Here is a 113321-nt window from a genome sequence, read left to right as displayed (position 1 = left end):
CTAAAGACGCACGGCTAAACCTGAATGTTTCTATTGCTACTGTTAGTTAGAAGAATTTATTATTTTATCGTAATTTATTTATAAAAATCAGATAATGAATTCTCGTAGATTCATATGTGAGAAATAAGATAACCTCAAATTTATCTGTCAACAAATTGAAGTTATGCAACCCTTTTCTCTAGGGAACAAAATAAGTTGCCTATATATTTTTTAAAACTTTTATTACATTTCAATTTTAAAGTTGTATAAGAAAGAACAGAAAAATACATAAGTATAATAGAAAATACGAAAAGAAAAAAAAAATAGGACTTATTAAAATAATAATAATAACGGACTTTTTACGCCATATAAATAAACGTATTTATGTCGTCATCATCCCTTCGCATATATTTATGTTCGATTAGCCATTCGAGTTGTTCTTTAATCATTTTTTTCGATGGCAAGAACATATTTTTCAGTATATCAACAAGTTCCGCTTGAAGCGCGGCGTTGGTAATCCTCTTACGCATTTTTAAAATTTTAATAATCGCCTCTTGAGTCCTGAGTATTCTTAATTGAACTATCGAATGATTATCTTCAAGTTGCGACCGTTCCGTGCTTAATTGTAATCGTCCGATTAGGTTCACTTTTCCGCGTTTTTGCGGCTTCCCGTTTTTAACCAATGAAAATTCTTGGTTGATCCAAAACAAGGTGTGTTCGGCAAAATCTTTAGCTTGCGAAACGATCGGGGAATAACACAATAATTGTCTTTTTAATTTGGGGAAGGCCACTAAAGACCACAAGGTTCTTCGTAATTCCGGGTCTGGAAGTTCTGTAGCTAAACGTAAATTTTCATAACTAACTCTTTCATTTGGACGTTGATTCCAAGCGAATAAAACCGCCATTTGAAACGTTGTTACATCCAAATCGAATTTACCAACTTCATTTGCGAATGTTATCGTGCCGTTACTCATATGGTGGTACCATTGAAGTTTTCGTCCTGAATGTTTTTTTTTTGTAAAATTCTTCAACTTCGGGTATATAATCTTCGAGTTCGACAGGAAGACTAACTGTGACTCTTTCGGAACCTCTCGCCCAAGCGCCAGCATTTAATATTTTTATATTAATAGCATCGTGTCGCGCTGTTGATGTTTTAAATTGCGTATTCAAATCTTCGCTGACTTTAATATCTTGAAACATCCTCGCTAATTTATTAACATAATCAGCGGGCATTCCAACTTCGCGCAACCACTCGACCATATCTTCTTCTTTTTCACTATCGGCGCTTGCGTCTAAAATTAATCTCCTCGTTAAATGAGCCTTATGATACCGCATAAACACGTTCTTATTTGATACATATTCTAAAACTAAAAGTAATAACAATTAAAACTAGAATTAACACTAGACCGAGAATTTGAAATAATCGGATTTAGCCGCATGTCACTCAAGATGGCTAAAGCTGAATAATTCTAGTTCAAGGTCTTGTGTTAGTTCTAGTGATAGTGTTAGTGTAAAACTAGAACTAACACTTTGCATTCTAGTTCTAGATCTATACCTTTCCAAGCTCAAATTGGCACTAATCAGAATCAAAATGACATTAGTCAAAATCATATTGGCAATGTCAATTTCAAATTGGCATTGGTCAAAATCAAATTGACAATAATCAAAATTAAAATGGCATTAGTCAATATCAAATTGGCAATAAACAATATCATATTGGCATTAATCATCAAATTTAGCACTAATCAAAAGCAAATTGGCATTAAACAAAATCAAAATGACATTAGTCCATATCATATTGGCACCAAACAATATCAAGATGGCATGAAAAATAAATGTTTAAATCGGTGTCAAACAATTGTTAACTTATCGGTTATTGTCAAGTTTATGGTAATTTATTGCGAGATTTCAACTATTATATTCACACGAGATGCCTTATTTAAAGAAAAATGCTGCTGCAAATCTGAGGACACAGATTTGCGCTTTGTATAATGCCAATGGTAACTGGCGTAATCTTGCAAACGTACTACCTACAGGTGCCAAAGAGAACCGCGTATCGATGGGTTAACAACCAAGAACAACCGGAAAAGCAGCGAGGAGGTAAACGTAGAGCTAAAATAACTGATGAGCACCGTCAATTCATGGAACGTTCAGGATACACAATAGGATGCATTGGAAACATGGGGCTAATTCATTCCGAACTACGTCGGGGCTCTTTCAAGAAGCCGGAAGCAAATGAATTTGTGAGGCAATGCCTAAGAAGAGCGCAAGGCCTTTACCAAACTGGAGTTGCATTAGTTATTGATAATGTTCCATGCCACTCTGCTATTGAAGAGGTTTTTGCAGAAAACGAATTTGAACACCACACACTTTTACGAATAAGTCCGTACAGCCCTATGTTTAATACTATTGAACAAGCGTGGTCTGCATTAAAAGCAGGAGTAAAAGCAGATATGGCTGTACAGCTAAATAACATCTTGGCTGGTGCTGACCGGGATCATCTGACTCAAACAGAATATCGAATGCAGAAATTAGAGAACACCGTTCATAATAATATGGACAAGATTACTGTTGCCAATTGCGAAATGTTTATTGCCCACATCCAACGATTTATCCCTTCTGCATTGAATATGCAAGATATAAATTTTTAAGAGTGTTATTTAAAACATAACGTTACCTACTTTCTTAAGTAATATAATTGTTATTACTGTGTTTGTAAGTCAATAAAATGTTTTTACCCATTTCATTTTATTTAATGCTGATATATAATTTTATTTCCATGTCAATTTAAAATTCATAAGTGCCAATATGATATGGACTAATGTCATTTTGATTTTGTTTAATGCCAATTTGCTTTTGATTAGTGTTTAATTTGTTGATTAATGCCAATATGATATTGTTTATTGCCAATTTGATATTGACTAATGCCATTTTAATTTTGATTATTGTCAATTTGATTTTGGCTAATGCCAATTTGAAATTGACATTGCCAATATGATTTAGACTAATGTCATTTTGATTCTGATTAGTGCCAATTTGTGCTTGAAAAGATATAGTGTTAGTTCTAGTTTTAATTCGATAAAAATAAGCAACATAATGATAGTTCTAGTGTAAAACTAGAACTAACACTAGACCGAGAACTAGCAACGTCTCTCAAGACGACTAAACCCGAATGATTCTAGCCCTAGGTCTTGTGATAATGTTAATGCAAAACTAAAGACGCATGGCTAAACTAGAATGTTTCTATTTCTAGTATTAATTAGAAGAATTTATTATTTTATCGTAATTTATTTATAAAAATTAGATAATGAATATGCTTTCGTAGATTCATATGTGAGAAATAAAATAACCTTAAATTAATCTGTCAACAAATTAAAGTTATGCAACCATTTTTTCTAGGAAACAAAATAAGTTGCCTATATATTTTTTAAAACTTTTATTACATTTCAATTTTAAAGTTGTATAAGAAAGAACAGAAAAATACATAAGTATAATAGAAAATACGAAAAGAAAAAAAATAGGACTTATTAAAATAATAATAATAACGGACTTTTTACGCCATATAAATAAACGTATTTATGTCGTCATCATCTCTTCGCATATATTTATGTTCGATTAGCCATTCGAGTTGTTCTTTAATCATTTTTTTCGATGGCAAGAACATATTTTTCAGTATATCAACAAGTTCCGCTTGAAGCGCGGCGTTGGTGATCCTCTTACGCATTTTTAAAATTTTAATAATCGCCTCTTGAGTCCTGAGTATTCTTAATTGAACTATCGAATGATTATCTTCAAGTTGCGACCGTTCCGTGCTTAATTGTAATCGTCCGATTAGGTTCACTTTTCCGCGTTTTTGCGGCTTCCCGTTTTTAACCAATGAAAATTCTTGGTTGATCCAAAACAAGGTGTGTTCGGCAAAATCTTTAGCTTGCGAAACGATCGGGGAATAACACAATAATTGTCTTTTTAATTTGGGGAAGGCCACTAAAGACCATAAGGTTCTTCGTAATTCCGGGTCTGGAAGTTCTGTAGCTAAACGTAAATTTTCATAACTAACTCTTTCATTTGGACGTTGATTCCAAGCGAATAAAACCGCCATTTGAAACGTTGTTACATCCAAATCGAATTTACCAACTTCATTTGCGAATGTTATCGTGCCGTTACTCATATGGTGGTACCATTGAAGTTTTCGTCCTGAATGTTTTTTTTTGTAAAATTCTTCAACTTCGGGTATATAATCTTCGAGTTCGACAGGAAGACTAACTGTGACTCTTTCGGAACCTCTCGCCCAAGCGCCAGCATTTAATATTTTTATATTAATAGCATCGTGTCGCGCTGTTGATGTTTTAAATTGCGTATTCAAATCTTCGCTGACTTTAATATCTTGAAACATCCTCGCTAATTTATTAACATAATCAGCGGGCATTCCAACTTCGCGCAACCACTCGACCATATCTTCTTCTTTTTCACTATCGGCGCTTGCATCTAAAATTAATCTCCTCGTTAAATGAGCCTTATGATACCGCATAAACACGTTCTTATTTGATACATATTCTAAAACTAAAAGTAATAACAATTAAAACTAGAATTAACACTAGATCGAGAATTAGAAATAATCGGATTTAGCCGCATGTCACTCAAGATGGCTAAAGCCGAATAATTCTAGTTCAAGGTCTTGTGTTAGTTCTAGTGATAGTGTAAAACTAGAACTAACACTAGATCGAGAACTAGCAACGTCTTCCAAGACGACTAAACCCGAATGATTCTAGTCCTAGGTCTTGTGTTAGTTCTAGTGATAATGTTAGTGCAAAACTAAAGACGCATGGCTAAACTCGAATGTTTCTATTTCTAATATTAATTAGAAGAATTTATTATTTTATCTTAATTTATTTATAAAAATTAGATAATGAACATGCTTTCCTAGCAGCCCCGGATCTACAATATTTTTAAGCTAGGCAAAAACTGAAATTGAATATTTATTTTTACCTTTATCATCTATATAATTTCAGCTATCAGATGTCCATTAATTGATTGACATTTGGACATAGCTTACATAGGCCTTCCGGAAATAATGCATCCATCGCTGTTCTTTCTGTGTTAATCCTATTTATTCACAGATGTATAGACATGAACGTGTGGGATATATATTTTATACACAGCACAGGATAGGATTTAAAATAAAAATCAAATATATTATAGCATTTGTGAATTGAAGTTACAATTTTACTCTTCGAGCTTATTGTTCAGCAAATAAATCTATGGCCTTGTCATAATTTAACTCGTGTGCAATTCGATTTTCTATATCTAAGATTGCAAGACTCGATAAGCGTTCTTGGCACATAGAAGATCGAAAATAATTTTTAATTAGTTTTAGTTTGTTAAAACTTCGCTCACAGCTTGCGGATGTAGTAGGAAGCGTACAGTAAGTTCGCAGGGCAATACAAATATTAGGAAAAGCATCTTGCAAATCATGCGCATAGATCTGTTGCAAAAGATAGAAACCGTTATCCTTTTTTATATCACCAAATAAAAGCGGAGCTTGCTCTTTAAAAACGTAGAGTTCCTGGCAGAATTCAACGACGCTTAAATCTCGCTCGTATTTTCGAGCCAGATCTGCTCAATACTTTTGCAGTTCTTCAATTGACATTTTCAAAATATTAGTACCATTAAGAAAAGCAAAATTCAAATTCAGCATGGTAGCACAATCAAATCTCTTTTTAATTTCTGATATTATTCGATCAAATACCATCATTATTTCTTTAGAATGTAGTTAAACAGGTTGGAGTGTTTGTAATTCGTCTTCACACATCTCATCGAAATGTTTTTTACGTTTACGTTTGCGGATATTCCATTAGATTTTGTCTCATTTTTTGCAAAGTTTTGAGCAGACCATCCATTAGTGCTACGGAACGGACAAGGATAATATCTTCTTTCTGAATTTCTATATTCACTCGATTGATTTCGCGGAGAATATTCGCCCAAATAGTTAAATTGACAATAAATTTAAAATCCTTTATAGCAGTTAAGAGATGACATGCCTCGTACTTAGCTTTTGGAGCATGAGAAGTTTGCTTAACTTCTTCTAAGGCTTCCGCTATTTCTGGAAAATTATTTAATAGGGCATTCACACCAACATGTTTCGCCGGCCATCTCGTCTGACTACTTCCTTTTAAATTTGTTTTAACCCATTTTTTCATAATGTCCCACCTGGTAGCGGAGCCAACAGAAAAGCAATCTACTTTTTGAATCAGACCAAATAGGTTAATAGCTTCCTGGCATGATGAGGCAGAATGAACACCTACAAGATTTAAGGAGTGAGCCAAGCACGGTACGAACTTGGCCAACTCATTCCTTTCTGCAATCCTGGCTTGTACTCCTTTATGGATGCCGGCCATATTGGTCCAATATCTAAATCATCAACTGCCAATTTTTCTAAAATCTGTTGACAAATGTCCTCTCCTGTCTTTCCAGCAATTTCTATGAAATTAATGAAACTTTCTTTTATTTCACACACATCTCCAGTTCTTTTTACATATCGAATTACCTGGCTCATTTGTTCTGTATGGGATCTGGAGTGCAGTCGAACATTATAGTGTAGTATTTGGCTTCTTTGATGTCATTTAAAATGCTATTTCTAACTGTTTTTGCCATTATGTTAATCATTTCATTCTATATTGTCTTTCATAAATATGATACTTATCCCTTTTTAAGTGTTCTAATTGAAACTTAAGAGTTGAATTATGTTTGGCGAGCAGGGAAATTAAGTTCAAGAAGTTACCTTGACTAGGCTGAGGACATTGTGTGATGAGAAGAAAGGCAGTTTGTGGATAGATACAATACACCATCCATAACAATACGCAGGATCTGTCTCCATTTTTCTTTCTCTGAGTGAATTACTCTCTCAATGTCTTGATCAATACCCTGGCATGATTTCATTTGTTGTACCCGTGTTATCCACTTGATCATACACTCTTTGGGCATTTGAGTTGCCTCGTGTTCGGTTAATCTCTCTGAAACTTTTTTCCAATTAATAAACTCTGTAGGACATAATGCAGATGTGGCGGTAGAAGACGGTTACTGGTAAATCTTGCAGCACGCACAAAAACTTGCATTTTTTGTCTTAGAAAATATAAGCAAAGATCTTTTAACCCTTTCGCAATTAGCCAACGTCCTGTATCGCATAGAACATACTTGTACTATTATTTATTTCGTGGTCAAAGTTAAGTAAATGATGAGTTGCCTATTGGTCTGTAAAGTATGAATTTGGCCGCCCTCTGAACTTGCCGCCAGGGGCATAGACCCCGGCTTGCCCCTCCCTAGATCCGGGGCTGTTTCCTAGATTCATATGTGAGAAATAAAATAACCTCAAATTAATCTGTCAACAAATTAAAGTTATGCAACCATTTTTTCTAGGGAACAAAATAGGTTGCCTATATATTTTTTAAAACTTTTATTACATTTCAATTTTAAAGTTGTATAAGAAAGAACGGAAAAATACATAAGTATAATAGAAAATACGAAAAGAAAAAAAAAAAAAATAGGACTTATTAAAATAATAATAACGGACTTTTTACGCCATATAAATAAACGTATTTATGTCGTCATCATCCCTTCGCATATATTTATGTTCGATTAGCCATTCGAGTTGTTCTTTAATCATTTTTTTCGATGGCAAGAACATATTTTTCAGTATATCAACAAGTTCCGCTTGAAGCGCGGCGTTGGTGATCCTCTTACGCATTTTTAAAATTTTAATAATCGCCTCTTGAGTCCTGAGTATTCTTAATTGAACTATCGAATGATTATCTTCAAGTTGCGACCGTTCCGTGCTTAATTGTAATCGTCCGATTAGGTTCACTTTTCCGCGTTTTTGCGGCTTCCCGTTTTTAACCAATGAAAATTCTTGGTTGATCCAAAACAAGGTGTGTTCGGCAAAATCTTTAGCTTGCGAAACGATCGGGGAATAACACAATAATTGTCTTTTTAATTTGGGGAAGGCCACTAAAGACCACAAGGTTCTTCGTAATTCCGGGTCTGGAAGTTCTGTAGCTAAACGTAAATTTTCATAACTAACTCTTTCATTTGGACGTTGATTCCAAGCGAATAAAACCGCCATTTGAAACGTTGTTACATCCAAATCGAATTTACCAACTTCATTTGCGAATGTTATCGTGCCGTTACTCATATGGTGGTACCATTGAAGTTTTCGTCCTGAATGTTTTTTTTTGTAAAATTCTTCAACTTCGGGTATATAATCTTCGAGTTCGACAGGAAGACTAACTGTGACTCTTTCGGAACCTCTCGCCCAAGCGCCGGCATTTAATATTTTTATATTAATAGCATCGTGTCGCGCTGTTGAAGTTTTAAATTGCGTATTCAAATCTTCGCTGACTTTAATATCTTGAAACATCCTCGCTAATTTATTAACATAATCAGCGGGCATTCCAACTTCGCGCAACCACTCGACCATATCCTCTTCTTTTTCACTATCGGCGCTTGCGTCTAAAATTAATCTCCTCGTTAAATGAGCCTTATGATACCGCATAAACACGTCCTTATTCGATACATATTTTAAAACTAAAAGTACATCTTTTAATCTTGATTCAATTTCATCGGTTGTCAGTCGTTTTGATAAAGGAGTACGTCTTAAAAGCATGTCGCAATAATTTGCTAATAACTCGGGACATTTACTTTCAGGGGAACATTTCGATGTTACATTTCGATTTGTGTTTAATTCTAATTTAAAGACGGTTGTATCATTAACGACCGCTTTAAATGCTTTGTCGCGTGCCGTTAAAAATCTTGGATCATCATCGAAAGCTTCATGTACCAACGTACTAAACTTTCGAAATAAATCTAATAACCTCTCGACGTATTTTTCAGAATCTTGGGTTATTATATCAGCCGCTGCAACCATATCTGCTAAACCAGCTTGAGTTATATGTGATTCTAATTCACCGAGCATCGGTTGAACACCTTCGGGAACTCTTTCTAATAATCGAAACATTAATTGTAACCGAGTTGTTTCACCTGCTTTTATTAAAGGCGTGCACTCTGCTAAAAGTAACGGCAAAGCGTTTCCAACTAAAACATTAACGCAACATTGTATAACCCCAATGCTTCCAATTTCGAGATATTTTTGAGCACGGATTTCTTCCTCTTTTAATTTACTATCAGCGTAGCGCATGTAGGCTTGTACCCCATTGTCTGCTAAATATTCCGGTGCTTTTAATTTGTAAAACATTTCTGTGCTTTGAATGTACGCGCCTTCGAAATTTTCACGATAAATTTGCATTTTATCATCCACATTTGAACATAAATTTACGTAAGATTCTCGTACTCCTATAACTAATTGAGAATCGAATGCTTCCCCGTTTCTTTCAGCATGAACTAGCTTCATAGCGCTTTCTTGTAACGTTCGTTTGATATCCATAAAAATACTTTCGTTCCAGGAGTCTAACATTAATTTCCTAACGATGCTTTCTTCACATTTCTTGGTGTTATTTTGAACGTTTGTCGTTCCCGTTGTTTGTTTTCCTTGCAAACTGGTTTCTAATTGTCTAAACGGAGTCGGTAAATAATTACACTGTGTAAAAAATTTACGCCATTCAGCGATATAAGCCTTTAAAAGAGCTTGTTCTTCTTTATGTGATAAAACCCGTATTTGGGCTTGTTTTATAAATTGAACGATATCCTCTTGGAGATGATCCCGCAATTTTATCGGTCCTTTTTCGTCCCACAAACACACCAAGTGAACATCGTAAAAAAGCTGTTGCCATTCTGGTTGTGAAACCGGATCTTGACGTAATAGTTTTAAAACTATCGGCCGCATATAAGGCCATTTATCTTCAAATTTTATTTGACCCTTTTCCTAACAATAACTAATAATTAAAACAAAATAAACAGGTAAATGTATCATTTACCTTTAACATGATGGTTATGTACTTAAAATTTGTTTTATCGCCTTCCGGGTCATAATATTCGTTCACAACGTTTACGGTTTTATAATTAGCATTGCTGGTGATGTATTTGCGTGTGGTAATCGTATCTAAACGAGTAAAAAATGCAAAATTTGCAACGAAACAAGCGGACTTTGGGGATTTTGAGGTTACCAGGGCTTTTGACATTAATCTAAATTGACACTCAGATTTACCAACAAAAATCGTCGAATTCCCTAATTTGCAACAAAAACGCAAACTTTGTTAATATAACTACGATAATTAAAAAAATTATTATACGTAATTATCAATCATTTTATTAACAAAATAAGTAATTAACTTAAAATATTTTTCGATAACTATAAATATTGAAATCCCCCAAAAATTAATCTAACCTAACTTGTCAAATTTGTTTACAATTTCTAAAAAGTTGTTTTGAATTGAAAAACGCAAACTTTGTTAATATAACTACGATAATTAAAAAAATTGTTATACGTAATTAACAATCATTTTATTAACAAAATAAGTAATTAACTTAAAATATTTTTCGATAACTAAAAATATTGAAATCCCCCAAAAATTAATCTAACCTAACCTGTCAAATTTGTTTACAATTTCTAAAAAGTTGTTTTGAATTGAAAAACGCAAACTTTGTTAATATAACTACGATAATTAAAAAAATTGTTATACGTAATTATCAATCATTTTATTAACAAAATAAGTAATTAACTTAAAATATTTTTCGATAACTATAAATATTGAAATCCCCCAAAAATTAATCTAACCTAACTTGTCAAATTTGTTTACAATTTCTAAAAAGTTGTTTTGAATTGTTCCGTGATTATTTATATAAAAAATGCAAAGAGAACGACGTGCAAATGCGGGTAACCGCATGTCGAAACTCCTCAATGAAGAGGAAGAATGTCAAGATGATTTTTATAAGGTTAATTATGGTGGATTTGCTGACACCGAAAGCGACAACGAATATGAGTAAGAAAATGTTTAAAACGTTTTTTTAACGTATTTTTATTAAAATTCATCGTTAGAGCTGAAGAGGAAGGTGAAGATATCGTCGATTCAGATTTTAGTATTGATGAAAATGATGAACCTGTCTCTGATAACGAAGATAATGAATCGCAACCTAAAAAGCGGAGATTGGTGACAAAAGCGTATAAAGTAATAATCTTTAATTGTTACGATAGGTGTTTAAGTAACGTTTTTATAGGAACCCGTAAAACAAGAGGTTAAACAAAAACCGAAAATTCAAAAACCAAAACCTGTAATTCAAAAAATAAAGCTTGAAGATGAATATAACCTTGAAAGGGTTGAAAGAAAATCAATTAGAAAATCAACAGCAGCGAAATCGGCTGCGACAGCACAAAGAATAAAAGTAAGAAATTTAGAGCAAAAAAGGAAAGTAAAACGACCGAGGGAAGAAACTTGGATGCCGACTCAAGAAGAGCTCCTCGAAGAAGCTAAAATAACGGAAAAAGAAAATTTGCAATCTCTCGAAAGATATCAACGACTTGAAAGTGAAAAGAAATCAAGAAGACCGGTTAAAAAAGTTTTTAATGGCCCCACTATTATCTATCAATCGTTAAAGTTTCCAATTATCGAAGAAATTTCTGACGAAACTAAACAAGAAGATGAGGATAAAAAGGAAATTAAACGATTTTACGAACGTACCTTTATTAGTGTCGCTAATGATCCTAACGATGTTAGTTTTGCGAAAATTTTTAATTTAAAACCAAAACCGAATTATCCCAAAAAAATTAAATGCACAATCACAAAGTAAGTGGGAGCAAAGTTATTAAAAAGGTAATTTATTAAAATTAATTTACTTGTAGTTTACCTGCAAAATATATAGATCCAATCACTTGCCTACCATATCATAATAGTCATTGTTTTCGAATTATAAGAGAGGCTTATTATCAACAATTAGAGGTTCAAGGTGATCGGAGTAATGTGCAGGTTGCCGAATGGATGAAATGGTATATTAAAAATAAGGATAAAGTACAAAGATGTATTCGAATGATAAAAGAAGGAGCTTAAAATAAGTTTTTTTGTATTAGTTGTATTGAATATGGAAATAAATTTTTTTATGAAGATGTAAAAGATAACCTCACTTAACGACATAACCTTAATTTTATTTACATTTTTTATGCTTCAAATTATAACTTTTGTTATAAAAGGGTAATTATTTTTTTTTACTTGTTTTGCAGGGATGCAACATATAAAGAAATGAAAAGAGTATGGTGTTAGGAAAGGACGCATTTTCCGGGGTAAGTTAATATTTAGTCTGTTATCTATTTTTTGTAATTCGCGACGGTAATGAAAGCTGTAAACGGTACTCAAACGGGTGCTGTAATGACACTCCTTACTGCTGTAATGAGGTTTTAGTAACATTTTATGGAACCAGTTCAAGTTGGTGACATTGGGTCATTAATTTTTCTAGTTGTGACAATTTTTGTCTATGGATGTTTAAACACGTTCTTAGCATCGAATACAAACAAGGTCCACAATAATGAGGACATTGAACACTGGCAATTTCTCTTATTTTGGGAGGTGTACATGAAACGTTTTTTTCAGGTGAATACATTTTGTGTTTTGACAGTTTCTAATTGTCAATTCAAATTTCTATTTTCAAGTGTTACGGTGTTACCAACTGCTACATACCTATTTCCCTACATTGTCAAAATTTATTTTATTTTTGTTAAAAAAAAGGATAAAAACGCGAATTACAAAGAATAGCATAAAAAACACGTTTCATAAGACTTAAAGCACTCATTCATTAAAAAACTCGTGGTTTCGCCACTCGTTTTTCAACTTGAATTCGTGCACTTCAAACGTGTCTTACGAAACTTGTTTTTTAATATACATTTTTTTTAATTCGCGATCATAATGAAAGCTATTACAGTACTCAAAGGGGTACTGTAATGAGACTCCTTACAGCAAACGATGCTGTAATGAGATTTTAGTAACATTTTATGGATCCAGTTCAAGTTGGTGACATTGGGTCATTAATTTTTCTAGTTGTCAATGTAACAATTTGAATTGGTTCCATACTTTGAGTATATATAATATGGATTGAGCTAACTGAATATATCTACTAACAAAAATGTGGCTCAAGGTGAATAGACGCAGATGGAAAGCGATAATGTGAAAGTGTAACAAAGATAGACATAAAACGGTACTAAACAGACGGGCGCATGCGCACAAAAGTGTCAAACCTGACGTTTATCGTTTTGTTGTGTCACAGCCAGTCACACCGTTATGTTTAAAAATGTATTGTTTCGTGTGCAAAGTTCGCGATAATACAGTTTCACATCACCTGTAAGTATTATAAATAATAAGGAAATTTTATTTTATTTTATTTTTTTTTCTTTTTTCATTTATTAATTTTGTTTTAAATTTACCGCCAAAATTAACGCACGCCCATTATATGTCAGTACGCTTCTATGTCTATCTCGGTTCGATCACCTTGCGCAAGCTATCTCTCTCGTTGGCTCAATCCATATTATACAGGTGCCCATTATGTATGGAATATAGTATATATCTTGATAGGTATCAACTTTATAAAAAAACATTTTATACAAAAGTTGTTTAATATTTTATTTGCCATAATAAGACAGCATTCAATTGTTTTTATTTCAGAAAACAAATGAGCAACGAATAACACTTGAAGTTTTTTAAATGGCAATGTACCCTTTCGTTAGGCTCATTTGATAGAGATTTCTTTTCTCTTTACGATGACGTAAAATTTTAGTACCCTTGTATCAGAAAATTTTTGAAAACATGTAAAAATTGCTTATTAAGAAAATTTAACTAATAACAGTAATCTACAGTGTGTCCCCGGATAGGTGAAACAACTCTTATAAAATGTAAATTTTTTTCGATATTAATTGTCATCTTTTGGGGTTCCGCCCTGCTTAGTTAAAGACTAATTTTAAACATATTTTCAAGTTTTAAAAGTTTAAGTGAGTGTTGACACTGAAGCGAATACTTCTTGTGTGTCAGGTAAAGTACCTTTTCTGTGTACAGTATGGTAAAATGTTACTAAGAAATTTTATTCAGAATAAAAAGTTATGGCCATATGCAAATTTTCGGAATCATCGGCCTACTTTATAAGATTAGATGCTCTATTAAGATTTTTTGTTTTGAGAATCAGATTGTTTGGGAGAAATAAACAAACCGTTCTTAAAATGTTTACAAAAAATTAATTGTGTGTTCGCTCACAAAAGAAAACAGTTAATCATAATTAACAGTTAATCAGTTTCATCATAATTTTTCTTTAGAGTGAATACTTCCCGCTGTAAGAAATCTTTTGATTAAACGCCAACAAGTACTTCTTTTAATTCCAGTATTTGAAAATTTTCCACTAAATAAAGCAATAGCCATATTTATCAGTTTTTCCCCGATTTCATAACATTGAATCACGTAAACTTTTTCCTCTAATGTTAACATTGTATTTAAAAAACACTTTAAGTTTACCAATTTACAGTTTGGCAGATTAACATTGACAGGAAAGCAATTTTGTTTTTCCATGGCAGTCTTTGCTAGAAATAAAATTGTTTGAAATGGATTTTTATCAAAGTAGGCCGACCATTCTGAAAATTTGCATATGGCCATAGTTTTTCATTCTGAACAAAACTTCTTAGTAGCACTTTGACGTACTGTAAACAGAAAAGGTACTTTACCTGCCACAAAAAAAGTTTTTCTTTCACTGTTAAGACACACTCGTTTTTTTAAAATTGAAAATATGTTCAAAATTAGTCTTTCATCAAGCAGGGCTAAACCCCAAAAAATTACAATTAATATCGAAAAGAATTTACCTTTTATAAGAGTCGTTTCACCTATCCGGGGTCACACTGTAGATATCCGAGATCGTCAAATACCTCGAAGTACCTCGAATTATTGGAGATGTACACTAATTTTTCGTTTATTTGTTTTATTTTGCACGTAAATTTAATTTACGGTAATAATTTGAGATCTCGGGTATCTAGATTAATGTTATTGATTTATTTTTATTAATAAACAATTTTAACATTTTTTTCAAAAATTTTCTAACGTAAGGGTACAAAAATTTTACGCCATCGTAAAGAGAAAAGTAATTTTTATCAAATGAGAATAACGAAAGAAAACATTGCCATTTAAAAAAATGTAAGTATTATTCGTTACTCATTTGTTTTCTGAATTAAAAACAATTGAATGCAGTCTTATTATGCCAAATAAAATATTAAACAACTTTTGTATAAAATGTTTTTTTATAAAGTTGATACTTACCAAGATATATGCTATATTCCATACATAATGGGCACCCTGTATATAATCAAAGGTTCCATATAATGTTACGAAAATCTCATTACAGCATCGGATGTACTCTCTGGAGGTAGTGTCTTAATAGATCTCTGAGCAATTGCTCTTATTTCGGGGGGTGTACATATGTAAAACAGTTTTTGTTTTACGAAACTAGTTTTTTAATATACTATTTTGTAATTCGCGACGGTAATGAAAGCTATAACAGTACTCAAACGGGTGCTGTAATGAGACTCCTTACAGCATCGGATGCTGTAATGAGATTTTAGTAACATTTTATGGAACCAGTTCAAGTTGGTGACATTGGGTCATTAATTTTTCTACTTGTCAATGTGACAATGTTTGTCTATGGATGTTTAAACACGTTCTTAGCATCGAATACAAGGTCCACAATGATGAGGACATTGGACTCTGAGCAATTTCTCTTATTTTGGGAGGTGTACATGAAATATTTTTGTCAGGTGAATACATTTTGTGTTTTGACAGTTTCTAATTGTCAATTCAAATTTCTATTTTCAAGTGTTACGGTGTTACCAACTGCTACATACCTATTTCCCTACATTGTCAAAATTTATTTTATTTTTGAGAAAAAAAAGAGGATAAAACGCGAATTACAAAAAATATCATAAAAAACACGTTTCATAAGACTTAAAGTACTCATTCATTAAAAAACTCGTGGCTTCGCCACTCGTTTTTCAATTTGAATTCGTGCACTTCAAACGAAACTTGTTTTTTAATATACTATTATGTCATTTAGTGTGTTATTAGCAAGTGCCCGGGTAGCTCAGTCGGTAGAGCATTGGACTTTTAATCCAAGGGTCCAGGGTTCAAGTCCCTGCTCGGGCGGATTTTTTTTTTTAATTTTTAGAGAAACATTTTAAAAGAAATTTATTTATTTCTAATATAATAATAATAACAAAATATAAATAAGTTTCTAAAATGTTTTTGGAAGACTTTTGACTAAAATAAGGAATTTGCAATTTTTTTGGTCCACTTTTTTAACTAGAATTAATTAAAATAATTAAAGTGCTTGATCTGGAAGTGTGATAGTAATATTCTTCAACTCGCAATTTTCAGTTTGGCAACAATTCCTTTCCGTAATTCTCGGCGTTAACCTCTGCGTCCTATTTCCATAACTTTCCAACAACATTTTAGGATTTAGAAGTACCTGTAATAACTCAACTTCGGTTTGGCACGATAACGTTCTTTTATCTGGTCCTTCATCATTAGAATTTTCTTTAAAAGTCGTCGTTGAATGCTCATCCCTCCAACTATTACTAATAGAACTTTTCTCGGATAAAGCAGAAGCAACCCTCGAACCAATATGACATCGAATCGTTTTACTAGTTGTAAAAAACGAGCGATTATTTCGTTCCGGTCGCAAAATGATTATATAAAGTTTTGGGACGAATAAAAAAGCCCAAGTAACCATCGCGCTTAAAGTTACACACATTGAAAAAGTAATAACTTTTGAATTACTCCCAAAGTAAATCGGAACGAACGCAACCCAAATAACACACGTTGTGTACATTGCGAAACCAATAAATTTCGCTTCATTAAAGTTTTCCGGAACATTTCTTGTTTTTAAAGCATACAAAGTACAAAAGAAAATTAATAAAAAATCATAAATTAACGGCACCAATACCCCTTTCGGACTCGTATTACATTCCAAAACCGTTTTAGTCTTCTCGTAACTAAATTGACTATCGGGTAATTCATAAAACAACATCCAAGTTGATACAACAATCTCAATTCCGATCAAAATACAAGTGATAACAACTTGAGATGTCGTCGACATAAACATCCGTTTACGAGAAGAGGGAAATTTCTTTTTCGATCCCGCTAAGATCCGTGCGATTCGATTAGTTTTCGTTAATAAGGCGGCATAAATCATAGCGAAACTTAATCCAGGCAACGTTCTTTCTAAAGCACAAGAAATCATCGAGGGTTTCGCCAAAATCGAATAAACCGAAGCGTACGCTAAACCCATCCCGATTAAAATTATATAAGAAAGTTCTCGCGTTGAAGATTTAACAACCGGGGTATCGTTGTGTTTTAAAAAAACCACAAAAGAAGAAATTGTTGTTATTAAACCGATTATTGAAAAAGTCATTGCGATAATTGCTTCGGCATCGCTCCATTTTGTGTAAACAATCGGAAGTTTTATACAATCTAAAATTAAAAAAAAATATATTTATTTTTTTGAGGTTATAACAATGTCATTTTTGACATTTGTCAAAATTTTTTGGTTAATTTTTAATAATTAATTATACTCTATTTTTTAATTCGGAAGTGTGTTATTGGTCAGTTTTAAGCAAATTACACTAGGAAAATTAGAGATGTTTCCGGCCGCCTAGAAACATTCGGATTTAGCCACACGTCGCTCAGTATGGATATCTATCTGTATATCTAAACTAGAAAGTTTCGGGTTTAGCCGTGCGTCTGAGGACTTGAAACTGACCTATCCCAACATTTTATATAATAAAGTCAGGAATTCCAAACTCGAGCAAACATGGGATGTCTATAGAAAAGCCCTAACGGAATATAACTTGGCTATCCGCAAAGCCAAAAGAAAAACCTGGCGCAGCTTCTGTGAAGGCATAGACAATACGCCTACAGTTGGTCGTCTGCATAAGATCTTGGCAAAAGATCACAACACTGATCTAGGCCACCTATGCAAACAAGATGGTAAATATACAGAGGATGCTAAGGAATCGTTGGAGCTCCTACTGAGTACACACTTTCCTTCCTCAAAAGTCTGCCCCCATGCAGATGCCGACCCTGAAGTAATGGACATAACCCGTCCATCAGGTAGGGTTCGCAGCACAGCTGGGAATATTTTCACACCCAACAGAGTAAGGTGGGCTATCTCGAATTTCAAGCCCCTAAAATCACCTGGAGGAGATGGAATTCTGCCTATCTTTCTGCAAAAAGGCTTAGAAGACCTTCTCCCAATAATAATATCCCTATATATAGCTAGCTACAGCTTTAGCTATATACCCACTCTATGGAGGAAAGTAAAAGTGGTGTTCATACCTAAAGGTGGTAGGCGTTCAAACGCGGACCCCAAGGCGTACAGACCAATTAGCCTAACTTCATTTCTCCTCAAAGGGATGGAAAAGGTAATCGATCAATACCTAAGGAATGGAGTGCTTGTCACAAATCCACTCCACCCTAGCCAACATGCTTACCAGAAAGCAAAATCAACAATTACCACTCTCCATGCTTTGACTAGAACCTTAGAGGAGGCAATTGCAACCAAAGAGATAGCCTATTATGGTGCCTGGTAGTTGATGACTTGATGAACACCCTAACTAAAAACGGATTTAAGATACAAGGGTATGCTGATGACCTGGTAATCACAATCCGAGGTAAATATGATTCAATCATAACTCAGCTAATGCAGAAAGCCCTACTATTCACCAGTTCTTGGTGCACAAGCAATGGGCTCAGCATCAATCCCAATAAAATCGAAATAGTCACTCGGAGAAGGAAGCTACAAATAAAAGCACCCACCATTGAAAGCAGAACTATTAACCTCAAAACAGAAACTAAATACCTAGGGGTAATACTTGACAGTAAACTAAACTGGAACTCACACTTAGATAAGGTGAGGAAAAAGGCCATCATGGCAAACCAGATCTGCCGCAGGTTCCTAGGAAGGAACTGGGGTCTCAAACCACGAATGGCTCATTGGGCCTACGTAGCAATAATCAGACCCATGGTCGCCTACGCCTCATTGGTTTGGTGGCCAAAAACAAAACATAAGACAGCTCAACAACAGCTGGCACAAATCCAGCGGTTAGCATGTCTTAACATAACGGGTGCAATGAGATCCTGTCCGACGGCTGCTTTGGAAGCCCTACTCGGTCTCACACCGCTCCACATATATATACAAAAGGAGGCAGCCTTAAGTGCCTTATCACTGAAAACAGTTTCTTCACTCAAGTTGATGCAGGGTAACCTCAGAGGACACCTCGAGATCCTCAAAGACCCATGTCTAAATCACCTGATTGAAATTAAAACGGACCTTATACCGACGGAATACAATTTCAACCAACCGTATAAGGTCATATTTAGTAGCAGGGATGATTGGGCCTCAACTAAAAAGAGGAGCCCTAGCCTGGTACACCGATGCTTCAAAGACAGTAAGATCTGGAGTAGGCATGGGCATCAGTGGACCAAATAGCCACATAAATTGCCCCTCAACTCGGACTTAACAATTTTCCAAGCAGAAGTTCTTGCTATAAACTTCTGCACCGCTTTGAACCTACAGAAGGGACAAAAAGGTGCATCCATAAACATTTTCACAGACAGTCGGGGCCGCCTTAAAGGCAATTCAGGCCTACACGTGTGGCTCCGCACTGATCAGAGAGTGCACCAACAACCTGAGAGAACTGGCTAGGGGCAATGATGTTACCCTATAGTGGGTTCCAGGTCACAGCAACATTGAGGGCAATGAGAAGGCCGACAAGCTGGCCAAAGAGGCAGCAAACACGCCCTTCATTGGACCCCAACCTGGATGTGGACTACAAAAAAGCCACCTAAAACAAATAATCAACAACTGGGAGGCTTCAAAGATAGCCTTACGCTGGAAAGAAGTTCCAGGTCACAGACAAGCGAAGAGTATGATAACTCCGTCGCAAAACAAAACCAAAGAGGTTTTATGCCTCAGCAAAGGGGATCTAAGAACGCTCTCAGTGCCCCTAAAATACCACCTCTTCCACATTGGACAAGCTGAGGATCAAACTTGTCGACTATGCAACGACGAGTCAGAAACTGCTGAACATATACTGTGCAATTGCGTCGCCAGAGACCGTCTAAGGCACAACGTCTTCGGTAAAACTCCCCTGTTACCTACCGACATAAAGGTTCAAGACCTCAGGACAATACTAAGGTTCATTAAGGACCTACATTTGCCCTAAACCTTTGGAGGGCTAAAGTTACAATAGATCTTATAGGTCGCGGTAACGAGAGGGGCCGCCCTCCTCAGCCCGGCAGCAATAATAATAATAATAATCCCAACATTCTTTCACGCTTTAATTAGGGTTTCCTCACTCTTTAATTGGAGCTTCAAAAGAAAAGGACCTGTCTTAACAGTCCTTCACTCTATAATTAGAGTTTCAAAACAAAACTGACCTATCCTAACATTTTTTCACGCTTTAATTAGGGTTTCTTTACGCTTTAATTGTAGTTACATAAGAAAACTACCTGTCTTAACATTCCTTCACGCTATAATTAGGGTTTCAAAACAAAACTGACCTATCCTAACATTCTTTCACGCTTTAATTGGAGTTTCAAAAGAACACTACCTGTCTTAACATTCCTTCACGCTATAATTAGGGTTTCAAAACAAAACTGACCTATCCTAACATTCTTTCACTCTTTAATTAGGGTCTTTTCACGCTTTAATTGGAGTTTCAAAAGAACACTACCTGTCTTAACATTCCTTCACGCTATAATTAGGGTTTCAAAACAAAACTACCGTAACATTCTTCTTTCCCCTGGATGTTTAACATTTCAAAAGAAAACTGACTTTCGCAACATTCCTTCCGGGGATGATTGTCATTTGTAAACAAAACTAACCCTATCCAACATTCTATCTGAAACTGGTCATCATATTGCCACAGATATAGCAGTGCTACGGCATCAAGCGACCTTGACTTTATCAAATAAAACTGCAGATCTGAACTGTTGATCAGATGTAGTGGTAGATCTTTTGACGGATTATGCTTTCTGAAGAGATGTATACAAAAATTACACTGTAACGTGTCTTTTCATTTTACTTCTCCGAATTAAAAAATAGAGTATTAATTTGATTAAACATTAATTAATTAACCTGTTTGATTAGTATTTGGCGCAGATCCGTTTAAACATTTTTCACAACGGGTGTTATCATACGGATGAACAACTTCATCGTTTCCACATCGGCTGCATGCCCAACAACACTTCTTTTCTTTTCCCGATTGTTGCACATTCTAAAAAAAATCCCAATTATTATTAAAAACTTTAACTAAAAATCAATTTAACTTTATAATGTCCAACTTTGCACGGCATCGAACAAACTGAACTAACTTCAGTTCTATTTCCAAATTGGATCTCTTTGTGCCACATTAACGTCCCATTATGCCAGTTTCCAATTTCTACGTAGTCATAAGTGTCGTTCATTTTTCTTTGGTAGTTTAATATAACGTATTTTCCTGGCGGATCTCCGTTCTCGTCGAATTGAACCGTGTCGTTTTCGTATTCGAATGAAACGTTCATTAAATAACTCTTAAAAAAATTAGATTGATTTATTTGAAACTGTTTGTTTTGAAGTATTCACTTTAAATAATGATCCGTTGAACGATTGAAGTTTGGGGCAAACGCCTAAAGCGCCCTGGCAAAGATCTTTTTGCATGTTATGAAGTCCGTGAGCTAAACTATAAATTGCTTTAACAACAAAGCTTAATTTCGCATCTTGACGATGGTTTTTTGGGAAACGTTCTTTACCTAAAATCAATAATAAATGCAGATATGACAGAAATTTAGTTTTTTAAACTTACCGGTACATTTTTCTTTGAGTTTATCATTTCCAATTTGTTTATTTAACGAACAATGGAAAAAATCCTCCCACATTTCTTTAAACCATGGATTTCTTAGATTTTTGTGAGGATTTAATTTTAAATAATAATTTTTAAAATCTTTTACAATTGGAGAATGAATTCGAATTGAAATACTACCCCAAGCGATTTCTTCATTTCCTTCTGTTACATCACTTCTATCGGCCCAACCATCACTTTTAAAACAAATAGAATAGTCAATATTAATTATTTTATTGCTGTTATGTTTACCTTCCTATAAACAAGAAACGGTTTGTCATATTCAATCGTTTCGTTGCTTCTAAAAGTCCTCGAACGGTAAAACCTTCGCAAAAACACACCACGACCACCGCCTGTTTATCTTGATCTAATGTTTTGATGGCTTTTTCGAAGATTTCTTCTTTGTCGTTACTAAGAACGGAAAATTCTCGGGCGATGCAAACTTCCGTTTGTTCGGCGAGTTCCCGGAACGCTTGAATTCCGGATTGGCCGTAATTTTCTGTGTAAAATGAGAAATCGCAAATCAAATCAAATTGGAACGTGACGAATAAAAAGGAAATTGTGGAGAATAAGGAAATTGTGAATTATGATGAGATTTTAAATCTAGTTTGATTATAATTTTAATAATTAAAGAAATAAATAGATAATTAATTTTATCATTATAAAATTAATATCTGTCAATTTGACGTCTCAAAATGTATCAAATGTCAAATCACAATTTTGACGTTTCGAACATAACCTAAATCAATGTAATTCCTTTTAAAGAACTTTTTTTACATAATGTTATCATTAACACGGCAATTTTTATATCATACCTTAAAATACGGTCTTTTATCTTCAATTTGTGATATAAATCGTTAACTAGAAAAAATAAGATCAATGAGATTTTTTAAATTTTGGCGTTTTCGAACGTATCCTAATTCAACTTAATGACTTTTTCTATCGAAAAAATAATTTAGGTTGGTATTTATGATTTATAATTGACAGTGACAGGTCAAATTTAACAGTTTAAATAGATAAAATTAAAGGATTAAGAATTCTAGGAGGAACGTTTTCATAACCTGAAGAATAACTTTATAATAATGGATGAATTACTAATTATTTCAATTATTAATTTGTTTAATTTTTTGCTTTCGTTAGTTGTGTGTCAGTTTGGTTGCATAACTTTATTGGTATGATATGCCTTTATTACTGAAATGATGATAAAAAATAGCGTGTAATATCAATACGATAACACCTAAGCACTAATAAACCCGTTTATGGAACAATAAGATTTATTACTGCTATATAGTCATAGAAATCGTTTCAGTTATATACTTTTATGATAACGTAAAAATATAACTTTGTTAATAATAATAATTGAAGATGTTGAAGTGTTTTAAAAAATTAATGACATAGAAACAAAGACGTCGTTAACCAAACATAAAACAAAAAATTCAGGTTATTCGCGTTTTCCCGGATTCTCATTGTTGTGTTTGCTTGAACTCTCTCGTTTTACATCCCTCAACAATCAATACTATTTTTTTCTTGCGAATTACTTACCATTAGTGTTAACGGCTGAAACATAAGTCCATCCATAATTTCTTACGATATCCAAAATGACTTGAGCTTGATAAAAATCGCTTGGGACGACCCTCAAAAAATAATTAAATCGACTTTTATCGGATAAATCTTTTGATGTCGCTGAATACCCAACTTGTGGTATATGAAATAATTGTAATAAATTCTGTACTTGTAGCGCAACAGAACTCGATCCGGGTCCGATAACGCCAATTAGCGGCCCCCTTTGTTCGGTAAATTTCGATTTCATTTCCGTCTGATTAATATAGCAAACATTAGTACTTGTTCCGGGATGCGGTTTTACAGCGTCCCTTATCAATTCGATTGATTGTTGAAGAGCTACGGGGGCGTACCAACACTCATCGCGAATTTCAATACCCAACGTAATATTTGGAAGTAAATTTGGATCGGAATTGATCTTATCGATCGTTTGAAACGCAGTTTCAACACGTTGTATTCCGTAGTTCTCGCGAATTGAACCGCATTTTATAATGTGACCCGAAATTTTATTTATTAACGACGGCTGATGATGAATTGGAAGTAACGCTCCGATGATGAAATCGCCGTTTAAAAAGGCTGAGATTTGTTGGTCGTCGTTTCCTTCGTTGATGATGATTAAAAGGAAGATTATGAAGATGACGACGTAGAAATGGATTTCCATTTCTTGTCAGTTATTGAAATGGGTAAAAACATTTTCTTTTTTTCTCGGTTTAAACCTAAATCAACAAAAAGAAAAAATTTAAAAAGCTAAAACCGGTTAAAAGCGACATAAATTTAAGCGTTCTTTGCCAAAATTACCACGAAAACAGAAATTTATCATGCTCCTTTTTGTTACTTTCACTCTGTTATTCTGACATGGTGAACTTCGCCAACAATAAATAGATTAAAACCAAGAAAATTTATGGTTATTTTTCTTTGGTTTTGTTAGTTTTCTGAATTTTTCTAGTTCTAATTGTAAGTCTAGTGTTACTTCTAGTTTTAGTTTAATGAAAAATATAACAACAACACTAAAGCTGACCAAAGATGAAAAAACCGTTGTAAAAATTTGTTGCTAACTTCTCGATAGTTTATAAGTGACAGCAGTAAGCTAACCTAAACTGTCAGAATTAAATTCTTTTTATGACGATGATAATAAAAATTTCAATGAAAGTTTGTGATGATGAAGAATTTTTCAGCGATTATGGCGAGGTTGAGAATGTAAGTGATAGTGAATTACCTAGAATCAATTCTTTGTGGCTGTACGCTAAAACGCGATTTTGACATTTCAAACATAACCTAATCCAACTTAATTTCTTTTAAAGAATTTTTTTTTACAAATTTTTAACATTAACACGACAATTTTTATATTATACCTTAGAATATCGTCTTTTATCTTCAATTTTTGATATAAATTGTTTCTCAACTCCACTAAATAAAATCGATGACTTTTTAAATTTTGACGTTTTCGAACGTATCCTAAAATTCAACTTAATTCGTTTTAAAGACCTTTTTCTCTACCAATTTTTATTATTAACTCAGCAATTTTTATATAATACTGAAAATAGCATCTTTTATCTTCAATTTGTGACATAAATAGTTTCTTAACTCCAATAAATAAAGTCAATGAGATTTTTTTTAATTTTGACATTTTCGAACGTATCCTAATTCAACTTAATTCCTTTTAAAGATTTTTTTCTACACATTTTTATCATTAACACAGCATTTTTTATATATTGAAAATAGCATCTTTTATCTTCAATTTGTGATATAAATCGTATCTTATCTTCAATAAATAAAGTCAATAATGAGATTTTTTAAATTTTAACGTTTTCGAACGTATCCTAATTCAACTTTATTCGTTATAAAGACTTTTCTACAAATTTTTATTATTATCTCAGTAATTTTTATATGATATTGAAAATAACATCTTTTATCTTTAATTTGTGATATAAATCGTTTCTTAATTTCAATAAAGTCAATGAGATTTTTTTTTAATTTTGACATTTTCGAACGTATCCTAATTCAACTTAATTCCTTTTAAAGATTTTTTTCTACACATTTTTATCATTAACACAGCATTTTTTATATATTGAAAATAGCATCTTTTATCTTCAATTTGTGATATAAATCGTATCTTATCTCCAATAAATAAAGTCAATAATGAGATTTTTTAAATTTTGACGTTTTCGAACGTATCCTAATTCAACTTAATTCGTTTTAAAGACTTTTCTACAAATTTTTATTATTATCTCAATAATTTTTATATGATATTGAAAATAGCATCTTTTATCTTCAATATGTGACATAAATAGTTTCTTAACTCCAATAAATAAAGTCAATGAGATTTTTTTAATTTTGACATTTTCGAACGTATCCTAATTCAACTTAATTCCTTTTAAAGACTTTTTTTCTACACATTTTTATCATTAACACAGCATTTTTTATATATTGAAAATAGCATCTTTTATCTTCAATTTGTGATATAAATCGTATCTTATCTCCAATAAATAAAGTCAATAATGAGATTTTTTAAATTTTGACGTTTTCGAACGTATCCTAATTCAACTTAATTCCTTTTAAAGACTTTTCTACAAATTTTTATTATTATCTCAGTAATTTTTATATGATATTGAAAATAACATCTTTTATCTTTAATTTGTGATATAAATCGTTTCTTAATTCCAATAAAGTCAATGAGATTTTTTTGAATTTCGACGTGTTCGAACGTATCCTAATTCAACTTAAAAATATTTAGTAAAAACTTTATCTAAACACGTAATATTTACCATTCCAAAAACTTGGCGAGAAAATTCGTGAAATTTACGAGATCAGTTTTCGTCGGCGCACAATAATTTTCATTTCTCAATTCTATACAACACTTCTTGGAACGACTCCAAGAAGTTTTTCATTGCTCTTAACACCTTTTTGATAAAATGATTTTTCTTCATTAATTAAAAGTAAATGTATCATTTAATACGCGCTTTGATGTTGTTCAAGCTGAAATATCGATAAAATACTGATAGAGGTACTAAAAAAAGAAACACTTTTAGATATTATCGTAATCAGAAAAGTCTAAAAAACACATTAAGAAGCTTTCATGATAACTACCTTTTTTTGCAAACTTTACCAAGTCACTTTTCGTCTCATCAACTGGATAATTAATTAAATAAGGGGAAAATTAAAGTTGCTACAAGAAATTAGCATCTGTCGCTTCTCACTAATCACCTCTAAATAATGAATAAAAAAGAAAAGAAAGGAAAAACTTTTTTTAAATTAACCTTTTAACCCCTTTTCTTTGTCTTTGAAATCGTCGTTTTGTTTCCGGTCAATCGATCGTGAATTTATCAATTTCAGTTTTAATTACACCTCAAAGCTTTGCAAAAATAACTGTACTTGTAAGAATATCAAGAATTTTTTCACTTAATAAATAATATAAATTATTTTTTTTTTATTATTGGAAATACAAAGAAAAAAATGTTAGGAATGTAGAAAAATAATTTCTATTAAAAACACTTGATGCGTCATTTATTTTTCAAGATATTATTGTTAAAAGAGTTTATTCAATATTAGTAGTATTAATTAAATGGTTAAATAAATGTAACCTAAAAATATTTTTTAAACGTCAAAATAAATTGACGTTTAAACGTCATGCTACTTTATGCAACTTTATTTAAAACTTTTCACAACTTATTTTTATACTAATTATAATAAAAAAGAATCTTTTTATGTTTAAAACTATTAATAACAATTAATCTTACCTCATATCCCATTACTTTAAAGTTTTTTTATGAAAAACTTTGCAATTTAGATTGTCACGTCGTAAATGAAAGACAAGTTTAAACTGAACGCGCCACAACTTGAAAGCACCTTAAAGGGTTAAAGCTTCGTGTGTTGCGCAAGCGCCCACCTAAATTATGAAAATCCAACGAGGAGGCCCTCCGAGGTATTTACCCGATGTAAATAGGGTCAGTTTAACAAGTACAAAAATCTTTACAATTTCAAAAACTTTTTTTCGTCTTCTTATTGTTTTCTTTTTAATTCAAAAGAAACTGTTAATTTTAAATCAAATGATTTCACAAAAATAAACTCAAATCAAAGTTAATAAATAAACTTAATTGAAGCCTTGAAACACGAATTGAAGTTAGCCACATTTGATTTATAAATAAATTTATAAATAATTTAAAAGAACTTTTAATAATAATAAACTTATAAATTAATTAATTGAAAATAATGAATCAAACTAAATGATTGATTTAAAGTATATTAAAGTTTTATTTCTTAAGAAACCCGATAGATGGTGCTCTGATAGGTAATTAAATATGTTAAATAAATTAGTATTATATTTTTTATTGTTCATTTTTATTTATTTATTATTATTTTATAACAATTTTTTATAAAATGTTTAATATTTTAAAAATAAGTGGTGCCATCTCAGAGCGCAGAACCCACTTTACTAAAACAATTGCTAATCAACGTTAAAGAAATCGCCATTTTCCAAGCGTCTCTTAGTTCATATTCCAGCGGATTTTTCCGGGAAATTCAACAATATAAACGGTGAAATTACATTTAGGAGTGTTTGAAGGTACTCGGGGTAAGTTTATACAAAAATATTAATAGTTAGAGCGATTTTTTAGATTAGGTAGAGGCTCCAAGTAACATAACCTCTTTTTTTTGTGGAATTGTATGTAAACAAACGTGTTTTAAATAAAATTTTTAACACTAGACCCAAGGTCTATAGAACATAAGGTAATACCGATTCTCCTCCTCTGAGAGGCAAGGTGGGTCAGTGACGTAGCTGGTTCTATGAACAGCACAACACGATGCGAGGTTTATATATTTTATATAGACTGTACCACAGTATAGGCACGTATAGGCTATCTTTTATTTTGACTGTATCGAACCAGTGACGTCAATCTGCGGGGTAATAATCGATACTACAGAGGCATAGGGAATGAGGTAACCTTATGTTCTATAAACCTTGCACTAGACCTACAAGCTTAGGTTGTTTGACGTTTTGGATGCCATGTTGGAACCTTCTTCAAAAACAAGTTCGAAGTAACGAAATCTAATCTTAATGTCCGGTTCTTGCTAGCACTTTAATTTTGTCGAACTCCATGATGTGTCCTCCTTTATGGTAAAGCTCCGCGATTGCAGATTATTGGATTTTATTCAGTCGGTGATTCCTCTCGTGTTGCTTGATGCGGCGTTCGATGTAACGTCCACTTTGGCCAACTTCTGCAAAAGATAAGATGCAAACTGATCTTAGTATGGCTCTGATTATCTCAATATCAGCCTTAGGTGATTTATCAGAATCTCGAGCTGGGAAACAATACATACAGGGTGTCCCGCAACGATTGTACAATACTGCATCAGCGTATTCTCTGATCGAAAACAGACAAGAAAAGTCTAATAAACATAGGTCCGAAAATGGACTAATTTCGAGATATTCAAAGTTTTAGTTTCATAAGCTGACCTATTGTAAACATCATTAATTCTAACGATTTAGATGCAGTAATTATATGATTACCATGGTTACGATGGTTAAGATAAAGTTTAATAAATAATAAGATAATAGGTTTGTTCGAGCAGAGAATTAGGTATTAGTTTGTGACAAATTAGTGCATTCATGAATGCGCATGCGCACGTAACAATTAATTGCGAACTAGTACGATATTTGTCACAGCTCGAACAGTAAAAATATGAAAACATTGTATTAAACATTGTATATGGCCATTGTATTACTTCGTCTGATAGGTTGCTTATAAAATACACTGTTCGCTGGATTACAGTTTGTAGGGAACTTATACTAATATTAAATCTATCAGCTACATCTCGGAAAGAACCCGTCTGATGACCAGCAAACCACAGAAATATTAATATATGTTGTTTTTCTGTTAATTTTCCATTTCCTCCGGCTTGATAATTATAATACTGGCTGGCTTTAAATCGATTTGCTAGATCTTCAGCAACTACTCTACTCAAACGAAAATGTTCCATAAATTCTGAGTCGCTAACTGTTGTACTGTTATTTCGAAGTACTCTTCATTTTTTGGCCTTATTCGCACTGGTGTATCAAGTAATTCACCTTCTAAGTCATCATCACTTGACTCAAAATTTACTAAAGGCATCTTCACTTGACGACGAAATATCGGACATGATTAGTTATACTCTGATTTATACTAGGTACTTAAGAACGTGTTAACAACAATTACAGATTAATAAAGCGGATATTGTGTTTACAAATATAAATCGATTGTGTTGCCCTCTCGACATGCTACGTTTATTACCAACAAACTAGCAAAGTATCCATTGCGCATGACAGTACACAATCCGTCAACAATTTTTCGAAAGTCAGCAAATTGTAAAAACTATACCCAACCAGTACCCAACTAATCCTAAATTCTGATCGAACACACGACTGGTAGTCGAAAAAGTCAGAATTAACAAATAACAAACCTAATATTAAGTTAATTAATACAGTTCATTAATAATTTAACAAAACAAGTAACAAAGATTGTCGAAGAAAATCGTTCAACCAGCATAAAAACAACGAATATTTAACAAATTAGAAAAGATTCATGTCATAATAAATGTTCAATATGCGCACCATTTACTTCTAAACACAAACGGATACGTTTTCTAAATGAACTTCTAATGCGTTCAAAGATACCAGGAATTTGTTTTACTGTGTCAAATGCGTTACTAATTTTATTCTTCAAATCCTGCACATTTTGAACGTCTTCAGAATAAACAATTTGTTTTAAATGTCCCCAAAACCAACAATCTAACGGATTTAAATCTGGTGAACGAGGTGGCCCTCCTCGGCCAATCCACTTATTGCCAAATCTGTTATTTAAGTATGCTCGAGTAGCGCGTGCATAATCGTGCATAAAGTAGCAATCTTCTAGAATTTGTTGAGGTAATTCATCAAATGCCTCTGTAAGGTCATTTTATAAAAAATGTATGTAGGCATCGGCTGTCAATCTCTTTGAAAGAAAAAATGGACCTAATAACTGATTACCTATAACTCCAGCCCATACATTAACACTGAATCGCCACTGACGATGAGTTTCTAGTATTGCATGGGGATTTTCATCGCTCCAAACGTGCGCATTATGAATATTAAAAATTCAGCTTTGAGTAAATGTTGCTTCATCCGTAAATACAATGTTTATGGGAAAGTCAACGTTTACTACCTCTTCCTGTATGGCCCACCTACAAAAAATCTCTCTTTTTTCGCCATCATTTTCTGTTAGAGCTTGAACGGTGTTGTAATGATAAGGATAAAGCAACTGCTCCCTTAAAATGCGGTGAATGGTTGTTTTATTAATGTTTTCTTGTGCAGAAATTCTTCTAATGCTGGTTGATGCATTTCCATCGACTCTTCTCAAAACTGCTTCTTCTAATTCCACCGGCCTTGTGTAACGTCTCTCCGTGGAATGGCTGTGGGTTACGCTTCCCGTTTCTTTTAATCTGAGAAATAGTCTGCTAAAGGTGTGATTATTAGGCAATCGTCTGTTCGGGAACCTTTGCGCGTAATGACGAGCTGCTAACGACGCATTTCCATCAGCTAGTCCGTAACAATACACCATATCCGCCATCTCTTCCTTGGAGTAATTAATAGGAGCCATACTTAATAGTTTTATTAAATTAAATAGTAAAATAATAATTTCGTGAAGTATTATTATTTTTTTTTGATTAGACAACTTATCGTAATCATAGTAACGACTTAATTATTATAAAAACAAATTTAAATTCATGATGTTAATTAACAACATCAACTTATGAAACTGAATCTTTGAATATCTCGAAAATAGTCCATTTTCGGACCTATGTTTATTAAGCTTTTTTTGTTTATTTTTGATCATAGTATACATTGATGCAGTTTTGTACAATCGTTGCGGGACACCCTGTATATGAATAAAGAATTGCAGAATTCGCAAAAAATAATCCATTTATAAAGTTGTGCAAATTTCATATAAAAAATAAAGTTGTGTTGAAAATAGATGTTCCAAATTATCGTACGATAATGAGTTTCAGTGTATTATTGTATTGTATATGAATTGAAATAATTATCGTACGTTTGGCAACACTGATTCAACTTAAACCACAGAATAACCAGAAATGACAGTGAGCCCGTCTAGACAAAATCAGGCCTTGTGAATCGCCATTTTATTGGAGTTTATTTTGAGCTAATATCACATCGGTTTATTATTTACTAATAAAAGTTTGACATATTGACTCCAACCTAAAGTCTATTTATGATATATACATAAGTTTATATAAGTACGTGTATCTCAAATAATTAAATAATGTTTCTTATCATTAACTGTTTGGGTAAATTACTAAGAACGTGTAATTCTGTCCTTAGAATTATCAATAACGATGGATTAAAAAAATTTATATTGCAATTCTACTTTTATATATAAATTGTGTATATATTATATTATTAAATAAAATAATAGTATAAACACAAAAAAAATGCTGTGTATAAATAATTCTTTTACGATACAAATTTGAGCGTGTGAACCTGTATTATAAACTCCAATAAAATGGCTGAAACAGTGGAGCCATACATGGCGCCAAAGCATCGAGGTCCCAAACTCGCCAATCTAAAACATCAAACGTTCCGACAAAGCTGTCACTTCTGGTTATTCTGTGCTTAAACCATTGAGGTCTTATATATAATCTAGAGTGCGTATGTGGTGGTGGTGGGGGTAATCAGAAAGTCAGACATGTTGGATGTACCGACCTGAACTTAGCTATAGTTTCAAGTCTCTATTGTACCTACAATTATAACCTCACAATTCTTATAAATATATTGTTATTTTTATTAAAATTTTATTTTTGTTGAAGGTTTTCGAATTCTTTTTGTTTCACATATGTTTTTTATAATTTCCATAAAATGTTTCTGGTTAGTTGACTTGAAATTAACAAATGAAGTTCAAGTAAAGTTTATTATTAAGGAATGTTCAGTTCTTTAAAAATAAACTAACTATTATTTATAAACAAAAGGTTAACGTGATCAATCAGAATTGTTTTAAATATTTTCTTCTCAGTTTACGTTAATTATAAGAGTTATTATTGTTAAAAATTATTAAGTTCTTTTAAAATGTTATATTATAATTAATAATTATTTATTAATAAAAAGTTAATGTGTTTTGTTTTGGTTATTATTTTCTGTTTTTCCAGTTTATAATAATGTAAATTTTTGCATAAGTATATATAAGAATTTCGAATTTCCCGCTAAGTTGGTACATCTAACATGGCGACCTTTCTAGCTTCATTTTAGGCGTGGTGGGGACAATAGCATACGCACTCTAGATTATATATAAGATCTCAATGACTTAAACTCAATAAAAGTTTCAAATTTCAATGACATTGAATTTTGAAACAGTCCCTAGATGACGCTTTGATTTTCGGGTTAACATAACGGGAAGAACCCTGTTTTATCACATACAACTTTTTAAATTAAATAATAACAAAATAATTAAAGTTAAAACAGAAATAATAATAGACATACTTCTCTTTGATCGTGGTTATCAAAATAAACAAGATTTATCATCAAAAAAAATATTTGCGGGTTAGTTCTCAAGATAACCATAAGAGTGTACCCCGCTATTGATTTTTCAAGTAGGGTTTAATGTTGAATTGATTCGCGTTCCACAGCAACCTTGTAAAACATTGAAGCTTTCTTCTGTGTAAATAGATGGATGAAAATTATCAGTACCCCATGCAAGGGGCGTCTAAAGGGGCCCGACCTCTGGTCGACCCCGAAGCGGAAGGCGAAGTAGATCCGTCTATGTAAGAATTTAAAATTTTATTATTATCAATTTTTTTTTTGTTAATAATATTTTAGTTATCCCGAACCAAAAGAAGCAACTCATAAAATCCGTGGTAAATCCGATATACTTGAGATGCTTTTCGGCTCAGTCGATCAAGAACTTTTAATCGTCAAAAGTTTCTATTTTTGTTTCTATTCCGCTTTTGGTTCTTTATTCCCCCTCATGGGCGTTTATTTTAAACAGATGGGGATGAATGCGAGTCAATGTGGCTTTTTGATCGGTTCAAGACCGTTCGTCGAATTTTTATCAGCCCCATTCTGGGGTAGCATAGCCGATCGATATCGAAAGGGAAAAATCCTTCTTCTTTTATCCCTCGGGGCTTGGATCATCTTCACCGTTCCTTTAGGTTCAATCCAACCACCAGCAACCAGTTGTATGGAAATTAAGAATCATACAGCGACGTTAAAAACACCGGAAGTTACTAGAGGAATTAATAAACGATTTATAAAGGAAAATGGTGGTTTTGAGAATGGAATGGGTCATATTAGAGTTTCTAGGTCGACTAAATTGGTGATAAATGCCGGACAATCGCCGATAAACGTTGATTATGCATCGAATTATAAACCAAAAGATCATCACAGTTGGGTTCAACCGATTATTAGCTCAATCGTTTATCGTACTCAAGATATTGAGAAAGCTTTTTTCTTGTTATTGTTATTAGTGATTATTGGAGAATTCTTTAGCGCCCCTGCAATCACTTTGGCTGATTCTGCCGTTATAACAATTTTGGGTGAGGATGCTGATAGATATGGTCATCAACGAATGTTTGGATCGTTAGGTAGATAATCAGTATAATTTTATCTCCTTAATGCATAATTTCTTTGTAGGTTGGGGATTAGCAATGTTTTTCGTTGGGATCGCTTTAGATCACTCAACAGCTTTTCCGAACCATCCGTGTGGACCACAACAGAAAGAAAAAAATTACACGATATGTTTCGCGACTTTTTCGGTATTAATGGGGGCCGCCTTAATAACGGCCACGCAAATCAGTTTTAAATACGATGAATTACCGGATGAGGAGCAACAAAAAGGTGAAAATGAGAAACAACCACCACCGATGACGTACGAAGACCAGATGCAAGCCCAATTAGCCGAACAATTAAATTTACCATCTTTGGCTAATACCAGGGCGGTGAATCAACCAATCCCCGATCAAAATCAACCTCAATCTGAGGCTAAATCGAAGATTTTTGCCCAAACAATCAGGGAAATGCCTGAATGGATGACAGTTTTGACTCAATTTAAAAATTTAAAGTGTGCATCGTTTTTGTTTGTGGCTTGGTTTATGGGATTTGGAATTGGGTTAATTTTTACGTTTCTGTTTTGGCATCTTCAGGATTATGGTGGTTCCCCTACGTTGTTTGGGGTCGCTTCCGTTATTAATCATATTTCGGAAATTTTCGCTTATTTCTTTAGCTTCAGATTGATTCGACAAATGGGACACGTTAAGGTGCTTTGTTTAGGATTGGTTGGTAACACTTTGAGGTTTTTGTATATTTCTTGGTTGACGAATCCATGGTGGGTACTTCCCTTTGAGTTTATGCAGGTAAGATTTATTTAATCGCAACGAATTTATTTTAAAATGGTCTTTTTAGGGTATCACCCACGCCGCTGTTTGGGCAGCTTGTTGCTCTTATATTGCTCATAACACCCCTCAACAACTTCGCTCATCAGCTCAAGGTGTTCTTCAAGGAATCCATCACGGTTTAGGTCGAGGTTGTGGTGCTGTAATCGGTGGACTATTCGTAAATTCGTTCGGATCAACAGCTACTTTTCGCGGTTATGGTCTAATTTGTCTCGTCGTTTTGGCAGCGTTTGTATTTATTAATTTTTATCGCGTCGATCAGGGCACCTTTGTTTCTGATTTACCACAAACGGAAGATCCGCGGCAAGTTGCGGAAGAAACGTCGCATTTAGCACCCCATGGAGTACCTAGTAACCCGATTCCGAGGGCTTTATCCAGCACGAAATTACATGAATTAGCGAATCAAGGGGATGGGTATGGGGCTACGTATCAAACGGGAGTTGGCGGCACTTTAGATATTCCCGGTGGTAACCCAAATCCGTTTATGCATCAAAATAATGGGGGTGGAACAAAATATTCAGGATTTCAGGTAAGAAGTAAGTATTAGTTTATAAATAAATAATTACTAATAATAAATTACTTACCAAAAAAAAATTGACATTTTAATTGTCAATTTGACATTTCTTGCGATTAGTTGTTGTTGGTGTTAATAGATGGCGCTATAAACCAATTTCATTATTGAAAACGTCAAGTTGACAACTTGTCAAAAAATTTTTTAATTTATAATAAATTCACTATTTCACATAGATGAATAAAGGAAACAGATGCAGTTTTCCAACAGCTGTGACACAAATAGAAATACAACAACCAATATTGGTGGCTTCTACTTCATATGATTGGTAAAGAAAGTAATTAGGTTTTTTTTTGTTGAAAATTGTTTATAAATGTATAAAAAGTGTGTTAAAAAATTGTTTTTGTTTAAATGTAAATAAACGTTAGAAAAGAATCCTGCTTAAACAAAAACCAACAAAAAAAGTGATATTAAAACTTATAGAAAACGTTTTTTCTTAATTTAAAACACCAATTTAAGCTGTATACAATCGATGTGTGTTTGCCTGGTGGATTAAAAAGGAAACGTATATGTTATAGTTCACCGAAACAGGTTACAGTGATACTTAATACACACTTAATTGGTGTGTTTACCTTAGCCGATACATATCTTCGTAAAAGAAAAGCCAAAAAAATATAATGTTATTAAATTAATTGATGCTAAAAAGCGAAATAACGAAACGAAATAAAATGTTAAATGATAAATCAATTGTTTGTCGATATTTTAAAATGTATTTATGCATTTACACGGTTATTATTAATTATACATAAAAAACTATGTATTAATATAAGTATTATATAATACGACGAAATGGAGCACTTGTATTTAAAATGTAAATGTTGGTAAAGTATAGCTGCACTAAATAAATGGATATATAAATAATAATTTCTATTTCTTTGTGTATTAAGTATTACTTAATTTTTAAGGTTGGTCATAATGACGGCGCACAGTGGTCTACATTCGAAAAAACCCGAACAAAAATATTTTAACGCAGTTTGGGTTGAGATAATTTTTTGAAATTTGGTATGTGGCTATAGGACTATATGCTAAAGACTTTGTGAACTTTTGGATCAAATATAGCAACCGGAAGTACTAATTTACTTGAGGTCACATTCTATTTTTTTCATATAATTTAGGTCCTTAGAATTGGATAAATACAAAATTTTATACAACGCTATTAAATCGTGAAGGATAGCTATAGTAGAAATCACGAGAGCTGGCAGTGACAGATCGCTTAAAAATGGTATGAATCAAGATATGGACGTACGACTTAGATTATTTCACCACATACATTTAAATGTAGGTTATGTTAGTAATGGAGGTTATATGTCAAAGATTGTCAAAAATATTATTTAATGATTTTCCTTTCAAAGAAAACATTTTCGGCTTGTGAAAACACTGACAGATTCATGACAACGCTTACAAGACGTTTCGATTTGAGGTTATAATTATAGAGTTACATCCCTTAGAAGAACAGACGTACTTTTTCGACGTGGCCATTTGAATTGTACAGCAGACATATTAAACTAATGCTATCTCTTTCTAACACACATTACTCCGCTAGAGAGTAATTTGTGAACTACGTATGGCATTTGTAAGAGCGGAAAATGATGATTTACTGCCAGCTCTCGTGGCGTCTACTATAAATACAAAATTGTTTAAACTAAATTGGTTATATAGTTTACTTCGATGTAAGGTTTCTATAAATAAATCTTTAACTACAGAGTGTCTCACGTAACTGGTTCGTTAGAACTTTTTCAGGTTCCACTATTCGTACAATTTTGAAATTTTGGTAGCATGGGTTGTTCATTCGGAACTTTCAATCTAAAATATTTTCAAGATGGCTGCCACTTCCGGTCTACCGGAAGTAGACCATAATTTCGTTATTTTAAATAGAATGCTATAGTTTTTATTACGCCATTTAATTGTACGTAAAAAAATAGGTTAACTTTGATAAAAGTTATTTGTACCTAGCGTTTTTCGTTTTCGAGTTATTTTGGTTCTAAACTTTTTTTGGTAAATTTCAGCATGCTGTTTAAAACCCCATATCTCAGCCAACGTTCATTCAAAAAAGGTGTAAATTGGTACGATTATTCTTCAGATGCTGTCAAATAGATTGTCACTTGTTGTATCGGAGTATCTTATACAGGTGGTCAAAAATTGAATTATTGTTTCTCCATTTTCAATGGCGAGAAAGTAGAAAATTTTAGATGGAACGCACCATGCTTTTTTAGCCTATCAGAAAGAGAATTTAATTCTCTATAAATTATCTAGGTTGCTTAACAATGTGTGTTTCTCCTTGTTCTGTTTCAGACCATTCTTCGTCATCTTCATCTTCGTTGTATCCTGCCTTATATAGCTCTTGTTCTGATTCTTGTTCTTCGTCATATTCATCTTCTTCTTCGCGATCTTTTTCTTCTTCCTGGTCTTCTACATTGTCTATTATAAGTAATCTTTTAGTCTCCATACTCATCTTTTTATGTTTTCTAGAAATGTGCGGTTGAAAATTACTTATAAATGGATCTGAGCTGAGTAGCAGTCTTTTAAATAGATCTTCATTCGTATCCAGTCTACTACATTTCCTTGTGTGGCTCTCTCTAAATTTTCAGATTTTTTTGTTATTAGCTTCTTGCGCTTCTTCCGACAACTCTCCAATAGGTAGTAGAGCTTCTTTAATGACTGCAGATCCATGTATCAAAATTTTATGAACGCTGGTTGGCATATAGTACCAACCATAAAATGGACGTACTTTTCGGCAGTTTTGAAACAGTATTTATCAAATTCATTGCAATTAATATTGTACCCACTGTTTAATGAAATCTCTGATGATAATTTAGTAAAAGTACGTATGAACCAGTCACCTTCCAAGCTCTAATTTTTAATCTATATGAAATGTGCAGCAGACACACAAAAACCCCAATGTATGCATGGAGAACAGACAAATCAAACTTAAAACCTTGCAGCTCTACCGTTCATCAACTAACACTAGAAACTTTCGGGTTTTGCCGTGCGTCTTCTAAGAAAAGGTTTGACGTTTCGGATACCATGTTGCAACCTTCTTCAGAAACACTTCGAACCAGTTTAGTTAGTTAAGAGTTAGTACTAGTTTTAGTACTAGTTTTAGTTCAATTAACTCTGGCCGTGAAAACCTTCGTACTTATAAAAAAAGTAGATATTTCAAGTGTTCCAGTTTTTTGCCGCACTGTATCTAACAACCACTTCCGGTTGTTAGATATGCCTGAAACTTTAAGTCTAGTATTCTATTATTGTTATGCGGGTTTACACCAAATATACGAGATTTATCTTTTAAGAAAAAGAATATAAGCATTTTATATGAAAACAGTCAAATAACACACTCAGGCACTGATCATCTTTGATCGCTAATATCTTGGTAAGGAGCAAGTTAAAGCAAGATGTGGTTATCATGTTATATAGAGCACATCTCAAAGAATAAGAATATTCTAGCGACAAAAGTTCTTCTTACGTCTTCTGCGAGATATATATGTTAAAACATTTGGTTGTAACTTCAAGTAGGTGTTAATTAGCTTTAAAAGAAGTGCTTATTACGTATTTCTGCAAAAATATTTTAAAAATTAGAACAGTGCCAAATGAAGACCTTTCTATACTGTTCAAGATAGCAACAACGCATTGTGTCTTGAAAAAGTGGAACACAATATATTTTCTTCATCTAAAGTTGTAGCATTTTATGATATTTAATACACAAGAATTGTAGTACTGTTTTATTGCGTACAGTTAGCACTAGAAAGTACATAAGACTTTATTCCTTTCACCTCTCAGTCTATTAGGACCTAAAGTACATGTAACATGTTAAAAAAAACGAAAAAAAATTTCGAAAATTTGATTTTCATGTCTTGTCAATAATAAATTGTCAAAAAAATTGCTTTAACCTTACTTTTAATAATAATTATTTGTAAACGTAAATAATTTAATGAAGTGATAAAGAAAGAAGCGTTTAAAGAAGAAAAATTAAAAATGTCGTATACAAGTAATGTCATCATGGTAATTTCTAATTTTAATATGTTAGTAAGTATCAAATTATGTTACAGATAGAATATATTTATTCCTGACGGGCCATGCGCCAATAAAATACCACCTCTTCCATATTGGACAAGCTGAGACATAAAGGAACAAGACCTTAGAACAAATCAAAGGTTCATAAAGGACCTACATTTCCCTAAACTTTTGGTATTGGTGGAAAGAGAGATAAAACATAGAATAACTGCAAGCAGGAAAATTATAGGATGCCTTAAAAACATAAAAAAACTGGGAAAAACACTAGTAGAGTCTGTCCTGGGCTATGGTAATGAGATATGTTTATGGCAGTAAACGCAGATCTAGAAGAAAAACAGCTTCAGGCGGTCGAGATGGACTATTTGAGAAGAAGCGCGAAGGTGTTAAGACTGCAACGAATAACTAATGTCGAAATCGCATAAAAACAACGTCGACAGTGATAGACAGAATCAAAGCAGGGATTGATTGAGGATGAATGACAACCTCTAGCCGACTAAGTTATTTAAATGGGTTTAAATGACGGCATCGCAAAGGCAATGTGAGGTATCTCAAGGCATCTCAAGGTAGAAGATACGCAGGATAGAGAGACTTGGAGAAAGGAATTGAGTAGATAACGCTTAGTTGTAATTTGATATGTAACATTTGTTGATGTGGACCCATGTGAGCTCATCTAGCTCAATAGCCAGATAAAGCTAAAATAGCACCATCTATATAATTTTGTGTAAACTAAACTATGAATCATTAAAATTTTAATGAAGTAATTAACAAGGTCGACGAAAGATGTCGCTACATAGAAATATAAAAGCAGTATCGATTACATCTTGATTATCTTTTAAATAATGTAAAACTAAATATAATGACATTTAAAACGTTATTAGTGTCAATTAGCGTGCTGTCGTTAAAAAGTACGGTTTTTTCATACTTTATGTTATAAAATTAATAAAGAAAAAAGAAACGGTGGCACTTTTTTGCGATTGCGTCGCTCCTCGCGGAGTGAGACAGACTAACCGACGACGGAGAACCACTAGGAAAACCGCGCAGTCGCTTTCTTAAAACGTTCGAGGGCTGGTCAAGGGCTGCTGTTGCTGCTGGTTGCGAACACCCGAACATATAAACCCAAACGTTCGTTAGCCGCCGAAAAGAAAGCAAAATGTTCGCCAATATACCGCGTTGTTGCATGTAAGTTTTTATTTTTATAAACTTACACATTCACCTAGTATAAACGCACCTATTAAATGAATCATTTTCATACATCGTTAAGGTGAAAATGTTAAAACCACCGAGAGTTATGTGATCAAACGAAACGCGACTAAAATAGAGACGAGCTGCAAGATCGATATCACTATGTTGGATTAATAACTATATATACACATATATGTGTATACAGAATGTTGTGCGGAACATTAAAAGGATTTCATTCTTTAACCAGGTGGTTATTTATTGAGTTTAACCTTTTAAAAATGAGCTATTCGCGTAACACAACAGTGATGCAACGCTAAGAAATTAACGAGACCAGTGGTTATAAAAATGTGTTGAATTCAACGTCGTGCTGAGAGAAACGGTTTTGTCGCGGAAAATGAAAATAAATAAAAGACCCGCGATGCCAAAAATATTTTTATCGAACAACTGCATAAGATAAAAATACAATTCTTTTATATAATCAAAAAATTGTTTCAAAAAAATAATTTTAATCTAAAAACTAATTAATTTATCAATCAATACGGGACATAATCTAATTTTTTAATTATTTATTTAACGTGTTAGATTATCGCATTCCTAGAACAAATCGTTTCAAGGTCCTTTATACTCGTATTATTTTTATTTAAAATGTCGTAAAAAACGTAAAAAACCCATAACCACAAAAAAAAACAAAGCGTTTTTAATGGTAGTTTTTTAAAACGACACATTAATTCCTTACTTAATAGGTTATCAACATAATAATGCGCAATTATTTAATTGAAATTGCATGCGACACCCTGCATTTGTTTCAAAATAAATTGGTGTAATATTTCGAAATGAATTGTACAATGTAAATACTTTTTTATCTTCTTACACAAATACGATTGTTTAAAAATTAGGAACGTTGCAGTAAAAATCATTTCGTTATTTAAAGAATTAAAAAGAAGTTTTAAAATTATACAGGATGTTTAAAAAAATCCGCATCTTATTAAGATTAAGATGTAGTTGTATTTGTTTAAACATCACCTGTCCACATCGCCTGATGTTCTATTTTTATTTTCTAAAAATAAATTCGAAAATAATTATTCAACAACAATCATTTCATTAATTGAAACTAACCAGAAGCGAGTACGTAGATATATTTTTGTCATCTTTTTATCTTAATTAATAAGGTTAAAAATGTAAAGTTTTGATTCCAAGTGATTTTGACTTTATTCTCGGAACACACGCACGGCTAAACACGAATGTTTCTAGTTCTAGGTCTAGTGCTAGTTCTAGTTTTACACTAACACTGTTATTATGTAGAACTAACACTATACCTAGAACTAGAATCATTTGGGTTTAGCCGCACGTCTCTCAAGACGGCTAAACCCGAATGATTCTAGTTCTAGGTCTAGTGTTATCTAGTTGTAGTTTAATAAAAATATGTAACATAGTGATAGTGATATACAGGGTGATTCAGATAAGAACCGACACAGAGCAGGGACATATAGAGGACAATAAATTAATATAAATTTTCATAAAAAACTTAAATAACTAAAGACACGTATTTCGTAATGTTACTGAAAATAAGAGAAAATCTAGTAGTCGGCTATGAAATTGTACGTCAAACTTGATAAATAGGTTATAAAGTTATTTGACGACTTATTTCTAGTTATTTCTCTGACGACTAGTTATTCTCCATCTTTTCTCCATCACCTTTCATTCTTGAGTTATGATCGATTTTAACAGCAAAAGTAACCAATTTTGACATTTTGGGGATTTTCTCTTTATCACCTGAAAATCATTACATCTAAACTAAATTTGTTTATGGATGATGTCTTACAATAAACAACTTATTCCTAAAAAACTTTTCTCCATCACCTTTCATCCTTGAGTTATGATCAATTTTAATACCAAAAGTACTCAATTTTGATATGTCGATGATTTTCTCTTTATCATTAAAAAATCATTATAACTAAACCAAATCTGTTTATGAGTAATGTCCTTTTAGTTCATAATAAACAATTTATTTGAAATATACTTTTCTCCATCACCTTTAATTTTTAAGTTATGATCTATTTTAATACCAAAAATACTCAATTTTGACATTTTGGTGATTTTTTCTTTATTACTAGAAAATCATTATAACTAAACCAAATCTGTTTATGGATGATGTCTTTTTAGTTCATAATAAACAATTTATTTCAAAAAAACTTATCTCCATCACAATTAATTTTTGAGTAATGATCGATTTTGATAACAAAAGTACTCAATTTTGACATTATGGGGATTTTCTCTTTATCACTAGAAAATCATTACATCTAAACAAAATCCGTTTATCAATAATATCTTTTTAGTTCATAATAAACAATTTATTCCTAAAAAACTTTTCGTCATCACCTTTCATTCTTGAGTTATGATCAATTTCAAAACCAAAAGTACTTACTTAATTTTGACATTTTGGAGATTTTCTCTTTATCACTAGAAAATTATTATGCCTAAACTAAATTGGTTTATGGATGATGTCTTTTTAGCTCATAATAAACAGTTTATTCCTCAAATTACGTACAATTTCACAGCCGACTACTGAATTTTCGATGATTGTAAGTAGCATTAACAAGATACGCGTCTTTAGTTTTTTGAGTTTTTTATGAAAACGACAATGTTTTTTAAAAAATAGTAAGAGTAAAAAAAGTTTTAGAATTAAATTCCACATGAAATGAGGTAATAACGTATTAAATCCACAAAAAGGTTAAAAAAATCTGCCAAAATTTAGGGAACCATCACCCTTAATCAACCCTATGAAATGCCTCAATTAAGTTCAATTTGCTACCAATTAATACCCTTGGTACACTCATAACGTATACCAAATTTGGTTTTTCTAGCTTAATGTATTACGAAGATATTTAATGTTTTAAAAATTTAAGACCCAACTTTGAAGGCCTATAACTCCGCAGGGGTACAACTTGGTATAGAGATAAGTTGCGTTAAATCATCTTAATTTATTGTCCTCTACATGTCCCTGCTCTGTGTCGGTTCTTATGTGAATCACCTGTATAGTCACTAGAACTAACATTAGACCTAGAATTAGAAACTAAACAACAATAGAAACATGAACAAATAACACAAGTGATCAGAATAGACGAGACTACAAGCTCCAAATAAACTAGAAAGCGACAAATAACCGAAATTACTTGCAGCCCAGTCAGAACAATTGACAGCTTTAAAGATAAAATCCAAAAACTCTAATGCCTCGGCTGCAAGCAACTTCGGCTTTATTATAACTGAAATTGTTTGCGACCAAAGGACAACAACTGACAACACTTTTAATGATAATATTCGAAAGCTCTAGTGCCTCGGTCGCGAGCGACCTCGGCTTTATTATAACTAAAACTGTTTACGGCAGAGACACTTTTAATAATAAAATCGAAAAGCTCTAGTGCCTCGGCCGCAAGCGACCTCGGCTTTATTATAACTGAAACTGTTTACGACAGAGACACTTTTAATAATAAAATCCGAAAGCACTATTGCCTCGGCCGCAAGCGACCTCGGCTTTATTATAACTGAAAGTATTTACGGCAGAGACACAACTGACACTGTTAATGATAAAATCGAAAAGCTCTAGTGCCTCGGCTTTATTATAACTGAAACTGTTTACGACAGAGACACTTTTAATAATAAAATCCGAAAGCACTATTGCCTCGGCCGCAAGCGACCTCGGCTTTATTATAACTGAAAGTATTTACGGCAGAGACACAACTGACACTGTTAATGATAAAATCGAAAAGCTCTAGTGCCTCGGCCGCAAGCGACCTCGGCTTTATTATAACTGAAACTGTTTACGGCAGAGACACTTTTAATAATAAAATCCGAAAGCACTATTGCCTCGGCCGCAAGCGACCTCGGCTTTATTATAACTGAAACTATTTACGGCAGAGACACAACTGACACTGTTAATGATAAAATCGAAAAGCTCTAGTGCCTCGGTCGCGAGCGACCTCGGCTTTATTATAACTGAAACTGTTTACGACAGAGACACTTTTAATAATAAAATCCGAAAGCACTATTGCCTCGGCCGCAAGCGACCTCGGCTTTATTATAACTGAAAGTATTTACGGCAGAGACACAACTGACACTGTTAATGATAAAATCGAAAAGCTCTAGTGCCTCGGCTTTATTATAACTGAAACTGTTTACGACAGAGACACTTTTAATAATAAAATCCGAAAGCACTATTGCCTCGGCCGCAAGCGACCTCGGCTTTATTATAACTGAAAGTATTTACGGCAGAGACACAACTGACACTGTTAATGATAAAATCGAAAAGCTCTAGTGCCTCGGCCGCAAGCGACCTCGGCTTTATTATAACTGAAACTGTTTACGGCAGAGACACTTTTAATAATAAAATCCGAAAGCACTATTGCCTCGGCCGCAAGCGACCTCGGCTTTATTATAACTGAAACTATTTACGGCAGAGACACAACTGACACTGTTAATGATAAAATCGAAAAGCTCTAGTGCCTCGGTCGCGAGCGACCTCGGCTTTATTATAACTGAAACTGTTTACGGCAGAGACACTTTTAATAATAAAATCCTAAAGCACTATTGCCTCGGCCGCAAGCGACCTCGGCTTTATTATAACTGAAACTATTTACGGCAGAGACACAACTGACACTGTTAATGATAAAATCGAAAAGCTCTAGTGCCTCGGCCGCAAGCGACCTCGGCTTTATTATAACTGAAACTGTTTACGGCAGAGACACTTTTAATAATAAAATCCGAAAGCTCTAGTGGCTCGGCCGCAAGCGACCTCGGCTTTATTATAACTGAAACTGTTTACGGCAGAGACACTTTTAATAATAAAATCCGAAAGCACTCTTGCCTCGGCCGCAAGCGACCTCGGCTTTATTATAACTGAAAGTATTTACGGCAGAGACACAACTGACACTGTTAATGATAAAATCGAAAAGCTGTAGTGCCTCGGCCGCAAGCGACCTCGGCTTCGTTATCTCATGCAGCTAAGCTACGACCGAATGAATTTGGTGATGGTGAGAGATAATCAATCTTTTAATTCTAGATCTAGAGGAACGTTTCAACAGTTCTGCAAGAAAACCCGTCTGTTAGGAAACAATGAAACGACATCAAATTTCGACATTGAAAAACGTGATGTATCCCAAGTAACAGGCGACATCGTCTCACCTGGTACCGTAATGGGAATTGAACATCTTCGCGACCCCCGTTTAAACAAAGTAACCCCTCAAAAATAAATAAACACTTTTAAATTTTGGCAATTTCAATTTGCGGCAATTTTTTATTTCTTTACGTCGCTATTAGCAATATAATTGTAGGGACTCGCCTTTACGTTGGAGGAGAGACAAGCGTTGGGAATCCACGGTCTTCAACCACCACGCATTAAAACCCAGGAAGAGCAGTTGGAACTGTGTCGGATATCGGTCGAAAGATATCAGGAAGACTTAAATAAGTATCTTTACCTTACCGAACTTGCCGATCGTAACGAAAAACTTTTCTTTCGTTTATTGAGCGAAAATGTTGACAAATTAATGCCAATTGTTTATACACCAACAGTTGGGTTGGCTTGCCAAAAGTTTGGATTAATTTATCGACGTCCCAGAGGGTTATTTATCACACTAAATGATAAAGGACATATTTTTGATGTTATGAAAAATTGGTATGTAACAAATTTTAAATTAATTTATGATTTTTAAAATGATTTTTTAGGCCTGAACCTAACGTAAGAGCCATCGTTGTCACCGATGGTGAACGTATTCTTGGTCTTGGTGACTTGGGAGCATGCGGAATGGGTATTCCCGTTGGGAAATTATCTTTATACACCGCTTTAGCAGGAATTAAACCCCATCAATGTTTACCAATACTATTAGATGTTGGTACAAACAATAAGGTAATTAAATGTTTTTATCTTAATAAGGATATTAACCTTTTCCAGTTCTTTGTCTTTCTTTTGAGTGCTAAGTATTAAGTCAATATTTAATAGGTGATTATGAGATATGAGAATTTCTAATAATAACTTCTATATGTACTCTATTTTTTAATTCGGAGGAGTATTTTCAAATTTAAGCGCCAAAAAGAAGGGTTGTTATTAGTCAGTTTTAAACAAAAATTACACTAGGAAAATTCGAGATGTTGCCGCCGCCTAGAAACATTCGGATTTAACAGCACGTCTCTGAAGACTGCTAAACCCGAATGATTCTTGTTCTAGGTCTTGTGTTAGTTCTAGTGATAGTGCTAGTGTAAAAGTAGAGCTAGCACTAGACCTAGAACTAGAAAGTATCGGATTTAGCCGTGCGTCTTCAGTTTTGTAAGTGATAGTTACCTAGAATTAATCCTTTGTGACTGTACAGGTGTTCAAATTTCGATGGGTTTGCAGGGTATCTCAGTTATTATGAAAGATAGAAAGTTGCGGTTTTCGCGAACCTGAACTACGTTTTTGTGAAACTTACAATGCCGCAAACCAAATTTTCATAGACCTCTTCGTTTTTGATATACAGGGAGTATTTCAAAATTTACGATTTTCAGACTCCCCCCGTATCTCGGCTATCCGGAAACTTAGTAAAAAAGTGAAAACTTGTTCTAATAGATTTTTTCACGTAGAATCCAATGATCCACGTAGAATTTTTCTAGACATTACAGTTTTTGAGTTATAAACACAACTTAGGTTTTTTTAAATGGAACCACCTATATTTTATTTTTTTATTGAACTAGAATTTTTTCAAGCTTTTCAATGATATATAATACTCTAACTTACCTTTATAATTAACCTCGAAATTAAAAAAACCACATTATTTTATAAGTAGGCTATGATAAATTAAGTGATCGCGTTGCTAGGATACCAGGATAAACAAAGAATTTTGAAAATACTATAAAATTAATTATTGACTTATTAAAAAAATGTATCTATTAAATTTTGTTTGCTAAAAACTCAACATTATGCAAATATGGCTTCAAGTTACAAGAATTGTTCAAAGTTAATGCGGTTAATTGCATTTAGAATAGTTATGGGATGTTGCTGTAAATGTGAAAAAGCATCAGTTACAGCAATTTTCAATTCCAATTTTGTTCGATTCTGGGTACTATATACCCGATTCTTGATATATCCCCATAAAAAGAAGTCCAAAATAGATAAATCAGGTGATCTTGCTGGCCATCGCGTTGGACCATGTGTGCCTATCCACCTACCAGGAAATTCTGCAGTTAGGTAGCGACTCACTAACTGCGCATTATGAGCGGGAGCTCCGTCCTGCTGAAAATAAATATTATTTAGCCGAATAAGAGGAATATCATCCAAAATCTCTGGCAAAACCTCTTGCAAGATTTTTTGAAGGAGCTTTTCGTTTTTTGGATAAAATGCATGGCTAACTAGATATCTCGAAAAAACCGTTGTTTTGTTATATCGTTAGATACCTATGGCTCCGCTATTATTGATTTTAGGAAAAATGTGTAAAGGAAAAATGTGTACGGTATTACATGTTTAATAAAGCTTTAATATCGCTAATTCTCTACCTACTTTGAAGAGGCTGATAATTTAGGCGAGTATGGTTCTTCTATAAACCAACTAAAGATGCAACACAGAAGTAAATGTATTAGCACGAATCCATCAAGATACATCAGTTTCAACACAAGTTGCATCTGAAGCAGGCACGTCACAACGTACTGTCGTAAGAGAACTAAAAAAGCATAGATTTCATTCACATAAATGGCAGTTCCACAAACACTACCCCAGATGACTACAATAAGCATGTAGAAGATTATACGCGGTTTACTAACATGTGTGGAGCTGATCATAGCTTAGAGTAAAGTTTTGTGGACAGTTGAAACACGATTTACAAACTGCGGTATGTTTAATAGACATAATCAACATTTATGGATGCAGGAAAATCCGCACCATGTTCAAGAGAGGAGACCTCAAGTTAAGTTTGGATTAATGTTTGGTACGGTGTCATTTGTTCAAGAATTCTTTTCCGTACATTTTTAATGATACGTTCAACGGAGATCGTTATCTTCACTTTCTACAGAACGAGTTCGATAATATGTTGTATGAATTGCTCCTGTAGACACGTCATTTGCTTAAATGGTTTCAACACGATGGGGCACCACCACTTAATAAGCTAGCGATACGAAATCATGGAAACTTACGTTTGCAAACGTATCTATCAATTGTTTCCATAGCATACTACCTGAACAGGTTGCAAATTAAAAGAATAAATGGCCATAATTTATTTATTAATAAAAATATCCATGTCAAGTGGTATATCATTAGAATCGTTGAGAAAAGGCCTTTTTTATAAAGTCATGGCCTACTATGGTTTCCATTAGAAAAATTACAAGTTTGTGTCATAACTCAAAAATTATTGCTTAAATAAAAAAAATCAGTTAGACTACTTTATTAAACATGTAATACCCTACAAATTTTTTTCTTTACACATTTTTCCTAAAATCAATAATAGCGGAGCCATAGGTATCTAATGATATAACAAAAAAACGGTTTTCTCGAGATATCTAGTTAGCCATGCATTTCATCTAAAAAACAAAAAGGTCATTAAATTGAGATCATGAAACTGCAATTCTTTCCCTATTTAATCGTCTTTCTATCTCCGCTAGTTTTCGAGGTCTCCATACTAATCATGGAAAAACACTCACCCTGTATAGCTATCTTATAATTTTGTTCTATACATGTTTATATAATATATAAAGTTTCCTTCAAACATTTTGTAAACAATTCGTGGCCCAATAATTTTGAATTTGGTTGCGCTCTTTCTGGATATCTGAAGTGAAACAATCTGCTAATAAAATGTTATTGCTGATAAATGTTGCATTCTACCTATTTATGTATAATTCAGCAGCTTGATTAACATTTTCATTTGCATGAATGTAACATGCTAGCATGTCATATTTTTCATAATTTTCATAGCGCTCCATTTCAAGAAAAAGATAATTAAGTTAAGTTAATTAAAGGTAATTAAGTAACACACGACTTATTGTTAGCACAAAATTCAAAATTAAGTTTGACAGTAATTAACTATATTTACTTTGTTTATTCCGGTATCCTAGCAACGCGATCACTTAATAGACAACCTAAGCCTTGACGTCACAGAGATGGGCGGAGCTTATATCGACTCCAAACATTTTCATAGCTAAGTGTGTTGCTAACGGTAAATCACCATATGCAATTTTTTAATTAGTGTTAAAATAAAATAAACTAAGTGACTTTTTATGACATTTCAAATGACATTTTTATTACGGTTTATCATTAACAACTGTGGTTAGCAACGAAATTGTTTGGGGTCGATATAAGCTCCGCCCATCTCTGTGACGTCAGGTTAGGCAGTCTGTTTATCATTGCCTACTTATAAAATAATGTAATTTATTCAATTTCGAGGTTAATAAATTATAAAGGTAAGTATAGAGTATTATATATCATTGAAAAGCTTGAAAAAAATCCAGTTCAATAAAAAAATAAAATATAGGTGGTTCCATTTAAAAAAACCTATGTTGTGTTTATAACTCAAAAACCGTGATGACTAGAAAAATTCTACGTGCACCATTGGATTCTCCGTGAAAAAATCTATTAGAACCCGTTTTTACTTTTTTATTAAGTTTCCGGATAGTCGAGATACGGGGGTGTCTGAAAATCGTAAATTTTGAAATACTCCCTGTATATCAAAAACGAAGAGGTCTATGAAAATTTGGTTTGCGGCATTATAAGTTTCACAAAAAAGTAGCTCAGGTTCGCGAAAACCGCAACTTTCTATCTTTCATAATAACTGAGATATCCTACAAACCCATCGAAATTTGGACAACCTGTACACTAAATCGCAATTTTGACATAAATTGCAATTTCAAACATAACCTAATTCCACTTAATTCCTTTTAAAGAACTATTTTTACAAACTTTTATCATTAACACGACAATTTTTATATCGTACCTTACAATATCGTCTTTTATCTTCAATTTGTGATATAAATCGTTTCTTACTTCCAATAAATAGAGTCAATGAGGTTTTTTAAATTTTGGCGTATTCGAACGTATCCTAATTCAACTAATTAAGACTTTTCTCTACACAGCAATTTTTATATGATATTCTAGTTCTAGGTCTTGTGTTAGTTCTAGTTTTAGTTCAATAAAAATATATGTATAGTAGAAACCACGAGAGCTGGCAGTGACAGATCGCTTAAAAATGGTATGAATCAAGATATGGACGTACGACTTAGATTATTTCACCACATACATTTAAATGTAGGTTATGTTAGTAATGGAGGTTATATGTCAAACATTGTCAAAGATATTATTTAATGATTTTCCTTTCAAAGAAAACATTTTCGGCTTGTGACACTAACAGATTCATGGCAACGCTCACAAGACGTTTCGATTTGAGGTTATAATTATAGAGTGACATCCCTTAGAAGAACAGACGTACTTTTTCGACGTAGCCATTTGAATTGTACAGCAGACATATTAAACTAATGCTATCTCTTTCCAACACACATTACTCTCTAGCGGTTTGTGAACTACGTATGGCATTTGTAAGAGCGGAAAATGATGATTTACTGCCAGCTCTCGTGGCGTCTACTATAGTAACATTTTATAGTAACTAGCGCTACCTACCACCTACCAGTCGTCTTAAGAGAGGTACAACTAAACGGAATGTTTTTAGTTCTAGGTCTAGTGTTAGTTCTAGTACTAGTATGAGTCTAGTTGTATTTGTTATTCACTGCTAAATTGTAGTATATTTTTATTGAGCTATAACGGACGCTACCTTTCCCGTATTAATCCGTTATATCGAGGTTTTAGTGTACATAATGTCAAATTATATTGACATATTGCATTTTATGTGGGACAAAGTAAGTAGGTACGCCCTGGTTTTTTATTATGTTTAAACAATTAAGTAATTAATTTCGTAACTACAGTTTACTTAAAATCCTCTCTGGACTTAAAACTCCCACCAAAAAATAGCTTTGAAAAGCTTAAATTAAAGGTTGATAAAAAAGCATCCTATACTTCAAATACGAGAAATGTCAAAAACGACAAACGTCAAAAGTGACAGTTTTGAATCAACACATTAAAAATCAATATTTATTATTAATTAAGCATTTTTTTAACAAATATATTTAATGAATTCTTTTAGACTCTCTTAGAGGATCCATTATACATAGGACTTCGTCAACCCCGTGCGAAAGGAGAATGTTACGATGAGTTTATCGATGAATTTATGGAGGCGTGCGTAAAACGTTACGGTCAAAACGTACTAATTCAATTCGAAGATTTTGGAAATCACAACGCTTTCCGTTTCCTTGACAAATACAAATCGAGATATTGCACTTTTAACGATGACATTCAAGGAACGGCAAGTGTCGCTGTAGCCGGATTGTTAGCATCACAACGTGTGACGAAGAAATCAATTGGGGAATACAAATTCCTTTTCTTAGGAGCCGGTGAAGCGGCAATTGGGATTGCGAATTTGACGTGTCGAGCGATGAGAAAACATGGGCTGTCCGTTCAAGAAGCTCGCGATAGAATTTGGATGTTTGATATTGATGGTTTATTGGCTAAAGGTCGCCCGGAAGGGAAATTGGATGGTCACAAAGCGCATTATGCTAAAGAGCATGCTCCGTCTAAAAGCTTAGAAGAGATCGTTGATGAACAAAAACCTTCGGTTATTATTGGAGCTGCCGCTGCTCCGGGAGCTTTTACCCCTCAAATTTTACAAAAAATGGGGAAATATAATGAAAGACCTATTATTTTCGCTTTAAGTAATCCTACACATAAAGCTGAATGTACTTCGGAACAAGCTTACACCAACACCGATGGGAGATGTATTTTTTCAAGCGGTTCTCCGTTCCCTCCTGTTCAATATAAAGGAAAAACTTATAGACCCGGTCAAGGAAATAACGCATATATCTTCCCGGGTGTTGCTTTGGGTGTTATTTTATCGGGAATTCATCACATTCAAAATGAAATATTTTTATTGGCATCAGAATCAGTAGCAGATTGCGTTACTGATGAGTCTCTTGAATTAGGCAGCTTATATCCACCGCTAAAGAGTGTTAAAGATGTTTCGATAGATATTGCAGCTAAATTAATCCAATATGCATATGATAAAGGTTAAGAAACCAAGTGAATTAATAATGATTTATTAATTTTATTTTTTTTAGGTATTGCATCAGTTTATCCCGAACCTGTAGATAAAAGAGCTTTCATTGAAAGCAAAATGTATAATTTCAACTATAAAAATGCGTTGCCGAATCAATGGTGTTGGCCAGAACCTGAACCCATCAAAACCAGACCATTAGAACCCACGCAACTTGGCGCTAAGTAATAATTTTTATTGATTTAAAAACGACTTAAATAACAAACTTAAAGAACTCAATAACGTTATTTGTTAAGAAAAATAAGCAATTTTATATTATGTGATTATTATCGTCACTTGTTGCTCTGTTAACTCCTATTTTAATTTATTCTCGTTCGTTATTTATTTAGAAAATTAATGTTATTTCTCCAGATATCGAAAATCGACCGATTTTAATTCCATTTTAACTAATATCATGTCGATAACACTTTTTTAGAGGAGAAACTCGATTTGATGAACGTAAGCAGCATACTGATTGAAACACCACTTAAATTGAGATTGGCAGTAACCCGACGACGAACCCTAGTGTAATTTATTTATTCTATTTTTTAAAATCGTACATAAATGCATGAAATCGTTTTAAAAGTGAAGTCGAAGCAGTATTTAAAACAAAATCTGGTCATATTTTAAACAAATGTACATGTTATATCATTTTTTCTTTGTGATTGAATTAATAATAAAGAAAATAATTGTTATTAAGTTGTTTCATTTGAAATTAAAAACAACACATTTAAACTTAAAAACAACATAACCTAAAAAAAGCGTTTTGTAAACGATAAAGATGGCGCCACTTAATAGTAAAATTATTAAAAATGTTACTTATTTCATATTTTTGCGGATTTTTTTTAATAATTAATATTAATATAATTAAAAATAAAAACTTACCGGTTGTTTTATTACGTGTTGAAGATATTAAAACATTTTTAACTAAAAACGAATTTTAAACACAAAGTGACATTCATCCATTAAAAATAAGAACTTCATGTCAATCATCAATGATTTGTACCAACCTATTTTATTATTATCAAAAAAATACAACAATTACGATAAATAAACATTAATTTTTAATAAAATCTTATTAAATCATTCTTCGTAATAATTTTGACTAATTAACTTATATTATTTCTAATTACATTTTAGTAACACTGAATCGCGACCTAACCTTGAAAATAACATCACAATGGTTCAATAAGGGGCAATTTTTATCAGTGTTTTAAGTGGTTCTCGTGATTATAACAAGTAGTTGAATTCATTAAGAAGTTATGTCTGAAAGTGAAGAAAATCAGGAAAAGCAATTTTGCGTGGACGTGGCAAAACAATCTCGTGCAACATGCAAAAAGTGTAAAGAAAAATGTTTAACCGGTCAGGTGAGAATTGCGAAGTTAGCTCCGAGTCCGTTTGGCGCGGGAAATATGAAAAACTGGCATCACCCTCAATGTATTTTCGAACAAATTCTAAAACAACGTGTTACAACTAAAAGAATTGAAAAGCCGGATGATTTAGATGGATGGAATGAATTAGATGATGATAATAAGGAAAAAATATTTAAATTAATCGATGAAAGTAACAAAAATGTTGCCAATAAATATAACTTAAAATATGAACCATTAAAAAAATTGGATGGAAACGTTGAAAAAATTAATAAAAAGGAAATTTCTAATTCAATTAATGATAATCGTGATATGTCCTTTAGAGAATTTCGTAGATTAATAGCTGATATAACAAACGTAAATAGTTATAATGATAAAACTAATTTAGTAAAAGAATTTTTAAAGAGAGGTTCTGATAAAAACGGGTTTAAAGGTGATATTAAACTATGGGTAAGATTATTATTACCAGGTGTAATCAAACGGGTTTATAACCTCCAAAGTAAACAATTAATTAAATTATTTGCACGAATTTTAAACAGCTCCCAAGAAGAAATGTTGGAACATTTGGAACAAGGTGATATTTCAGTTACTATTTCACATTTTTACACAATTAATAAAGCCCCACCAAAAAAAAGTTATTTAAATTTATTAGAAATTGATCAATTTTTAAACGATTTATCCAAGCTAACAAAAGAAGAAGATCAAATGGGGCATTTTGAAGGTATTTTACCGAAATGCACCGAAAACGATTTAAAAACATTAATTCGATTAATAAAAGGTGATTTAAGAATGAATGCCGGAGCTAAACATATTTTAGATGGAGTCCACAATGACGCTTATGAAATGTATAAAGCTTCGAAAGACATTGATTCAGTGTTAAATCGATGTTTAGAAGGAGAATCATCAAAAACAAACTTAAAAGCAACAATATCCTTGTTAACACCGGTTCAGCCAATGTTAGCCGAAGCTTGTAAATCCATCGAACAAGCTTTTAAAAAATGCCCAAATGGAATGTACTCTGAAATAAAATATGATGGTGAAAGAGTACAAATTCATAAACGTGGAAATGAATTCAAATACTTCTCGAGAGCATTAAAACCTGTTGTACCACATAAAGTGGTTCATTTAAAAAATTACATTTCCAAGGCTTTTCCAAAAGGTGAAGATTTAATTTTAGATAGTGAAATATTAATGGTTGAACATGAAACGGGGAAACCACTTCCATTTGGAACGCTTGGAATTCACAAAAAAACCGAATTTAAAGATGCTAATGTTTGCCTTTTCGTTTTCGATTGTATCTATTACAACGGGGAAGATTTAATGTCGAAGCCATTAAAATTTAGGAAAAACGTTTTAAGAGACAATATGAAAGAAATAAAAAATCACGTTGTTTTTTCTGAAATGGAAGAGATTTATAAAGTCGATGATTTAAAAGCGATGATCTCAAAAACTTTATCTTTAGGTTTAGAGGGATTGGTTTTGAAAGATTTAAAAAGTATTTATGAACCGGGTAAAAGACATTGGTTGAAAGTCAAAAAAGACTATTTATTTGATGGGGCGATGGCTGATAGTGCAGATTTAATTGTTTTGGGGGCCTGGTATGTAAATTTCTTGGAATAAGTAATTTAAAATTGTTAGGTTATGTTTGAAGTTGTCAAAAAATTTTTGAGTTACATTTTTTTAGCGTACATATAGTATAAGTATAGTTATTAAAGAAAATCATATTTATAATCATTATTTTAAAAAATAGTACTAAAAAGGTTAAAACTTTACAATTAATTAATTTAAAATGATGGATTGCATTAACTTTTACTAGTCGTCACAAGATGGCGCTTTTTAATCAAAATGAAAGTTATAATTTATTATAATAAATAGAAATAATTAATATTTTATATATCTTATTCAAAACAACTTTTAGCTAAATTTATCTGTTTTGTTAAATTTCTTTTAATTGCAATTTTTCAATTAAATTTTAACTACAATTAATTTATGTTTCAACTAATAGATGGCTCTCTAATTGTTATATAAAATGACGTTTGTTAAATTAATTTGAATTTTAAATAATTAATATTATTTTTACAGGTATGGTACTGGTAAAAAAGGTGGAATGATGTCGATTTTTCTAATGGGTTGTTACGATCCAAATCGTGATTATTTTTGTACTGTTACAAAGGTTCATACAGGACACGATGATAAAACATTAGAACGGCTTCAAAATGAACTCGATATGATAAAAATAAGTGGAGATATCAATAAAATACCTAAATGGTTACGTTGTACGAAAACAATGATCCCCGATTTAGTAGCAAAAGACCCCAAAAACCAACCTGTTTGGGAAATTACGGGCGCGGAATTCACTCAACACGAAGTTCACACCGCAAATGGAATTTCAATTCGTTTCCCAAGGGTTACAAAGATTCGAGAAGAAAAGACTTGGAAAGAGGCAACTAATTTAAATGAATTAGAAAAATTGATGGAAGAATCTAAAACGAAAACTGATTATTCATTATTAATGAATTCATCCACATCATCAATAACGTCTGTGAATACATCACCATGTAGTAGTAGTAGCAGTAGTAAAGAAAAGAATAGTCCAAAGAAACGTAAATTAGAAAACATAGATAATAATAATAAAAAGAAAATTAACACCGTAAGCTTAGATTCTAACCTTTTTGAAAACGTTAAATTATTGTGTGTTCCTGAAGCATTTAAGTTTCGAATTGAGATTATTGAGAGATTTAAGAAAAACGGTGGTGTTATTCTCGATGAGGATAATTGGAAGCAAGCAACACATGTTTTGCATCACTATGATCATGACATAAATGATCCTGAGAATATGTTGTATCCAAAAACTGCCAAACATGTTATTTCTGAGTGGTTGGAAGATAGTTTATACGAAAATAAATTGGTTGATGTTCGCGAATATTATGTTCGGTGGAAATCTACCATTCACCGAAATGATGATTCCGATCAAGAATTTCATTTGAAATAATTATTGAACTTATTAATTTATTAAAAACTATTACCCAGATGAAGCTCACATTAATTAAGAAATTAATAAATAAATTTAATAAAAATTACTTTTGATTTTTTTTAAATATTGCGCCATCTATCGAATTTAAGTGACACTTATATTAGCTTTATTAATTACTTTATTATTAAAAATTTTATTAATAAATTCAATCTATTACGCACATGAGGCTTGTTTTATATCTCACTTCAATTAAGAAATTAAAAATAAATTTAACAAAAATTCATTTTAATTTATTAAAAATATTGCGCCATCTATCAAATTTAAGTAACACTTTAATTCGGTTTATTAATTACTTTATTATTAAAAACTAAATTTATATTAATTTACGAATAAAAAATTAAATTGAATCGATTTAGGTATTGTTGAAATAATTAATTGTAACTTTTTTATATTTATATTCAACAAAATAAAATAAATATGTCGCCATCTATTGAATTTTATTGGAACTTAAATTATTATTTGTTTTAATTGATTTATTTATTAATTTTATAAATTATTTATTTTAACAGGGTTCATTTGATTCATAAATTAATTTTTAATTGAAATTTTATATATTTAATAATAAATAAAATTAATTTTGTTGACTCAGTGCTTGACAGTTTCAAAATAACTTAAAGTGTTACGCACTGCTTCTTGCAATAAAAAGTTCAAGTAAACAAGAAAAAACAGCGCCGGAAGTACCCATTCTGTTTTCAGTCTTTGTATAAACATTTAGGCGAGTCTCCTTCTCGCTGTGTGCATCCGGTTTTAAAGAAGCCCCAAATCCAACGTCTTCCGGTTTCATATTTACACTTTATAGATCTTTTAGGCATCAAATATTTAATTAACTTTTATCGCGATCTGATTTAAAGATAAAAGAATATCAAGATTTCTTAAAAATAATTGATGAATTATCTAATAAATTAAATGATTGAACCACTCCTCCCAAAAGTCTAAAACTAAGCAGTTTTTTAATTTTTTAATTGAATGAGTGGGTAATATGTTCATGTGAGCATGTAATAACGGCACTCCTAGAAAAAGCAAAGAAAATTCATTTACAACATTGTCGTCGTCATCGTGTCGTTTAGCCCAGCCTATAATTTATTGATTCGTCTCAAATAGGCTGTAAATAAACGACCCACAAACAAGATATAAAGAAAAAAACGTTTTGTCGAAGAATTTCCAATCGACAAAACTAACATTTTTATGATTTTCATGTTACAACAAAAAAATCTATTTAAATTTTGTAAAATTTATAAGAAATTAGAATAAGAAATTATAAAAAAAAGAATTTGTTTATTTATTACAGTGATCTCAACAATAACAATTTGTGTCATGCGCTTTACCCCACCAAAGTGTATCGGCCCTTTGCAAAGCTTTAAAAGCTGAGGAAGAACTCCGCGACGTTTAATGTAGACTCACTGGTGTTCATCGACAACATCGCGTGACCTTCTAAATCCACACGTTTTAAATTGCAAGAAACTAAAGAAAAACTAAAATGGTAAGTTAAAAAAATTGGTACAAATTATTTTATTGAAATTTAATCGTTGTGTGAAACATTAAACTCGAAATAATATTGCGTGACTTTGATGAAGGATATTCAAAGAATTAGATAACATTTTTTTTGTTGTGTACATAGAAACAAATTAATATGTAAAAGGAAATTAGAACGTTTACTTTTCTAGGAATTGTAACAAATAATTATAAAAAAATATATAATAATCTTAAACGGTAATTGTAGCTATAATAGGATTTTTTTTTGCTTTGAAAGGTTTTATTAGAACGTTCTTACAACTTCCTTTGCGAACGGTTTTGTGGTTTTTTTAATGGAAAAAGACGGGATGAGTCATAATTATTATCTACAATGTTATGGTTACAAAATAATAATAATCGATCTTTTTCTTTATGATTTTATTAAGATTTATCTTAAAATAATTAGTTAATAAACCGTTAATTAATTTTTCATTATTTTCAAAACGTCAAAAAATTTAGTATTACAATGTTGGTACTTTCGGTATAAAAATCCATTTTATGACTGGACATTTCTGACAATGACAGTTCTTAGTATGTTTTGGCACTAACCAATTAATAATTTATAACATTAAAGTTATATTAATTAAAATTATTTTCGATTTATCTTATATTTCTTCTTTAAACAATAATTAAGTATCAAATTAAAATATTTGATTATTTTCGACTAACCCTAGCGTCATCTATTAAATGAATTCGAAAAAAAATCGCTGTCAAAATTTTTTTCTTGACGTTTGACATTACTGGTGATGAGATAAACAACAAATTAAATTTATATTGTTTAATTTTAGGTACAGAGAATGTTTTTCTTATTACAGTTACCAAAATTTTAACGTAATTGTTAAGAATAATATTTGTAAATTATATTGTATGTCACAGCTTATTTGGTACAGTTTAGAGGTGCGATGACGTCATTTGTTGCTATGTATGTATACTAAATAATATCATCAAGTGCGGTATTGCCTAATTTTTAGAGTGATCTAATAACAATTAAAAAAATGGGTCGCCGAGCAACCGTTGAACAGCGAGAACTGGTTTTAAAACATTTCAAAAATGGGCAACCCATTAGAAAAACTGTCAAAATGGTATATTTAAGTGCATCCACGATATAGCACATTACAGAACGACTTGTGCACTAGAAATGTATAGTAAATAAGGGAAGAATTGCACCAAATAAGATTTTGAATACAAATGAGGAGCGATTGAGTATGTTACAACGGATATTTTACATAATCTAGAAGCAAAAAGTTTTCAAAAATTGAAATTGCAAACTTAGAGCTAGGGAAATAACTTTTTGCAATCGCGTAATCTTTTTTGCTACTGCCAAAGACGCACGGCTAAACACGAAAGTTCCTAGTTCTATGTCTAATGTTAGTTCTAGTTTTATATCATTAGAACTAACACTAGACCTAGAACTAGAATACTAAACCCGAATGTTTCTAGTTCTTGGTCTAATTTTAGTTCTACTGACATAAAGTCTAGTGTTAAATAAGCTGTGAGCCACTGTATTTATACTTAATTTTGTGTTATGATAAAATATTGACTTTTTTAATGAAATCCCGTTATAAAAAACACCACCCTGCGGGTAACGATGATTCATATCGTCTGCTTTACCGCAGTCATCAATTAGGTCCGTAGCAAGTTCATCAACCTTATTCTTCTTCATAAAACGTGTGTGGGCGCTTTTCCACAAACTTACAAATTTAAAAAAAAAATTTATGTCAATGTTTCATTAGAAATTTCTAAGAAATCATTTATTAGCTCGATTTGCACTAATCAATACCCTCAATTTGATTTCAATCTCAATTCTACCTCTAATAGGAAGAAAAAGAAATCTTATTGTGATATCATTATCGTTTCAATTAATCGAATTACTTTTTCTAATCAACGTTAACATTACGGAACTGTATCGGAATTGAAAAGGAATCCAACCGGTAACGATTTAATATGCGAAATGAGACGATTGTGCTGTTGGAATAAGATTTCCGTGTTACTCTGTTCCGTGCACAAAGAAGAAAATCAATCGTTTGCTTTGAAAAAGGAAAATAACACGAAAATCGGAAACGAAGTGGGTGCTTTGACCTGTTTATTATCTTTACTTTGTTTTAATCGAAAACGTTTTTGTAAAGTAATATTCACAAAGAAATTTATTGAGTTGTTAATGTTGAAGAAGTTAATTTTGTATTCATGATTTTACGTGAAATCAATTTAAAACGTAATCCAATTTAAATTTCCTCCTCTCTTTAATCTAAATGTTTGTATTAAACTTTGAGAATATCGATCTCTTCAGCATTCGCATTAAAGTAAACGCAAATGGCTAAAACTGTAAAATTATCCTTTAATTTCTTTTGTATCTTATTGTTTTCTTTCTTTGTTTTAGAGGGAGTGTATTTCCGTTCATATCGGCCAAGCTGGTGTGCAAATCGGCAATGCTTGTTGGGAATTGTACTGCTTAGAGCATGGAATCCAACCCGATGGGCAAATGCCTTCAGATAAAACTATTGGTGGAGGAGATGATAGCTTCAACACATTTTTCAGCGAAACAGGAGCTGGAAAACACGTTCCTCGAGCTGTTTTCGTCGATTTAGAACCAACGGTCGTTGGTAAGAATTTACTATTGGGTGCGGTTGTTCTAAAAGTGATTGTAAGAAAATTTATTTTTTTTATTGCTTGTTTTGGTGTTAACAATAGCCGTTGGTAAGTTTACGCTTCAGGAATTCAATGAGTCACCGTGTAATATTCTAAGAATACAACAGCAATTCCTCTAATTACACCAACGAAGGATTTAAGAATATTTCGGGATCCAAGGACGAATTTAAAAGATTCCAATTTATTTTGTACGCTTCAATTAAATTCGAAAAGCTTAAAAATTAATTTTTTTTTTAGATGAAGTTAGAACCGGAACTTATCGCCAACTCTTTCACCCCGAACAATTAATCACCGGCAAAGAAGACGCCGCTAATAACTACGCAAGAGGTCATTACACGATTGGAAAAGAAATTGTCGATGTCGTTTTGGATCGTATTCGAAAATTAGCGGATCAATGCACGGGATTACAAGTTAGAATTAAATTCAATTATTCAAATCATTTTTATATGGCGCCATCTCTTAACTATTTTAATAACTTTATACGTTAAAATTTATAAGTATCTTTTTTAATTTATAATTAATTATTTATTTTGTATTATTATCCTACATTAAAGTTTATTCATATTATTATTTTATTATTATTATTTAATTTTTCAAAATTTAATATTTGATATTTCAATATGTAGCGCCATCTATTAATATCTTTACGATTTATTTAACTCAAATTAATTATTAACAATGTTTTTTTTTATAATTTTAGGGATTTTTAGTATTCCATTCATTCGGTGGAGGAACCGGATCCGGATTTACCAGTTTATTAATGGAAAGATTAAGCGTTGACTACGGAAAAAAATCTAAACTAGAATTTTCGATTTATCCAGCACCACAAGTAATTTTCCCCTCAATAAAACATCAATAACCTCATTAACCATCATTTTAGGTGTCCACGGCTGTTGTTGAGCCTTACAACTCAATCTTAACAACTCATACAACACTAGAACACTCCGATTGTGCCTTTATGGTTGACAACGAAGCGATTTACGATATTTGCCGTAGAAATCTCGATATTGAGCGGCCAACGTACACCAATTTGAATCGTTTAATCGGGCAAATCGTTTCGTCGATCACAGCCTCTTTGCGGTTTGATGGTGCCTTAAACGTTGATCTTACCGAATTCCAAACAAATCTTGTTCCATATCCTAGAATTCATTTCCCATTAGCAACTTATGCCCCGGTTATTTCCGCTGAAAAAGCTTACCACGAACAATTAACCGTTGCCGAAATTACCAATGCTTGTTTCGAACCAGCCAATCAAATGGTGAAATGTGATCCTCGTCACGGAAAATACATGGCTTGTTGTATGTTGTATCGAGGCGATGTTGTCCCTAAAGATGTTAACGCAGCGATTGCAACGATTAAAACAAAAAGAACGATTCAATTCGTTGATTGGTGTCCAACTGGATTTAAAGTTGGGATTAATTATCAACCCCCAACTGTAGTTCCTGGTGGGGATTTGGCTAAAGTACAACGAGCGGTTTGTATGTTATCGAACACAACTGCTATAGCGGAAGCTTGGGCTCGATTGGATCATAAATTTGATTTAATGTACGCTAAAAGAGCTTTTGTACATTGGTATGTAGGTGAAGGGATGGAAGAAGGTGAATTTTCGGAAGCTCGTGAAGATTTGGCTGCTTTAGAGAAAGATTATGAAGAGGTTGCTGTTGATTCAGTTGAAGGAGAAGCCGATGAAGGCGATGAGTATTAAAAAAGCAATTTCAATTTGATACGCTTTTATACTAACAAACAGCTTTTTTGGGGGAATTTTATATTTTTCTCTTAATGTTTTTTTTATTTTATTTCGTATTTTATTCTGTATTTTATATAGCACTTTTTGCAAAAAGATTGAATAATAATATATACAACAATAAAAAAGTTTTGTATTTTAAAAATCATTTCAACTGAATTTTTATTTTATGATAAGCATTATTAAGTACCCCCCTTAAATTCCATATATTTTTAAACGATTCCGGTTGAGTATTATAAGAAGAATCCACTGCTTTAGCCCAAACCTCAATCTAAAAAGTTATAATTAATTTAAAATCAAAAATAATAGGATAACCTCACATTTCCTGATTTATTTTTAACCGGCACTTTAACCGTCCATAAAGTCCACGCCCAATGGTGTGGTGGGACAGCTTCTTCTTGATGATCAAACCCTGCTACATACCAATTTTCACCACCATCAATCGTTACATCAACCCGAACAATTTTTTTTCCACCCCCAGACCAAGCATAACCCCTCACCGTGATCATCCCATCATCATCAACTTTAACAATTTCATTTTCAATCGGTTTACAAATCGCAGAAATAACGGGAAGTTCTTGAATCGCCGGCGAACTATTCCAATCGATGTTATCGTAAGTGGTGCTCGGAGAGAAACCTTTATAATCAAATTGTTGCCAATGCGATTCACTCTCATTTTGTGTAACGATTATTTTCGATAACCACTTTACATTTCGCGCACCTACAGTTCCCGGTACAACGACGCGTATCGGAAAACCATGATCTCTCGGTAAAACTTGACCGTTCATTTCATAAGCTAAAATAACGTCTCCTCGACGATCCGTTCCCTTTAAAAATGGAATGGAAGCTCCGTAGGGTACGTTTGAAGTGTTTACATCTAATCCTTCAAACTATAATTAAAAATATAAATTAATTAAGTTTTTTTTTTGAGATTATGATTTAATACTTGATAATGTCCGACCAAAACTCAATTTTGAACCGAAACCGAAACTTTTCATTGAAAAGAAGGAATAATAAAATAACAAGATAGAAACAAATAATTTAAAATAAATAATACTCTACTATACCATATTTTTTAATTCGGAGGAGTGTTTTCAAACACTACTCCGTGTGCCGCATGTCTCTTAGCATGGCTAGTACAGGGTGTCCAAATTTCGATGGGTTTGCAGGGTATCTCAGTTATTATGAAAGACAGAAAGTTGCGGTTTTCGCGAACCTGAGCTACTTTTTTGTGAAACTTACAATGCCGCAAACCAAATTTTCATAGACCTCTTCGTTTTTGATATACAGGGAGTATCACAGAGTGAGGCAGAGAGTTAGCTCACCGGGAAAATGATAGGCCATTCTCTATCTCTTATTATCACATCATAATACCGATATTTTCTCTTTGTCATCTTGATAGAAATCCTTAGTAGATGGCGTACATGTCGTTAGTAATATTACAGAAAGCTGTTGACTTTGTTTAAGCGGTTTTGACATTTTATGTATGTCATATGTCACACAGTCCTTTTGCGTTTATTGTCTTATTTGTGCTTATTATCTATTTTTGCGTTGTATTTTTTACGAATAATTTTCGAGAATGATTATTGTAAAAATGTTTTGCATTGTGTGTGGATGTAGCGAAGATGAAGTTGGAAAATTATTTTGTTTTCCCAAGAATAAGGACAGGTTAGTATTTTAATTATATTAATTTTTAATTTCAATAGTATTCAAATTTTTGATAACACCGTGTCACTTAGGGTAAGAAGCAGTTGGTGTTTGATAACCAACATTTATTTGTTATAATGCTTTTTTGTTATATGTACTTTATCAATTGAAAACCACAGACAAAAACGGCCAACCTAACCCAACCTGTGAGGGTCATCCCGGAGAAGACGAGGACAGGGGTTTTTAGTGTAATTATATTGCAATTTAAATATAAAATTTTAAATCGCCAATGGATTTCTCTTTATTTTGCATTGAAATTATAAAATTATAACTTTTTGATTTGAGGTGCTTTTTATTGGTCTATTAAGCTGTAATTATTTTGGCTTACGCAAGCTAAATATAGCTTAATAGATCCACAAAAAGCACATTAGATCAAAAATATTTCTGTATTCAAATTTTAAATTAAATAAAAGATTTGAATTTGGCGCCAATTGCATTTTTGCTTCTCACTGCCATCTACATAAGTGTTACATGATGAGTGAGAGAGACCGGTGTATATTGGATCTCGCTTTCACAATGGAGTTGGCCGTCTGGTAGTAGTCTGTGGGGAGTATTTCAAAATTTACGATTTTCAGACACCCCCGTATCTCGGCTATCCGGAAACTTAATAAAAAAGTAAAAACGGGTTCTAATAGATTGTTTCACGTAGAATCCAATGATGCACGTAGAATTTTTCTAGACATTACAGTTTTTGAGTTATAAACACAACTTAGGTTTTTTTAAATGGAACCACCTATATTTTATTTTTTTATTGAACTAGAATGTTTCAAGCTTTTCAATGATATACAGGGTGTTCCGGTGACTCGGGGAATAAAATTAACCTCATATACTAGAGCAAAAATGATGACGATTGGTGAAAAAAAATTTATTATAATAGTCTTCAAATGGCCAAGATATGGGCCATCAAAGTTCAAAAATTTTAACACATTTTTCTAAATATTTTCAATACCATTTATGGTAGAGCGCTGAAATTTGGTACAGGGTAAACAAATATCAAGCAAAATCATTGAACCAATTTTTACTTTGATCGGGCGGCGGCAACCATGCTATACAGGGAGTCCCTAAAATTTGTTTGCTCAGAACTTTTTTGTTCGATCGTAATCCTACATTTATTTTTGCAGTTTCTAATAGAAAATTTATTTTAGAAGCTTTTATTACTCTTAGATAATATTGATAAAAATCACCGTTTTCGTGTTAAATGCAAAAATGTTAGGTTCCGATTTCAATAACACTAAAAAAAAAAAATCTAAGTCGGCCATGACAAGTGAAAATCGAACTGAGCCGCCATAAATATTATGTATGTAACATTTCCAAGTGTAGATTAGGTAAATCCCTTTTTAATTTGTTTTAGTTGATTTAATAAAAGATAATACAAAACAATAAATTTAATTTTAACGACAACGCTAACAGGAAAAATAAAACAAATACATAAAATAACAAGACAAGTAATAATAAATACTATAGGAAATGTTCAAAAAGACCTCCGTTAGCATCAATACATGCCTGATATCGTCGCTTTAAATTAAATCATACTCTAGGCAGTACATTTATCTCCGTTCGAATTTGGTCGAATGAATCGACGATTCGTAGCCTGAGCTGATTGATTTAACTCGCCCCCATAAATAAAAGTCCATAGGTGTAAGGTCTGGTGACCGGGCCGGCCAAGTTATCGATGCTTCCGCTCCTCGTCCGATCCACCGTCCCGGGAAACGGTTCCCTAGAAATTCCTTCACTGCATTTGTGCTGTGCGCAGGGGCACCATCATGTAAATACCACATGTCCCTTCTGGCATTTAACGGAACGTCACCTAAGAACTCGTCCAATCCTTCCAAATGTTCATGGTATGTAGGGCCATCAAGTCTTGACGGCAAGAAAACGGGACCAACAATGACATCCCCCACAATCCCAGCCCAAACATTGAGAGAAAATCTCCACTGAGATTTCCAAGTACTGAAAAATTTTGGATTTTCTTCAGCCCAACTATGTAAATTCCTTAAATTAATTATTCCATCTTTGGAAAAAGTGGATTCATCGGTGAAAAGTATTTTTTCTAAAAACTGATTATCAATTTGTATTTTCTGTTGCATTTTCTGGCAATATTCCAATCTAATTGGATAATCGGTAAGCTGTACTTCCTGAACCTTACAGCAGTGAAATGGGTAAAGCTGCTGCTCTCGAAGAATACGCCACACAGTCGTTTTTGACGTCCCAAATCGCCTAGCCATGGCTGAAGTACTAGTGGTACTATTTTCTTCTGCATGTTCTAAAATTTACTCTTCCAATTGCGGAGTTCGAACAGATCTAGGGTTGGGTTGTTCAGAAAGATATGTTTTAGTGATCCATTTTCTCTTAATCGGGCTTCAATTCGAGAAAACGTTTTTCTGTTGGGGGTTCTACGATTCGGGAATTTTTGCCGATAACGGTTAGCGGCTGCTACGGAATTTCCAAGACATTCACCCAATGTTAAAAGCATATCAGTTTGTTCTCCAAACGTGTAATTTTCCATTTCGAATACTACAAGGTTTTTAGTATTTGTTTAAACGACTAAGCGTGTTTACAACTGTCAATGAATTCGTTTGTTAATTATCATGGCAGAGTTAGACTTTTTTTTTAGTGTTATTGAAATGGGAGCCTACCATTTTTGCATTTAACGAAAACGGTGATTTTTATCAATATTATCTAAGAGTGATAAAAGCTTCTAAAATAAATTTTCTATTAGAAACTGCAAAAATAAATGTAGGTTTACGATCGAACAAAAAAGTTCTGAGCAAACAAATTTTAGGGACTCCCTGTATAGCATGGTTGCCGCCGCCCGATCAAAGTAAAAATTGGTTCAATGATTTTGCTTGATATTTGTTTACCCTGTACCAAATTTCAACGCTCTACCATAAATGGTATTGAAAATATTTAGAAAAATGTGTTAAAATTTTTGAACTTTGATGGCCCATATCTTGGCCATTTGAAGACTTTTATAATAAATTTTTTTCACCAATCGTCATCATTTTTGCTCTAGTATATGAGGTTAATTTTATTCCCCGAGTCACCGGAACACCCTGTATAATACTCTATACTTACCTTTATAATTAACCTCGAAATTAAAACCACATTATTTTATAAGTAGGCTATGATAAATTAAGTGATCGCGTTGGTAAGATACCAGGATAAACAAAGAATTTTGAAAATACTATAATATTAATTATTGACTTATTAAAAAAATGTATCTATTAAATTTTGTTTGCTAAAAACGAAAAATTATTAAAAACTAAACATTATGCAAATATGGCTTCAAGTTACAAGAATTGTTCAAAGTTGTTACCATTTTGATGCACACATTGTTCACAAAGTTTAGTAATGCGTTTAATTGCATTTAGAATAGTTATGGGATGTTGCTGTAAATGTGAAAAAGCATCAGTTACAGCAATTTTCAATTCCAATTTTGTTCGATTCTGGGTACTATATACCCGATTCTTGATATATCCCCATAAAAAGAAGTCCAAAATAGATAAATCAGGTGATCTTGCTGGCCATCGCGTTGGACCATGTGTGCCTATCCACCTACCAGGAAATTCTGCAGTTAGGTAGCGACTCACTAACTGCGCATTATGAGCGGGAGCTCCGTCCTGCTGAAAATAAATATTATTTAGCCGAATAAGAGGAATATCATCCAAAATCTCTGGCAAAGCCTTTTGCAATATGGCCAAATAGCGATTAGCGCAAAGGTTTCCTTCAAATATTTTGTAAACAATTCGTGGCCCAATAATTTTGAATTTGGTTGCGCTCTTTCTGGATATCTGAAGTGAAACAATCTGCTAATAAAATGTTATTGCTGATAAATGTTGCATTCTACCTATTTATGTATAATTCAGCAGCTTGATTTATATTTTCATTTGCATGAATGTAACATGCTAGCATGTCATATTTTTCATAATTTTCATAGCGCTCCATTTCAAGAAAAAGATAATTAAGTTAAGTTAATTAAAGGTAATTAAGTAACACACGACTTATTGTTAGCACAAAATTCAAAATTAAGTTTGACAGTAATTAACTATATTTACTTTGTTTATTCCGGTATCCTAGCAACGCGATCACTTAATAGACAACCTAAGCCTTGACGTAACAGAGATGGGCGGAGCTTATATCGACTCCAATCATTTTCATAGCTAAGTGTGTTGCTAACGGTAAATCACCATATGCAATTTTTCAATTAGTGTTAAAATAAAATAAACTAAGTGACTTTTTATGACATTTCAAATGACATTTTTATATCATTAGCAACTGTGGTTAGCAACGAAATTGTTTGGAGTCGATATAAGCTCCGCCCATCTCTGTGACGTCAGGTTAGGCAGTCTGTTTATCATTGCCTACTTATAAAATAATGTATTTTATTCAATTTCGAGGTTAATAAATTATAAAGGTAAGTGTAGAGTATTATATATCATTGAAAAGCTTGAAAAGAATCCAGTTCAATAAAAAAATAAAATATAGGTGGTTCCATTTAAAAAAACCTAAGTTGTGTTTATAACTCAAAAACCGTGATGACTAGAAAAATTCTACGTGCACCATTGGATTCTCCGTGAAAAAATCTATTAGAACCCGTTTTTACTTTTTTATTAAGTTTCCGGATAGCCGAGATACGGGGGGTGTCTGAAAATCGTAAATTTTGAAATACTGTATATCAAAAACGAAGAGGTCTATGAAAATTTGGTTTGCGGCATTACAAGTTTCACAAAAAAGTAGCTCAGGTTCGCGAAAACCGCAACTTTCTATCTTTCATAATAACTGAGATATCGTGCAAACCCATCGAAATTTGGACACCCTGTACAGTGTAGCTACTAATGTTAGTTCTAGTTTTACACTAGCACTATCACTAGAACTAACACAAGACCTAGGACTAAAAACATTCGGGTTTAGCCGCACGTCTTTCAAGACGGCTAAACCCATCATGTTACGTCATCAAAACGATTTTACGTAACCCACTTCTAGAACAACATGTATAATTCGCTATGATGAAGGTTGCAATAGATAACCGAAATACATTAGCAATTAAAAAAGTTGTTCCTGCTTTTATTGACCATTCCCAACCCAAATCCGATTAAATCGTCTCCATTGCTTCCCACGGTTATCGGTCATAGATACTCTTTCCAGGTATTGCTGTCTGAATCCAGTTGTTGGTCATTCTTTTGACGCCTACTTCGTCTATTCGCTCGCCCCCCACTCAAGCAACCCTTTTGTCCACTACTCATTCTTCATCCGCGAGACATGACCCGCCATCATGATGCCATCATGATGTTGACCACATCATTTACGCCAGTACTTTTTCATAGGTCTTCATTTCGTATGTAGTCCCTCAGAGTTACACTTAGGATCGGTAGTGGCTATCGTTAATGTTAATGTTTCGGAGCCGTATGTCACCGGAAACACGCATTGATTGAAAGCCTTTCTTGGCCTTTTCTCTTGAAGATGTCTCTAAGTTTCCCGTAGGCTGCCCATACGAGTGTAATCCTCCTGTTTAGTTCGCTTGTTTCATTATCTCTCGTTACACGAACCTCATAGTCAAGATATACAGAGCTGTCAATCCTCTCCATCTCATTATCCCCAATGTTGATGTTAGAGCTGGGAACAAGATTTGTCATAAATTTTGATTTCTCCTCGTTGATATTATTATTAGACACCCGACTCTTGCACACACTTCTTTTAAGTGGTTCAGTATTAATTTAATCTCTCCAAGGCTATCCAAAATCGCGTAGCGCAAATTACTTAAGCATTTGCCATCAATGTTCATGCCTTTTTGGGTCCAATCCGGTTGTGTAAATGCACTCTCCACGACTGTGATGAACAATTTGGGTTCAACAGTGTATCGCCTTCTTTTACTCACAATCAGTACTTTACTACTTCTAATCTCATCAGTACTTTCATGCAATTTTACCGTGTAGCATTCTTATAGATGTTATAAATAAGTTTGGTATACGATAATCAACTCTGCATTCTTGAAGTGCTTGCAAAACTGCCATCAACTCAATTTAAATCAGATTTTATAAATACCTATAAATACCCATCTTGGGTAAATACCCCCGGGTATCTATCCAGGAAATTTACCCTTGAAAATAAATACCCGGGTATTTAACAACACTGTCTTTAGAGCGTCGGTAGTATATCTATCATAATCTTCACAACTTAGTTTCGGATACAAGTAAAGCAGATATCGTAGCTCCATTACCGAAGAAAGAGTTGGCATCGAAGAAACGATAGGCGAACGTCTTCAGATACTAGCACTAACACTAGAACTAATACAAGACCTAGAACTAGAATCATTCGGGTTTAGCCGTCTTGAGAGACGTGCGGCTAAATCCGAATGATTCTAGTTCTAGGTCTTGTGTTAGTTCCAGTATTAGTGTAAAACTAGAACTAACACTAAACCTAGGACTAGAAAGTACCTACTAGTTCTAGGTCTAGTGTTAGTTCTAGTTTTAATTGTTACTCAGCGCTAGATTGTTGCACATTTCTATTGAACAAAAACTAAACCAAAAACTAGAAACATTCGAGTTTAGCCGTCGATAGCAGCACGTCTTTAAGGACGGCTAAACTCGAATGTTTCTAGTTCTAGTGTTAGTTCCAGTGATAATGCTAAGCAGAACTAGTTAGCATTAGATAGCGCTCGGTTATTGTATATTTCTATTGAACTAAAACTAGACCTACAACTAGAAAAATTCGGGTTTAACCGTCTTTAGAGGCGTGCATCTAAATCCAAATGATTCAAGTTCTAGGACTAGTGTTAATTCTAAATTTAATTGTTATTCAGTATTAGATTTTGGTATATATTGTAATGTTTTTCCAAATGGACCGCAAATAGTCCCTCTTCTTTTGAAAAGAATTATTTTAATGAAAACATTACTAAATTTTATAATAATTTGTTTTTTTATTAAATTGAAAAAAATTTAAATATTTAAACAGAATTGTCGAATTATCTCAGGGTTAAGGCAGGTTCTAGTAATACTGTCAAGACAAACATGTGCACAACTTAAGGTGCAATCAAATTGAGATGTTGTCGACAAAATTAACAAAATATAAACAAATATTCTAAATTAGTTGATTCGAAGTAATATTTATCAACTCAGATATGTTATGGTCTTAAACAACTCGTCAAATATTAAATTAATTAGGAAATTGTAATCGTAATCTCAAAATTTATATTGGACTTATCAAGAACTTCTCGTATTGAAGGTAAAAAGAGTCTTTTTCTTTAAAAAATGTATCAACAAAAACAATAAATTATAAAAAAAAATAACTTAGCCAATTTGTTTCTATGGGAACCTTGCAGGTCAAACTCAGAATAATATTTTCTTCGTGACAGGAACAGTTGGATTCAGGATTGAGAACCAATTTTTCTCTTCACTAGTGATGATGGTTTCTACCAGAAACGGAACCAATTGCTTTACTTTATCAGGAGCGATATAATTTTTTTAACTCGTTGACACGTTGATTTAATTAATTTTTAGCAGAGCAAAAAAAAATGTGTGTGTTTCTTTAGACAACAGGAAGCACACTCTTTATGTGGATAAATTCCGTTTTTCGGATGTTAAATTTCCAAATAACCTCTCCTGATTGGTTAAATTTACGGATTTGGAATTTGTGTCTTAGTTTTTTCAATGTAGCCAACTTTGACATTTGAAATGTCTCTAATTCAATTTGTCAAATTATTATTTAAATTTTTAAAATTATTTATAATTATGCGTGATATTTCGTAATTTTGATGCTCTTTTAAATCAATTTTCAAATATCCATTCATTTTCTTCTGATCTCAACGATAAATTTTCCAATATGTTCAAATTAATTTTGTAAATTTTCATCCAAATTTCATTATTCCATACAAATATTAATTATTTTCTTTGTTAACCAAGTTAAGTTTATCCTTCTAAATAGGTTTGATCCGGGTAGATAAAGATTTAAATAAATAATTTCGAAAAATTTAAATTGAGGTTATCTGGTATCGAATCTTTAAAATTACTTCGCATCGACATTAAAGAACAATAAAATGTACCGAAATTCACTAGCATATAGTATCTAACATTATTTTATAATTGTTTAAATTTTTTAGTTTTATTATTACAATATATAGACTTACTTGAATATGTTGATATCCTTGGGATTCATCCGTAATTCCAACTAATTTTAAAACATCGCTTAATCTAGCACCACCCCATTGAGCATTACCTACAGAAGCTTGCCCCCAACTCAACCCTTTCACTTCTTTAATCCGATTCATTTCACTGCGACGATTTCCAGCGCACATAATCGTGGCGTTTATCGTGTGTTTGGGTAATTTTTTTAAATCTTCTAATTTTAAAGTTTTCTTAATGTTATTGGTCCCATTATCGACCTCAATTTCCAGTTCATAAGTTTCTGGGTCAACGTAAGGTACGGGTAAATGATTTCGTACATAAAAAATTTCACTAAAATCAATTAAATTGTTATAAATTCTTTTTTTATTAATTTTTAAAACTGACTTTGGTGTTAAAAAATGCTCTACTAATAAAGTTGATGGTGGCTCGGCATTATAAGGCTTTTCTGATGCTGGTTTTAAAACCGTGTGCCTTAAAGGTTCCCCTGAGTACGGATCGTCCATGTCTTGTATAACAAAACGAGTTTCATCTTCGGATATATTCCCTATGCGCATTTCTTCGAGGATTTTGTATATTTGTGGGGTTTTATGGATGCCGTAAAGTAACCAAAACGGTTCAATTGAGCTTCCCGCAGCCATTAAGATTTGATCACCACCTGGGTGTTCGTTAATAAAGTTCGTAATATCGTAAACTCCTTGTTTGTAAGTGACCCAAATTCCAGTTTCTCTTTAAAAATAAAAAAATCTAATTTATGATTTTATTTATAACCTAAAATATTAACTTTGTAGCGTGTTTATTTACTTCTTCCATCGTGTATTTAGGAAGATTTTCTTTATATTTTCCCGCTGACGACAAATCTTCCAAGTAAACATTCCTTTTTTTCTTATAAACGCCATAACCCACATAACCAACAATCGTAGATGCGATTAATACGGATTTGTAACTAAAATTCCAATTGGAATTGGTTCCTTTATATTCATTTTTAATCCTATTTACTTTATAACTAAGACAACGAGTTGTATTTAACTTTAAAGCCTGATTAAATAAAGTTCTAGATAAAACCAACCTAAAAAGCAACTTGTTTATGTTACAATAAAGTTTTAGCTAGTTTCATTTACCTTTGTGGCATAAAACTCATCGTAATCGTAACGCACAAAACAACTTTAAGACTGTTTTTAAGTTAACTAATTTGTTGTTTATTTAAATCTTTTGCGAAGATTTTGGGTTCTGCAAAAATTTCAACCTGTTTTGTGTCAATAACATGTGAAAGTGATTTTATTTAAACGTAAATTGATAAATTTTAAAATTTAACTAGAAATTTATAGTATTATGACAAATTTATTGTAACCTAACTTTTTATCATGTTGTTTGGTAATAATTCTAACGCAATAATTGCTAATAATAGAAATGTTGATAAAATAACACTACAGATAATACAAATTAATGATATTTTATTGAAATTATAAATAAAACTTTTGAGAAATAGTGATAACTGATTAAAACAACTTTGGTTACTTAATTTAGTTAGGTTAGGGATTAAACTTAGGTGTTAATTTTTAAACAATTTTTCTTACGTAATTTAAAAAGTTCACGTGCTTTTAAAATAGTACAAAATTAACGTGTTAAGTTAATAAATTTAAAATAATATTTTTTTTTAAATAATTAAAACGAAAAAAAAGTAGGGACTTTTATCTTCATAAATTGGTAAACATTACAAAAACAGTAATAAAGCGACATCTACATGAAACCCTCCTGTCATATCTGTCATTCTGTTACGGACAAGAACGAATAATGGGCAGAAAATGGATAATTTGACGGGGATATTCGCAGCGGAGGATCGCGGATCGTGTGAGATGCCCGTACGGGTGCCCCCGTTGGGACAATGGGCGGCTGCATAGGTGTTTCCCGCGGTCGAAGCGGGGCTATCGAGGACTCCGGGTCTAATTCCAGGCCATACACAGGTATTTATCCCAAAAAAAAATTAATTAATTTTTTAACCTTCATCCACGACAATTTCGTACGTGATTCGCATGTTAATTAACTTAATTCAATTCGTTAATTATTCACAAGTACAAAGATTAAATTAAACATTGAAAAAAATTATTTGACATTTCCTTTAGAGGTTATGTGTTAATTTTTTTATTGATGTCAAAAATTTTTTATAGGAAGTACTCGAAAAAATCATCCTTTATGTCACGAAACAATTCGTTGGAAATCCGATGTGCCATTAACGGAAGGTCAACTTCGTAGTAAACGAGACGAATTTTGGGATACAGCACCGGCGTTTGACGGTCGCAAAGAAATTTGGGATGCACTTAGAGCCGCAGCGGTAGCTGCCGAATCAAAAGATTACGAATTAGCCCAAGCAATTTTAGATGGAGCGAGCGTTTCAGTACCGAACGGCTACTTAACAGAATGTTATGATGAATTAGGTTCGAGATACCAAGTCCCCATTTATTGTCTCTCTTATCCGATTAACATTGTAAAAGAAGATAATGGAAGAGATTCCCCAGCTGAATGTTCAGAACCGGTCGAAGGTGGTTCAGAAACTGTATTAAAATTGAGATTATCTCATAATTGCATGGATGTAAAACTGGCTGTGTACTCGACTGATACAATCGGAGTGTGCAAAAAGAAATTACAAAGTCAGGAAGGAATTGAATCGTCGAGACAAAGATGGTTTTACGGTGGAAAATTGTTGGGGGATAAATTACATGTGGAAGAAGCGAAAATTCCTAACGGATATGTTGTTCAGGTTATTGTTAATATTGAAGGTTTAAAAATGGGATCATGAAAGCCTTAATGAACAAAAAAAATGTAGTTTGGGGTTGTATTTAATTATAATAATAAAAGACTATTCATATCAAAAAAAAAAGTTGTGAAGTGATTTTAATGATGTGAATGTGGAAGTGATTTTTTTTGTATAAAAAATTAAATTCTTCAGCTTGTAATATATAATTTAACTCGCTTATCGCATAAAAGAATTAGTGTTTAATAAGAACTGGTTGTGTACTTTTGCTGATTACTTTAATTGAGATAGTTTTTCGATATATCATTTTTTTGTAAATAATCTGTCAATTAATTCATTATATTTAAATTATTCCCTGGGACGAGGGGTGTGAAAAATTCAATTTATTAATTATTAATTAATAAAAATCATGTCCTGATGTACCTGAGAACAATAATTAATGAGAATTAAAAAAATATAAATAAATAATGAAAATATAAAAATAATAAAACGCTTATTGTAAATAAAATAGTTCTTTGGCCGAAAATTAAGTGGGACAAATTTGTTGATTGCCCCGTTTTTGCAATTTTAACAAAGGCAATAGGTATTTTTCAAAATAAATATAATCGTCCGTCACACTTTGTAATACACCTACGTTTTTTTCTCGTCTGTGGTGGGTTTAAAACGTTTTTTTTTTTATGAACGTCGTCGACCGATGCCTGTGTGTTGATTTTTAAGACATGATTCAATAAAGAGTTGTTATAAATGTTGGTTGTTTTAATTATTTAACTAAAATTAATAAGTCACGTATTAATCGCCAAACAATTCGCTTTTTTGGTTTCAAGAGGCCAGACACGGTGACGATTTGGTGTGCAGTCTCAGGAAATGGTGTGCTATTTCATTGAAGATAATGATGGTACACCTCTTACTGTTACTCAGAAACGAAAGATTTTTCATGCCAGGAACATTTGGATGAATAAACAGTGGGCAAAAAAACTCTGACAACGTTTCCAAATCACTTCAATGTCGTATAAAATCGAATGGTTCGTTCAGCCGTAAGCTCAAAATGACTTTCCAACTCATAAAAGCATTCAGCTACTTAGCTTAACTTTATTTTATCTCCTTCTAGTTGGGTTATGTATTTAACATTAGTGTTTGTTAGGTGATAAAGGTTTGAAACTTTTACCCAAAAAATATCCTCATTTAATATCAACTTTGAAACTCGTTCACTGACAATGAGTTTATCTTCTGCTTCATAAACGGCTAATTCTTTTAATGCATATTTTGTATCAAGAAGACTTTTTAAATTATGAATAATTGATCCCCATCGCGTTTTCACAAGTAATTTTAAGGAAATGGCAGGAAATGATTTTCATTTTTGAAATGTCTCCAATTATCAAATTTAGCGTATGAGCAATGTATCCATAAACAGAAATATGTTTATACTTTTCATGAAGTATATTTCTTGCTTTAATCAATGCACCGACATTGTCGGTTACTATAGCAAAGAGTTGGTCTGTTACCTTGTGATGTTGATGTATCATCCTCAACCATTTCATCATCATCTAAAGATAAAATTTAAGAAAATAATTCGTTATGAACACTGTCTAGACTGCTAATAACAATAATAAAATATTTTGGCGCATACTGTATTTGAAAAGGTAGAACGTCAACGTCAAAAATTTGATTGAAACGTCAAATCTCCATAGCAACACGAATTACATTTTTAATAAACAGAATAATTAGAAAAAATATGAAATTTTTCGAAATAACCGTTATATACATGAAAAAATTTAATCTTAATCCAAATTTACTTAAAAATAATTTTAATTTAAATTTCATTTAAGTTTTTGAGGTTATTTTGTAATATGACGTTTTTTAATTCGGGTAACGAAAGAAAGATGGTGCTAATTACCATATGAACGTTTAAATGGTATTAAAAATCCACAACATTTTTAAATTATTACCAATGTTAATAAAGAATGTGGTAAGGTTAGGATATTATATGTATTAATCGGCGATATCATCAAATTCGAATTTCAATATATTTTTAATCAATTATTAATTCGGTAATGACGAATCGATCAACTAATTGTGGTGCTGAAGCTAACTTTACAATCATTCTTTGACAAGTTCTACTTGTTAATAGATGGCGTAACGTGTTTAACCTAAATTTAAAATTTTAGGTTATAAAGATTATTTTTAAGTTTTAATTTCTAATCATTTTCTTATTTGAATTCACTACAAACAAATTTAAGGCGCCATAAAATTTCTGAAACGTAAATAAATCACTCGAAAAGATAAACACGATTATGTCAAGATTGTGAAATATTTCCGGGAATTTTAGCGCCGGCAGGTATAAAATATCAATTTCTAGGAAGGTCGGAAAGAACCAGGCTAAATCCCAAGTTTTCCCGCCTATTTCGCCCCTATTAACTTTTTTTTGTAGAAAATTAAATGAAAGGAAAAAAATTAAAAATAATTTTAACAATAAATCTATATTATCAATCATCATTACAACTAAACTAGTCTATTTTGGAGACAAAAGTATAGGAATTATGTACAGTTTTAGTTCTTTTTATCTTGTTATTCACATTTTCATCTGTACGCAATCATCCTTCATTAAAAAAACTTAAATTTTTACATCACACAAAGTTTACTTCACCACACAAACAGGCAAAGAAAAGATTTATTTTTGTACTAAATCAAAAAAGGTCTCGAATGATCCATAACGTTCAATCTAAAATTAAAAAAAACTTTTTCACTCTCCCATATTTTTCATAAATACATCTTATTAAAAAACCCACAGTTCGCAATAAATATTATTACCAAAAACTCACTCATCTCGCTTTTACACATTTCTATTTCAGGCGATTACATTAATAATAATAATTAAATTGTTCCTTTTTTAATAATAATATTATTATCAAAAATCGAATACGAAATTGGGTAAAAATCAGTGCGTGTTCTGTGTGTGTATTTGTGGTTACCACTTATAAAGAGTCATTAGTTAACATTCAATATACAAATAGTAGTAGTTTAAAAAAATCGTTAGAACGTGATATGAGATTCCTAAAAAAGCTCTTGTTCTTTGACTAGGAGGACAAAATACATTATTATCTGGAGTACAGGATAAGGAAAAACGTAATACGCGTGTTCTCTTATTATTTCTTTTAACCAAAAGTATAAAATCAAAGTCTCTTTTAAGCCATGAAAGCTTTAACGCAAGCGCGTACTTCTTGTCTACAAACCGGGCACGTTGTAGCAGTCGCCGCACAATCGACACACGCTATCATGTGCCTACAAGGCAGATTTACTATTGAACGTTCATTAACGTAGCAAATACCGCATAGAGGAACACTTTTATTACTCGATGATGAAGAAGAAGAAGAAGACGCTGCGGTTACAGCTTCTTTGGTATCATTAATAATGCCGTTTTGAGTTTGAACTGAAGAATTTCTTCGTTTTGTGATATCGATATTTAAACTTGCACACATTTCTTGTGCTTGTACACTACTTGTCGGTGAAGAAGGAATCGAATTCTCCATAAATCCGGAATGATGTTTCTCTTTGATTTCTTTAATATACTCAACGCCTTTTTGTAATCTTAAAAACACACATTTTTCAGACCATAAAGCGTGTTGTTCCCATGGATCATCGTCTTCTTGCCATGCTTTTAAACCCAACCCGCAATGGAAACATACAGTTTGATCACCATATCCTGTATAATAATAACCGGCCGAAGCTAAATCTTTCGGTTTTTGCTTTATCGAAACGGGCCAATGTTCAAAAGAAGCTAACCTCTTATCAAAAAGTGCATAATTCGGATGTGAAACCGTTATGTTCGTTTCAATCCCCAAATTATTTAATAAAACCGATAAATTTCTTTCTTCACCCTCTTCCTTTCTAAACCGATTATCATCCATTTTATAACCACAATCGTCAACACCTATACACAAATTAAGCCGTACGCTGTTGTTCAAAAGCGGACAATTTGGATTCCAACGACGATGTTCGGCGTTTGGAACGTCTCCGCGCTCCCAACGACCAATTTCTACGCCGCAAAATGCACAACGAACTTTATCGCCTTCACCGAAATAATAAAAACCATCTTCGGCTAACGTTTCCTTACCAATGAACGAAACAGACCAACCTTCAAACGTATTTAAACGTTGAATATAATTTTGCATTAATAAATTTGCTGCTATTTCATCCTTTATCGATGTAAGGAGGTTATGGTTGTTTGCGTACGAACCCAACAGTGAGGACGTCATGTTGCGGATATGACTAAATTTAACCTGAAACAAGAGGAAATAGTATTTAAGTAAATTTAAATAAAAAATCTATTAAAAAGTTAATTTACTTTTTTTTAGGTTATGTCATTGTGACGTTTTAATGCCTTTTAGGTTAGGTTGTCGATTGATTATTTTAGAATTGATTAATATAAAACTAATTAATAAATTAGTATCAATAAATACGAAAGTATTTTTAATTAATGAAGATGTTAATTATTTATAATTTTAATTAGTTTTAAAATAAGATTCAAATTTTAAATCGGTTGGTATCTTGGAATATGCTTGACTAATTTCATGGGTATTTACAACGAAAATGTCGAAGTAAATTTAAACCAAATCGGATTTATATTTTATTAATAACTATAAAATTAATAATTTTGTTTAAAATCAAAGAAATTAAGGAAATTTTTTAAGGTATTTTTTATATTTATTATTTCTTTAAAGTAAAATGAAATTTCTTTAATAAATTTGAGGTTATTTTTGGTTGCCTGGCAACGAAATAAATATGGAAGAATTGTCATTGTCATTATTGAAAAATGGAATGGAATTTTAGTCTTGTGGAATGGAATTGGTCGTGTTAGTTATAGTTTTAGTTCAATGAAAATATACAACAATGTAACACTGAATAACAGTTAAAACTAGAAGTAACACTAGACCTAGAACTAGAAACAATCGGGTTTAGCCATGCATCTTCAGTTAAACCCGAAAAAATAAGATTCAAATTTTAAATTTGTTGGTATCTTGGAATATGCTTGACTAATTTCATGGGTGTTTACAACGAAAATGTCAAAGTCAATTTAAACCAAATTGGATTTAAATTTGATTAATAATTATAAAATAAACAATTTTGTTTAAAATCAAAGAAATTAAGGTAAAATAAGTGAGTATTTTTTATATTTGTTATTGTTTAAAGTAAAATAAAATTTCTTTAATAAATTTGACGTTATTTTTGGTTGCTAGGCAACGAAATAAATATGGAAGAATTGTCATTATTGAAAAATGGAATGGAACTTTATTGATAAAAATAATGTTGGGAACGTTTTAATTAAACACAAGAAGAACTGTGAATAAAGGAGTAACTGTTTTAAAAATTCTTCATCTCAAAAAGAACGGTTTTTCTGAGAAGGCTGAAGAAGGAAAGATTAAAAGAGAAAAAAGGGGCAACGTCGCAAATGAACCAACCGCGTAGAATGTGACTATATGCGGATAGGAATCGGAGAGTCGGGCGGCGGCCCCAGCCTCCGGGGAGACTGTAACAGCCGTCGCCGTCGTCGAGAGAGAGGCTGAGCTCATGGATTTTTCTAGCGAGCAATCCGTGGGAACGGCGGCAACGACGGCAACACCGCTCGATCGGCTCCATTCATAGTTTTCAACATTCCAAAGACCCCCCCACTCCACTACCCCTCGCACCCGGGGGGGCCACCCAGCGTCTCAAGACCCGTCCGACTACATTCCATACCAATCGCTGAATGACCGTATACTTTTTCAAAAAAATCCACATTCCTCAAACGAAATAATGATACAAAAAAAAAAACATGAAAAAAATATAGTTTTAGAACCGCCATTTTAAAACAAAAAAGAAAATAAAAGAAACCATATGGGTCAAAGATATCTATGGGTTACGATCTAGTTTTTTTGATTACATGAATCGTTTAATTATAAAGAATATAATAATTGTAACAAACGATTATTTATTTTGTTGAAATAATAAAAGGAAAAAGAATGACCGGTACGTGTCTTATGAATGGGAAAATAATCGTCCTTCACGTCACCATCACGTGAACATATTCGTCGCCACCTTTTATAATCTATTGACCGTATCAAAAACAACCGTTTTTATCATTCAATCAAAGGATACTTACATGAGATGATAAAACCCGTGATGACCGTAAAAAACTTGTATATAACTAAGGTTGTGTAAGCGTATTTTAAGCGCACTGTATCGTCGCAAACGCGAGACTAGAAAATCTTAAACTAGCAGGCGGTGGGCGCCATTTGTAAATTCCCTCTTCATTCGTTTCGGTTTTATCCCCACCAGTTTTTAGTTGAAAGCAACGCGCCGCCGCCGTCGATCTCGTTCACAACAACGCGACGTGGCGCTAGCGAGCAACGGGGACGAAGCGAGTTCACCGACTATGACCGTTTTACACGACCTTCTGTCTGGTACACAACAGAATAAAATGATGCAAAATGACGATGATGAGCGAGAGAGAGATACAAAGTTCAATTTGTATTTATAAATACGGGTTTTTAAAGGGAAAACAAAGACGACTTTGAGTTCATCAAAGAAAAAGATCGGGTCAACTCGAAGTCCAGATGGTTTATTTTTTTTTTGTTATATTTACTTGTGTTCTTTGTTTATGACTTTATAACTATAAAATAATTTTTGTTTAAACATTTTGTTTTAAAATAAAATTTAATTTGGTTGGTACCTGTGAGTATACTTGACTAATTTCACGGATATTTACAACGAAAATATCGAGGAAAATTAATCCAAATTGATTTCAATTATTAATCATAACTATAAAATAAACGATTTTTGTTTAAAAATAAAGAAATTAGGAAAAATGATTCATATTTATTACTTTTTTATATAAAATAAAATTTTGATGAATTTGAGGTTATTTTTGGTTGCTAAGCAACGAATATGTGAGAAACGTCAAGGTGGTTATTAAAAATCGAATGAAATTGGAAATATTTTAATTAAATACAATAAGAAATAAAGATAAATTGTAAATAAGGAATAACCTAAACCAAATAAAAATAATTTGTAAGTATATTTTTAAATAAATATTTTTTAATTTGACGTTTCAATGTCTTTTAGGTTAGGTTATTAATTGATTTTGGTAGCTAGGAATATAACAGACTAATTTCATGGGTATTTATAACGGAAATGTCAAATAAAATTTAATCTAAATTGGATTTAAATATTCATGATTATAAAATAAACTATTTTTGTTGAAAATTGAAGAAATTCAAGAAAAAAGAGGGAGTATTTTTAAATTTATTACTATTTTATGTAAAATAAAATTTCTTTGATTTATTTGAGATTATTCTTGGTTGCTAAGCAACGAATATGTGAGAAACGTCAAGGCGATTATTAAAATTGATTAAAATTGGATATATTTGCATTAAATATAATAAGAAATAAAGATAAACTATAAATAAAGGATAACCTAAAACAAGCAAAAATAATTTGTAAGTACATTTATCTTTAAATAAATATTTTTTAATTTGAGGCTTCAATGTCTTTTAGGTTAGGTTATCGATGTGGACATCTGCAGGGAGTTTTACACAAAGCTAGATCATCTTTGTGGACTTTCCGTAATCTTTGTGGAAAAAAATTGTGGATTGAAAGAAATTGCAAATTCGGCTCTAGAATCAATTTGGTACGAAATCTGTTGAGTTGTGTTTCGAATTCACCTAGTTACACAATTTATAGAGCTTATTATGGTAAACTTTTTACTACTCGAGATCTTATTGCTAATTTGTATAATATCATAAATCTATTTCCATTAGATAGACTAGATCATTGTGTTGCTTAAATATATTTCTATTCAGTGCTAGCACTGGATTCATCAATTGAACTGTGATCAGAAGTAACAGAACTAACATTAAACCTAGAACTAGAATCATTTGGATTTAGCCGCACGTCATAATGATCTATATAAGATCTTTGTTGGTCTGCCTACCAACCAACTTTGCTGGTTATCGATTGATTTTGGTACCTAGGAACATACTTGACTGATTTCATGGATATTTATAACAGAAATGTCAAATAAAATTTAATCCAAATTTAATTATTCATAATTATTTAGATTTAGTCATATAACTCGAAAAAGATCTGTTCAACTCGAAGTCCAGATGGTGTATTTTATTTTTGTTATTTTTACTCCTCTTCTTTGTTTATGATGATTAAGTTTGGTTATTTTCCGTGATTATCTCAAAAAGTGATTAAATAAGAATTAAATTTTAATTTATTTCTTATTTAATTTTAAATTTGTTTTGTAAATAGTTATTAAAAAAAAATAAATTTGAAAAGAAGTAAAGTTTGTTTTATAATCCAGTACATGTGAACGGAATTTGTATCGTCTACGCCAAGCTTTATACCCATAAACTTTTGCTCTTTTGTACCATGGGAACGTAACCTCTTAAAAAAGAAGAACCAAACCGACGTCGTCGTCGAGGACGGTGGTAACAAGAAAGAGAGAGAACCGGCCCCGAAATATTTCGGCCCGTTTTATACAGTTTACCTTTTATGGTTCGTTCTCCGCTTTTCTCGGATTAAATAAAGCAGGTGGATACAAAAAAAGGGAAGCCGATTTTTAAGTTTTGCTTTGAAGGTACCGCTTTAAAAAATTAACAACTACTTGGTTACGTTATAAATAAATAAAAAGGGTTTTACGCGTTTTATTAAGCGTTACTCCCACGCAACGTGGGACGACGACGACGTCGATTCTTCGGAATCAAACTACTTCTCGTGGTGTGTATGTGGGGGTATTGTGTGGGCCCCATTCCCACGGGTTTATCTTTATATCCTTTTGTTTTCGTACATTTTTTTTGCGATTTCAAACAGGAAATGGTTACCGATTGTTGATTTCTAGGTTTTAATTTGAGATTAAAAATTTTAAATTAAATAAATTTTAGTCATAGTGACGAATCGTTTCCTATCACAATTAGTAATAAAAGTTCTATGAACCCGCATTTTTTCTAATTCCTTCATTTTAAAAAATAAATTAAACCCCCTACAAAAAAAAAAATAAAATGGATTTAATTCGATATCTCCGACCTTCCCAAAATGATCTCATGGTTCCAAATAAAGTTGACGTAATATCACCTACAAAAAAAACCATTCTGCGCAATAATTTTTCGATAAATTACGTAATGCTTTTAAAGACCGGACGCGCAATTCGTGTAACAATTAGCATTTAGCAAACCATTCGACCTTGGTATACAAATACCGATTTTTTGAATGCGTTTTAACGACATCTACGCAGCAATACAAAGAGAGGTGCCTAAGAAAACCTTTCGAGACATTTTTTCCGACTCACGTGGAGCGTAGGCCGTTAAAAAAACCACTCTAAATATTTATGAGAGAATATTTATGTGTGTGTATGCAAGTTGAAGCCGGCGCGTGATGGTATGCGGTTGAATCATTTTTCTTTTCAAAATAATAATACAGGGTTAGTGTGTTTGTATTTTTTTCTTTTGCTAAATCACACTTCGAAATGTTTTTGTTGTTATTTAACCTCACTTTTAAGAAACGTCAAAATCGAATTGAAATGTTTTTTCCACTAACTCTGACGTTAGCAACGAAACTTTTTAGGGTTATAAAAGTCATTTTTGACGTTTAATTGTCAACTTTAAAAATGAATGACGTTTAAACTATATTATATTATAGAGTTGCTCACAAAATTGAGTATAGATATAGTTAAGCAAAAGTGATTAAGTTTAGGTTCACTAACTTTTTGCTTATTATTTTTTAACTGAACCTTAACTTTTCCCCATAAATGTTCAATAGGATTTATATCCGGAGGCTGTGGTGGTTGGAGCCAGAACACAGTCGGTAGGTTGAGTTTTTGAGAGCTTTGACATAAATTACGTTTTAAAATATCCCAATAACTAGATTTTGTCATATTTCTCTCAATAAACTCCATAGTTCCAGTGCCGCTGGCTGCACCATTGTTCCCCACAGCATTATTGAATTAAATTGTTCCCACCAAATTCATGATTTTGAGCTAACAATTTGGTTTCCTCCAAAGTATTTGTCTTTCGTCTGAACCCCTAAGATTAATTTTAGTCTCATCAGTGAACAACACATTTTCTAGTTCTAGGTCTAGTGTTAGTTCTAGTTTTACATTAGCACTATCACTAGAACTAACACAAGACCTACAACTAGAATCATTCGGATTTAGCCGTCTTGAGAGACGTGCGGCTAAATCCGAATGTTTCTAGTTCTAGGTCTAGTGTTAGTTCTAGTTTTACACTAGGACTATTACTAGAACTAACACAAGACCTACAACTAGAATCATTCGGATTTAGCCGTCTTGAGAGACGTGCGGCTAAATCCGAATGATTCTAGTTCTAGGTCTAGTGTTAGTTCTAGTTTTACACTAGGACTATTACTAGAACTAACACAAGACCTACAACTAGAATCATTCGGATTTAGCCGTCTTGAGAGACGTGCGGCTAAATCCGAATGATTCTAGTTCTAGGTCTAGTGTTAGTTCTAGTTTTACACTAGGACTATTACTAGAACTAACACAAGACCTACAACTAGAATCATTCGGATTTAGCCGTCTTGAGAGACGTGCGGCTAAATCCGAATGATTCTAGTTCTAGGTCTAGTGTTAGTTCTAGTTTTACACTAGGACTATTACTAGAACTAACACAAGACCTACAACTAGAATCATTTGGATTTAGCCGTCTTGAGAGACGTGCGGCTAAATCCGAATGATTCTAGTTCTAGGTCTAGTGTTAGTTCTAGTTTTACACTAGGACTATTACTAGAACTAACACAAGACCTACAACTAGAATCATTCGGATTTAGCCGTCTTGAGAGACGTGCGGCTAAATCCGAATGATTCTAGTTCTAGGTCTAGTGTTAGTTCTAGTTTTACACTAGGACTATTACTAGAACTAACACAAGACCTACAACTAGAATCATTCGGATTTAGCCGTCTTGAGAGACGTGCGGCTAAATCCGAATGATTCTAGTTCTAGGTCTAGTGTTAGTTCTAGTTTTACACTAGGACTATTACTAGAACTAACACAAGACCTACAACTAGAATCATTCGGATTTAGCCGTCTTGAGAGACGTGCGGCTAAATCCGAATGATTCTAGTTCTAGGTCTAGTGTTAGTTCTAGTTTTACACTAGGACTATTACTAGAACTAACACAAGACCTACAACTAGAATCATTCGGATTTAGCCGTCTTGAGAGACGTGCGGCTAAATCCGAATGATTCTAGTTCTAGGTCTAGTGTTAGTTCTAGTTTTACACTAGGACTATTACTAGAACTAACACAAGACCTACAACTAGAATCATTCGGATTTAGCCGTCTTGAGAGACGTGCGGCTAAATCCGAATGATTCTAGTTCTAGGTCTAGTGTTAGTTCTAGTTTTACACTAGGACTATTACTAGAACTAACACAAGACCTACAACTAGAATCATTCGGATTTAGCCGTCTTGAGAGACGTGCGGCTAAATCCGAATGATTCTAGTTCTAGGTCTAGTGTTAGTTCTAGTTTTACACTAGGACTATTACTAGAACTAACACAAGACCTACAACTAGAATCATTCGGATTTAGCCGTCTTGAGAGACGTGCGGCTAAATCCGAATGATTCTAGTTCTAGGTCTAGTGTTAGTTCTAGTTTTACACTAGGACTATTACTAGAACTAACACAAGACCTACAACTAGAATCATTCGGATTTAGCCGTCTTGAGAGACGTGCGGCTAAATCCGAATGATTCTAGTTCTAGGTCTAGTGTTAGTTCTAGTTTTACACTAGGACTATTACTAGAACTAACACAAGACCTACAACTAGAATCATTCGGATTTAGCCGTCTTGAGAGACGTGCGGCTAAATCCGAATGATTCTAGTTCTAGGTCTAGTGTTAGTTCTAGTTTTACACTAGGACTATTACTAGAACTAACACAAGACCTACAACTAGAATCATTCGGATTTAGCCGTCTTGAGAGACGTGCGGCTAAATCCGAATGATTCTAGTTCTAGGTCTAGTGTTAGTTCTAGTTTTACACTAGGACTATTACTAGAACTAACACAAGACCTACAACTAGAATCATTCGGATTTAGCCGTCTTGAGAGACGTGCGGCTAAATCCGAATGATTCTAGTTCTAGGTCTAATGTTAGTTCTAGTATTGCACTAGCACTATCATTAGCACGTGATGAGTAGTTTCGTAACTATGGTTAGTGTATTCATATATTGCGAGTTATATGAAATTCCCGGTATATAATATATCACAAACTTTAAAATAAATTAATAATTATTTGAAATATTCACAATTATCTTCCATTACCCTGTATAATCAATTTTGTGAGCAACTATACATACATAAATATAAAAATAAAGGAATTTAATAAAGATTAAAGTTTCTTAGAAAAAAACATTACAAATCTAGGCTATTTAAAATTCCCAACTATTTGAAGAAGATAAAATCATCAAACATTGGTCACGAATTGTTCCAATAACAGTACAATAATATTATCTGTATTTATAATTTGAATTGATTAGAAACTAGAAACACTTGTTAGAAACAAGCCGGATAAATAGTATTTTTTTTAAATTGGAGGCAGCTGTGCTAAAGATTTCTTAACACACAACATTTAATATCTTTTTTCGTTTAAGAATAATTATTAAAACAATGTTTGTATTTGCGGAAGCAATAAAATTTTCTTATTCTTCAATAATTGAACGTCCTATTAAAGAAGAAGACAAGAATCGTACGGTACTAGAACGGCGCGGCGAGGGTAATTCCGCTTTCTAATCTGGTGAACTCGGCGATTGCACTTTGAAATTACAGGAAACGGAATCACCGGAGTGAATAACCGCTTTGAAATTCAAAACGAACAATTTCTTTATTTTTCAAAAACAATATTGATAAGATAAATAAGAATTCCCTTAATCAAACTTTTTGGTAAACATTAATTTAAACATTGATTTCGATTTTAACTAATGAGGTTATGTTACGTTGTTATTTATAAACGTCTCTTTTGAGTTTCTTTTTATTTGAATTTTTTATTACGTAAAAATTAGAAATCTTACCTTTTGCAATCCAATGATTCTTGTCTCCTTATAAAGCCTGGAAATCGTTCTTGCAACCTCCAACTCCAATTTAAATTCTTTATTTTTAGATTCTTTTCTTCTTTTCAACTTTTCTCTTTTTTTTTGTTATCAAAATTATTCTTATCAACGCAAAAAAAAATAAAAATAAAGAACAATAGCGATTGTTCCTATTTTTTAAACACTTCTTTTAACGAAATTATTAATTTTGTGCTTCAAATTTGATGCGATTAATAAAAATTAATAGAATTTCTCTTCTGATCACACCTTTTTGAGACTTCTCTCAAAGTAGAAAGCGGTGCGGCGTTGTCGAAGCTTTGAGAAACCGCTTCTCTCCACTCGGTTTACTTTTGAATTCCGTTCCTTTACGATGGAAAACCGCGGTGGAGAGGAGAAGGATCGGTCACCGTCGGCCGTTCCCGTCCTACTTAAGAAATTCCATTCACGGCTTCCGTGGTAATCCTTTTCTATCCTTTTAGGTGTTGTTTAAAACGTAGGAAACTCCCCCTCTTGCATCAATAACATCCGGTCTGAAAATAATTGACAATAAGAGAAACTTAATAAAAAGAATTATCGAAAGCGGTCGATTTTTTTTATGAAACTTAAAAATTTTATTTTATGGAATTGTAAATATTACTTAAAAAAGAAATTGTTTGGGTTTTCGATTTGTATTCGACAGCTGCTGGATGTGAGACGATGTTTCAGGCACCAGGTGATCGCAACAGCTGCTATTGCAGCCGTTTCGTTGGGTTCTTTTGCACGGAAAGAAGCAGAAGGCAACCATCAGAAGTGCATCAACGTGGGCCACGTGTACAGTAAGCACGTGCTGTAATCTACCTGCGATTTCCGTTCTTAAATTCCACAAAGATATTTTTACCTAAAACAAAACCTATCTTTTAGTACCCATTAAAAATAAACAATAAATAAATAGTACTTACTTTTATATCGATGTTATTCTTTAAATACTAAGTTAAATTAGATTAATTAACTTAAAATTGACGCTTCCAATTTCTAATTTATTTAGAAATGTCAAATCACATTAATTACCAACTTAAATCTAGTAATTTTTTATCGATATAATTCAAAACTAACTTCATATTGTATTAAAATTAAATTAATTTTTAGGTTATGTTGTAATTATTCTTTTTTTAACTGTCTCATAAGAAAGAATAATTCTTTGTCTTTCTTCACGTCCACAAACCGTACACAAACACAACTCATCATTACACTCTTCACAGGTCGTTAAATGTCTACAAGGAATCGACAAAACATTTCTTGTTCGTTCCCGGCAAATAACACACAGTAAATTATCGGTTTCCTCATCTCCATCGATTTTTTTAACTTCAATCTCTTCTTCTTTGCTTTCTCTTAATTCCAAAAACGCTTTAACTCCCCCGTTTTTTATAAACATACAATTAGGTGAGAATTTTTTGTGTTCCAACCAAGCGTCGTCGTCGGGTTCCCAATCATTTAAACCAAGCCCGCATTCGAAACAAACCACTTTATCTGCATCTTGGGTGTAAAAAAAACCCGCTTGGGCTAAATCCTTTGGTTTTGGGCGAAGGTGTTTTGGGTAACTTTTAAAAGTTTCTAAACGCGATTTGATGGTATCGTTTGGAAACATCTCGATGTGATGTGGTGTTCTTTCTGGATAAGCACGAGATCTAATAAAGAAATGGAAATGTTAAATTTAGCGAAAATTTAGCGGTGGGATCAAACCTTGTGTGATATAGATGATCATCGTTTAAACCCAACATTTTAAGAAATCTATAAGTAAAGCACAAGTTTGAAATAAACTGGAATGCGTTATAGAAAACTATTCACCTCAAATTTGCACTAAATCTGATTAATCAAAACTATCGTTTTGGTTGCAATATAAATACTCATTTAATTTCTTCATAATTTTAGTGTCATCACGGTTTTTAGTAAGGAATTTATTTTCTATATTAAAACTTATTGATCAAAAAGAAATTGTTGATTGTGTTCGAGATAACTACATTATCTAGAGAGAGATAATTTCAAAGATAGTGCAACAAAATAAAAAAAAATTATGTGTAAAGCAAATTTACTAATATATTTATATTTCTCAATATTTGTATCTTTTATTTATATTGATTTAACCCATTTTTCCCTCAACCCAACACCTTTAGCAAATACGAATTACAACTCACTTCCTAATCAAAAACATTTCCTGTTTAAACACACATCACTTTTTCCTGGACTATAATAAACGTATTTTTGTAGAAATCGATAAGTCCAATCCACATTTTCTAATAACACACACATTAATGTGCCGTAGTTTAACTGGAACTTAACCGGTATCAGATAAAAGATAACATTTTGTGTACTTACTTACGAGCCAACGAATAGCAATTTCATTTTTCCCATACAATGCAGAGGGGTAAGTTAAAAATGTTTTATTTAAAACAAAAATCCTATTTTTTTCTTTTTACAGCAGAAGGAATTAAATCAAACCAAAGTATAGAAATGAACACAGCTGTAATTCCAATTGAAAGCTACTCTAATCGGGCAGGAGTTCCAGAACGATACTCACCGTTTCGAAGTGACACATTAACAAGTCGTCTGCAAACATTTAAAGATTGGCCAAAGCAACTAAATCAGAAACCGAAAGATTTAGCTCAAGCCGGATTTTATTACGTCGGTGAAGGTGATAAGGTGACATGTTTTAGCTGCGGAGTTGGTTTAAATGATTGGGAGGCCGACGATAATCCGTGGAGCGAACATCAGCGTTGGTCCCCAAATTGTCCCTTTTTAAATCTCGGCGGAAACAAGGAGTTTTTACAAACATACCACACGTCTAAAGAACACGAATCCAAAGAACAGGTTCCTAATAATATACAATGCGTTATATGTTGTGATAGAATACGAAACATTTTATCCCTACCTTGTAAACATCTTAGCACTTGCGAAGAATGCAACGATAAACTTCCTAATTGTCCGATTTGTAAAAAAGAGGAAAGTTATCGTATTAAAATTTATATTCCATAAAATGAATTAGTTTTTAAATTATTTAATAAATAATTAATAAAAATTAATTACGTAATTGTACGGTTTTGACGTTATCGTTAAACGTCAAAAAAAATATTAGGTTGTCATTTTTAGACGTTTTTGATGTATTATTTTATTAAGTATTTAAAAAGAAATAATTAATAAATACGCTATAAATAAATTATTGTAAATAAATTTGTGTTTGTTTTATTTAAATCGTGTGGAAAAAAATTGGAAAACCATTTTAAAGTTGGACGTGACAGCGTCAATTTGGCGGGGAATTTGAAATTTGCACGATTGAATTAAAAATCACTCGAAATAAATGCAATTATTTTTAATTGATATCGATATTAATCTAATATCGATAAAAATTGACGCCAGAGTTATTGATTTATGAAACAAAGGTCAATAAATGCAAAAAATTTAAAAAGAATTAGCAAAAGATAAAGTAAATTAAATTAATTAAACCTACACTCAACGTTTTCGCATTCCTATATCAAGTTTTAAAAAAGATTGGAATAAATTATTATTAAATTATTAATAAGAAATAAAACTTTGAGGTTATAACTTATAACCTGTCTAATTTGACGTTTATAGAAAGGATGGAATTTGAAGGTTATGTTATAATTCTTTTTTAAACACTTATTTAAAATAATAAGCGTATATTTGAAGTTAAAAAAATCAACAGAAAAAAAAACATCACCAATCAACAAAAAAAAGCGAAAGAAAACTAAGAAAAAAACGTTCTGACGGTAGCCTTAATCGGAGCCCTACACAAGGGACAATCTTTTAAATTTGGTGCACACTGAACGCACGAAGTCAAATGTCCACACGGCAATAAAACAATTCCAACCTCAGCGTCCATACAAATCTTACACATCCTCGCTTCTTTTAATTGTCGATTTTCCTCTTCGAGACTCATCTGTTCCCCATTTTTTCGTTGATAATCATTTTTCGGAATTTCTTTTTTAACGACCCCTCCATCGGTGGATTTCGGTTGTCCGGAAACCGCTGAATGTAAAACATCTTCTAAAATAATTGAAACGGTCTTCGATAAATTCGAATTACTCGTGTTTGGACTATCGAAGTCTTCGTCGTCGATTTGAAGGTTTAAAGCAGCTTCAATGAGGGCGTCGCTCGAGGAAAAACCCACCCCGGTTTCTTCAAGTTTATTTTTAATCGCTCGTTTTACACGATCTAATTGAAGGCCAACGCTTAAAGCGGATCTAGCTTGATCGGAATCGAGGTATGTTTGAAGTTGTTGATCGGTTGGGGTTTCACCACGTCTAGAAGATGGTCTTGATGATGCTGTAGGGATCGTTACTGCATTATCCTAAAAAGAAATAAAATAATTAACTATTTAAGTTGAATAAAACTCTTTTAATTCTTGTTATGACTAATCTAATCGCTAATGAATAATTAAAAAGGATAAAGTTATATAAAGGAGAGCTGGAGGCCGAATGCTGGATGCAACGAACGCTCACTTATGCCGTTTGTGCAAGCTACAAGAAGCGGTTTGGAAGGAACGAGAAAGAGAGATTCTTAGTCATGTCGATGGAATGCAACGTAACCTCTGTGACCTTCGCGTCTTGACATCGTTTTGCTGTTGCGGCCGTCAATGGACCTCAACAGCGACGTCGACTTCGCTTGAACGGACGAAACCCAACCGCCTTTTAAGTTATTTTAACTTCTTTCATTACTCAAACATTGTTTTAATTCGAAAACACCCTGTATTTCATATTTTTACAATTCAAGTGTTGTAATCTACGGAATTTACGTCGTGTAATCATAGTCTGGCGCCGAATAATGACGCGGTAAAGTATATTTCTTGGAACACTTATTCAGTGGATTATTTTAATAATGATGAAAAGAAATTGCACATTGTGTTGCGTTAATTAATCGTTTTTTATACATTTCTGATCGTTTCAAAACGAATAATGACAACACAACATTCAGATTTTGCTTCATCAAAATATTGTTATTTTGTCGATAAAATGTAATAAACAAGGCATTGCAAAAATATTTCTATATCCTCATAATACTTTTCAATAACTACGCCTTATTCGTTCAAGTACGCAAAAACAAATATAAATTGGATTAAAAATAAGAAAATTAAATTTGTTGTTTTAGAAAGTTATTGATTGAATATTTTCAACCTTGGAGAACACGGATTTTTTTGTTGTTTGTTCGGTTGAGACGAATCTTCTCGAATATACTAATTACATTTTGCATTCTTTTGATGACAACTGTCTGATGGACTCTATCTACACTGATTTTAGTAACGCTTTTGATAAAGTTTCTCAGAAATCTAGTACACAACAGTCTTGCTCTAACTTTAATAGATGTTTCACCTGCTTCAATCATTAACGCATTTGTTGAGGAAGATCTCAAGACACCCAGTATAGCTCTATAGGCTTCATAGCATGTTATCTTAAGTTTATTCATCATAATTTTAGGAATAGGCATTAGTATCCACAAACCATATTCAATTCTGGATCTGATACATAGATAGTGATCTGATAATATAATCAGAATTATAATCATCATAATTTACAGTCTCAACTGAGGTTATGTTTTTTTACTTGTCAAAGTCAAAATAAAAAGAGCTAATTTTTTACAAATTATCTAACATAGCAAATTATCTAACATTGCAAGTCACCTAACATTGTGAAATAAATTTAAGATAGATTTAAGCTTACAATAAAATATACTTAGAGATGCATTGATGATCTATTTAAAAACAATAGATTAGAAAACAAACAATAGAAAATTTTAATTTTCCAAGAATTTTTATTTTAATTATCTGGATTACTTTGTTTTGAACAACCATCAATGTCATCTTATCGATAATCGTTAAGATATAAAAATTAAAAATAATAAAGATTAAACCCTTTTCTTGCATTTTTTAATACCTATTTTTTTTAAATGTTTTAGTTCATGAATAATTTATTAGATGGCGTTGTAAAAGTATGCAAACTACATTATCAACACTTACAAATATAACCTAACAAAAAAATTTAAAAACTAAAATTAAATCAAATCTTTATACTACTTACATTAACCGGTGATGATTGTTGAATAAATTCTTGTCCTTTCATTAAAAGTATGTAACAGCACCTGGGAAACCAATGAGCGTGTTGAGACCAAGGTTCATCATCGGGATCCCAATGATTCAATCCCCCGTCACAATGAAAACAGCGAACGCGATCCCCAAATCCTTCATAATAAAACCCTGCGGAAGCTAAATCTTCCGGTTTTTGTGGTACCGAATTAGGCCACTTTGCAAAAGATCTTATCCTGGCTTCGTAAGTTGCAAAATCGGGATGTTTCGGTAATTTATGTTCTTGCACCCCTAAATTACTTAAGTTTCCGTCTCCTTCGATTAATAACAGATTTGAATTGCTGTTACTGGTGGTAACATTTCTTTCATTATTCATAAGTTTTAAATAACTACAATTCGGAGAACAACGGTAATGTTCTGTGTTCGGGTTATCTCCTTGTTCCCACGAAATTAAAACGACATCGCAAAAGGCGCATTTAACGTAATCTTTAACCTTGAGTGAGTAAAATCCGGATTTGGCGAGTGCCTCCGGTGCCACAACATCTAATTTCGGCCAATTAGCAAAGGTTTGTAATCGAGCAGATTCAGTTTTGTAATCTTCTGTGTTGTTTGTGATGTTATTTGTTGGAACTGAATACGAGTGGGGTATGTGAGGAATATTCCCGCATGTTGACTGATTTAAAACAAACGGACACTGTGGGCTAGATGATCGATGTTTTCCCATAACCTGAACTGGATCACCAAACTCCCATCCGGATATTTCAATCTCGCACGAGAAACATTTCACCGTTTCATTTCTTCCCGTATAATAAAATCCTGCTTTAGCAAGTTTCACGAGTGAAACCGGCACGTAAGGGGGCCAATTTCTGTAGGTTTTTAGTCGGTTTTTCTCGATATTCATTGCGTATTTGTAAGGTTATGTTTTTAAGATGAAATACGTCAGTTACGAATATATTAAATTAAAAGGAAACGAAGTAAACTAACTTACATTGCGTAACATATTAAATACGTGAGGGGGGCGTATGAATTTTAACATCATTAGTTCTAAATGATTTACCATTTTACTTCTTTTTTTCGATGATTAATAACTATAACTGTCAATGTCAAAAATAAAATGTCAAATTTAAACGACATCTAGTGGAATAATAATGAATTAAACCTTTAAATTAATTATTTTTATTTTATTCTTATTTCATTCTATTCTTATTTAATTACTTTTTAATTATTATGATTTATTTATTCTCGGTTTAATTTTGAAATCGTCTCAGATATTTCATTGACTTTTACCATAATCCTCAATAAATAATTAACTTGTTGCACTTGATGTTCTAATCTACGACATTAATAATAATAATAAATAAATAATGTACTTTTTAATATATTTACTCTTGATAATCCCCGCTAAATCTTTCAAATGGATTTCGAAACATTAGCAATTCGGATTTCACCTTGAATAATAGAAGATTTATTTTCGCTTCTATTTCGTGATACAGCGTGCTTTCTATGTTAATGAAAATATCTGATTTAAACTCTTCTATTGCAGTTAAAACCGAATTCATTACTTCATCAAAGAACTCAATTTGAGCCATCTTCAACTTAGGTTAAATAAAATTTAAGTTTTAAACTGTAGATGGCGGAAGGTGTATGATGTACAAATTCTTTATTAAATCCTTAATATTAATTATTAAAAAAATTATTTAAATCCTCTTTTTTATATAAATATTTACATAAAATTAGCATTCAATTTGATTCGATTTAATTCAAATTCAATCTGGGATTAATTAAGTTGCGCCATCTCGTAGATTAAAGATACACCAAGTTTTATTTGTCAAATATGAAAATTATTTATTCTTTTTAATTATTTAATTCTTGTATTGTTAATAAACCAATAAAACATATAAAAGTACATAAAGATCTGATTTCTTTCCGTAAATAAATTCTTTAAAATAAAAAATGTAATTTAAAGTTGTTAACGCAATCTAACCTTCAATTTTATTTCCTCTTTATTTATTGCATATATTAAACAGTTTAAACCGGTTTTTATATTCAAATTGATTCATTTCAACCTGATTTTAAGTACATAACAACGATTATCTTCAAGACAAGTCTTGTAACAACAACCAGGTTATATATGGTGGATAAGGTCAAAGTCTGTTTTTTCACATATTTTTAGTTTAAAACTTCATTGCAACAGTAGTTTAGCCCGAAATACGATAACGATGGCATTCAGATTCGCTCAGGTAAGATGAAATATCTATAATTCTGTTTAAATTTAATTTCATTATTATAGGTTATCCGGTCATATAGCACGGCCCCAAAACTCAATGAAGTCGTTGTTATATCAGCTGCTAGAACCCCAATGGGATCCTTTTTGGGATCCCTTTCATCGATGTCTGCCCCACAATTAGGAGCTGTTGCGATTAAAGCAGCAATTGAACGTGCTGGAATTCCTAAAGAAGAAGTTAAAGAGGTTTATATGGGTAATGTGTGCCAAGGGGGTGTTGGTCAAGCCCCAGCGAGACAAGCTGTGATTTTTTCTGGAATGCCAAAAACTACTGTTTGCACAACTGTTAATAAAGTATGTTCATCTGGAATGAAAGCAATAATGTTAGCTTCACAAGCTCTTCAAACTGGAAGTCAAGAATGTGTTTTAGCTGGTGGAATGGAATCAATGTCAAAGGTGCCTTATTATTTAAATAGAGGACAAACTCCTTATGGTCAAGTTAATTTAGTTGATGGAATTGTCCTGGATGGGTTAACAGACGTTTATAATAAGTTTCATATGGGGAACTGTGCCGAGAATACAGCAAAGAAATTGGGAATTACAAGACAACAACAAGATGAATTCGCAATTGATTCTTATAAACGTAGCGAAGAAGCGTATAAAATAAATGCATTTGCTGATGAATTAGTTCCAGTTCCAGTACCACAAAAAAAAGGGCAACCTGATAAAATCTTTTCAGCCGATGAAGAATACAAACGAGTTAATTTCGAAAAATTCAACAAATTATCCACAGTTTTTCAAAAAGACAATGGTACAGTAACCGCCGGAAACGCTTCAACATTAAACGACGGAGCTGCTGCTTTAATTTTAACAACCCCAGAACATGCAAAACGACTCAACGCGAAACCCTTAGCGAGAATCGTGGGATTTTACGATGCAGAAATCGACCCAATTGATTTCCCTATCGCCCCAGCTCATGCTATTCCAACTTTATTAAAAAACGCAGGAGTTAACAAGGATGATATCGCAATGTGGGAAATTAACGAAGCGTTTAGCGTTGTTGTTTTAGCGAATGAGAAGATGTTGGGGATAGATCATAACAAGGTTAACATACACGGCGGTGCTGTTAGTTTAGGACATCCAATTGGAATGTCCGGAGCGAGAATTGTAACGCATTTAGTGCATGCTTTAAAACCGGGCCAAAAAGGTGTTGCTGCTATTTGTAACGGTGGTGGCGGAGCTTCGTCAATTTTAATTGAAAAATTGTAAGTTATAAGAAATTATAATAATACTATAAAAATAAGTGAGGTTATATTTTTTTATGTTTTATTAAAAATAAAACTAACTCTTGTATCGTTTTAAATTGTGAGACGTTTTATTTTTATTCCTCTTCTTTGCCCCTAAAAATAGTCTAAAAAGTGACTTTTTCTTGATCTTTGTAACCAATTTTATTTTCAGACCGGAGACTTTGCCCAAGAACGTTGTACCCAAAATTACGTTGTATACGAAAAATCCTTGTCCGTTATGCGATGAAGTCAAATTAAAATTAACCAATTACCTCGATCGTTGTGAATTAGAAATCGTCGATATTACCAAAAAAGATAATTTGAGATATTTGAGGTTATACAGAACGGAAATTCCTGTTTTATTCTTAAATGGGCAGTATTTGTGTAAACATACTTTGGATGAGGTGTTATTATTAAGGAGGTTGCGTGAAATTGAGGAGAGATTATAAGATTATTTTGTATATTTATTATAAATTTTAATTTGATTTAAATTAAAAAAAATAGTGGTGACATCTTTGAATGAATTAATTATAGAAAACTGTAATTTAGTTTAATTTAACATAAAAGAAATAACAAAATTTTTCCATTACGTAAACGCTTTTATATAAAAAGAAATTAATTTATTACTTGGATTATGTAATAATGAAATGTAATACGTGTCGCAATTAAATTGAATGTATTGAAATAAAAAAAAAATTTTGAAACTTTTAGTTAGCGCGATTAATCATTGAGGTAAGTTTGATATATTTCAATAAATTAATTTTTATTCATTTAATTCAGATATGATAAATATTTATATAGTTTAAAACAATAATAATAATATATTTTAAAAATAATAAATTTTCACTGCAATTAGTGACATCTTTGTTTAAAAACATGAAATTAGTACAATTAGAGATATTTAGTTTTGAAAAAGAAATAAAAAATCTTGATTATTATTAATTATTATCGCCAAAACGGTAAATTATTGAAATGATGTTGAAATCGCTTAAAAAGTATTAAAATAAAGAAACGTTTCCACATCAAATCACATCAAATTAAATCGGTTATAGGAACCGACTTTATCTTCAACAATGACATTGACAGATTCAATTTGAAATCTTTATTAACATTCGTAAACATTAATTTAATTCTAGTTAATAACACTGTACTTAGTACTGAATGAAATTGTGTTGTAATCATTTCGAAAGTGTTTCACTATCTAACGATCCGTTAAAATTCTCTTGGAATGCGACTTATTTAGTTTTATCATAAAGTTGTTTTAAAAACGAACCTAAGTAAAGTCTTTGTTTATGACGTAAAATACCTTTATGTATAAATATAAGTTCACGGACATTTCCGGGCAGGTACCGTGATCACCTTCTCTACCTCTATCGGTAGAGATATACCTCCTTCTAGTCCCCGGTTGTGCCCCGATGTAGACCTCCACTCCACCAACCAGTATAAACCAAGTAGTATCGGTAGAAAAGCCCGGTAGAGTGGACGTCGTCATCGTTTTGACCTCAACTTAAAAGAAAAAGACCTTTTTCGTGTCGATTCGTTTGCGAAAAGAAATCACCGTATTAATGAAGTAATTAAAATTTGAATTTATTTTATAATTTTAATTTATATTGATGAAGAAAATTTTGTGTTATACCGTGGTTTGTTGTGAGCGTCGAAGAGTTTACCTGTTACTTGGTAACATGTGACCCTGAAGCTCTATCGAACCACAAAAGCTGGGTTTCTTCTCTTGTGATGGTGTTAGTTTTCGCGTTTTAAACACGTAGTGGGTGTGTTTTCTGTTGAGGGACTTTCTCTTTTTGCCCTTTTCAAACAGTTAAAATAGAACAATTGTAAGGTTGTTAGAATTCAAGAAAAAGAAGGTAAGACTTTATCGTTACTTTTGTTTAACTTAGCAACAACATTTATAAAGAACTATTTTTAAAAATTTAAATAAAACAAACATAAATTAGTATGGTTAAACAAAAAAAATCGGAATGAATAAAGCAAACAGATAAAAATATCTTAAGTTATGTTTTTTCCTTTTTTAGCAACAAAAAAAATCTGACTCAACCTGTTTCTATATAAAGATCAATTAGTTATTTAATAATTCCTCGTTTTTATAAAAATCTTTTTAAAGATGAAAAACGTTCCCGGAAATCATTAAATTTACGTGTAGGTCATCGTTATCTCAACATTAATACATGATAAGCACCTTGTAATTACCTAGACAGATGTTGATGTGAACAGTTAATCGAATGCATTCGATTTACTAAAGAAGGCATATACAAAGCACGTTTTCATGTACAGTTAGTTTTATAAAAGAGAAAATTCCGAAACGGTGACATCTATTCTTATGAAATTGAATGAAATGAATTAAATTAAAGAAAAGGGGATTTTTTGCCTTTTTTTATAGAGGAAAAACCTTGCAGATTTTACAATAAATTAATAAACTTCGTTTGCCATTTTTAAAATTAACGCCATCTATAATTGGCTCTGTATTATCCGAGTGAACCCCATTTTTAATTGACTGAAGTCTTGTTTAAGAGATTTCGACACAATTAAAGAACTTGTCTCTACCTAAGTGTTTATTAACCCAAGGTTTAGCTTGTTTTGTAACAGTGATGAAATTCATATAGAGAATTGTTAATTAATCATAAATGTATACACAGGAATAATACTTTACTTTTGGGAATAGTGCATGCTGCTTACTTACAGCTTGGCAAATCTATCTTTGCCGGTCAGTTGCGCAGATGACATCGACGAAGATATAGTGCTCGCCAATAGTAACATGCTTCTCAGAAATACATATTAGGTAAAGTTGTAGATCTTTTGACTAGTTAAGTCGAGGTTGCTTGTGATTAGCATTATATCAACCTGAAACTGCTCATCATATTGTAACGCCTTGGCCTCGGCTTTATCAAATGGAGTTATAATTCAGTGATTAAAATTGGATTAACCTGAAACTGGTCATCATATTGTGTACAAGGAATCTGATGTATATACACTCAGCGGCATAAAAAACCCATCACCTAAAATGATGACCAGTTTCAAACTGCAATAACTTTGGAACGTATTGCTCGATTTTATTTGAAATATCTACAGAAAGATGTGACGTTTAGTGTCGTTCACTGTTGCTAGACAAGAAAAATGCCTTTAAGTCTTGTAAAAGTTGCTGAGGCAGTGGCTTTGGTGGAAGCACTCCTTATGCTGCTCGTATCTCCTCCCTACACAGTCTCTCCTCATCCTCTATTGAATATCTATAAACCTTCTCTTCGTTACCTCACCTAAATCTTATTCTGCCATTAAGTGCTTCGGTGCCCCTCTATTACAATCTCCCCGTATATCAAGTTAGTATTATTATACTAAACAAGCATTTGGGTAGAGTTATGTATAGTCAGTTATGATTATCAAGGTCAATAACCTCCAGGTAAGAAATATTGGATAAGATTAGTTTTGTTTATCTGGGTTAATGATCTGCATAATGTACTGATTAAACTAGTATTCAACTTGATATCTAAGCAAGTGAATTGCTACTTCATCGAAAATATGTCACCACGCAGGAAAGGCACTGTCACCAGCCCAGAGTACAACTTTGTGCAGTACTGTACGACAACAAATTTCTTCTTTGCTATTTCCTTTGCATTTTTGCAGCAAAATTGATTTTCCATTGACAATTGTCATGATCAAAATGGCGTATAATGAATGAGGCATATGTGACGTCAGTTATAGACTTTAAAAATTTAAGTTTTCAATGAATTAGTAAAAAAAATAATAATAGTTCTTACCATTAACTTAAAGTTCTCATTATTTAATGCTTATAATTAAATTTAAAAAGCAGTATCACACGCACTAACACAACGAAAAAAATAGAGGTTATGCTGTTAATAAAATCATATCCACTTTGTTTACATCTGTCAAATTAGCAACCAAATTATACCAACAAATTTTTTTTTTAATAAAAAATTATTTATAGAAATTTGAAGAATTAATAATAAATAATCATTGAAAATGGTTGTATTAAAATGTATATTTCCATTGTATTAAATAATAAATCTAAAAATAATATATTTACCAAGAATTGTTTTGATTACGTCATAAAACAAACCGGAATATAGAAAGCAACAAAATAATTTTTCTTAATTTTAATACAATTAACTAATTTAATAAATTTGATGAAATTATTTTTAATAATCACAATTTATTGTTTATTAATTAATTTAACCGAATAACAACAAATTTAAAAATAAATTAATTAAAAATATTGTATCGCGATTTTGACATTTACGTCAAATTAGTTACCAACTTAAAAATAATTTTTAATTTAATAAAAATTTATATTTATAAATTATAACTTTGTTATACAATTTCTTTTCTCACACAATCGCACGCGTTCTTTCTAGTTTTACGCAATTACTTCATGACCTACATTCTAAAAACCGTTTTCCTGTGCAATTCTATCACCATATAAACACATTTTCTTTATTCGCAACTTTATTTGTTTAATGAAACAATAAAACAATTAAAACTGATAACAATTTTTATTGCAAACCTTAATTTTAATTTTATTTTTTTCAGAATCGTCTAAAAAATGTCTAATTTAGAAGCTTTTGAGGCGGATTTAATCGATTTCGCTGGTTCTCCACCAAATATCTCATCCCCAATCAACGAAAACATTTCAAATCTTGAAGATGATTTAACAACGGATAATTTAATCGATTCAGACGTTACAATACTCGAAAAGAAACTTCAAAATTCTATAAATAATCCAGTAAATAAAACGTTTATTGATACAATCGATGTTGAAGATATTTTAATTGATTTAGATGATGATGAGGATGATGTTAATGAGGATTTAAATGATTTCGTGCAAGATAGTGAAGTATTAAGTGTTTTAGAACAATTAGATAAAGTAATTAATGATTCTTTGGAAGATTGCGATGTTGTCATAGAAGAAGAAGAATTAGTAAGGATTTATCTTGAAGAATTAGATTCTTATTTAAAAAATATTGAAACGAATTGTTCTTTCATCGATTACGAAGAAGAAGGCTGCAAAGAAAATTTAGAAAGAAATCTACAAGAAATCAGTTTATGTTCAAATTCTTCGAATTCCTCAATAACTTCGCCCTCTTGTTGTGCAAATTTATTACGAAAATCATCTAGTTTTAGATTTTCATCAAGCGAATCGACGAGAAACGAAGCGTTTCGACGTTCGCACCCATATCGTTCAACCGTTTCAAGCATTTCAACATCACTTCCTCCATTAAAAATTGAAAAAAATCAACAAAATATTCCCCAAACGGCTTCTTCACATCATCAAACCCACGAGATTCAATCAGATAGCAACGAAAATCAAACGGAAAATGACGAACAAGTTCAAAAATTACATTCAACGCCCGAACCGCATTGGTTAAGAAGCTCAATGCGAAGATTGAGACATTTAAGACTTCCCAGCGACACCGGAAATACACCTACAATATCGGTTTCTAATGAAAATACAACCAATGAAGTTGAAAATGTTGAAATTGTTGAAAATCGCCCGATTGAGACGAGAAATCAACGACCAACGAGCGCACCTTCGGTTTTAATCGGTGCGGAAGAACGGTCACCAGCCACGTTGGTTTCGGAAACCGGAAATGAAGTTCCCCCAGGAAATAGAACCCGGATAAATTCCTCTTCGTCACGGAATAGGAGGCATACTAGTCCCTCTTCGAGCGAATCGAGTGTTGCGACTACTGTTGATAGCACACCGAGTTGTACTCCGATTCCATCACCGATCAGAGTGGGTGCTACCGATGAAGGTGGAGGAACGAATTCGAGAAGGTAAAAAAATTTTTAAACCACAATAAAACTTTGATATAAATGGACTAATATGGTGAAGTGAGTTCTAGCTCAAGTGTTAATTCTATTTCTAGCTTTAGTTGTTATTCAGTGTCCTCAGAAAGAAATTAAGTTCAATTAGGATACATTCAAAAACATCAAAATTAAAAGAAATTTCATTGACTTTACTTTTTGTAGTTAAGGAACGATTTATATCACATATTGAAGATAAAAGATGCTATTTTCAATATCATAAAAATTGCTCGGTTAATGAGAACAATTTAAAAAGAAAAAGTCTTTAAAAGCAATTAAGTTGAATTAGGATACGTTCGAAAACGCCAAAATATAAAGAAATTCCATTATTTTTTATTGTTAAGAAACGATTTATATCTCAAACTGAGATAAAAGATGCTATTTTCAATATCATATAAAAGTTGCTGAGTTAATAATAAAAATTTGTAGACAGTTTGTAGAGAAAGTCTTTAAGACTAATTTGAATTAGGTTATGTTTGAAATGTCAAAATTGTGATTTAGTGAACATCAGATTGATTCCAGGTTCATCATCACTTTCATTCTCAACCTCGTCATAATCGCTGAAAAATTCATCATCAGATACATAACTTAAATTATTTTTCATTATCGCATAAAAAGAATTGAATTAAATTCTTAGGTTATCTTTATCAAATTGTCGAGAAGTTAGCGACAATTGACAAAATGAACATTGAATTTTTATTTAGTTTTTAGATCGTTGCTTATTAACTCGAATTAAGTTTCTTTGCATGTTCTAAGAACATTTTTGGCTCGAATAAAAAAATCAATAAATTTCCATATATGAGTCACCCCACGTTGGAAAAGGTCAAAATACTTCATTTAATTATATAAAAATTATAAAACATTTTCATTTAACATCGATCTTCCGGTTCTTTACTCTTAACAATTTCGGGTTCATCTCCTTCTGTGGTTTTAACACTTTCCGAATCGTTCGAATCCGAATCCGGACGTCGAACAGTTCCTGGAGGACACTGAGGAGGATAACTTTCCGGTATACACATCCTTCCTAATTCCTCTAAATCCTTTTCGGATTGTTTTCGTCGCTCTTCGGCGAGTTCAGCATCTCTTTCAGCTTTTCTCCTTAAACGTTCTTCGCGAGCTTTCGATTCGATGTGGGAGTATAATATGCGCTTATTAAAGCCGTATATAATTCCTGCGATTAAAAAGCTCCATCTCCCTGCCTAAAATGCATTTTTTTGAATCAATTTTAATTAGTTTAAATTAAAATTACTCGTATTAAAGGATGCACATCAATTGAAGGTTTAAATCCATCACTCATTTTATCTTTTTTTGACGTTTTAACGATTTTTTTTTAAATCAAAATAAAATTTGATTGCTTGATTTAATTTTTTTTGAAAGTTTTGGTGCGTGCAGAATTTATCCCGTTCTTCTAGTTCTTCTCGTCTTTTCCTCTTCGTCTGTTACGGGTCACGATGACGCCGGAACTGTAACTGTTAGTCGTTCTTGTTCTTCTATAACGTACGCAAGGACCTAAATATTTAAAACTTGCTTGTGCGATGTAATTGTAGCTTTTATTAACGTTTTCTTTAAAATTATGGAATTTTTTTATTTTTTACGGTAAGTTAAAAGTAATTAAAATATAATTTTTACTTTTATATATAAAAAAAGCACATAAATAAAACGTTTTTAACTTCAAATTATAAAAATAACATCAAAAAAAAATTAAAATTTTGATCTTTTTAAATTCATTTGACGTTTTGAGGTTAGGTTTTTTTTCTTTATAACTTAACCTTAATAAATGTACAGTTTTAATTGATTCAGAACGTTCTCATACATAATTATGTGTAGGTCTACTTCCTCGCTGTTAATTCATTTTTAGTTTTTTATTAATAATAATACCTTTTTATTTTCTTTTAGGTTATGTGAAAGAGTAAGATCTGAATTGCCGGATGTAGAAAGTCCATTAGGACATTGGCCGCACAGTTTAAGTTCAATGTTAGCCTGTTTAAGCTGTTCACTAGGATTATTCAATATTTGCCGCTTTGCAATATTAAGCATACATTTCGGGGCAAATTTTATATTTCAATTTTTTATATTATCCATGGTTATTGGTTTACCAATGTTTACGTTACAATTATGTCTCGGGCAACAACTTGGAGCCGGAGTTATTGATATGTGGAGAATTTCACCTCTTTTTCAAGGCGTCGGTGTCTCATTATTAGTTTCACAAGCTTTAATTGGACTTTATAGTATAACAGGAGTTTCATGGATGTTTGTTTATTTCCGGGATAGTTTTATAACAAAAATGGATAAATATCGATGGGCAGAACCTTTCATGCAATACAGAAAAGGTAATTATGTTTTAATTAATAAAATAAACCTTACCTTGTTCTCGTTGTTATTTGAGGTTATATTCCCAATGACAACGTAAGGTTCGACAACTTAAAAAAAAGAAAATTTAAACGTCAAATATAAAATTATTTTAATTATTTTCAGATCAACCTTTAAATACATCATTTAAACTTTCGGATACAATTCCGGATTACTTAAGCGGCGTAGTTTACCAACGAACAAACTTAGTTTACGGAAACGTTTACGGAACGATAAAGTTTCAACCTGCTTTTAATTTAGCTGTTGTTTGGATGATTGTTTTCGTATCATTAAGTAAAGGTCTCAGATCTTACGGGAAAGTTGTTTTTGTATTTACGTTACTTCCTGTGTTCGCTATGTTTATTTTCTGTGCGAAATTATTGGGAATGATGCCGCCGGAATACATTCACATCGTTTTCCCTGAGACTTCGTGGGGCGAATTTTTCTTAAATTCGAAAAGTTGGGTTGCCGCCGGACAAGAAACCTTTTTAACTTGGGGTTTATTAAGCGCTGCGGTTATGCAATTGGCTTCGCATAATAAAAATAAACACTTATTGCAAAGGGATTCGAGTTTAATTGCAGTTTTAACGTTTAGCATTTTAATTTTGGTTGCTTTTTTGGCGAATACCTGTGTGCAAATTTTACATTCTTATGGATATGTTTATCAACCGAATTCTTTTGGTAATTATTTATAAAATTAATTTGAAACAAATTAAAACATTTTTTTTTTTTAGAAAAAATGTCATCTTATGGTTTTTTAAGACCGTTAAGGGATAATTTACCTGGAAATTCAGGATCAACTCCTTTAAGATATATGGGACATAATTCTTACATCCTTGGTGAGAAAGTATTAAAACCCGGGATGGATACAACAACAGAAAGCGGGTATCAAGTTTTACGATTTGCCACAGAATTGATTCCAGCAACATTTGCTTTGTTGGGTTCGGAAAAAATTTCACCGTTTTGGGCCGTTTTATTTTATTTTATCTTGATTTTATTTGGAATCGCTCAACAATTAGCTATTTGGCATTGCGTCATCACTGGAATCATGGCTATTAAAGCTAAAGTACTGAAATCGTGGGAAACAACAATTACATTTTTTAGTTGTACGTGCGGATTTGTTTTAGGATTACCAATGACTACAGAAGTATGTTAATTAACAATTAAAATTATATAATTAAAAATTGTATTTTTAGCTTGGAGTTTATGTCGTTTATTTCCTTGATGTTACAATTGGAGGACTTTGGTGGTTAATTCTCGTAATACTATTACAAATAATCGCTGTTTTTATGGTCCGAGGAAGACCTTATAGTGGAGATACTGTTGTTACAGCTCTTTTTAAACACTCATCACCTTCTTGTGTTTATAGTTGGGCCCCAGCTTTATTATCCTTCGTTTGGAACGTTATTTTACCCGTTGTTTTAATGGTAATTACTTTTATTTTCTTCTCCTGATCGTTATGACGTCAGATAAATCTTTTCCTATTTCTCTATCCACTTCTTCCACTACCTCTGGTTTCTGGCTAATTCCTTTATATCTGCTAGAATCTCTTCTTCCTAACTTCTGCTATTCTTTCCCCCCACAAATTTTGCTCAAGGCTTTTTTTCATTAGATGATATTGACTTCAAATTTTGAGAATTTCTTTATTATGATATAGTTAATAATATATTCAAAGAAAGAGTGCCATAATTGAGATAAAAAAAAATTTTCAATTAAAACTGATAACACTATTTCATTTTCTCTTGATTTTTTTTATAAAACTTGGTATTGGGGGGATCTTTTGAGGTGCTGATTAAAAATCTGGGGTCAAAAATCAAGATGGCGGATAAAATATAGAGAACTAAAATTGCAAGAAAAAGGATAATTTACGTAAAGCGTGATATCCTGAGAGTTTTTGAGGTCATTGATGGCTGATACAGGAAGCCTTCCAGCGCACACACTGTATAAGTGGACAAAGTATGTTGTTCAAGGAAGTGGGACGTGTTCCGCCGATTTTTTAAGCATGTAGATGAAGCCGCTGATAAGCTTATATATTCTTCTGGTATTTATAAAACAACTTTCTCAAATTGTTCACTAAGACAATGACAAGAAGAAAAACATTTACCAAACTGTTTGTGGCGCTATATGGCTATGAGGCATTCTGTACATTCCTAGATAAAATCCTTTTACATGACTCTTTAGCCATCAAACATGATCTTGTTCTAATAGGACAGCTTTGAGAGGAGGCACAGAAGGCAAGGAATAAGAACATGAGGTGATTCAGAGCCCAGCACACTAGAAAGTCCTCTCATATATAAAAACCTGTGAAGACTTAGTGCACATGATTTTAATATCGTTGAAGGAGCTGAGTCCTGAGGCAGTTGATGAGCAGCATAACGAAGCGGAGAAGAATTCTCCAAGCGAATTTGAAGATGATTCGGATTTAGAATTTTTTTAAAAATAGTTCTTCCTTTTACTAGAAACTAAATTAGCATTTATTTAATAATAATAATAGTTTATTGGCATAACAATACAATATAGGTAATACATTAAAATAACTAAGTATAGAGTTTGCCAAAGGGTATTTCCATCAGAAAGCCAAATTATGGCGTCCTGGTCTTCCTGGAAATCCCATACACAAAAAAAAAGAAATATATAAAAAAAACAAAATAAAGTAATAACAAATCAAAATTAAATTCAACCTGAAACAATTATCGTGGCCGATAAGTAAAAAACGAAAAAAATATAAAAAATGAGGAGCCTCAACAAATAAAAATTAATAAATATCCCTAACAAACTAAAAAGAAAAAATATATATATATATATACACTAATTCGAGTTGAAGGTAGAACGACGCGCTAGTCATTAAGCAATTTAAGACGCAGAGACTCTTTAAAAGTGCGAAACGATGGTTGAGCAAAAAGCAGACTGTACTTATTCAAAATACATGCCGCGTTATAACTAAAAGACCTCTTGAACAATTGGGTACGGTGACGAGGAATGTCAATGAGGTCCTTACGCCGTACATTAATATTATGAATATCCGTTCTGTAAGTAATTTTGTTTGTGAGGTAAGGTGGTAGTTTACTTGACACAACTTTATAAAGAAAACAACCAAAATGTAACCGACGACGACTTGACATACTCAGCCACTTCAACTCCCCCAGCTTATACGATACTCTCTGACGTCGGCGTATACCAAATATAAAACGAATACAAGAATTCTGAACTACCTGAATACGTCGCGCATCATCAGTCAACAGGCAGTGGCCGTAAATTGTGTCACAGTATGTAAAGTTGGATAAAATTACAGACTCGCAAAGATTCTTTTTAATATCGGCCTATGAGCAAACAGCATTTTCAATTTTGCGTAAGCACGCCTGATCAGTTCACTTGTGTTACGTGTAAACCTTAAACTGTCGTCAATGTAAAGACCAAGATCCTTGACACAGACCTTCCTCTCCAATTCAATTCCATCTATAAAGATATGGGCCATATTGCTGACAAGCGCTTTGGATTCCCTACCCCCGAACACCATATAGACCGATTTATTCCCATTTAACAAAAGACCATGTTTCTTAGTAATATTTAAAAATTTATCTAGATCATTGTTTACATCTACAACAGACTCTAGCACATTATTTGAGCTAAAGCTGTGGTAAAGTTGTGTGTCATCCGCATAGATATGAAATTTTGAGCAAAAGCGGTCAAAGATCAACATTTGAGACGTATAGATTGTGAACAAAAGGGGACCCAATGTAGAGCCCTGCGGCACACCAGACCTCAATACGGCAGGATCCGCACATCATTATCAATAACCACATACTGACTTCTCCCGCACAGATAATTATTAAAAAAATTTAAGGCTGTATTATTGAACCCAATATAATGAAGAATTGCTAAGAGAAGTTGATGATTAATAGTGTCAAACGCTTTAGAGAAGTCAAGTAAAACCAAAACAGTAGCCGCGCCATTGTCCGTTGCAGACATAACATCATCAATAATTGTCGAAAGTGCGGTTGCACAACTATACCCAGGCCTAAATCCTGATTGGATGGAGGATTTAATCGTTCCATTTTATTTTATACTATTTTTTTCATAAAAAATATGTGAAAAAGCCTCAAAATTTTGTTCTGAGAACTAAAACACCTACTTTTTCCTTTATATATATATTTTTTTATTATTTTTTTAAGCTATTCTAGCCCTTGTTAAGCCCATAAAATAATTTTGTCCAGCTAGAACTGGGATTCAGCCCAGTGTGCGCCACAAACGTATATTTATCTTACCTCCTCTGATTCCACATTGTGTTGCCAATCAATCCTCCCCCCTTGTGTATATCATTACCTCACATTCCAGTCTTCCATTTTATAATGGGATTTATAAGGAGATTACTTCCTCTTCTTGTTCTCTGGATTTATCAAAGGTTTTCTGCAGACTTGAGTAAAAATATAATCACCTTTTCGTTTAGGTCAATTCCCAATTCCAGAATTCATGAACTTGCTGGTGTATACTCTTTTATTTAGTTCCTCTGTTATAATTATTCCTACTCCCTTCTTGCTCCATGTATTTTCTTGGACTTCTGAAAAATATAGACTGTTCTTTTTCGCTTCACTAATTCCCATTATTCCTATCCCAAACCTCTTTATCTCCATTATTTCCCTTTCGTTTTCCGTTAAAGTTGTAATATTGTAGCTTTCCCTTGTGTTTATCCACTTTCATCCCCAGTAAATTTTTTTGAATTTATAGAGTAATTACTTTTATAATAACCAAATTTTTATTACGTTTTATTTTTGAACAGATTTTTTGCGTGGCTTTTTTTAAAAATGGTAATTTCCGGGAACTCTTTATATGGCACCATGCCCCAACCGATGAATATTGGCCTCTTTGGGCGCGCCAAATTGGTTCCATCATCCAACTTTTACCAGTTTTGTGTATTCCGATAATTGCAGTCATTCAAAGTTATCGATATTTAAATAATGGACCACCAGATATCTTAGACGTAAGTGTATTAATACTTTAAATCGTTTTATTAACAAATAACGTTGCTTCCTATGCATATCTTAAGGATTATCCCGACGATGATGCAGATTATGTCAGTATTTTAATTTTTAATAACACACGTGTTAATTGCGTTTATTTTTGAATTTTGTTTTTATTTTTTAGCGAATACAATATTTATACCGTCCCCCACTTGGAGAACACATGGATTCTTTGGCTATACAAGAAATCGCTTCAACCATTTTGGCAACATCCGTTGTTGTACCGGAAGTAGTCCGCTCGGAAGATCCTCCACCAAAATATACTCCCCCACCATCTTATACCACCGCAACCGGTGCCCGAATCGCAAAATTCCTTCGGCAAAGTATTCGAAGGAGCGTTCGAAGAATAGCAAACGCTTTAGGTGAAGGAAGTTCACGACAAACCTCCTCAAACATCCCCGAATCATCAAGCACAGTCGTGGTGGTACCTCCACCTGATTATAACGCCGTTTTAGTTGAAATGAATAACCAAACTGGTTCAGAGAATGTTAATCAAGTTTCGGTTTACGTGACGAACGCCTCGAACACGACAACGGATGGTTTAACAGCGGCTCAAGTAGCGAATATTTTAAGGGGGAGTTTTAGAAGAAACGAAACTGGAACTGCTTCTTTAAGTGCGGAAAATTTGGTTGATTCAGCTGTTCCTATCGGGGAATCTTCCCTTGTAACTGACGATAAAACTATATGTGATACTGTGATATAGTTTATTAAGAATTTTTTTAACACGTTTTATTCTGTGCCATTTTTTTTGCTGCAATCTCTTATATTTTCGTTCTTCCCACTTTGAAAGTCATTAATTTTAGATGTAAATATGATTTAAAATAATCGACAATTAATCTCACATTATTTTAAATCAAAGATGTGTAAATTAATGTAAATATTTATTGAAAAACCAAAACTATAAAGACTTGTGAAAGCTTAAAATTGGTAAATAGTTATAATTATATTAGGAATATTTAAGACGCAATTTTTCTCAATAAATTTTTTTTAAATGTTGATTATCCTAAAATCTTAATCCCTGACCTTTGAGGTCAAATCTGTTATCATTTCAATTGAGCCGTAACAATAAATAAGGTCAAATAACACCGTACCATTCATTTCATTTCATCTTTAGTAATACATTTAATTCTTTTTCTTTGGCCAACTTGGGTTAATATACCCACTAAAACCTCTGGTATCGAATGGTTCATTTTTTACTGCTTTAAGTATAGATTTCTTAGCTGTTAAATCATTATCTTTCTCTTTTTCTAATTTATTCTCCAAAACAGGATATTCAAATTCCGATTTATCCTGATCCTCCTCGATAATAACAATTGTAAATGTTTTACTCGGTTCATCTTCTTGATAAATAACAAAACAATCCGCCGGAACTACAGTTAATTTCATTTCGTTCGTTTTACGATTACGATAACCCAACAACAATTCATTTGGTTCTGTTTCATCATCAACTATTGCGGCCATTTTTGGTAAAGACTGTGTGCTTAAAAGGTAAGAAAGAATTTTTCCCGAATCAGCAACGCTTATTTTTGATGATTTTTTTGCTGTTGATGGTAATGAGTCGTATTTATAATTTGTTCTGGAAGATGAAGAAAGTGATGGATCGTCTGGTTCATTTATTGTTACTAAATGTCCCCTTTGGGCTGGAATATTGTTTGTGTTAATGTTTTCAAAACAAGATGGTTTCCTTTTTTCATCCTCGCAAATTTTAGCAGCATGTATTGTTTCTTCGGATATTAAATACGATAAAAGTGACATACTCGAACGTTGGTTTTTAAACTCGGATCGTTTCCGAGATGAACGTTTTTGTTGTTTTAACATTAACTCTTCTTTTCTTAATTTACTTATATTCTTTTTTGGACTAATAATACGTTCTATTGATGTATTTTG

At 32.5% G+C, this 113321-nt stretch overlaps 17 protein-coding genes, 1 long non-coding RNA gene, 1 other non-coding gene and 1 pseudogene across 28 annotated transcripts; 11 read left to right on the top strand and 9 right to left on the bottom strand.

Moving 5' to 3' along the window:
• Positions 1-204: 204 nt before the first annotated feature.
• On the bottom strand, positions 205-1359 carry LOC139429531 (cullin-5-like; the record flags this gene model as incomplete). Its single annotated transcript, XM_071195310.1, is given in 2 exon segments — positions 205-995; positions 997-1359. Coding segments are annotated over 2 exon segments (1020 nt in total), but the record flags the coding sequence as incomplete, so codon positions are not given.
• Positions 1360-3400: 2041 nt separating this feature from the next.
• On the bottom strand, positions 3401-4541 carry LOC139429238 (cullin-5 pseudogene; annotated as a pseudogene).
• Positions 4542-5810: 1269 nt separating this feature from the next.
• LOC139429530 (uncharacterized) lies at positions 5811-6374 on the bottom strand. The gene has a single exon (XM_071195309.1). The coding sequence runs from the start codon at positions 6372-6374 to the stop codon at positions 5811-5813; it is 564 nt and encodes a 187-aa protein (XP_071051410.1).
• A 1040-nt stretch (positions 6375-7414) lies between these two features.
• LOC111416085 (cullin 5) lies at positions 7415-10117 on the bottom strand. The gene is made up of 2 exons (XM_023048032.2): positions 9903-10117; positions 7415-9850 (listed from the first exon to the last, which is right to left on the bottom strand). The coding sequence occupies exons 1-2, from the start codon at positions 10104-10106 to the stop codon at positions 7550-7552; spliced, it is 2505 nt and encodes an 834-aa protein (XP_022903800.2). The 5' UTR covers positions 10107-10117; the 3' UTR covers positions 7415-7549.
• A 307-nt stretch (positions 10118-10424) lies between these two features.
• LOC111416082 (Vacuolar protein sorting-associated protein YL-1) lies at positions 10425-12023 on the top strand. Its single transcript, XM_023048030.2, has 4 exons — positions 10425-10907; positions 10964-11093; positions 11143-11708; positions 11765-12023. Exons 1-4 carry the CDS (start codon positions 10774-10776, stop codon positions 11967-11969), a joined length of 1035 nt encoding a protein of 344 aa, XP_022903798.2. The 5' UTR covers positions 10425-10773; the 3' UTR covers positions 11970-12023.
• A 3983-nt stretch (positions 12024-16006) lies between these two features.
• TRNAK-UUU (transfer RNA lysine (anticodon UUU)) lies at positions 16007-16079 on the top strand. Its single transcript has one exon. It is a non-coding gene; the product is annotated as a tRNA-Lys (tRNA).
• Positions 16080-16105: 26 nt separating this feature from the next.
• LOC111416080 (metabotropic glutamate receptor 5-like) lies at positions 16106-27200 on the bottom strand. 5 transcript variants are annotated; one of them, XM_023048027.2, is made up of 10 exons: positions 26632-26743; positions 26462-26580; positions 26140-26381; positions 23357-24090; positions 22067-22313; positions 21779-22011; positions 21559-21725; positions 21264-21506; positions 21073-21211; positions 16106-17405 (listed from the first exon to the last, which is right to left on the bottom strand). In XM_023048027.2, exons 4-10 carry the CDS (start codon positions 24033-24035, stop codon positions 16255-16257), a joined length of 2859 nt encoding a protein of 952 aa, XP_022903795.1. In that variant the 5' UTR covers positions 24036-24090; positions 26140-26381; positions 26462-26580; positions 26632-26743; the 3' UTR covers positions 16106-16254. The 5 variants fall into 5 exon arrangements, with proteins under 5 accessions (XP_022903795.1, XP_022903794.1, XP_071050858.1 ...); XM_023048026.2 differs by having other exon boundaries at positions 26462-26745; XM_071194757.1 differs by lacking the exons at positions 26140-26381; positions 26462-26580; positions 26632-26743 and adding an exon at positions 27112-27200.
• A 656-nt stretch (positions 27201-27856) lies between these two features.
• Positions 27857-36218, top strand: LOC111416081 (major facilitator superfamily domain-containing protein 6 jef). Of its 2 annotated transcripts, XM_023048028.2 has the most exons (6): positions 27857-27944; positions 33063-33157; positions 33213-33976; positions 34026-34744; positions 34794-35312; positions 35531-36218. In XM_023048028.2, the coding sequence occupies exons 2-6, from the start codon at positions 33063-33065 to the stop codon at positions 35624-35626; spliced, it is 2193 nt and encodes a 730-aa protein (XP_022903796.1). In that variant the 5' UTR covers positions 27857-27944; the 3' UTR covers positions 35627-36218. The 2 variants fall into 2 exon arrangements, with proteins under 2 accessions (XP_022903796.1, XP_022903797.1); XM_023048029.2 differs by lacking the exon at positions 27857-27944 and having other exon boundaries at positions 32501-33157; positions 34794-35319.
• Positions 36219-40371: 4153 nt separating this feature from the next.
• Positions 40372-53385, top strand: LOC111416061 (Malic enzyme b). Of its 2 annotated transcripts, none has more exons than XM_023048003.2 (6): positions 40372-40544; positions 45604-45775; positions 45875-46215; positions 46266-46446; positions 51689-52664; positions 52716-53385. In XM_023048003.2, exons 1-6 carry the CDS (start codon positions 40516-40518, stop codon positions 52877-52879), a joined length of 1863 nt encoding a protein of 620 aa, XP_022903771.1. In that variant the 5' UTR covers positions 40372-40515; the 3' UTR covers positions 52880-53385. The 2 variants fall into 2 exon arrangements, with proteins under 2 accessions (XP_022903771.1, XP_071050861.1); XM_071194760.1 differs by lacking the exon at positions 40372-40544 and adding an exon at positions 40573-40794.
• Positions 53386-53846: 461 nt separating this feature from the next.
• On the top strand, positions 53847-57140 carry LOC111416092 (DNA ligase 3). Of its 2 annotated transcripts, XM_023048039.2 has the most exons (3): positions 54429-54510; positions 54600-55658; positions 56143-57140. In XM_023048039.2, exons 2-3 carry the CDS (start codon positions 54613-54615, stop codon positions 57050-57052), a joined length of 1956 nt encoding a protein of 651 aa, XP_022903807.2. In that variant the 5' UTR covers positions 54429-54510; positions 54600-54612; the 3' UTR covers positions 57053-57140. The 2 variants fall into 2 exon arrangements, with proteins under 2 accessions (XP_022903806.2, XP_022903807.2); XM_023048038.2 differs by having other exon boundaries at positions 53847-55658.
• Positions 57141-58474: 1334 nt separating this feature from the next.
• LOC111416107 (tubulin alpha-3 chain) lies at positions 58475-63144 on the top strand. Its single transcript, XM_023048059.2, has 5 exons — positions 58475-58574; positions 60984-61206; positions 61490-61662; positions 61953-62081; positions 62133-63144. The coding sequence occupies exons 1-5, from the start codon at positions 58572-58574 to the stop codon at positions 62955-62957; spliced, it is 1353 nt and encodes a 450-aa protein (XP_022903827.1). The 5' UTR covers positions 58475-58571; the 3' UTR covers positions 62958-63144.
• Positions 63110-74196, bottom strand: LOC111416106 (sulfite oxidase). The gene is made up of 6 exons (XM_023048058.2): positions 73942-74196; positions 73605-73889; positions 73208-73549; positions 72826-73153; positions 63317-63886; positions 63110-63267 (listed from the first exon to the last, which is right to left on the bottom strand). The coding sequence occupies exons 1-6, from the start codon at positions 73959-73961 to the stop codon at positions 63142-63144; spliced, it is 1671 nt and encodes a 556-aa protein (XP_022903826.2). The 5' UTR covers positions 73962-74196; the 3' UTR covers positions 63110-63141.
• A 348-nt stretch (positions 74197-74544) lies between these two features.
• Positions 74545-75784, top strand: LOC111416108 (ubiquitin domain-containing protein 1). Its single transcript, XM_023048060.2, has 2 exons — positions 74545-74784; positions 74989-75784. The coding sequence occupies exons 1-2, from the start codon at positions 74706-74708 to the stop codon at positions 75615-75617; spliced, it is 708 nt and encodes a 235-aa protein (XP_022903828.1). The 5' UTR covers positions 74545-74705; the 3' UTR covers positions 75618-75784.
• A 2246-nt stretch (positions 75785-78030) lies between these two features.
• Positions 78031-90915, bottom strand: LOC111416059 (death-associated inhibitor of apoptosis 1). The gene is made up of 7 exons (XM_071195308.1): positions 90827-90915; positions 90375-90422; positions 89794-90319; positions 89594-89611; positions 89493-89532; positions 88638-88762; positions 78031-79849 (listed from the first exon to the last, which is right to left on the bottom strand). The coding sequence occupies exons 1-7, from the start codon at positions 90841-90843 to the stop codon at positions 78755-78757; spliced, it is 1869 nt and encodes a 622-aa protein (XP_071051409.1). The 5' UTR covers positions 90844-90915; the 3' UTR covers positions 78031-78754.
• On the top strand, positions 80322-83646 carry LOC111416053 (uncharacterized). Of its 2 annotated transcripts, XR_011639901.1 has the most exons (5): positions 80322-80726; positions 80807-82616; positions 82671-83044; positions 83103-83299; positions 83366-83646. It is a non-coding gene; the product is annotated as an uncharacterized lncRNA (long non-coding RNA). The 2 variants fall into 2 exon arrangements; XR_011639900.1 differs by having other exon boundaries at positions 83103-83646.
• A 19-nt stretch (positions 90916-90934) lies between the features above and the next one.
• LOC111416052 (baculoviral IAP repeat-containing protein 7-like) lies at positions 90935-91859 on the top strand. The gene is made up of 2 exons (XM_023047997.2): positions 90935-91056; positions 91111-91859. The coding sequence occupies exons 1-2, from the start codon at positions 91047-91049 to the stop codon at positions 91662-91664; spliced, it is 564 nt and encodes a 187-aa protein (XP_022903765.2). The 5' UTR covers positions 90935-91046; the 3' UTR covers positions 91665-91859.
• Positions 91860-92306: 447 nt separating this feature from the next.
• On the bottom strand, positions 92307-95821 carry LOC111416078 (Death-associated inhibitor of apoptosis 2). The gene is made up of 2 exons (XM_023048023.2): positions 94721-95821; positions 92307-92997 (listed from the first exon to the last, which is right to left on the bottom strand). Exons 1-2 carry the CDS (start codon positions 95624-95626, stop codon positions 92395-92397), a joined length of 1509 nt encoding a protein of 502 aa, XP_022903791.1. The 5' UTR covers positions 95627-95821; the 3' UTR covers positions 92307-92394.
• Positions 95822-96734: 913 nt separating this feature from the next.
• On the top strand, positions 96735-98745 carry LOC111416079 (Acetyl-CoA acetyltransferase 1). The gene is made up of 3 exons (XM_023048024.2): positions 96735-96965; positions 97016-98214; positions 98408-98745. The coding sequence occupies exons 1-3, from the start codon at positions 96945-96947 to the stop codon at positions 98682-98684; spliced, it is 1497 nt and encodes a 498-aa protein (XP_022903792.1). The 5' UTR covers positions 96735-96944; the 3' UTR covers positions 98685-98745.
• A 908-nt stretch (positions 98746-99653) lies between these two features.
• LOC111416045 (sodium-dependent transporter bedraggled) lies at positions 99654-112430 on the top strand. 2 transcript variants are annotated; one of them, XM_023047989.2, is made up of 8 exons: positions 99654-99805; positions 102793-104037; positions 105964-106397; positions 106543-107097; positions 107151-107563; positions 107613-107843; positions 111194-111394; positions 111559-112430. In XM_023047989.2, exons 2-8 carry the CDS (start codon positions 102806-102808, stop codon positions 112135-112137), a joined length of 3645 nt encoding a protein of 1214 aa, XP_022903757.2. In that variant the 5' UTR covers positions 99654-99805; positions 102793-102805; the 3' UTR covers positions 112138-112430. The 2 variants fall into 2 exon arrangements, with proteins under 2 accessions (XP_022903757.2, XP_022903756.2); XM_023047988.2 differs by having other exon boundaries at positions 99654-100097.
• On the bottom strand, positions 104886-105527 carry LOC111416047 (uncharacterized). The gene is made up of 2 exons (XM_023047993.2): positions 105317-105527; positions 104886-105266 (listed from the first exon to the last, which is right to left on the bottom strand). The coding sequence occupies exons 1-2, from the start codon at positions 105362-105364 to the stop codon at positions 104937-104939; spliced, it is 378 nt and encodes a 125-aa protein (XP_022903761.2). The 5' UTR covers positions 105365-105527; the 3' UTR covers positions 104886-104936.
• Positions 112431-113321: the final 891 nt, after the last annotated feature.

This window comes from Onthophagus taurus, chromosome 3 (genome assembly GCF_036711975.1).
Source record: "Onthophagus taurus isolate NC chromosome 3, IU_Otau_3.0, whole genome shotgun sequence".
Lineage (NCBI taxonomy): Eukaryota > Metazoa > Arthropoda > Insecta > Coleoptera > Scarabaeidae > Onthophagus > Onthophagus taurus.
The sequence above is the reverse complement of the archived record's forward strand: the minus strand, read 5'-3'. Positions and strand labels throughout refer to the sequence as shown.

Excerpts from the sequence above, each read along its gene's own strand:
- LOC111416081 (XM_023048028.2), top strand. The coding sequence starts at position 33,063 with ATGGATGAAAATTATCAGTACCCCATGCAAGGGGCGTCTAAAGGGGCC. Across the intron at positions 33,977-34,025 it reads ACGAATGTTTGGATCGTTAG|GTTGGGGATTAGCAATGTTT; the intron begins GTAGATAATCAG and ends ATTTCTTTGTAG. Across the intron at positions 34,745-34,793 it reads TTCCCTTTGAGTTTATGCAG|GGTATCACCCACGCCGCTGT; the intron begins GTAAGATTTATT and ends TGGTCTTTTTAG.
- LOC139429530 (XM_071195309.1), bottom strand. The coding sequence starts at position 6,374 with ATGGCCGGCATCCATAAAGGAGTACAAGCCAGGATTGCAGAAAGGAAT.
- LOC111416061 (XM_071194760.1), top strand. The coding sequence starts at position 40,754 with ATGTTGTGCGGAACATTAAAAGGATTTCATTCTTTAACCAG. Across the intron at positions 45,776-45,874 it reads GCGACCCCCGTTTAAACAAA|GGACTCGCCTTTACGTTGGA; the intron begins GTAACCCCTCAA and ends ATATAATTGTAG. Across the intron at positions 52,665-52,715 it reads CCAATATGCATATGATAAAG|GTATTGCATCAGTTTATCCC; the intron begins GTTAAGAAACCA and ends TATTTTTTTTAG.
- LOC111416106 (XM_023048058.2), bottom strand. The coding sequence starts at position 73,961 with ATGAGTTTTATGCCACAAAG. Across the intron at positions 73,550-73,604 it reads GTAAATAAACACGCTACAAA|AGAAACTGGAATTTGGGTCA; the intron begins GTTAATATTTTA and ends TTATTTTTAAAG. Across the intron at positions 63,887-72,825 it reads AAGGATATCAACATATTCAA|TTTGAAGGATTAGATGTAAA; the intron begins GTAAGTCTATAT and ends TTTTAATTATAG.
- LOC111416082 (XM_023048030.2), top strand. The coding sequence starts at position 10,774 with ATGCAAAGAGAACGACGTGCAAATGCGGGTAACCGCATGTCGAAACTC. Across the intron at positions 10,908-10,963 it reads GAAAGCGACAACGAATATGA|AGCTGAAGAGGAAGGTGAAG; the intron begins GTAAGAAAATGT and ends ATTCATCGTTAG. Across the intron at positions 11,709-11,764 it reads ATTAAATGCACAATCACAAA|TTTACCTGCAAAATATATAG; the intron begins GTAAGTGGGAGC and ends ATTTACTTGTAG.
- LOC111416079 (XM_023048024.2), top strand. The coding sequence starts at position 96,945 with ATGGCATTCAGATTCGCTCAG. Across the intron at positions 96,966-97,015 it reads TGGCATTCAGATTCGCTCAG|GTTATCCGGTCATATAGCAC; the intron begins GTAAGATGAAAT and ends TCATTATTATAG. Across the intron at positions 98,215-98,407 it reads TCAATTTTAATTGAAAAATT|ACCGGAGACTTTGCCCAAGA; the intron begins GTAAGTTATAAG and ends TTTTATTTTCAG.
- LOC111416080 (XM_071194757.1), bottom strand. The coding sequence starts at position 24,035 with ATGGAAATCCATTTCTACGTCGTCATCTTCATAATCTTCCTTTTAATC. Across the intron at positions 21,507-21,558 it reads TCAACGGATCATTATTTAAA|AGTTATTTAATGAACGTTTC; the intron begins GTGAATACTTCA and ends AATTTTTTTAAG. Across the intron at positions 21,212-21,263 it reads GCAAAGTTGGACATTATAAA|AATGTGCAACAATCGGGAAA; the intron begins GTTAAATTGATT and ends GATTTTTTTTAG.
- LOC111416092 (XM_023048038.2), top strand. The coding sequence starts at position 53,953 with ATGTCTGAAAGTGAAGAAAATCAGGAAAAGCAATTTTGCGTGGACGTG. Across the intron at positions 55,659-56,142 it reads TTAATTGTTTTGGGGGCCTG|GTATGGTACTGGTAAAAAAG; the intron begins GTATGTAAATTT and ends TTATTTTTACAG.
- LOC111416078 (XM_023048023.2), bottom strand. The coding sequence starts at position 95,626 with ATGAATATCGAGAAAAACCGACTAAAAACCTACAGAAATTGGCCCCCT. Across the intron at positions 92,998-94,720 it reads AACAATCATCACCGGTTAAT|GATAATGCAGTAACGATCCC; the intron begins GTAAGTAGTATA and ends ATTTCTTTTTAG.
- LOC111416107 (XM_023048059.2), top strand. Across the intron at positions 61,663-61,952 it reads ATCAATGCACGGGATTACAA|GGATTTTTAGTATTCCATTC; the intron begins GTTAGAATTAAA and ends TTATAATTTTAG. Across the intron at positions 62,082-62,132 it reads CGATTTATCCAGCACCACAA|GTGTCCACGGCTGTTGTTGA; the intron begins GTAATTTTCCCC and ends CCATCATTTTAG.
- LOC111416085 (XM_023048032.2), bottom strand. The coding sequence starts at position 10,106 with ATGTCAAAAGCCCTGGTAACCTCAAAATCCCCAAAGTCCGCTTGTTTC. Across the intron at positions 9,851-9,902 it reads ACATAACCATCATGTTAAAG|GAAAAGGGTCAAATAAAATT; the intron begins GTAAATGATACA and ends AGTTATTGTTAG.
- LOC111416108 (XM_023048060.2), top strand. The coding sequence starts at position 74,706 with ATGGGCGGCTGCATAGGTGTTTCCCGCGGTCGAAGCGGGGCTATCGAG. Across the intron at positions 74,785-74,988 it reads TAATTCCAGGCCATACACAG|GAAGTACTCGAAAAAATCAT; the intron begins GTATTTATCCCA and ends AATTTTTTATAG.
- LOC111416045 (XM_023047989.2), top strand. The coding sequence starts at position 102,806 with ATGTCTAATTTAGAAGCTTTTGAGGCGGATTTAATCGATTTCGCTGGT. Across the intron at positions 107,098-107,150 it reads TTATCAACCGAATTCTTTTG|AAAAAATGTCATCTTATGGT; the intron begins GTAATTATTTAT and ends TTTTTTTTTTAG. Across the intron at positions 111,395-111,558 it reads GACCACCAGATATCTTAGAC|CGAATACAATATTTATACCG; the intron begins GTAAGTGTATTA and ends TTTATTTTTTAG.
- LOC111416047 (XM_023047993.2), bottom strand. The coding sequence starts at position 105,364 with ATGAGTGATGGATTTAAACCTTCAATTGATGTGCATCCTTTAATACGA. Across the intron at positions 105,267-105,316 it reads ATGTGCATCCTTTAATACGA|GCAGGGAGATGGAGCTTTTT; the intron begins GTAATTTTAATT and ends AATGCATTTTAG.
- LOC111416059 (XM_071195308.1), bottom strand. Across the intron at positions 90,320-90,374 it reads GATCATCTATATCACACAAG|ATCTCGTGCTTATCCAGAAA; the intron begins GTTTGATCCCAC and ends TTTCTTTATTAG. Across the intron at positions 88,763-89,492 it reads TTTAAGAACGGAAATCGCAG|AAAAAAAAAGAGAAAAGTTG; the intron begins GTAGATTACAGC and ends AATTTTGATAAC.